Source organism: Ranitomeya imitator, chromosome 1, assembly GCF_032444005.1.
Source record: "Ranitomeya imitator isolate aRanImi1 chromosome 1, aRanImi1.pri, whole genome shotgun sequence".
NCBI lineage: Eukaryota > Metazoa > Chordata > Amphibia > Anura > Dendrobatidae > Ranitomeya > Ranitomeya imitator.
In genome coordinates this window covers 359,230,356-359,374,534 of record NC_091282.1, presented here as the reverse complement: position 1 = coordinate 359,374,534, position 144,179 = coordinate 359,230,356, and the positions used below count along the sequence as shown (strand labels likewise).

Below are 144,179 nucleotides of genomic sequence, written 5' to 3'. Positions count from 1 at the left end.
TATGTTCTAGCATCCAGATGTAAGTGGCATTCATCAAAACATCACCGACTCCTTTTTTTTTGAATATAACAAACTCTCATCTCATCTCATTATGGATAAATTCATGGGCAAAAATATTAAACCTGGCAGAAGCTCCACGCGTAATCAGGCTGGCGCATCCCCAACTTCACAAGTAGCTGAGACCAATAATGAAAACACACAATCAATAGCAGATGCTATTCTGGTCCGGCTGACGCCTGTAATTGATAACCGCCTGGCGGCTTTCCAGTCTTCTTTAGATTCGATTCTGTCACAAGTCAACGCCCAGGGAGTGCTTTTAGCAGAAACAGAACAGAGAATCTCAGACTTAGAGGATTCTACCAAGGCTCTCAGGGACACACTGACCATTAAGGAAAAAGATATTTCAGATCTTCTTGATAAGGTGGATGACCTTGAGAACAGATCCCGTCGCAACAATCTGAGACTCATAGGTATACCTGAATCGGTCTCCTCATCAGAATTGCTTAAATTAACTTCAGAATGGCTCCCAAAATCTCTTGGCATTTCAACACCATCAGGTGCAATGGCCATAGAGAGAGCCCACAGGTTGGGACCTCTCAGGGATGGAGACGGAGGAAGACCAAGACCAATCATATTCAAAGTTCTGGACTTTCAAGATAAAATACGCATCCTATCAGCTTACAGGAAACAACGATCTCTGTTATATGACAATCATAAGTTACTTTTGTTCCAGGATTACTCGGCTGCTGTGGCAGCCAAACGCAAAGCTTTCAACCCAGCCTGCAAAATTCTCGTGGAAAACAACATCCGTTTCAGTTTGCAGTACCCCTCAATTCTGCGATTCAACTCGGCGGGGAAAAATTGGGCCTTCAATGACCCTGAAAGGGCTCTGGAGTTTCTTCGTAAAGAGAACCATCCATCTGCAATCTCCAGCCCTACTTGAACGATGAGACCTACCACGATTCTTTCATTATCGGTGATGTTGGGTTTATGATGCTGCTTCTATGCCCATTGAGTGGCATGACTTTGTCCTATATGTTGCTTACTCTACAGTTGAGCTTACTGATAATAGTTAAAAAAGTTATTTGGGTGGGGGGGGAGGGGGAGGGACTTCTGTGTGCGCATCCAACCAGATTCAGCAAATCGAGGTCCCAGGCTTACTCGCTGGGATGGGTGGGGACCTCATTTAGAGCATTTACATGTTGGTCAATTGTTTAATCGTATGGGTGTGGGCTAATGGTTGGTCATGACATTGTTGTAGATTCTACTATCCGTTCGCTGAATTGGTGTTCATGGAATGTAAATGGGCTGAACACTCCAATTAAGAGGAAAAAGGTTTTGAATTTTCTACACAAACAAAACTTTCACATTATCTTTCTACAAGAAACACATTGGATAAAAAATAACCATCCATCTTTGCTTAGCAGGAAGTACACACTTTGCACAGAGGCTTCATACTCCAAGAAACAACGTGGAGTGGCTATATTAATCTCCAATGACCTTAAATACGAGGTCATAGACACCTTCGAAGACCCACAAGGCAGATTTCTTCTAGTCAGGATCGTAATTGAAGGGATAAATTATAGTCTAATTAACATTTATGCTCCGAACACACCAGATGCACAGTTCCAAGTTAAAATACTGGAGGGTATGGCGGGGTGGGATACATCCAGGGTAGTCATGGGTGGAGACTTCAATGAGGTGGCCGATGCCTCTATGGACAGATCTAGTTCGACAGCCACCCATAGATCAACACAAGGAAACAACATTCAATCACTATCAAAACATCTAGATCTGGTGGATGTTTGGAGATTGCACCACCCTCTAGATAGGGACTATTCCCATTATTCTCATGTGCACGACTCCCATGCAAGGATAGATTGTTGGCTACTACACTCCTCATTACTCCCCACACTAATTCAAACTGACATACTCAACATCCACATCTCAGATCATGCTCCAGTGACATTTAAATCTAGACTGACATCCCCAATACATCAGGAGAGGAGGTGGCGCTTTCCTTCCCACCTCTATCAATCAGATGACTTCAAGAAACACTTGCAGATGTCTTGGGAAGCTTATAAACAGGATAACCATGCTCATATAAATGACTCACATCTATTTTGGATGGCGTCGAAAGCAGTAATAAGAGGTCAGATTATATCCTATGTCAGTCATAAAAAGAAAGAACTAGCGAAAAGAACCATAGAAGCTCAAATCTCGCTGACCCAGGCCTACAAGGCATTTAAGTCCAACAGTAACCCATTAACAAAAACACAGTTCTTAGAGGCCAGAGAGGGGGCGGATGCATTAGCACATGAGAGGGCCATGTTAAATCTGGATTACCAGAAACACAAATTTTACAAGTGGGGCAACAAACCAGGTAGGGTACTGGCTTCACTTACAAAGCCGTACAGGAATAGAGCAAAAATACACAAAATACAACACCGCAACGGACATCAAATAACTAATGATGCAGAAATAGTGGGAGAATTTAGATCTTTTTTCAGTGAATTATATAAAGCAGATTCTGGGGGGAGGGAGGGAGAGGAAAACTTCCTCGAAAGTCATTTAGCACCAACATTAACTGAGGACGAGAGGGAGGCGATCAACGCCCCCATATCCACTACGGAAATCTTGCAGGTTATCAACAACCTCAAGGTCTCCAAGGCGCCGGGCCCAGATGGGTTTAGCAACGAGCATTACAAGATGCTGGGACCTAGCTTGGCACCCCACCTTTGTAAACTATACAATGAAGCGGTTGGGGGAGGTTGTCTCCCAGACAGATTCAACGAGGCGGTAGTTATAGTACTGCCAAAGCCGGGCAAAGATCATATGCAGGTGGAAGGATACAGGCCAATATCCCTACTAAACTCCGACTTTAAGATATTTACCAAAATTCTGGCTGACAGACTTCAAAGGATCATCCCTAACTTAATCTCACCACAACAAACGGGATTTGTTCACGGGAAATCTATCACATACAACATCAGAACGGCCATAGGAGCTATTTCTTATTGTAGAGCACAAAAACATACCAAATCAATAGTGGTAAGCCTGGATGCCGATAAAGCTTTTGATAGAGTGGCATGGGACTACTTACACGACCTACTAGCATTCCGTAATTTTGGCCCCTGGTTTTGCGAAGCAGTCAAAACAATTTATAAAAATCCAATGTCTAGGTTGTCAGTGAATAACATTTTATCTAAACCATTTGAAATTCAACGGGGAACTCGCCAGGGTTGCCCTTTGTCCCCTCTGCTATTTAATTTGGCATTGGATCCGCTCCTGAAAACATTGCAGAATGAAAAGTCCTTTGAGGGGGTTAGGGTGGGAACAAACTCTATTAAACTTTCAGCATTTGCGGATGATATTCTTTTATTTATCGCCAATCCTGCCCGTGCAATCCCAGCTATTATGAGAATACTAAAAAATTTTGGTTCGTGCTCGGGCTTTAAAGTTAATTATAATAAATCAGAGGCCCTGGCAATTTTTAGAACCGGGAGGTTGCATGATCCAGAGTTCCCGTTTCATTGGAGTCGTGGGTCTATAAAGTATCTGGGGATTTGGTTGACGGCAGAAATATCTAATTTATACACAGCCAATTATAAACCACTAATATCTTCAATTATCAATCTCCTCCATTCATGGAAACACTTCACACTATCATTCTCAGGCAGATGCCATTTAATTAAAATGATAGTGTTCCCTAAACTGCTATATGCTTTTCAGACCCTGCCCCTTCTGTTGTCCAAGACAGACCTTAACTTACTTAACTCCAGGTTTAGGAAATTCATTTGGGGGGTGGGTGGTAGGACGCGTATTGGCCTTGCTAGACTGCAGGCGAAAAAAGAAGATGGAGGAGTAAATTTTCCAGACATAGGCAGGTATAACCTTGCGGCTAACTTCAGATTCGCCACAGATTGGATAAGGGGTATCTCTCATTATGCCAACGTGAGTTTAGAACAACAGATGTGCCCAAATATCTCGCTGACAGCATTACTACATTTGAGGGGGGAGGAGATTCCGGAGGAAATACAGGAGTACCCAATGCTGTGGCAGACGGTGTTGACTTGGAGACGATGCAGGAGACTATGTGGATTGAGTGATGGAACCTCTCCTTTTCAACCATTCCTTAAGAACCCAAGATTTTTGGGGGGCAAGGCTCCTTTAATTTACACTCAATTGGCAACTCAAGGATGCAGACAGGCAATAGATCTGCTAGACCTTAATTTTTTTGTGTTTTCTTTTGATTCTGCATTGCTCCGATTCTCATCGTTTGGTAACAATCCCTTCTTGTTTCTTCAGGCACGCAGTCTAGTTCAAAAATGCCTTCCTATAGGGGGGACAGAGGGAGGGAGGACTAGTTTAGATGGCTTTATTAGAAACACAAAGTCTCAACCGACGTCAATAAGTTCAATTTATTCAGTATTAAGAAGGAAGTGGTCTTGGGAAGGTTTGACCACAGGGGTCGCAAGATGGTCTGGGGATCTTACAGGTTACCAAGCAGGAGACTTTCTTGAAGCAACCATGACACACAGGAAATTTATCACGTACAGTAGCTACACTGACATGGCCCTTCTAATCCTACATAGAGCCTATATCACTCCCTACTTGCAATCAAGAATGTCTCCCTCAGGTGTGTACTCATGTTCGAAATGTAAAGCGCGCAACACTGACATTTTTCATCATCTATGGGGCTGCTCTAAGATCCGGGATATATGGGTCAATGTACACTCTGAGCTACAAAGAATATGTGGGATCAGCTTCACACTCACGCCGCAATGGGCCATCTTTAACATCATAGACGAGGCAAATCAGAATTGGCCTAAACACATTAAGGCAACTTTGGTGTTCTGGGCCTCGGCCACCAGGAAAAGCATACTACAACATTGGCAGAACCCAATGGCCCCTTCGCTCTCTCTTATACACACAAAGGTCAACTTTTTGTTTACAATGGAGTGGTTGGAGGCTCAGTCTAATAAGGAGAGGTTATCGAGCAAATTTTTGAACACATGGTCTCTTTTTATTCCCTCGCTTCCTCTAGAAATCAGGGAGAGGTTAAGAGCCCAATTTGAAAACACGCAATGGTACTTACTGCAACGGATAAGTGGTCATTCACCAATTCCATAATCTTATGGCTACTGATGCGCACACAGAGGTTAGGTGGGAGGGTTATGGGTGGGCTTAAGGGAAGGGAGTTACTGTTGAATTAACTACTATTATATGATTGTTTGTTTTATGCTGAGAAAATCAATAAACAGATTTAAAAAAAAAAAAAACAAAAACTTCAGTCTCATCTTGATAAGAGGATTGTATACATATTTTTCCCGGCTCTTCCAACTCTCAGTAAAGACTTTCTTACACTGGACACTACAATAAGAGACGCAAGGATTGATACAATCAAATTCTGTCACATCTTCAACCACAACAAAATGAGTACTCTTAAAACACCTCTATCTATCCCAATAATGGAGTTCAGAAACACCAGGTTTGAATGGAAAGGTGGTCTGATATGCACACCTCACTCCATTCATTCTCAATGCCACTGCAGGAGAAAGTCAAGTATAGTATTTGACTTTTTCCAAAAGTCCCATAGAGAATGAGCAGAGCAGTGGTGTTCATGCATGGTCACTGCTCCATTCACCTGGGACTTTTCAGAGCCCCATCCTCTGGATTGATATGGATCCAACAATCAGACTCTCACCAATCAGCGAGTTCTCACATATCCAGCGAGTTGAATAACTTCTAAAGATGAGAATAACCATTTAAGTACTATACTAAAAGCAACAACTTGGTCTTCTCATATAGCAAATCATTCCTTCAGAGCTGGAATGTGTACCACCAGGTGTGCGCTACTCTACCCACATGCTGGAACTGGGTGGCTGTCATCAACAAAAATGAGTTTCCCGGAATCTATGATCTGCAGGCTGTATTTGTTCTAGAGAACAGGACAACCACTTAGAACCAGCTAGACCCTATCACGCCCTAATATTTAAGCCTTCAAAATTGTCTATGATTTAACGCTAAAATGTCACATTTTACATTTAAAGGATTATGCAAAACTCAGAAACCACAATTTCAACAGAACACAGCTGAACGTAAATAGAAGCTGTTAGGCTAGCGTAACGCACCAAATAATATAAAGGAGTATATGAGGTGCGTTCACAGCCCAGGGTCCACTGTGCAGAGATGGAACCTGCTGCTGAGTAATGGTGGATGAACACTTGCTGACACGTGGGTTAGACCTCTCCCAGTGTGAATGGAAGCGAACTCTGTTGCTTCGCAGAGTCGTTTCATGATCGTCGCGCTCCCACAGCGGCGTAGCCCACTCCAACGCCCTGTCCAACAGGAGGGAAATACCGTATATACTCGAGTATAAGCCGACCCGAGTATAAGCCGACCCCCCTAATTTTGCCACAAAAAACTGGGAAAACTTATTGACTCGAGTATAAGCCTAGGGTGGAAATGCAGCAATTACTGGTGAATTTCAAAAATAAAAATAGATCATTATTTCCCCGTTTCATGATCGTCGCGCTCCCACAGCGGCGTAGCCCACTCCAACGCCCTGTCCAACAGGAGGGAAATACCGTATATACTCGAGTATAAGCCGACCCGAGTATAAGCCGACCCCCCTAATTTTGCCACAAAAAACTGGGAAAACTTATTGACTCGAGTATAAGCCTAGGGTGGAAATGCAGCAATTACTGGTGAATTTCAAAAATAAAAATAGATCATTATTTCCCCATAGCTGTGCCATAGCTCTGCACCGTTAATATTGCCCCATATCTGTGCCCCATATATGCTCTGCACCGTTCATATTGCCCCATAGATGCTGCACAGATGCCCCATAGTGCTCTGCACCGTTCATATTGCCCCATAGATGCTGCACAGATGCCCCATAGTGCTCTGCACCGTTCATATTGCCCCATAGATGCTGCACAGATGCCCCATAGTGCTCTGCACCGTTCATATTGCCCCATAGATGCTGCACAGATGCCCCATAGTGCTCTGCACCGTTCATATTGCCCCATAGATGCTGCACAGATGCCCCATATAGTGCTCTGCAGCGTTCATTGTGCCCCATAGATGCTGCACAGATGCCCCATATAGTGCTCTGCAGCGTTCATTGTGCCCCATAGATGCTACACAGATGCCCCATATATTGCTCTGCAGCGTTCATTGTGCCCCATAGATGCTGCACAGATGCCCCATATATTGCTCTGCAGCGTTCATTCGTTCATTATGCCCCATAGATGCTGCACAGATGCCCCATATAGTGCTCTGCAGCGTTCATTGTGCCCCATAGATGCTGCACAGATGCCCCATATAGTGCTCTGCAGCGTTCATTGTGCCCCATAGATGCTGCACAGATGCCCCATATATTGCTCTGCAGCGTTCATTGTGCCCCATAGATGCTGCACAGATGCCCCATATAGTGCTCTGCAGCGTTCATTGTGCCCCATAGATGCTGCACATAAATCTGTGCCATGGCCGCTGCTGCTGCAATAAAAAAAAAAAAAAAAACATACTCACCTCTCTTGATTGCAGCTCCCAGCGTCTCGTTCCGGCGTCTCCCCGCTCTGACTGATCAGGCAGAGGGCGCCGCGCACACTATATGCGTCATCGCGCCCTCTGACCTGAACAGTCAGAGCGCAGACGCCGGGAAGATGGAGCGACGCCCGGCGGCTGGAACGTGGACAGGTAAATATAACATACTCACCTAGTCCCAGCGATCCTCGCACTGTCCCTGCCTTCCTCCCCGTCTTCTGTGCTGCAGCCTCTTCCTATCAGCGGTCACCGGCACCGCTGATTAGAGAAATGAATAGGCGGCTCCACCCCTATGGGAGGTGGAGCCGCCTATTCATTTCTGTAATGAGCGGTCCCACGTGACCGCTGAAGAGGGGAAGAAGCTGCAGCACAGAAGACGGGGAGGAAGGCAGGGACAGCGCGAGGATCGCTGGGACTAGGTAAGTATGCCTCAGCGCCCTCACCCGCCGACCGCATCGCTACCGTGACTCGAGTATAAGCCGAGAGGGGCACTTTCAGCCCAAAAATTTGGGCTGAAAATCTCGGCTTATACTCGAGTATATACGGTAATAAATCCCACCTTAGCCCGCTCGGTGGGAAAACGTGCAGCCAGGAGCTCAAGATGTATAGCATACTGGCTCACAAATCCCTGACACCGCGTACTGTCACCAGCAAACTTGTTTGGCAACGGAAGATGGGATAATGTCGGAGCAGGGGTGGCAGTGGACAAACTAGCTGCAGCCACGCTAGCAGCCTGAACAGCAACTGCGAGTAACATCCACGGCCGAGGTTGTGCGCTCGAGAGCCGCCAACCTGCCCTCCAGCTGCTGGATGTACCGCTGTAGTCGCAGTTCATCCGCCATTACTAGCCAGACCCTGGTGCTAGTATATGGCTAGCACAACGCACCAAATAATATAAAGGAAGATATGAGGTGCGTTCGCAGCCCGGGGTCCACCGCGCAGAGATGGAACCTGCTGCTGAGTAATGGCAGATGAACACTTGCTCACACGTGGGTTAGACCTCTCCCAGTGTGAATGGAAGCGAACTCTGTTGCTTCGCAGAGTCGTTTAAATGAACGCTGTGCCCTGTTAATAGTCACATGGTGCAGCTGGTGGATGATGGTGGGATCCCTATGATTCACCCCCTCTATGCTGGTGATTGGACTCGCTCTGACCCTCAGTGGCTTTTGAGCCCGTGCCTGAGGATGCCCTGAGTCAGATGGTGAGTCCAAGCGGGAGTTCCCACCCTACACTGAGCGGTTGTCAAGACTTGTTAAAGATTTACCGCACATCGTGTGTACAGCGCCGTTCTGGCGGACTCCACTAACCACCCTAACTAGGGCTAGGAAAGAGCACTGGTTGCGTACGACGCCGCACTGGTGGTGGCTGCTAATTGACGCCGTAATTCGTGTCTAGTGCTGTATGGCACAATCTGGCGCTAGATAGCTCAATCGCCCAATTACTTTCAACAACACTAGGGATGGGAATGATTAAGGATCTTTCACCAGTTTCAGTCATACATCCACACACACAATTTCAGTTCTGTAGTAGCGCATGGCCGAGCGGCCATGTGAGCCTTTTATAGATGTAGCCTTCCGGGACCTTCCTAGTGGTCTAATCAGAGCCGCTACAGGATATGAGTATGTGACCTCTGACCTCCAATGAGAGGTCGTCCCATGGGCATGCTCAGTAGATGAAAAGCAGGACTTAGTCCCTGGAATGTCTGCTCGCCGCTGACTAATGCTGATTACACAGGCTGACCCTGGGGCAGCAGCCGTAACCAGAAGAATAGGAGACCGCAGAGGACATGGTTCGAGATTCCCCCTGTACATCAGCAGGAACTCGATACCTAACATTACCCCCCCCCTTGGACCTCGCTACGCTCAAAGGCAGCAATGAGCTGAGGAGCCCGAATGTGCTCAATAGCTCCCAGGTCCTGTCCTCTGGGCCATGACCCTTCCAATCCACCAGATAATAATTTTTGCCACGTACCACCTTACACCCAACAATAGCATTCACCTCGTAATCGTCCGTGGACGAGCCCGATGTCCCGTCAGATGACTCAGAAAACCGGGACACATGAAAGGTGTCAGTGATACCTAGGCGTGGAGGAAGGGCCAACCGATAGACCACAGGGTTGACTTGCTCCAGGACCTTAAAGGGACCAATGTATTGAGGCGCAAACTTAGTGGACTCAACTCGCAGCCTGATGTTACGGGCGGTAAGCCACACTAAGTCGCCATGAGCAAAGGTCAGAGCGGGGCACCGATGTGCATCGGCGGAGACCCTCATTCTCTCCTTGGAGGCCCGGATGGCATCCTGTGTGCGGTCCCAAATGTCACTTGCCTTCACCGCCCAGTCTGCCACCCTAGAATCGGTGGACGACATGGGCATGGCCACAGGGACACGAGGATGCTGGCCGTAGTTAAGGAGGAAACTCTGCCTATGGTAGCAAGGTTGCCCAGTCATCCTGCCTGACAGAAACAAAATGTCGCAGGTATGTGACCAGAGTTGGGTTGGCCCTCTCTACCAACCCATTCTCGGGATGATACGCTGAAGAGAGGTTCAACTCAATGCCGATTAGACGTCAGAGCTTTCTCCAGAACCGAGACGCAAACTGGGGACCCCAGTCACTGACAATTTTGTCTGGCATACCGTGTAGGCGGAAAACATGCTTAATAAACAACGCCGCCAAGGCCCGTGCAGAAGATAGCCGTGGAAGAGGCACCAAGTGCACCATTTTGGAAAAATGGTCGGTGACTACCCAGATAATGGTGTAGCTACGAGACTTGGGTAAGCCCACCACAAAATCCATCCTGACCATTTACCAGGGCCTCTCTGCCACCAGCAGGGGGTAAAGTAGCCCAGCAGGCCGGTGCCAGGGAGACCGATTCTTGGCACAGGAGACATGCCCGAATATAGTCTCCGACGTCACGGGCCATATATGTCCCAGAATGTCCTTGCCAGGAGCTCAGATGTCCTCTTCATCCCAAAATGTCCACCCACCCTGGAGGAGTGGGCCCAAGAGAGAACATCCCGTCGCAAATTAAGTGGAACAAAAGTCTTGCCTGGAAGCACAGACTCTAGTGAAACTGGGGGCCACAGTTCTCAGGCTCTCTGAAGGGACAATAAGCCGAGGCTCCTCCTCCTCTGATGACACTAAGGAGCGGGAGAGCGTCGGCATGAGCGTCGGCATGAGTGTTCTCCCCGGAGAGAAAATGGAGGGTGAAGTGGGACCGGAAGAAGAACAGGGACCATCTGGCCTGGCGAGAGTTTAGCCGCTAGGCGGTTTGTAAATCTACCAAATTTTTGTGGTCGATGAATACTTGGAAGGGATAGCGAGCCCCCTCCAGGAGGTGTCTCCACTCCGAAAAGGCCAACTTCGTGGCTATCAACTCCCTGTCCCCGATTGAAATAATTCCTCTCCGCCGGTGAGAAGATCTTGGAGAAGAAGCAAGGATGCTTCCAACCTTGAGCATCCTTTTTGGAAGAGGACTGCTCCAGCACCGACAGAAGAGGCATCCACCTCCATCATACATGGTTTATCAACACCGGGGCGATGTAAAAAGGGAGCGCTAGCAAAGTGTGACTTAATAGAGAGGAAAGCCTTGGAGACCTCCTCCGACCACAATTTGGAATTAGCTCCCTTCTTGGTGAGGGCAACCAGGGGAGCTACTAAGGTTGAGAAGTTTGGAATGAACTGGCGATAATAGTTGATGAATCCCATAAAGCGCTGCACCGCTTTGAGAGAATGGGGTTCCTGCCAGTGCATCCAGCCTGTAGCTTGGCAGGATCCATGGCCAACCCCCAGGCGAAGATGATATACTCCAGGAAAGGCAAGGACTCCTGCTCAAACACACGCTTCTCCAACTTGGCATAGAGGGAGTTTGCCCATAAGAGGTCGAAGACTTTGCAAACATCTCTCCGGTGGGAGTCTATATTTGGAGAGTAGATGGGAATATCTGTTGTGAATTCTGTGGCAGAGCTCCCTCCTGTGGTCACAAGTGGTACTTCGGCTGATTCTCTCTATGAGCTTCCGTTGGTGGAGGAAAGTGGTACTGCGGCTTCTGAGTTTCCTTCCTCAGGTGATGTGGTGAAGTCGTTAGGTGCTGCTCTATTTAACTCCACCTAGTGCTTTGATCCTGGCTTCCAGTCAATGTTCTAGTATTGGACTTGCTTCCTCCTGGATCGTTCCTGTGGCCTGCTGCTCTGCATAGCTAAGTTCCGCTTTTGTTATTTTTGTTTGCTGTTTTTTCTTTCCAGCTTGCTTATTTGGTTTTTTCTTGCTTGCTGAAAGCTCTGGGACACAGAGGGTGTACCTCCGTACCGTTAGTCGGTACGGAGGGTCTTTTTGCCCCCTTTGCGTGGTTGTTTGTAGGGTTTTGTGTTGACCGCAAAGTTACCTTTCCTATCCTCGCTCTGTTCAGAAAGTCGGGCCTCACTTTACTAAATCTATTTCATCTCTGCGTTTGTCTTTTCATCTTACTCACAGTCATTATATGTGGGGGGCTGCCTTTTCCTTTGGGGTATTTCTCTGAGGCAAGGTAGGCTTATTTTCTATCTTCAGGCTATCTAGTTTCTCAGGCTGTGCCGAGTTGCATAGGGAGCGTTAGGCGCAATCCACGGCTGCCTTTAGTGTGGTTGGAGAGGATTAGGGATTGCGGTCAGCAGAGTTCCCACGTCTCAGAGCTCGTTCTATGTTTTTGGGTTATTGTCAGGTCACTGTATGTGCTCTGACTTCTATGTCCATTGTGGTACTGAATTACCTAATCATAACAGTACTGGAAGCCATAAGTACTAATGATTCTCAATATAGGGAAAAAAGAAGTTCTGAGACCATTTTTTTTTCTCTGCACTGTGTTTTGCCTTTTTTTTTTCCCTAGACATTTGGGTGGTTCAGGACACAGGTGTAGCGATGGACATTAAAGGTCTGTCTTCATGTGTGGATCAGCTCACGGCAAGAGTACAAAATATTCAAGACTTTGTGGTTCAGAATTCGATGTTGGAACCAAGAATTCCTATTCCTGATTTGTTTTTTGGAGATAGAACTAAATTTCTGAGTTTCAAAAGTAATTGTAAACTATTTCTGGCTTTGAAACCTCGCTCCTCTGGTGACCCAGTTCAACAAGTTAGGATCATAATTTCTTTTTTACGTGGCGACCCTCAGGACTGGGCATTTTCTCTTGCGCCAGGAGATCCTGCATTGTGTAATATTGATGCGTTTTTCCTGGCGCTCGGATTGCTGTACGATGAACCTAATTCAGTGGATCAGGCAGAGAAAAATTTGCTGGCTCTGTGTCAGGGTCAGGATGAGATAGAGGTATATTGTCAGAAATTTAGAAAGTGGTCCGTACTCACTCAATGGAATGAAGGTGCGCTCGCAGCTATTTTCAGAAAGGGTCTCTCTGAAGCCCTTAAGGATGTCATGGTGGGATTTCCTATGCCTGCTGGTCTGAATGAGTCTATGTCTTTGGCCATTCAGATCGGTCGACGCTTGCGTGAGCGTAAATCTGTGCACCATTTGGCGGTATTATCTGAGCATAAACCTGAGCCTATGCAGTGCGATAGGACTTTGACCAGAGTTGAACGGCAAGAACACAGACGTCAGAATGGGCTGTGTTTCTACTGTGGTGATTCCACTCATGCTATCTCTGATTGTCCTAAGCACACTAAGCGGTTCGCTAGGTCTGCCACCATTGGTACGGTACAGTCAAAATTTCTTTTGTCCGTTACCTTGATCTGCTCTTTGTCATCTTTTTCTGTCATGGCATTTGTGGATTCAGGCGCTGCCCTGAATTTGATGGACTCGGAGTATGCTAGGCGATGTGGGTTTTTCTTGGAGCCCTTGCAGTGTCCTATTCCATTGAGAGGAATTGATGCTACGCCTTTGGCCAAGAATAAGCCTCAGTACTGGACCCAGCTGACCATGTGCATGGCTCCTGCACATCAGGAGGTTATTCGCTTTCTGGTGTTGCATAATCTGCATGATGTGGTCGTGTTGGGGTTGCCATGGCTACGAGTCCATAGTCCAGTATTAGATTGGAAATCCATGTCTGTGTCCAGCTGGGGTTGTCAGGGGGTACATGCTGATGTCCCATTTCTGTCTATTTCGTCATCCACCCCTTCTGAGGTCCCAGAGTTCTTGTCTGATTACCGGGATGTATTTGATGAGCCCAAGTCCGATACCCTACCTCCGCATAGGGATTGTGATTGTGCTATCGATTTGATTCCTGGTAGTAAGTTTCCTAAGGGTCGACTGTTTAATTTATCTGTGCCTGAGCACGCCGCTATGCGGAGTTACGTGAAGGAGTCCTTGGAGAAGGGGCACATTCGCCCGTCATCGTCGCCATTAGGAGCGGGGTTCTTTTTTGTGGCCAAGAAGGATGGTTCGCTGAGACCTTGTATAGATTACCGCCTTCTAAATAAGATCACGGTTAAATTTCAGTACCCCTTGCCGCTGTTATCTGATTTGTTTGCTCGGATTAAGGGGGCTAGTTGGTTCACCAAGATAGATCTTCGTGGTGCGTATAATCTTGTGCGTATTAAGCGAAGCGATGAATGGGAAACTGCATTTAATACGCCCGAGGGCCATTTTGAGTACCTAGTAATGCCATTCGGACTTGCCAATGCCCCATCAGTGTTTCAGTCCTTCATGCATGACATATTCCGAGAGTACCTGGATAAATTCCTGATTGTATACTTGGATGATATTTTGGTCTTCTCGGATGATTGGGAATCTCATGTGAAGCAGGTCAGAACGGTGTTTCAGGTCCTGCGTGCTAATTCTTTGTTTGTGAAGGGATCAAAGTGTCTCTTTGGTGTTCAGAAGATTTCATTTTTGGGGTTCATTTTTTCCCCTTCTACTATCGAGATGGACCCTGTTAAGGTCCAAGCCATCCATGATTGGACTCAGCCGACATCTCTGAAAAGTCTGCAAAAGTTCCTGGGCTTTGCTAATTTTTATCGTCGCTTCATCTGCAATTTTTCTAGTATTGCTAAACCATTGACCGATTTGACCAAGAAGGGTGCTGATGTGGTCAATTGGTCTTCTGCTCCTGTGGAAGCTTTTCAAGAGTTGAAGCATCGTTTTTCTTCTGCCCCTGTGTTGTGTCAACCAGATGTTTCGCTTCCATTCCAGGTCGAGGTTGATGCTTCTGAGATTGGAGCCGGGGCTGTTTTGTCGCAGAGAAGTTCTGATTGCTCGGTGATGAAACCATGCGCCTTCTTTTCCAGGAAGTTTTCGCCTGCTGAGCGAAATTATGATGTTGGCAATCGAGAGTTGCTGGCCATGAAGTGGGCATTCGAGGAGTGGCGTCATTGGCTTGAAGGAGCTAAGCATCGCGTGCTGGTCTTGACTGATCATAAGAACTTGACTTATCTCGTGTCTGCCAAGCGGTTGAATCCTAGACAGGCTCGTTGGTCGCTGTTTTTTGCCCGTTTTGACTTTGTGGTTTTGTACCTTCCGGGCTCTAAAAATGTGAAGGCGGATGCCCTGTCTAGGAGTTTTGTGCCCGACTCTCCGGGTTTACCTGAGCCGGCGGGTATTCTCAAAGAGGGAGTAATTGTGTCTGCCATCTCCCCTGATTTGCGGCGGGTGCTGCAAAAATTTCAGGCTAATAAACCTGATCGTTGCCCAGCGGAGAAACTGTTTGTCCCTGATAGGTGGACGAATAAAGTTATCTCTGAGGTTCATTGTTCGGTGTTGGCTGGTCATCCTGGAATCTTTGGTACCAGAGAGTTAGTGGCTAGATCCTTTTGGTGGCCATCTCTGTCGCGGGATGTGCGTTCTTTTGTGCAGTCCTGTGGGATTTGTGCTCGGGCTAAGCCCTGCTGTTCTCGTGCCAGTGGGTTGCTTTTGCCCTTGCTGGTCCCGAAGAGGCCTTGGACACATATCTCTATGGATTTTATTTCAGATCTTCCCGTCTCTCAAAAAATGTCAGTCATTTGGGTGGTTTGTGATCGCTTCTCTAAGATGGTCCATTTGGTACCCTTGTCTAAATTACCTTCCTCCTCTGATTTGGTGCCATTGTTCTTCCAGCATGTGGTTCGTTTACATGGCATTCCAGAGAATATCGTTTCTGACAGAGGTTCCCAGTTTGTTTCGAGGTTTTGGCGAGCTCTTTGTGCTAGGATGGGCATTGACTTGTCTTTTTCCTCGGCTTTCCATCCTCAGACCAATGGCCAGACCGAACGAACCAATCAGACCTTGGAAACATATCTGAGATGCTTTGTTTCTGCTGATCAGGATGACTGGGTGTCCTTTTTGCCTTTGGCTGAGTTCGCCCTTAATAATCGGGCCAGCTCGGCTACCTTGGTTTCGCCGTTTTTCTGCAACTCTGGGTTCCATCCTCGCTTCTCTTCAGGGCAGGTTGAGTCTTCGGACTGTCCTGGTGTGGATACTGTGGTGGACAGGTTGCAGCAGATATGGACTCATGTAGTGGACAATTTGACCTTGTCCCAGGAGAAGGCTCAACGTTTCGCTAATCGCAGACGCTGTGTGGGTCCCCGACTTCGTGTTGGAGATTTGGTTTGGTTGTCTTCTCGTCATATTCCTATGAAGGTTTCCTCTCCTAAGTTTAAACCTCGTTTCATTGGTCCGTATAGGATTTCTGAGGTTCTTAATCCTGTGTCTTTTCGTTTGACCCTTCCAGATTCTTTTTCCATCCATAACGTATTCCATAGGTCATTGTTGCGGAGATACGTGGCACCTTTGGTTCCATCTGTTGATCCTCCTGCTCCGATTTTGGTGGAGGGGGAGTTGGAGTATATTGTGGAGAAGATTTTGGATTCTCGTGTTTCAAGACGGAAACTCCAGTATCTGGTTAAGTGGAAGGGTTATGCTCAGGAAGATAATTCCTGGGTCTTTGCCTCTGATGTCCATGCTCTCGATCTTGTTCGTGCCTTTCATATGGCTCATCCTGGTCGTCCTGAGGGCTCTGGTGAGGTTTCGGTGACCCCTCCTCAAGGGGGGGTACTGTTGTGAATTCTGTGGCAGAGCTCCCTCCTGTGGTCACAAGTGGTACTTCGGCTGATTCTCTCTATGAGCTTCCGTTGGTGGAGGAAAGTGGTACTGCGGCTTCTGAGTTTCCTTCCTCAGGTGATGTGGTGAAATCGTTAGGTGCTGCTCTATTTAACTCCACCTAGTGCTTTGATCCTGGCTTCCAGTCAATGTTCTAGTATTGGACTTGCTTCCTCCTGGATCGTTCCTGTGGCCTGCTGCTCTGCATAGCTAAGTTCCGCTTTTGTTATTTTTGTTTGCTGTTTTTTCTTTCCAGCTTGCTTATTTGGTTTTTTCTTGCTTGCTGGAAGCTCTGGGACGCAGAGGGTGTACCTCCGTACCGTTAATCGGTACGGAGGGTCTTTTTGCCCCCTTTGCGTGGTTGTTTGTAGGGTTTTGTGTTGACCGCAAAGTTACCTTTCCTATCCTCGCTCTGTTCAGAAAGTCGGGCCTCACTTTGCTAAATCTATTTCATCTCTGCGTTTGTCTTTTCATCTTACTCACAGTCATTATATGTGGGGGGCTGCCTTTTCCTTTGGGGTATTTCTCTGAGGCAAGGTAGGCTTATTTTCTATCTTCAGGCTAGCTAGTTTCTCAGGCTGTGCCGAGTTGCATAGGGAGCGTTAGGCGCAATCCACGGCTGCCTTTAGTGTGGTTGGAGAGGATTAGGGATTGCGGTCAGCAGAGTTCCCACGTCTCAGAGCTCGTTCTATGTTTTTGGGTTATTGTCAGGTCACTGTATGTGCTCTGACTTCTATGTCCATTGTGGTACTGAATTACCTAATCATAACAAATATCATCCAGATAGACTACGACCGAGGTGGTGAGCATTTCCTGGAAGATATCATTCACAAAGTCTTGGAAAACAGCAGGAGCATTACAGAGCCCGAAGGGCATCATCAGGTATTCATAGTGCCCATCCCTGGTGTTAAATGCCATCTTCCATTCGTCTCCATTACGGATGCGAATCAGGTTGTAAGCACCCCGCAGATCAAGCATAGTAAATACCCTCGCCCCCTGCAACCTATCGAAGAGCTAATATATAAGTGGCAGAGGGTACTTATTCCTAACGGTTATGGCGTTAAGACCCCTGTAGTCTATGCAGGGACGTAATTCTCCATTCTTCTGCACAATGAAGAACCCAACCCTGGCAGGTGACACTGACTTCCTAATAAATCCTCTTGCCAAATTCTCCTGGATGTACTGAGACATTGCTTCCGTCTCCGGGAGAAATAATGGGTAGACTCGACCCCGGGGAGGCTCAGCACCAGCCAAGAGGTCAATAGGACAGTCATAGGGGCGGTGAAGCGGAAGGGTCTCCACAGCCCTCTTGGAGAACACATCTGCATAGGGCCAATAGTGCTTGGGGAGAGAGGAAAGATCTGCGGGAACCTCAGTAGTAGCAACCTGAATGCACTCCCTCTGACATCTACCCTCACAAAATTCACTCCATCCCAAAAATTCTCCCTGTGGATGACTCAATATGAAGGGAGTGGTACCGTAGCCAAGGTATCCGTAACAGGACCTCATGAATTCCCTTAGGAATGACAAGTAAAGAGATAATCTGATGGGATGGCGACATAGAGTAAATGGGATGGTCTGGTGTGTTATTTGTGAGGGCAGTGTCGACCCATTCACCACTCGTACGGTCACTGGTTTGGCGAGCATCACCAGGGCTATTGCGTGCCGTTGGACGAAGGCAGAAGACATGAAGTTGCCCTCTGTCCCAGAATCCATGCAAAGTTCTACCATATCAGTGGATGGGCCTATGGTAATTGTCCCCTTGAAGGACAATTTTGAGGAAAACTTCGCCTTGTCTAGTGTACCTCCTCCTACAACCACTAGACGCTGAGGTTTTCCTGACCGCTGGGGACATTTTCTAGCATAATGTCCCAACTGCTGGCAGACAGGACAGACCTTGAGTGCACAAGCAGATCGGGACTTAGACCCCGCTCGTGTCACCTCCATGGTCTCATGCGGCTCAGACGCCTGGACCGGAGATTCCAGAGGTTTGGTGAAGGTGGGAGCGAGCCAAAACCTCTGCCTACACTGGGCTCGCTCCAACCTTCGCTCGTTAAAACAAAGGTCGATGCGGGTAGATATTGCTATTAGCTCCTCCAGTGTGGCAGGAATCTCACTAGTGGCCAAGGCATCCTTCACATGGTCAGCTAGTCCCCTCCAGATAACAGGGATGAGGACTTTATCCGGCCACTCCAGCTCAGATGCCAAAGTCCGGAAGTGGATAGCAAAATGGCTGACCATGGATGAAACCTTTGTCAATGCCAGCAGTTGGAGCGCTGTATCATGGGTGACACGAGGTCCCAAAAAGACCTGTTTCGCAGTGCTCAAGAACCGCAGAGCACTCTGCACCACATGATCATCGCGCTCCCACAGCGGCGTAGCCCACTCCAACGCCCTGTCCAACAGGAGGGAAATAATAAATCCCACCTTAGCCCGCTCGGTGGGAAAACGTGCAGCCAGGAGCTCAAGATGTATAGCATACTGGCTCACAAATCCCTGACACCGCGTACTGTCACCAGCAAACTTGTTTGGCAACGGAAGATGGGATAATGTCGGAGCAGGGGTGGCAGTGGACAAACTAGCTGCAGCCACGCTAGCAGCCTGAACAGCAACTGCAAGTAACATCCACGGCCGAGGTTGTGCGCTCGAGAGCCGCCAACCTGCCCTCCAGCTGCTGGATGTACCGCTGTAGTCGCAGTTCATCCGCCATTACTAGCCAGACCCTGGTGCTAGTATATGGCTAGCGCAATGCACCAAATAATATAAAGGAAGATATGAGGTGCGTTCGCAGCCCGGGGTCCACCGCGCAGAGATGGAACCTGCTGCTGAGTAATGGCAGATGAACACTTGCTCACACGTGGGTTAGACCTCTCCCAGTGTGAATGGAAGCGAACTCTGTTGCTTCGCAGAGTCGTTTAAATGAACGCTGTGCCCTGTTAATAGTCACAGGGTGCAGCTGGTGGGATTCCTCTGATTAATCCCCTCTATGCTGGTGATCGGACTCGCTCTGACCCTCGGTGGCTTTTGAGCCCGTGCCTGAGGATGCCCTGAGTCAGATGGTGAGTCCAAGCAGGAGTTCCCACCCTACACTGACCGGTTGTCAGGACTTATTAAAGATTTACCGCACAGAGTGCGTACAGCACCATTCTGGCGGACGCCACCAACCACCCTAACTAGGGCTAGGAAAGCGCACTGGTTGCGCACAGTGCCGCACTGGCGGTGGCTGCTAATTGATGCAGTAATTCGTGTCTAGTGCTGTATGGCACAATCTGGCGCTAGATAGCTCAATCACCCAATTACTTTCAACAACACTAGGGATGGGAATGATTAAGGCGCTTTCACCAGTTTCAGTCATACATCCACACACATAAGATTTCAGTTCTGTACTAGCGCATGGCCAAGTGGCCATGCAAGCCTTTTTTTAGATGTGGCCTTCCGGGACCTTTCTAGTGGTCCAATCAGAGCCGCTACAGGACCTGAGCATGTGACCTCCAACCTCCGATGAGAGGTCGTCCCACGGGCATGCTCAGTAGATGAAAAGCAGGACTTAGTCCCTGGAACGTCGCCGCTGATCAATGCTGGTTACAAAGGCTGAACCTGGGGGAGTAGCCATAACTAGCTGCACAGTATCAGCTTGAGCCAGGTGCTGGGACAGACGTCAATGCAGAACAGACTCCACTGCGGCTGGACAGAGGACATGGTTCGATTCCCCTGTGCAGCCCTACATATTATATAGTTATACAGAAACTTGCAGAAAATAAAGCCAGTGGTGGTGCCTGAGCTGCAGCCTGATTACATATGTAATATATAATTCATTTGTTTGAAGTTATCATGAAACAATAAAAAATAGTCCGTTTGAAAATGGCGCCGGCCGCACATGCACAGAAGCAGCTATCTGTGATCCGATACCTGCAACTGTGGCGCCATCTTGGAGGAAGAAATTTTTTTTTACAAAGATGGTGTGGACGGCAGCATTTTCAGAAGGATTTTTTTTTTTTTTAAATGAATTTCAGGATAACCTCAAACAAATGACTTTAATACACATTACACATGCGATCAGGCTCCAGCGCAGGTTTTTTTTCGAAGCTTAATTATGTAAACCAGTGAGCAGGTCAGTGAGGGATCAGTGACCTCTCACAAGCCATCAGTATGAATACCTAAGCAGAGCACCACATGAAGACCCCCCCCACAGGCCGCCCCAGAGCACGTTCATATCATTATGATATAAAGATTACAGAACAACCATAAGACGGATTTCATCAACCGCAGTATCACTGTAATCAGTATAACGGTACCGACCTGACACTGTAGGTTACTGAGCACAACTCTGCTGACAGGTTCACTTTAACGTAGTTGTATGAAAACAGATCGCACACGGACATCTCACGAACGTAAAAAGAGGACACGCAGACTGCACATGGATGAAAATCTGATGAAAATTTGAAAAAAAAAAAAATCATCCAAGGTTTCTGGATGAAACTTATAAGATTTTTCATACGCTTGTCTGCAAGTGCCCTAACAGTTACATTTGTATGAGAGAAGTCTGGAAATCACAAGGGTTTCTGACAGTGGATCTCGGGAGCCTCTTGCCTGTACACACAAGCTGGTGCTATGAGACCGTCCTATTCCCTGTTGTCACAGGTTGTTGAGCAGGTTGTCAGACCGGAGATCACAAGACCCATCTTCCGAGTAACGAAGGGCGGAATGTAGAGATGCAACTGAGATGAGGTTAAATAAAGAGCAAGAATAGTGATAGTAAATAAGAATTTTGTGCAAAAAAGGTCCTTCTTTACTTTTATCAGAATTATGTTCGATCCAAAGGAAGGTAAAACCCTTTCACCAATCCTGGCCGTATTTGCTTTTGCAATGTAAAGAAAACTCACCCCCCGTATGATGAGGTTATACAAGGGGCTGTTTGGCTTAGCTGAAAATGGTGTTCTTATAGAAGAAGGAGTGGTGATCACAGCTCCCAAAAACTGCAAAGAGAAATAATGGATTCAAAGGGCCAAGTGGAAAAGAAAACTGTGTGTAGTTGTCATGTGCAGCTTGTTAGTCTATGCATAACTAATATGGCAGTCGGTAGACTTCTGATGACACTGAAGTCCGGGAGTGACCGTACATTAATACATGTATATTGTCATCAGAGTCACCTAGTAATGCAGCTGTGGTCTCTGGGCTGTAACTTCAGCTACTCTCATCTGAACATTAAAATATATCCTCACCACTACAGGAGCTACCACCTCACCAACATCGGAGCTCCTGCAACCCTCAACCTATTGTCTCCTTCCCCACCATCCTGTAGAATGTAAGCCCGCAAGGGCAGGGTCATCACCCCTCTCTATCAGGCCGAGGTCACACTAGAGAGTTTTACGGACGTATGAGAGGTGCAAAAAAAACGCATTGCACACGGGACAATGATTCTCTATGGGGCAGCTCCTATCTGCCGTATATTTCTCGGCCGTATTTTACCGGCATAGAAAATTGCAGCATGCTGCGTTTGTCAGAGTATTGCACAAAAAATCCGCCAATGAAAGTCAATGAGGGCGAGAAAAATATGGATTACACACGGACCAATATTGTGACTTGCGAGAAATACGCACCGGTGTTCTATAGAAAGGCCGGCAATTCAGTGCGGTGTACAGTAAAATCACACTGACAGGTTTTATTAGAATAGGTAAAATAAATGTCTACACATAGAATAGGTATATATACACATATATGTATATATACATTTATATTTCATACAGCGCTAGATAGCAGAAAAGCCGGTAATTCATTTGCCGACTTCTGCTATCTCCTTTCCAAACCCGACAGGATATGAGACATGGTTTACATACAGTAAACCATTTCATATCCCTTATTTTTTTTACATATTCCTCACTAATAATGTTCCAAGTGTCTGTGTGCAAAATTTTGGGGCTCTGTTAAAATAAAAAGTTAAATCACGGAAAAAATTGGCGTGGGCTACCGCGCGATTTTCTCCGCCAGAGTGGGAAAGTCGATGACTGAGGGCAGATATTAATAACCTAGAAAGGGACCATGGCTATCGGCCCCCTTGGCTAAAAAGCATCTGCCTCCAGCCACCCCAGAAAAGGCACATCTGTAAGATACGCCTATTCTGGCACTTGGCCTCTCTCTTCCCACTCCCGAGTAGCGTGGGATATGGGGTAATAAAGGGTTAATGCCACCTTGCTATTGTAAGGTGACATTAAGCCTGGTTAATAATGGAGAGATGTCAATAAGACACCTATCCATTATTAACCCCTTAATGACAGCCAATACGCCTTTTAACTGACCTGAGATATAAGAGAATAGCCTCCCCATACAGGTGACAATCCAGCAGCTGTCGGCTGTACACTATAGCTGACAACTTTCTGCATCAACCACGATAAGTGTTTGCACCGTTCAAATCTGTTTAACCCCTTAGATGCTGCTGTAAATAGTGACTACATCATTATATATGGTTAACAGAGTGTGGGGGCCTCCTATTTATCCCAATTGGTGCCCTCATGTCATGATTGTGTGGTCCTGATGTTTGCCATGGCAATTCATGACCAAATAGCGGCCTTAGAGTCTGACGGCTGTAGTAATCTGTTCAGAAGTTAGCGGCATTTAGGTGGTAAAAATACACATTTTCATTTGTCATACCACTTTGCATTAATTCCTGTAAAGCACCTGAAGGGTTAATAAACTACCTGACAACAGTTTTCGATATGTCAGGGGGTGCTGTTTTTAAAATGGTATCACGTTTGGGGGTTTCCCAATATATGAGACCCCTAAAGTCACTTCAAACATGGATAAGTCCCTAAAAAAATAAATTTAGTAAATTTCCTTGAAAAAATGAAAAATTGCTGCTACATTTTTAAACCTCCTAAAATGCTAAAAAAATAAAATTACATTTTACAAATGGTGCTGATGTAAAGCCGACATGTGGGAAATGTTATTTATTAATGGATTGCTGTGGTATGGCCATCTGGATTAAAGGAATAATCATTCAAATTTTGAAAATTGCAAATTTTTTATCATTTTTCTCAAATTTTTGATATTTTTTTATAAATAAACACAAAACATATTGAACTAAATTTACCATTATCATAAAGTATAATGTGTCACTAAAAAACATTCTCAAAATCACTGGGATTTGTTGAAGCGTTGCAGAGTTATTACCACATAAAGTGACACTGGTCAGATTTCAAAATTTTGGCTCCGTCACTAAGGGGTTAATCCAATAGTAGTAAATGGTTAATAAAACACACACACATTAGGAAAAAAGTATTTTATTGAAATAAAGACACAGGGTGTTGTGCGAGGGAGGTGGGGAGGAAGCCGGGACCGGGAGAGGGCAAAGAGTGGAGGGCAGAGGGGGCTGCAAGGACGCCGGCCTCTGACGACCTATTGTGCGTGGAGAGCCGGGGAGCGGGAGCCGGGGCTCCGGGGAGAGGGAGCCGGGGACCCGACTACCCCGCCGCATTGAACTATACCGGCGTCTGCTGGTACAGTTCAAATCAATGATGGAGGAGAGAGCCTCTCCCATCATTCCCCGCTCTGCCTCTGACAATGCGAGTGCGCGATGATGTCATTGCGCACTCAATGTGTCCTAGGCAGTGCAGCGGCAGCCGCCAAGACAGGAGTAGGGAGCAGCGCAGGCACGAGGAGTGGTGAGGAATGTGTTGTTGTTTTTTCTGGACTGTGGGGCCATTCTCGGAGGGGGAGGGAGGGGGAGAGATGTGGGCTGTGCTGTATACTACTGTGTGGGCTGTGCTGTATACTACTGTGTGGGCTGTGTTATCTACTACGCGGCCAGATAGAGTTATATTCCGTATATGTCCGTGTAGCTGCACAGCCTATATGTGTATGTATATATCTATATAACAATAGTAGAAAAAACGCGGCAACACTCACCGGACCTGTGATCAAGTCTTGTCTTTATTGGAATGCATAAAAAGCCATCTTCACGGCACGGGGGAGTGAGAAGGCAAAGGAGCTGAGCGGGGAAAGGACGACGGCCGTTTCACGCCAAACTGGCGCTTCTACGGGTCCACGCTGAGAGGAAGTGACGCCCGAGAAGATATGGGTAAAATCACCACCTCCCCCGAGCGTCAGCCCCAATCAGCATGAGGAAACGACAGGTGCAAGTTAAAATACAATTAAAAACATAGGTAACAGTATTAACAACATCTAAATTAAACTAACAGAATATGAGCAATCGTTATCAGCAAAAATGCACATTATATGAGCGCGGGGACATCTCGGAACATTACTCATTCACTTATTTATTTTCCTTTCTTGTCCTTTATTGGTCTATACTAGTTACTCCATTTCCCCTTCCAGAGATCTGCGAGGAGGAATGGAATAATCCCGGCAGTCACTTCCAGAGTCGAAGAGACCGGGGATAACAAAAAAAGCCACCAAAAGAACCGCTAATAATTATCAAATACTGAAACCGCAACCATGCATGTCATAGGAATACGGACATATCAATTTTCTCATTCAGACCTGCTGGTCCTGTTGCTCGAGTTTTCATTATCCACCTAGCTTCATGTTGTAACAATAATTTATGCAGATCTCCGCCTTGTTTCGGTAGCGTCACTCTCTCAATGCCGGCAAAAGATAGTACATCGGGACTGTTCTCATGACATTCTCTAATATGTTGAATAAGTCTGGGAACTCCTTTTCCTGAAAGGATAGATCTATAATGTTCCCTGAAACGTAGATATAATTTCCTAATGGTTTTCCCGATGTAGTATCTTCTACAAGGACAAAAGACTACGTGTAAAAGTGACCACGTAGTCTACGTAATCAGTTGTTTAACTTTGTATGAACAGGGACCAATATTTAACACCGGATCTTGGATATGGAACCGACAGTATTGACATTGCCCATATCGAAAATTACCCTTCAGGCTGATCTGTTCCAGCCAAGTGGTCTTTTCTTTAACCAAACGATTATGGACCAACACATCTCTCACTCTTCTCCCTCGACTGTTAGAGATCAGTGGACTCCCCGTAGTCCTACCTGCCAAATCTCTGTCCCTTTCCAAAACATGCCAATGCTTTCTTATTATGGCTCTAATTTCTCTGTCCATAGAGCTATATTGAAAGCAAAACGAAAAATGTTGTGACGGGGTATCTATAGAGCGTGTGGACTGAGTCTGAGTATTAACCTGTTGTATAGCATTTGATAAAACATCCTCAGGATACCCTCTACTACGAAAGTGCTGGCACAATTCTTTGGATTGGACCTCAAAACCTCTGTGTGTGTTGTTAACTCTTTTGGTTCTAAGGAGTTGACTATAGGGAAGCGATCTCTTAACATGGGAGGGATGAAAGCTGTCGAAGTGCAACAGCGAATTAACGGCAGTAGGCTTCCGGAAACTTGACGTTCACAATTTACCCTCTTGGATATCGATGGCCACATCCAGGAATTCCAATTTTTCACCCCCAAAACTGGAGGTGAAAGACATACCCATGTTGTTTCTTGTATTCAGGAAATTGACAAACTGGAGAAATTCCTCTTCCGTACCATCCCATATCAAAAACACATCATCGACGTATCTTAAGTACATCTTAATATGTTTCGAAAGCGTGTTAACACTGGTGTACACATAGTCTTCCTCAAATACTGCCATAAACGGGTTAGCAAAGGTACATGCAGCCGGGGTCCCCATGGCAGTCCCAGTGGTCTGCCTGTACCAGGTGTCCAGAAAAGTGAAAATATTGTGAGTGAGGATGAAGTGTAAACCCTCACACACAAAATCCACATAACCTGGACTATTGTCAGTGGTCTCTAAAATACGTCTAATTGTTCCAATACCCAACACCTACGGGATATTGGTGTTCAGGCTGACCACATCGATGGATGCCAGGGAGAACCCCGGCTGCCAATCAACACCCTGTACCCGCTTAAGAAAATAATTAGTGTCCTTGATGTACGAAGGAATGTCCTTAAGAAGAGGGCATAGAAGCCAGTCAATGTATTGGGAAAGTGGCTCTGTGAGCGAACCTATCCCCGACACAATCGGTCTGCCGGGGGGCGAAGTTATGGACTTGTGCACTTTGGGGAGATAGTACCAGTGGGGTCTCGTAGGAAATTGGGGGAATAATCTCTCCGCTTTTCTTTGTGCAATAATTTTATTTTCTACTGCTCTCCTCAAAAAAGTGCTCAGTTCCCCTTTTTAATTTTTGTGTACAATCCCCCTTCAATTTAAGATAAGTGGTAGTATCCGATAGCTGGCGATTAGCCTCCATCACTTACGCCTCTCTAGGTATTAACACGGTCTTGCCTCCTTTATCGGCTGGACGTATGAAAACGTCCGTCCAGCCGGCCATGTCTCTGAGGGCTACTCTTTCAGCTGAAGTTAAATTAGGTGGAGTATTTCTATACAGTAGAAATAGGTTAATACTCAGACTCAGTCCACACGCTCTATAGATACCCCGGCCGTCACAACGTTTTTCGTTTTGCTTTAAATATAGCTCTATGGACAGAGAAATTAGAGCCATAATAAGAAAGCATTGGCATGTTTTGGAAAGGGACAGAGATTTGGCAGGTAGGACTACGGGGGGTCCACTGATCTCTAACAGGCGAGGGAGAAGAGTGAGAGACGTGTTGGTCCATAATCGTTTGGTTAAAGAAAAGACCACTTGGCTGGAACAGATCAGCCTGAAGGGTAATTTTCGATATGGGCAATGTCAATACTGTCGGTTCCATATCCAAGATCCAGTGTTAAATATTGGTCCCTGTTCATACAAAGTTAAACAACTGATTACGTAGACTACGTGGTCACTTTTACACGTAGTCTTTTGTCCTTGTAGAAGATACTACATTGGGAAAACCATTAGGAAATTATATATACGTTTCAGGGAACATTATAAATCTATCCTTTCAGGAAAAGGAGTTCCCAGACTTATTCAACATATTAGAGAATGTCATGAGAACAGTCCCGATGTACTATCTTTTGCCGGCATTGAGAGAGTGACGCTACCAAAACAAGGCGGAGATCTGCATAAATTATTGTTACAACATGAAGCTAGGTGGATAATGAAAACTCGAGCAACAGGACCAGCAGGTCTGAATGAGAAAATTGATATGTCCGTATTCCTATGACATGCATGGTTGCGGTTTCGGTATTTGATAATTATTAGCGGTAACTAGTATAGACCAATAAAGGACAAGAAAGGAAAAGAAATAAGTGAATGAATAATGTTCCGAGATGTCCCCGCGCTCATATAATGTGCATTTTTGCTGATAACGATTGCTCATATTCTGTTAGTTTAATTTAGATGTTGTTAATACTGTTACCTATGTTTTTAATTGTATTTTAACTTGCCCCTGTCTTTCCTCATGCTGATTGGGGCTGACGCTTGGGGGAGGTGGTAATTTTTCCCATATCTTCTCGGGCGTCACTTCCTCTCAGCGTGGACCCGTAGAAGCGTCAGTTTGGCGTGAAACGGCCGTCGTCCTTTCCCCGCTCACCTCCTTTGCCTTCTCACTCCCCCGTGCCGTGAAGATGGTTTTTTATGCATTCCAATAAAGACAAGACTTGATCACAGGTCCGGTGAGTGTTGCTGCGTTCTTTCTACTATTGTTGCATGGTTTGTTCCTGATTTTTTTCTACGCGAGCACCTCCCGAGAGTGTCGGGTTTCCATGATCAAGGACTGAGTGTGCACCTGATCTCGCTGTGGGCTGTGCTGCCGTCTTTTTTTCTGTGGTATATATCTATATATTTAATCGTCTAAGGGTCTACGCGTCTGTTTGTCTGTAAAGGAAATCCCGCATCGCTGATTGGTTGCGCCCGGCCGGCCGTGACCAATTAGCGACAGGCACAGTCCGGCCGCGAATTGGCCCCTCCCCTCCAGTCAGCGCGCCCCGGTAAGGCAATGTGTCGCCCCATCCCGGACCCCTGCGCCCCCGGTTACCCCCAGTTTGGGTTCACGTCGGCGTACACACGGGCTCTGCTCCCAGCCTGCAGGCCCGGCATGGCGGCTGGGGTCTGGAGCTCAGGCCCTGCGGCCCCGGGATAGGGAGGCGGCGGGAGGCCGCTCGCAGGAGGAGAGGGGCGGCCGCACACAGCACAGCCAGGCCGGGCCAGGATCACAGGCTTCCGGGACTGACGACACGGAAAGGATGGGCGGCGCCTCCAGAGCACAGCAACCCCTGCAGGCTGGAGGAAGGTGACACCGCAAACTGCACTACAGGCTGCCCGAACCCCCCTCATACTGCATCCCATACCCCCAACATCCTGCGCCCCGAACACCCAACATCCTGCGACCAATCATCGACAGGCGCAGTCCGCCCGTGAATTGGCGCGAGATTTAAACCACGCTTTGATGATTGGGCACGACCAATCAGCGATATTGGCATGGAATATAACCCCCACTCACAGCGCGACTTACATACATACATATTCTAGAATACCCAATGGGTTAGAATCGGGCCACCATCTAGTACTGTATAACTATATAATATCTAGGGCAGCAGCAAGGTGGCTCAGTGGTTAGCACCAGGGGTGAACCTAGCCACACTGCTGCCAGAGACTAACTTCAAAACGGTGTCCCCCCAAACACATATACAGTGCAGCCCCCCATAGGGCTCCCATCTCATATACAGTCCCCCCATACAGTACATGAGTGATAACTATTGTACATTCTACAATAGGTCATAAATCAGACAGTATAGTCCTCCATACAGTATTCTGGACACCACAGTACTCCATACAGAATTATGAGCCCCATATATTGCTCCATACAGTATAATGAGCCCCATATATTGCTCCATACAGTATTGTGGGCACAGCACAGCGCCCCATACAGAATAACATGCCCCATATATTTCTCCATACAGTATAATGAGCCCCATATATTGCTCCATACAGTATTGTGGGCACAGCACAGCGCCCCATACAGAATAACATGCCCCATATATTGCTCCATACAGTATAATGAGCCCCATATATTGCTCCATACAGTATAATGAGCCACACAGTGCTCCATACTGTTTAATGGCTACACATGATGCTCCATACTGTATAATGGCCACACATGATGCTCCATACTGTATAATGGCCACACAGTGCTCCATACTGTATAATGGCCACACAGTGCTCCATACTGTTTAATGGCCACACATGATGCTCCATACTGTATAATGGCCACACATGCTCCATACTGTATAATGGCCACACATGATGCTCCATACTGTATAATGGCCACACATGATGCTCCATACTGTATAATGGCCACACATGATGCTCCATACTGTATAATGGCCACACTGCTCCATACTGTATAATGGGCACACATGATACTCCATACTGTATAATGGCCTCACATGATGCTCCATACTGTATAATGGGCCCACATGATGCTCCATACTGTATAATGGCCACACAGTTACTCCTACACACGCGGCTGCGCTCCGTACACCTTGCACACACGGCTCCACTCCATTCACCTTGCATACACCCGGCTCCACTCCGTACACCTCATACACATTCAACTCCGCTCTGTACACCTCGTACACATGTGGCTCCGCTCCGTACACACGTGGCTCCGATCCATACACCTCATACACATGCGGCTCCACTCCGTACACCTCGTACACGCGGCTCCGCTCCGTACACACGCGGCTTTGCTCCGTACACTACTCGTACACACACGGCTCCCCTCCTCACACCTCGTGCACACACGGCTCTGCTCCGTACAACTTGTACACACACGGCTCTGCTCCATACACCTCATACACACACGGCTCTGCTCCATACACCTCATACACACACGGCTCCGCTCCATACACCTCATACACACACGGCTCCGCTCCATACACCTCATACACACACGGCTCCGCTCCATACACCTCATACATACACGGCTCCGCTCCATACACCTCGTACACGGCTCCGCTCCATACACCTCGTACACACACACGGCTCCGCTCTTTACGCCTCGTACACACACGACTCCGCTCCATACACCTCATACACACATGGCTCCGCTCCATACACTTCATACACATTCAGCTCCGCTCCATACAACTCATACACACGGCTCCGCTCCATACACCTCATACACACGGCTCCGCTCCATACACCTACATACATGGCTCCGTTCCATACACCTCATACACACACTTACCATGGCAACCAGCACAGCAGAGTCCTGCAATCCATGGAGGTCCCGATCATGTGACCCGTGACTCCTCCCCTCCTGTGACCTCATCACAGGTCCTGTTTGCACAGAGCAGCCAATATGTGGTGTGCTGCTCTGCGGGTGCAGGGATGACCGGCTGATATTGCACACCGTGGGTTGTGAGCAGGGGCACGCGCACCGCTCTAGTGACAGCAAATGTCAGGGATTATGGAGAGTCGGCACCAGATGTTCTGGCTGCCGCCTGAAGCAAAGGGCTCATCTTGCCCCATGATAGCGGCGCTCCTGGTTAGCACTGTTGCTTTGCAGCTATCGGTACAAATCCCACCAAGGACAACATCTGCAAGGAGTTTGTATGTTCTCCCCGTGTTTGCGTGGGTTTCCTCTGGGGTCACCCGTTTCCTCTCACACCCCAAAGACATACTAATCGGGAATTTAGATTGAGATCTCCAATGGGGACAATGATGGTGATGTCTGTAAAGTGCTGTGGAATTAATGCTGCTGTATAAGCATGTATAATAAATACTGATGAAATCTGTTATTACTGTGTCACACGTTGCGTTTCAGAGTAAACCGTCGCACACCCAGGATCTGCTCACGCCGTCCGTGGTTTAGGCAGCATTTATCTAGTGACACATCCATAATGAAAATGTCCGCACATAAAGCAATAATGAAACAAATATCTGTATCATTACTTGTATATGTGTTTCCAGTCATTGTCAAGGTAAAAAAGCCCCATATCTGAACCTGAGAAAAGCTGTGTAGTGTGGATAAGTCTGTGATATTCAGCAGACCCGATCATATTCCTAATAATAGGGGATTTTGCGTGCTTTCTCGTGTTTCTAGTTACCAGGCTACATTCCTGCTGGTTAAGGTGGCAGCAACACTAACAGAACACTCCTCATTCATTGGTGACAACATCCTCACAAGGACAGCCGCCACCATTGGCCACTGAGGGACTTGCCTCCAGTGAAGTCATCTCTGACATTAATAAGGTAGATGCAAATGTGGTGACACCCTGTAAAACCCACTGGAGGCGACTGGGAAGCAGGATCATCCTTGGAGAGATCAGCCATGGCTCACTGTGGAGAAGACAGCTGCAGGTAGTGTATGGCTGGGAAGAGGCCAATGATGGGCAGGGAGAAAGGAGGGGATGTGATGGCTGTTAACACTTTCAATGCCCTGAGTGGACCTCTGGTTTTATATCACATGATTCACTGAACCCAGTACGCTCAGCTATAAAATAGTGGCAGAACATCAATTTATCCCTGCAGATCCTATGTAACATTGTATATAATAAGCATCACAGGGTGATAAGAACACCAGAAGCCGAATACAAATGCACTCTGTGTGAAAAAGAGGATTAGGACAGGACGAGCGGTGAGGAAAGTCACTCATCTGGCTCAGTGAGTACTAATACCGTCCTGACGCTGATGACCGAATACACAGTATAGGTGTGGTGGTTGTGTATATATATATATATATATATATATGTGTGTATATATATATACATATATACACACGCACACATATATATGTGTATATATACTGTTTGTATCTTTCTGTGACAGGATCTATTATTGGGAGCTGTTAGAAAAGCAGCAACCATATATAATATATACATATACACAGTATATCGGCGTTACGCAGCAGAAGATGCTTGGGCAAGAACAATATGTTGACTTTCCCCCCACAGCTCTGTAATAAATCTATAGCCATCATGGTGCCTTATATCCAATCTATTTTTGTTGCTTCTAAGGCCCATATACACATGAGATACCTGAGGCCTAAACTATCTCCCCCCTTCCCTTATACACAGGAGTGATCCGCTGCTCCGTGCTTTTCGGTTTTCTTCCAGAGAATAAAAGGATCAGCCAACGGGCGAGAATCCGTCGTATCTGTAAATGCCTGTGATCTGCACGAGATTTCTGGTCATAATTGTGTCAAAACAATAAGGTGGTGATTCATCATCGAATTCTGGTATTAAACATCTTAATAAGTCACAATATTTGGGGGCAATTCAGAAATTGCACAAAAATGTACATTTGGGATTTACACACCAGTCCTGGCCAGCTGACATCTTATCCATTTACCTTTCAACCTGACAGTGACCAGAAGAGTGGGCTGGAGCTCTCCCCCATACAAAACAATGGAAAACACCTGCAGGCAATGTCGCACTTGAGAAGGACAATGAGGTGAGCAGACATGGCAACCATTTATTTTTTGCAAGTCCAGTTTCTTTAACCCCTGGCAATCCTGCTTCTTTGGCAAGAGAAGCCACTGCAATAGCTGCTGCAGAGAAAATGTACAATTCATTGCTGAAAGAATTGGCTGTACATGTTGTTATGTATGCATGGACTCACCGATGGGATAACGTGGGACATAAGCAGAGTATGTATGGCTACTACCGCCATTCATATTCATGATAAACGTGTGTTGCAGATGGAAGTAGACAAATCATTCATCAGTCAAGACTACAAGCCCATATACTATATATTAGAGATTGTCTAGAAAACTTATTTAGACCAACTTCTGCAAATGAAGAGCCATTTAGCGCCTATGGATTTCATAGGGGGTCCACTGCTCGGTACAGTTGCCTCCACTTCTGGCAGACTTACAGGGGTTGTCCAGTCTAAAACAACAACTCTGCAGTGTAGCCACTCTATGTGACTGCAGACTTGTGAATCCTCACATTGCATGCATTGCGATTATTCTTTGGTGTCAGAGCTGGAAAACGGTGGTCATGTGACCTCAAGTATGCGATATACCTACTCCCGGCCACATTCCGACTAGATGGGTCTGACATCACTCAATGAAAGTATATTGAGTGAGGTCGAAAACGGGTCTAGTTAGAAGGTGGCCAGGAAGAAATCGCATATTTGCGGTCACATGACCGTCGTTCCCGGCACCGACACTGGAGAATCATTACAGCGTGCAATGTCTGCGATGTGAGGATTCACAAGTCTGCAGTCATATAGACTAAAAAAAGGGAAGAAGCCAGCACTGCTTATGGTCAGAACGCAATAACTGAAGTGCAATTGCACATAAATTCTAACTGTATTTCAAATATGAGACATTTAGCAAACAATTGATCAATTCTTTGAGCTACCCCGCCCCTTCACGGCATTCTCATAATGGGGTAGTCCTAATCTACGTATTTTATTTACGTTGTGCCATTATGGCCTCCTGAATGTATAAAAGAAAAAAAAACCCACACATTGCACGCTGTAATGATTCTCCAGTGTCGGTGCCGGGAACGACGGTCATGTGACCGCAAATATGCGATTTCTTCCTGGCCACCTTCTAACTAGACCCGTTTTCGACCTCACTCAATATACTTTCATTGACTGACCATAAGCAGTGCTGGCTTCTTCCCTTTTTTTTTGCAGTCATATAGACTGACTGCAGACTTGTAGCTTTAGACCAGACAACCCCTTTATGTACGTTTATGCTGCAAGCTTACCAAACTAATGATTATAGAAATGCTCTTTTCATGATAATCTTGTAATGTAAACAGGTTGATGATCACCTGATAAATTAGCAAAAAGCGCTTTCTTTTTTTTGCACTGCATGATCATCTTGGCAGCCTACGTACACTGAGCAATCTGTAAAACTTAAGGAGGTTGTACACTACTCGGGCAACTCTTCCTCAACCATATTCTGTCATGTAAAATAATAGCTAATAGCCCGTACTCACCTTTGGTCTCGGACCAGCAATGTTGGCGATGGGTCTCTTGGGGCTTGTTTGACATTGTTATGTCACGTAAGCCCTGCACCCAATTAGCAGTCTCTTCACTTTCATTTCTCACAGACATAATTGATATTTGGGAAAATCGGAGAACAACAGCAGCTCTCACTCCTTCCAGATGTCAATTTTGTATGAAAAAAAGGGAGAGTGAAGAGGCCACTGATTGGCTGCAGGGCTCATGTGACATTATGTCATGTGATCTCAGTGAGACCTGGCACCAGAGGTGAGTACAGGCTGCTATTATTTTACACAAGATGGTGGCCCGATTCTAACGCATCAGGTATTCTGGAATATGTATGTAGTTTATTTATGAAGATTTAAGAATGGTGCAATGAATACACAGGATTTTCCGGGTAAAATATATACATTATCAGCGCAGCGGGGTTTAAATCTCGAGCCAATATCGTTGATTGGTCGTGGCCGGCCAGGCGCGACCAATCAGCGAAGCATGGTTCAAATCCCTCTATGTTATTCTCTCCCTCACAGACTGTCCTCCATGCTATTCTCTCCCTCACAGACTGTCCTCCATGCTATTCTCTACCTCACAGACTGTCCCTAATGTTATTCTCTCCCTCACAGACTGACCTCCATGTTATTCTTGCCCTCACAGACTGACCTCCATGCTATTCTCTCCCTCACAGACTGTCCATGTTATTCTCTCCCTCACAGACTGTCCTTCATGTTATTCTCGCCCTCACAGACTGTCCTCCATGTTATTCTCTCCCTCACAGACTGTCCTCCGTGTTATTCTATCCCTCACAGACTGTCCTCCATGTTATTCTCTCCCTCACAGACTGCCCTCCATGTTATTCTTGCCCTCACAGACTGACCTCCATGCTATTCTCTCCCTCACAGACTGTCCATGTTATTCTCTCCCTCACAGACTGTCCTTCATGTTATTCTCGCCCTCACAGACTGTCCTCCATGTTATTCTCTCCCTCACAGACTGTCCTCCGTGTTATTCTATCCCTCACAGACTGTCCTCCATGTTATTCTCTCCCTCACAGACTGACCTCCATGTTATTCTTGCCCTCACAGACTGACCTCCATGCTATTCTCTCCCTCACAGACTGTCCATGTTATTCTCTCCCTCACAGACTGTCCTTCATGTTGTTCTCGCCCTCACAGACTGTCCTCCATGTTATTCTCTCCCTCACAGACTGCCCTCCATGTTATTCTCTCCCTCACAGACTGTCCTCCATGTTATTCTCTCCCTCACAGACTGTCCACCATGTTATTCTCTCCCTCACAGACTGTTGACCATGTTATTCTCTCCCACAGACTGTCCTCCATGTTATTCTCTCCCTCGCAGACAGTCCTCCATGTTATTCTCTCACTCGCAGACTGTCCTCCATGTTATTCTCTCCCTCACAGACTGTCCTCCATGTTATTCTCTCCCTCACAGACTGTCCTCCATGTTATTTTCTCCCTCACACTGTCCTCAATGTTATTCTCTCCCTTTCACACTGTCCTCCATGTTATTCTCTCCATCACAGACTGTCCTCCATGTTATTCTGTCAAACACACACTGTCCTCCATGTTATTTTCTCCCTCACAGACTGTCCTCCATGTTGTTCTCTCCCTCCCAGACTGTCCTCCATGCTATTCTCTCCCTCACACACTGTCCTCCATGTTATTCTCTTCCTCACAGACTGTCCTCCATGTTATTCTCTCCCTCACAGACTGTTCTTCATGTTATTCTCATTCTAGTATATGTATGCAGTTTATTTATGAGCGCTGATTGGTCGAGACCGGCCGGACGTGACCAATCAGCGACGCGGGATTTCGGTTACAGACAAACGGACCCTTAGACAAGTATATATATATATAGATGGGGAAGTATAGTAATTTAGAAAGGGTTGTCTGAGTAGTGGACAACCCCTTTTATCGTTAGACGCTGTCTACGTGTGTGTGGTCATGCTATTAAACAACCGCCAATCAGTATTTACCAATCGGCACACTGGCAGACAAAGAGAGAAAAGGGCCCCTGTGCTGTGCAAAAACAGTATATGGGCCCTTTGCAGTATAATAGTTTGTCATAGAACACAATTCCACCTACTTTGGAAGTGCTAGTTGGCCCCCTTACCTCGTGGGCCCCTGTGTAGTTGCACCCAGATTTGTTTACCCCTTAGTTGCCAGCTGTTTAATGCTGCAAATCAGATGGTGTAAATCCACCATCAGAGAGTCTATAACATGGATAGCCATTATTTCAGGGGCCAGCAATGAATTGTACATTCTCTCCCAGCAGTCACTGCAGAGGCTTCTGTTGCCAAAAACAGCTGATTGCCAGGAGTTAAAGAAACCGGACTTGCAGCAAACAGATGATTGCCACTTCTACTCACCTCCTCCACATTCATTTTCCTTCAGGTTATTTTCCCACAGCAGCTGTTATGACTAATTTAACAGTTCACATTAGACCTTCTCAAGTGTGACATTTTCTCTGCAGCAGCTATTGCAGTAGCTTCTCTTGTCAAAGAAGCAGGATTGCCAGGGGTTAAAGAAACTGGACTTGCAATAAATAAATGGTTGCCATGTCTGCTCACCTCATTGTCCTTCTCAAGTGCGACATTGCCTGCAGGTATATTCCATTGTTTTGTATGTGTGAGAGCTCCAGCCCACTCTTCTGGCCACTGTCAAGTTGAAATGTAAATGAATAAGATGTTGTAGGTGGATCAGGTTAACCACGTTTATTTTTTTTTAAGTCAAATTTAAAAAAAAAAAAATTACCATATATAGGGAAGCAATGGTAACTTTACAATAGTGTAACATTTCCTTTCTCTCTTAACTTTGTATTCATGTCTCAGATGCTTTCTGAGGTAGGCCATTTCTACATAGCCTCTGACAGAACTGGTATATTGTCACGGTCGTAATATTATGCAATTCGGCTGACGATGTGATCTGGAGACATCATGCATGTGTTCTTATCCCAAACGTTATATAGACTGAGAACAGCGTGAATTAAGTCCTCTTTTTCTCAGAAGAGGCAATTTGCATATAGACACATTATGAAATCTGTTGTGTGATGAGCGTCATATTATAATATTTGGGTGCATACTGTAGACTGTGCCACGGTTGTTCATAGAATCATAGAATGGTAGAGTTGGAAGGGACCTCCTGGGTCATCTGGTCATCAATGCAGGATTCACGAAATCATCCCAGACAGATGTCTGTCCAGCCTCTATTTGAAGACTTCCATGGAAGGAGAACTCGCCACCTCTCGTTAGAAGATTGTTAGATGCCTTTGCTTTACGTTTCTCATTGATTATTGAGTTGGCCAACTATTTAGAACACAGACAGACGTTCTATGTTCCCTTGACCGATTTGGATGGATCTGTTTTTAATGGATCCAGTTGAATCTAAAAAGAGAAATGGAAAATCTAGGTACTGAACTGAAACCAAAGTTTCAATTTTTAAGCTAATCCATTTAAATTGGAAGCTTTGGTATCTGTTTGCATCGGAACACATCCATTTTAAGTAGACGTGTCTTTAACTACAGATCCGTTAAACGGAAAGTGTGACCGTCCTTTATGATCTATTTTCCCATTAAAGAAACAAGGAATTATCTGCTCCCTCTGTTATCCCTATATGGACAGAAAAAAAAGTCAGGCACATTTTTTTTTGTCTGTCCAAAAAGTAGTTACGGTAGCAGATGGAATGATTGCAAACTGAAAAGATTTTAGGAAAAAGTAAATAAATTCAGTGATTTTTGTTATTTTATTTCAGTTTTTCACAAAAAAAAGCAAAACAGAAATGCAAACATACTTTTGTTATTTGATTTATCCTGTCTGAACCATGGTTAGCATGAATCAGACACTGCTGCCATGTATCTTTTACTCTGAAACGCTGCGGCATTTCAACGGCTGAGGGCTATGTTTTTTGGCTGACACGTGTGAGGCCAATTTCCTGTTGCTTGTCCCTCCCCATCCACTAGATTGACAGGTCTCTCCCTATGTTTGTGCTTCGGAAGAGACCTGGCAGTTAAAAGGAGCAGGGTGGGATGGTGCCGCCAAAGACTGGCCTTGGACTAGTCAGCCAAGACACATATTTCCCGTGCGGCTTCTTAAAATAAGTAAACCCTGCAGGGTTTTAGAGCCAAGCAATAGCTCAGCCAGTGTCTGATTCATGCTGCCAGGGTTCGGGCAGCATGAATCAGATGACAGGTTCCTTTTAAGGCTCTGGAGATTTCTTTTCAGCCTAGCTCTAAGGTATCAGGAATATCTACCAATATGTACTTCAGCGGGAAGGCCCCTTTTTACAAAGCCAGCTTATTTTTTTATATCGTATGTCTCTCTGCATAGGAAAGCACTGCAGACTATTCTTTCTTATGAAGCAAAAAACAATTATGCCAACGCATGTCAACACAGAATATGCCAAAAGCTAACTCTTTTCTCCTACACTAAGGCCTCTTTCACATCTACATCTTTTTCCTCACGTCGAAATCCGTCGATTTTTGAAAAAACAGAATCCTGCAAATTTTTCTGCAGGATCCTGTTTTTTCCCATAGACTTGTATTAGCGACGGATTGTGACGGATGGCCATCCGTTTCATCCGTCGTGCACTGGATCCGTGGGAAAATGACTGTCCGTTGGGCGGAGAAGACATTCAGAGGAACGTTTTTTCTGCATGTTGGAAAATCGCTAAGCGACGGGTCCTGCGCTGTCCGTCGTTGGCTATAATGGAAGCCTATGTGGGCAGGATCCGTCGCTGACCGTCAAGCACAGGAATCCAGCGATGTATCGCGTTTTCTCATTCTTAGCATGCCCGGAAGGATTTTCTAGTCCGGGAAAAAAATCTCTCTCTCTCATGATGCACCTCGACCGACAGAAGTATGAAAGAAGCCTAAGAGAATGGGGTTATGTGGTTTTGTGGACACTTCCATGTGAAAAAAACAAGGTTTTGACACAGCCTAACCCTAGATTGATACCTTTTATATCTCAGCTTCTATAAATAGTGACTAGTCAGCATTCAATGAAAGATATAAGCAGACATGCAGATTTAATTTGAGGCCACAAATATTCCTTCCTATTTACCCCCTCTTAGCTGAGCGTGCATGTGTTCTCATTAAGGAGAGGAAAATACGCAGCTGACAGACATCTTCCGAAGAACAAAAGAATCTGGTGTGATGAAATTCAACATGCCAATCCTTCTTTCCAAACATCTGCCATCTGGGATGATTCAGGACACCCCCTTATATATAAGATGGTCAGCTGTTTTGGGCAAAGGTGCAAAAAGTGTTGTCCCTTTCAAGTACCTACAGTTATGTGAAAATGTGTTTGCCCCCTTCCTGATCTCCTATTCTTTTCCATGTTTGTCACACTTAAATGTTTCAGATCACCAAACAAATTTAAATATTAGACAAAGATAACACAATTAACCACACACTGCAGTTTTTAAATGAAGGTCTTTAGTATTAACCCTGCTGTTGTCTTCGGTCAAAAACGACCGACCTTGAACTTCAATATTCTTTAAAATATTCAAGATGCGGCTCTGAAACCCGTGGCCAACCGACCCATCCTCATTTAAGTCAATCAACCACAAGTTTCAGAACCGCATCTTGAACACCCCAAAAAATACCAAAGTTCAAAATCGGTCTCCCCAGACCGAAGACAACAGCAGGGTTAAGAGAAAAATAAATCCAAATCTAAAGAGCCCTGTGTGAAAAAGTAGTTGCTTCCCTACTTTTCAAACATAAAATAAATTCCATAGCCACATCCAGGCCTGAATACTGCCATACCTGTTCTCAATCAAGAAATCACTTAAATAGGACCTGCCTGACAAAATGAAGTAGACCAAAATCCTCAAAAGCTAGACATCATGCTGCGTCCCAAAGACATTCTGGAACAAATGAGAAACAAAGTAATTTAGATCTATCAGTCTGGAAAACATTATAAAGCCACTTCTAAAGCTTTGGGACTCCAGTAAACCACAGTGAGAGCCATTATTCACTAATGGCAAAACATGGAACAGTGGTGAACCTTCCTAGGAGTGGCCTGCCGAACTAAATTACCCCAAGAGCACAGCTACAACTCATGCAAGAGGTCACAAAATAACTTTTTTTCAGGAATTTATGGATAACATGAAAAAAAGGATTACATACACATATAAGCGATCATGCTGCAGCGCAGACACCACCGCTGGTGCCTGTCTGCAGACTGGGATTTTTTTCAAGCTATATATATATATATATATATATATATATATATATACATATATATATATATATATATTAGTCATTATGTAGACTAGGGGTAGGTCATTGAGGGATTAATGAACTGTCAGAAGCCATACTTGTGAATACCTAATCAGAGCACCACATGAAGACCCCACACAGGCCGCCTCGGAGCACTAGCATATCACTAACTCAAAACTGAAAATAAAGATTAAACAACAACCACAAGACAGATTTCATCAACCAAGGTATCATTTTAATCAGTATGACGGCGCCAACCTGACACTTTCTGTAGGTTACTGTGCACAATTCTGCAGAGACTGGGCAAAAATGGCCTGCATGGCAGAGTTCCAAGACAAAAACCACTGCTGAACAATAAGAACATAAAGACTCTTCACAGTTTTGACAGAAAACATCAAGATGGTCCCCAAGACTTTTGGTAGAATACTCTGTGGACTGATGAGACAAAAAGTTGAACATTTTGAAAGGTGTATATCCCATTACATCTGGCATAGAAGTAACACAGCATTTCTGAAAAGGAACATCATGCCAACAGTAAAATATGGTGGTGGTAGTGTGATGATCTGGGGCTGTTTTGCTGCTTCAGGAACTGGAAGAGTTGTTGTGATAAATGGAACCATGAATTCTGCTGTCTACCAAAAAATCCTGAAGAAGAATGTCCGGCTATCTCTTTGTGACCTCAAGCTGAAGCGCACTTGGGTTATGAAGCAGGACAATGATTCAAAACACACCAGAAAGTACCTCTGAATGGCTTAAGAAAAACAAAATTAAGACTTAGGAATGGCCAAGTCAGAGTCCAGACCTTAATGCTATTGAGATGCAGTGGCATAACCTTAAAAAGGCAGTTCATGTTCGGAAACCCTCCAATGTGGCTGAATTACAACAATTCTACAAAGATGAGTGGGCCAAAATTCCTTCAGAGCGTTGTAAAATACTCATTGCCAGTCATTGCAAATGCTTAATTACAGTTGTTGGTGCTAAGGGTGGCCCAACCAGTGATTAGGTTTAGGGGGCAATCACTTTTCACACAGGGCCCTGTAGGTTTGGATTTCCTTTTCTTTAATAATAAAGACCTTCATTTAAAAACTGCATTTTGTGGTCACTTGTGTTATCTTTGTCTAATATTTACACTTGTTTGGTGATCTGAAACATTTAAGTGTGACAAACATGCAAAAGACTAGGAAATCAGGAAGGGGGCAAACGCTTTTTCATACAACTATATCACCTGTCTGATACATTCTCTGCTAATCTCTCTAGGTATTCTATCTTTACGCTGTTCTTTGTTGTATTGTGCAATTCTTATGCCTGAGTTAATAGGAGGTATTGCCACCAGATTGGTCACACTATGAGATGCTATTAGTACATTTCAAGCTTACTGACATTTGTGTTTGACACATTTTATATATGAAAAGTGCCACTCAGAATTTATTGATGGTTGTATCGGCCAACATGGCACTCGAATTTGTTGCCCCTCTAGAAAATACTTGAAGTCCACGGAGAACAGGCGAACAGTAGTGATTTGATTACTGACATGATAGTATGTATACACTGTGTCTATTTACTGTTATTTTCCCATGGTACACTGGTGTAATTTGAAAACAGTATTGTCCTTCTGATCCCCGATTGGTGCTTCAGTAGGGGGTGTGAAAAATACTCCAGTGTGATTGGTTCTCAGCATTCCTCCTTCTCCGAGCCCAAATACTGAAACTCTCACAATCTCACATGTAGACCTGGGCGTGTGCGGAGAACGCGACTCACATCCTGGATTCTACGACGTCACAGTCTCTTCCATGCCTTAGTCATCAACTTGCTGAAAACTTTCCGCGATTGCGACTACAAGAAAAACTTTACTAACTATGAAACTCGACAGGATGAGGAACAACACAGATGACTAATGAGTACTTAGTGGGTATTGTGCACCCTGAGTGAATCTACGGCGGATTTTTCCACTGCAAATCTGTGGATTTTGTTGCAGTTTCCTGTGAAAATTTACACTATCGTTTACAAAGATTGAACTCTGTAGTGAAAATCTGAAACATAAATTGACATGCTGTGCATGTAACATCCGTCCTGCGTGTCAGCCAGTTTCCTGCTGATTATTTTCTCTGTGTGGATGAGATTTGTCCAAGTGTTGTCCTCTTATTCTGATACACTGTGGAAGACAAGCAAAGAAAGTGTTAAAAATGCCCAGAGTTTCTTGCCAACTTTACTGTTGAAACTAGTGGTATGGCTGCGTAGGTCCTGGTACAACAACCTTTTGTTGTAGTAATGCGATGTGCCAGGGCTGTGGAAACCAAGATCACCCGGGTAGGGATCTGAACATGTTGAGGCACCCTAAGCTTTGAGTTGGGTGTGTCCGTGCATTCTGAGTGTATCATCAGGCCCCCAATGCACCTAAAGGCTCATTTTCACGTGACTTTAAAGGGAATCTGTCAGTAGGTTTTTACTATGTAATATGACAGCAGCATGATGTAGGGACAAAGACCCTGATTCTAGCGATGTATCACTTAGTTTACTGGGTGCAGATCTAGCAGTGCTGGAATATTGAGCCCCGTATAACCCCGCCCACGCCACTGATTGGCAGCTTTCTGTGTACACGGTATACTGACAGCTGCCAATCAGTGTTGGGGGCGGCGTTACACAGAGCAGATGACTAGGAGGCACAAGACATCTAGTCCTGTAGTGATAATCCCCTGATGATAAAATACTGATTTTATTGAAACAACACACAGTCCAGTATGTGACACATCACTGTAATCAGGGTCTCTGCCCCTACATTATGGTTCTCTAACATTACATAACAAAAACCTATTGACAGATTCCCTTTACAGATTGAGTTCTCGGCACTGGCACATCAAATTACCTGACAAGTTTCCTATACAGAGGAGTATAACTTAACAATTACATGTTTTCACTATTTTTGGATCCACAATAAACTTTTGAATTATGGACAAAAAGTCACCAAAAAAACTGAACCTGGCTTAAAGGGAATCTGTCACCAGGTTGTCGTTATCTAATCTGAGAGCATCACAATGTAGAGACAGAGACCCTGACCCCAGCGATGTATCACTTACTAGGCTGCTTGTTGTATTGATAAAATCACTGTCAGCAGGAGATTTTCATTGGTGGACTAGTAAACTTGCTACCAGGTAGGCCTCAATATTCATGAGATCTGTATAACCCCCGCCCCCACCTCTGACTATCAGCTTTCTGCCTATGCACAGTGTACACAGACGGCTACCAATCAATGGTGGGTTATTCAGTCAGTGCTCATTATTCAGAGAACTGATAGACTGGCAGCAGATCAAATTGATTTTATAAAAACTGCAGCAAGCAGCCCAGTAAGCCTGACATTAATGGAATCAGGGTCTCTGACCCTACATCAAGCTTCTCTTGGAGAAGAAAAAAAACTGGTGACAGAATCCCTTTAAAGAAAAAGTAAAATAGTCTATATTTGAAGGAGCCCCTAATAAAGCTAACCAAATAACTTTTGCTAGAGGCTCCTACATATCACCATATTTATGTTAACAAGCAACTGAGGGGACAATTAACGTGAGGGTCTTAATATGGAAAAAGGCTCATTGGGGCATATGAAATGGGGTAAATGGGTCATGTTACAGCATATTGCGGTAAAGTGACAGAAAGGGGAAGGTTGTTTTCCTAGTTAGTGATAACACTATGTACTATGGACATTACCTATGAACTACATGTAGCCTTCACATCTGTGTATATTGTGTTTGTAACTGGCACTGACATGGTTAGACCCATCATAACTGTATATCCTATTACAGCTAGATTGACTTCCTTGTATTTACATATTCTGGAAAGATATTGTGTGTTAAAGGGGTTTTCCATGAAATCAACAACTGTCATCTATCCACAGGACTGGTGATAATGATCGCTGGGACCACCAGCAATCACGTGGGGTCCTCCTATCCTATACACCACTGCTCTGCACACTACATTTGGCTGTACCCGAGAATGCCCACCACACAGGGTACAGAGCTTCTGAGGGCTGCGGGTCTGTGGTGGTGCTGAGTGTCACACAAACACTGATGACCCTAGGATAGGTCATCAGTAGTGTTGAGCATTCCGATACCGCAAGTATCGGGTATCGGCCGATATTTGCGGTATCGGAATTCCGATACTGAATTCCGATACTTCCCGCGTATCGGATACCGGAATCGGAAGTTCCCAGAATTCAAATTGAACGCAGCAGCCAATGAGGAATGAATGAAAGTGTGGGCACATCCTGTTTAGCATGGTGGGCATGTAAGTACTGGCAAGGCTTGGATTGGCTGCTGAAATGATGTCACTCTGCACTATAAAAAAGCGCTGCCGCCATTTTGCGCTCACTCTGCTGTGATTTCAGTTAGGGACAGGACGCTGTGTTCTAACTGAGGGCCAGTTGAGCTAGCTAATTGCTTTATTTTCCTTTCCAAAGGCTAATTTAGCAAAACGCTGTGTGTTCTTCACTGTTCACCTTGCTCTTGCCTTGCAGCGCTGTTTTAACAGCGTTCTGCAAGGTCTCTGTGTGTGTGTGTGTGTGTGTGCAGCTCACTCTGTAGTCTGTGTGCAGCCATATACCCGGTTGTATTCAGCTCAGGGGGGGTTCACACTGCCTCACACAGTTGTTCTTTTTTGCTCTTAGTGCAGCCTGCTGCACATTTTTTCTCAAATTTCCTATTAGTGTTTTTCCACCAGTCTCCAGCTCTATTGTGGAAAAACACTACATAGGATAACCTAGAGGGGGGTTTTTGGGCCTTGCAGCGCCGTTTACGGCTGTCTGCACGGTCTCCGTGTGAGCCCAGCTCGCCCTGTAGTCTGTGTGCAGCCATAGCCGGTTGGATTCAGCTCAGGGTTCGTTACTGGCTCATACCTTGAGAAAAATTTTCCTTTTTTTCAAATAGTGCAGCCTGTTTAAAATTTGAAAAAAAAAATTCCTATTAGTGTCTTTCCACTCGTATCCAGCTAAATAGTGGAAAAACACTATATAGGATAACCTAGAGGAGGGTTTTTTGGCCTTGCAGCGCCGTTTACGGCTGTCTGCACGGTCTCCGTGTGAGCCCAGCTCGCCCTGTAGTCTGTGTGCAGCCATAGCCGGTTGGATTCAGCTCAGGGTTCGTTACTGGCTCATACCTTGAGAAAAATTTTCCTTTTTTTCAAATAGTGCAGCCTGTTTAAAATTTGAAAAAAAAAATTCCTATTAGTGTCTTTCCACTCGTATCCAGCTAAATAGTGGAAAAACACTATATAGGATAACCTAGAGGAGGGTTTTTTGGCCTTGCAGCGCCGTTTACGGCTGTCTGCACGGTCTCCGTGTGAGCCCAGCTCGCCCTGTAGTCTGTGTGCAGCCATAGCCGGTTGGATTCAGCTCAGGGTTCGTTACTGGCTCATACCTTGAGAAAAATTTTCCTTTTTTTCAAATAGTGCAGCCTGTTTAAAATTTGAAAAAAAAAATTCCTATTAGTGTCTTTCCACTCGTATCCAGCTAAATAGTGGAAAAACACTATATAGGATAACCTAGAGGAGGGTTTTTTGGCCTTGCAGCGCCGTTTACGGCTGTCTGCACGGTCTCCGTGTGAGCCCAGCTCGCCCTGTAGTCTGTGTGCAGCCATAGCCGGTTGGATTCAGCTCAGGGTTCGTTACTGGCTCATACCTTGAGAAAAATTTTCCTTTTTTTCAAATAGTGCAGCCTGTTTAAAATTTGAAAAAAAAAATTCCTATTAGTGTCTTTCCACTCGTATCCAGCTAAATAGTGGAAAAACACTATATAGGATAACCTAGAGGAGGGTTTTTTGGCCTTGCAGCGCCGTTTACGGCTGTCTGCACGGTCTCCGTGTGAGCCCAGCTCGCCCTGTAGTCTGTGTGCAGCCATAGCCGGTTGGATTCAGCTCAGGGTTCGTTACTGGCTCATACCTTGAGAAAAATTTTCCTTTTTTTCAAATAGTGCAGCCTGTTTAAAATTTGAAAAAAAAAATTCCTATTAGTGTCTTTCCACTCGTATCCAGCTAAATAGTGGAAAAACACTATATAGGATAACCTAGAGGAGGGTTTTTTGGCCTTGCAGCGCCGTTTACGGCTGTCTGCACGGTCTCCGTGTGAGCCCAGCTCGCCCTGTAGTCTGTGTGCAGCCATAGCCGGTTGGATTCAGCTCAGGGTTCGTTACTGGCTCATACCTTGAGAAAAATTTTCCTTTTTTTCAAATAGTGCAGCCTGTTTAAAATTTGAAAAAAAAAATTCCTATTAGTGTCTTTCCACTCGTATCCAGCTAAATAGTGGAAAAACACTATATAGGATAACCTAGAGGAGGGTTTTTTGGCCTTGCAGCGCCGTTTACGGCTGTCTGCACGGTCTCCGTGTGATTTAAACTAGCTCTGTAGCCCGATCTGCACCAAAAAAAAGGTTAAGTTCACCAAACACAACTTACACTTGTGTAGGCCACATTTGAAAAATAATAAAGTTTAGTCCACAATTTACAACATTAGTGTTTCTTACACCTGTTAGGAGGAGCATTACAGGAATAAGCACACTAAGGCCTTAGTACTTTTCTGCTTATCTTTATCTGTCAACCAAGATGAAGAGGGCAGGGAGTAAGGCACGTGGGCGTGGGCGCGGAGCAGGGAGAGGAGCAGGGAGAGGACGTGGTGATTCTGTGCCTGCTGCGGGCGCCGGTGACTCGTCGTCACTCAGTTTCAGCAGGGAACAGTCCTTCATGCGCAGCTTTGTCGGAGAGCGCCGTGCACCGCTGCTGCGTGAAGACCAAATTGAAGCCGTTGTCGGGTGGATGGCAGCTAACGCCTCGGCATCGACTTCAGTTAGTGCCACATCCTCTCAGGCACAGAGCACTGGAGAGCAGCCATCTGTCTCTTCACCACCTGCCAAATTGGCCAGGCAGTCAGAGAGCCCAGGACAGGAGCCGTCTCTACTTCTGTTCTCTGAATCTCTTGGCTTGGAAACAGGGGGCCAGCCAAGCAGCATTGGAGAAATGGAAGAAGAGGCAGTGTGCAGTGATGCCCAACACCTTTTTCTCTCTGACTCTGAAGAGGCAGGTGGGCCAGTGCCTCCGGTGACCACAGCGCAGTACGCATCTGATGATGAAACTCAGGTGCCGCTTTCTCGTGCGTACTGTGCTGCTGAGACTACCCAGGAGGAGCAGTTGGTGGCAGAGGGTAGTGGAGATGATGAGGTCCTTGACCCATCGTGGCGTGAGGAACAGGAAGGTGGTGGGAGCAGCTCAGAGGAAGAGCTTCCTCTTACGGGCCAAAGAGGGAGAGGGAGGGGGAAGACTGCGGAGCCTGTAGCCTCCACTTTGGCACCCGTTAGGAGCCTGTCTCTTTCCAAAGCCAAAAAGGGCGCTCCCAAGACTTGCAGTGCCTGGTCCTTTTTTGACACAGTTGCAGATGACATTTGTTTTGTCAAATGCAAGCTGTGTCATCATAAAGTAAAAAGAGGGAAAAATGTCAGCAACCTCAATACCACAAATATGTGGAAACATGTGCGGACCAGGCACGCGGTGGAGTTACAGAAACACACTGAAGATGTAGGCCAACCAACAGCGGCAGCTACCACCTCTTCAGCTCGTGTTGCCTCTTCCTCCAGCTCACGCACAGCTGGTTTGGCTTCCTCCCAGAGACCTTGTGTAATTCCACCCACAGCACCACCTTCCCAGTCATCCTCACACTCCCAGTCTACTCTACAGCCATCGGTAGTACAGGCATGGGAGAAAAGGCGGGCATTCTCGGCCAACCACCCCCGAGCACAGGCTCTGAATGCAGGCATTGCCAAACTGTTGTCCCTGGAAATGCTCTCGTTCAGGCTGGTGGAGACTGACAGCTTCCGTGACTTGATGGCATTGGCAGTCCCACAGTACAAGGTGCCCAGCCGCTTTTACTTCAGCAGGCAGGCTGTCCCTGCCCTGCACAGGCATGTTGAGGCAAACATAAAACATGCGCTACTGAACGCCGTCAGTAGCAAGGTCCACCTCACCACCGATGCGTGGACCAGTCAGCATGGACAGGGGCGATATGTTTCCCTCACTGCCCATTGGGTTAATGTTGTTGAGCCAGGTACAGATCGTGCGAGTGGCGCAGGACGTGTCCTGCCCACTCCAAGGATTGCAGGAATCCAGTCTGTACGCATCGACTCCTCCTCTTACACCAGTTCCTCTGATTCCTCTCTGCAGGATCCGTCACAGTCCACCCCCACATGGACCCGTGAACGTTTACCTATGACCGACATGAGCACAGCCGTGGCCAAACGTCAGCAGGCCGTCTTGAAACTAGTTTCATTGGGGCATCGAAGCCACACAGCGCAGGAGCTCTGGAATGCCATAAAGCAGGAGAGCGATGTGTGGTTACTGCCAGCGAATCTCCAGCCAGGCATGGTAGTGTGTGACAATGGCCGAAATCTGGTGGCAGCTTTGGCCCTTGGCAACCTCACTCACATCCCATGTCTGGCACATGTGCTCAATTTGGTTGTGCAGAGTTTTCTGAGGGACTATCCGGATCTTGATGCCCTGTTGCACAAGGTCCGCCTAGAGTGTGCTCACTTGCGGCGTTCCAGCTTGGCCAGATCCCGCATTGCTGCTCTGCAGCGCCGATTCCGCCTTCCGGAACACCGCATCATATGTGACCTACCTACCCGGTGGAATTCCACGTTACATATGTTGGAGCGGTTGTGTGAGCAGCAGCAAGCAGTTATGGAGTACCAGCTGCATCAGGCGCAAAGAAGTCGCAGTCAGCGCCGATCAGACTTCACAACCACAGAGTGGGCCACTATGAAGGACGTCTGCCAGGTTTTGCGTCCTTTTGATTATTCCACGCGGATGGCAAGTGCAGATGATGCACTAGTCAGCATGACTGTCCCCCTTATCTGCCTGCTTCAGCAAACTTTGCAAGGGTTAAGGGATGATGTGGTGGAAGAGGTGGAGGATGAGGAGTCACCTTTTCCATCAGCTTCTGGAGAGTCAGCGCCACGTGGTTCCTCACAAAGGGGTACGCAGGGGCCAATTTGTGAGGAGGATGAGGAGGAGTCAATGGAGGAGGAAGAGCTCCGTCCAGAGGAGGGAGCGACACAATTGTCCAGTGGTCAGTGTGTACAGCGAGGGTGGGGTGATGACGAGCGGGCAGAGATCATGTCTCAAGCAGGGGACAGCGTTTCTGGGCCGGTTGGCACTCTGCAGCACATGGTGGATTTCATGCTGCAGTGCCTGAGAAACGACCGCCGCATCGACCACATTCTCAACATGCCTGATTATTGGGTGTTCACCCTCCTCGATCCTCGCTACCGGGACAACGTCCAAAACCTCATCCCTGCGTTGACCCGGGAGCGTAAATTGCGGGAGTACCACGACACACTGGTGAATTCCATCATCTTCTCCTGTCCAACTGAGAGGAGTGCTGCTAGTGCTTTACAAAGCAGCTCAGTGCGTCGAGGCAGTGGGGGAGGCTCTGCCCAAAGAGGGAGCAGAAGCAGTGCCTCTGCCCAAGGCAAGCCCAGTATGGCACAACTCTGGCACACTTTTGTGTGCCCGCCCCAAATGTCTACACCATCACCGGCGGCTCCAGTCAGCAGGAGGCAACGGTTCCGTCAGATGGTGACAGACTACATGGCTTGCCCTCTTACTGTACTCCCAGACGGCTCTTCCCCGTTCAAGTTTTGGGTCTCTAAGCTGGATACATGGCCAGAGCTAAGCCAGTATGCAATGGAGGTGCTGGCTTGCCCTGCGGCTAGTGTCTTATCGGAACGTGTCTTTAGTGCCGCAGGTGGTGTACTAACAGACCGTCGCATGCGACTATCCTCCGATAACGTTGACCGGCTTACTTTCCTGAAAATGAACCAGGCCTGGATCTCGCAGGAATTTGCCACTCCTCTGCCTGATTAAGTAATTGGGTGTCATCCAGGTCTCCTGCTGTGTTCATCTTTCTACCACCTGAACTGCTATTCCTGGGCTCCAACACCGCCAGTTGCGGCTCAGAAGTGCAGGCTGCACAGTAAAAACATACGACCCAGTGTTATTGGGTTTCAGTAACGTCAGCTGATCCCCAGCTGTGTAGCCGGCAATGTGTCCTGCGACCGCCACGCTGGCACAACAACCTAAATGTAAGGGAACCTGTCCCTCCCCCCCCCCCGTCGTTTGTTACTGAAAGAGCCATCTTGTGCAGCAGTAATGCTGCACAAGGAAAAGGTAGCTCTTTTTTTTTAGCTCTTTGCACACGCAGAACTTAACACTTATAAAATGTGTTCACTGATACCGTTATACCGTCCCGGAGCTGGGACTTTCCTTCGTAATGTGACGCAGCACAGCCGTCATTCCTACCCCCTTGGTGCCATGCGCTGCCTCCTCAGCGTTGTTTTAAGCTGTCACGGAGCCTGCGCTGTTCTGTTATCCCTTGGGCATGCCCTATTTGCGCTGCCTGTCTTCTGACATAATTTGGTGTCAGGCTGGCTGCGCCTGTGCGGCCGCGGTGCCCGAGATCCCGCCTCGCAGTGTCTTCTGATTGAGTCACACTGCGGGCCTGGGATCCATGGGCATGCGCAGTGCATATCTTCCCCTCGGGCTCTCGCTCATTTCCCTCCGCCTTCTTTAGACTGTGCGCCGTCAGCTGATCCCTAGCATGCCACGGCCGTGACACCGCACAGTCTGAAGAAGAGGGAAGGAGGGGAGTGAGAGTCGAGGTTATGCACTGTGCATGCCCATGGTTCCAAGGCCCGCAGTGGGATTACGTTAGATGAGACTGCGAGGTGGGATCTGGAGCAGCGTGGACGCACAGGCACTGACAGCCTGACACCAAATTATGTCAGAAGACAGGCAGCGCTAATTGGGCATGGCCAAGGGCTAACAGAACAGCGCAGGCTCCATGGCAGCTTAAAACAACGCTGAGGAGGCAGCGCACGGCATCAAGGGGATAGGAATGACAGCTGTGCTGTGTCCCATTACGAAGGAAATTCGCACCTCCGGAACGGTTTAACGGTATAAAGGGACACATTTTTAGTGTTTACTTCGGTGTTTGCAAGGAGCATAATTAAAAGAGCAACCTTTTCCTTTTGCATCCTTAGTGCTGCACAACATGGCTCTTTCAGCTACAAACGTCTTGGGGGGGGGGGTTAAAGGTTTCCTTTCAACTTGCTCCAATCAGGCTTCGGCCTACACTCTGTTCCTCTGCTCCTCCTGCTGTCCCTGGGCTCTAACACCGCCAGTTGGTGCCTGGAAGTGCTGTGTGCACAGTCAACAGTCGCTCCTCTGTTATTGGGGTTCAGTAACGTCAGCTGATCCCCAGCTGTGTGTGCGGCAATACCTCCAATCTGCTCCTCCTGCTGTCCCTGGGCTCTAACACCGCCAGTTGGTGCCTGGAAGTGCTGTGTGCACAGTCAACAGTCGCTCCTCTGTTATTGGGGTTCAGTAACGTCAGCTGATCCCCAGCTGTGTGTGCGGCAATACCTCCAATCTGCTCCTCCTGCTGTCCCTGGGCTCTAACACCGCCAGTTGGTGCCTGGAAGTGCTGTGTGCACAGTCAACAGTCGCTCCTCTGTTATTGGGGTTCAGTAACGTCAGCTGATCCCCAGCTGTGTATCCGGCAACGTGTCATGCGACCGCCACGCTGGCACAACTAAAATGTAAGGGGACCTGTCCCCCCCCCCCCCTAGGCGTTTGTTACTGAAAGAGCCACCATGTGCAGCACTAATACTGCACAAGGGAAAGGTCGCTCTTGAAATTATGCTCCTTGCAAACGCTGAACTACACACTCATGTAATGTGTCCCCTCACACCGTCCAACCGTCCCGGAGGTGGGACTTTCCTTTGTAATGTGACGCAGCACAGCCGTCATTGCTACCCCCTTGGCACCGTGCGCTGCCTCCTTAGCGTTGTTTGATTCCGTCATGGACCCTGCGCTGTTATGTTATCCCTTGGCCATGCACAGTTTGCGCTGCCCGTCCTCTGACATCATTTGTTGTCGTCCTGGCTGCGCCTGTGCGTCCACGCTGCCCGAAATCACACCTCGCAGTGTCGTCTAATGTGATCCCACAGTGGGCCTGGTATCCATGGCCATGCGCAGTGCATATACTAGCCTCTCACTCCCCTTCTTCACGCTTCTTCAGACTAGGCGGCGTCAGCTGATCCCTAATAGCATGCCACGGCCGTGACGCCGCACAGTCTGAAGAAGCAGGAAGGAGGTGAGTGAGAGGCGATGATATGCACTGCGCATGCCCATGGATCCCTGGCCCGCAGTGGGACTACATTAGATGACACTGCAAGGTTGGATCTCGGGCAGCTTGGACGCACAGGCACTGCCAGCCTGACACCTACATGATGTCAGAAGACGGGCACCGCTAACTGTGCATGGCCAAGGGATAACATTACAGTGCGGGCTCCGTGACAGAACCAAACAACGTTGAGGAGGTGGTGCCCGGCACCAAGGGGGTTGGAATGACGGCTGTGCTGTGTCACATTACAAAGGAAAGTCCCACTTCCGGGATGGTTTGACGGTGTGAGGGGACACATTATATGAGTGTGTACTTCAGCGTTTGCAAGGAGCATAATTTTCGGAGCCACCATTTTCCATGTGCAGTATTACTGCTGTACAAGATGGCTCTTTCAGCAACAAATGCCTGGGGGGGGGGGTTAAAGGTTCCCTTTCAACTTGCTCCACTGCAGGCTTCGGCCTACACTCTGCTCCTCTTTGATTCCCTGGGTTTCAACACTGTCAGTTGCCACCTGGAAGTGTTGTCTACACAGAAAAAAACACTAGGTGATGTGTCAGTGGGGTTCAGCACCGCCAGCTGTTCCCCTGCTGTGTAGTCGGCAACGTGTCCAGCACAAGCCACGCTGGCACAACAGAACAAAAGCTGCCACCAGTGCAGGCTTCGGCCTACACTTTGCTCCTCTCCTCCTCCTGCTGACCCTGGGCTCAAACAACGCCAGTTTCTGCCCGGACATGCTAGCTGCACAGAGAAAAACACCAGCCAATGTGTTAGTGGGGTTCAGCACCGCCTGCTGTTCCCCCGCTGTGTAGCCGGCATCGTGTCCAGCACAAGCCACGCTGGCACAACCGACCAAAAGCTGCCACCAGTGCACGCTTCGGCCTACACTTTGCTCCTCTCCTCCTCCTCCTGCTGACCCTGGGCTCTAACACCGCTAGTTTTTGCCCGGACATGCAATCTGCACAGAGAAAAACACCAGTCAATGTGTCAGTGGGGTTCAGCAACGCCAGCTGTTCCCCTGCTGTGTAGCTTGCAACGTGACCTGCAAACGCCACGCAGGCACATGAACTGAAATTGAAGGGAGCCTGCCCCCCACCCACAGGTGTTTCTATGTATATCAGCCACCTTGTACAGCAGTACTGCTGCATTTGTACAAGGTGGCTGACTTTTTCTCCTTGCCCACGTGGAACTCAACACGTACAAAATGTGTCTCATTACAGACCATTACAATGTCCCTGAGGTGTGACTTTCCTTTTTAATGACACGCAGCACCCCCATTGTTAGCGCTGCCCGTCTCCTGACATCATTGGTTGGCTGGCTGTGCCTGTGCGTCCCCCCTGCCCGACACAACGCCCCCCGTTGTCTCATATATTTTGACTGCGAGGGTGTGATTGATGGGCACGAGCAGTGCATATGTTCCCCTGTTTTCACTCCCCTCCTTCCGCCTTCTTCTGACTGTGCGGCCTCATGGCCGCGGCATGCGATAAGGGATCAGCTGAGGCCGCCCAGTCTGAAGCAGGTGTAAGGACATGTGTGAGCGGCGAACATATTTACTGCACAAGGCCACGAATCCCAGCACCGCAGTGTGACTTTAGGAAAAGCCACTGTGGGTCTGGGATTTATGGCCATCGTTAACCGCACCGGCCAACATGAAATGAGGTCATGAGACGGCCTGCACTAACAGGGTATTGCCAAGGGATAACACAAGAGCGCAGTTTCCTGTACTGCAAATAACAACGGTAAGGAATCTGCGCACAGCACCTAGGTGTAAATTTGTACACCTGTGCTGCGTCTCCTTAAAAAGACTAGTAGTCACGCCTCCACTACTGTTTGACAGTATAATGGGCTAAATAGTGTACGTGTTTAATTCAGCGTGTGCAAGGAGCAAAATTAAATAGAGCAACCTTTGACTTGTGCATCATTAATGCTGTTCAAGGTGTGGCTCTTGTACCTTGCAACACCTGAGGGGGGGGGGTTAAAGGTAACCTTTGAAATTGGTTCAACTAGGCTTCGGCCTACACTCTGCTCCTCTACTCCTCCTGCTGACCCTGGGCTCAAACACCGCTAGTTTTTGCCCGGAACGGCTAGCTGCACAGAGAAAAACACCAGCCAATGTGTTAGTGGGGTTCAGCAACGCCAGCTGTTCCCCTGCTGTGTAGTCGGCAACGTGTCCAGCACAAGCCACGCTGGCACAACAGAACCAAAGCTGCCACCAGTGCAGGCTTCGGCCTACACTTTGCTCCTCTCCTCCTCCTGCTGACCCTGGGCTCAAACAACGCCAGTTTCTGCCCGGACATGCTAGCTGCACAGAGAAAAACACCAGCCAATGTGTTAGTGGGGTTCAGCACCGCCAGCTGTTCCTCTGCTGTGTAGCTTGCAACGTGACCTGCAAACGCCACGCAGGCACATGAACTGAAATTGAAGGGAGCCTGCCCCCCACCCACAGGTGTTTCTATGTATAACAGCCACCTTGTACAGCAGTACTGCTGCATTTGTACAAGGTGGCTGACTTTTTCTCCTTGCCCACGTGGAACTCAACACGTAGAAAATGTTTCTCATTAGAGACCATTACAATGTCCCTGAGGTGTGACTTTCCTTTGTAATGACACGCAGCACCACCCTTGTTAGCGCTGCCATCATTGGTTAGCTGGCTGCGCCTGTGCATCTCCCCTGCTCGAAACAACGCCCCTCGGTGTCTTATTTTTTTGGACAGCGAGGGTGTGATTGATGGGCATGTGCAGTGCATATGTTTGCCTGTGTTCACTCATCTCCTTCCGCCTTCTTCAGACTGGGTGTCCTCATGGCCGCGGCAGGCGATAAGGGATCAGATGAGGCCGTCCAGTCTGAAGCAGGTGTAAGGACATGTGTGAGCGGCAAACATATTTACTGCACCAGGGCACGAATCCCAGCACCGCAGTGTGATTTTTTAAAAACACACTGTGGGTCTGGGATTCATGTCCATCGCTAACCGCAACGGCCAACATGAAATGAGGTCATAAGACAGGAAGCGCTCACAGCGCATGGCCAAAGGATCACAAGAGCGCAGACTCCTGTACAGCAACTAACAACGCTCAGGAAGCTGCGCCCATGCAAAAAGGTGTTGTTTTCGACACCTGTGCTGCTTTTCTTTAAAAAGACAAGTCACGCCTCCACAACTGTTAAACAGTATAATGGGCTAAATAGTCTACGTGTTGCATTCAGCTTGTGCAAGTAGACAAATTAATAGAGCAACCTTTAACTTGTGCAGCATTAATGCTGCAGAAGGAGTGGCTCTTGTTCTTTGTAACACCTGAGGGGGGGTTAAAGGTAACCTTTAAAATTGGTTCAACTAGGCTTCGGCCTACACTCTGCTCCTCTCCTCCTCCTGCTGACCCTGGGCTCTAACAACGCTAGTTTTTGCCCGGAAATGCTAGCTGCACAGAGAAAAACACCAGCCAATGTGTTAGTGGGGTTCAGCAACGCCAGCTGTTCCCCCGCTGTGTAGCCGGCATCGTGTCCAGCACAAGCCACGCTGGCACAACCGACCAAAAGCTGCCACCAGTGCAGGCTTCGGCCTACACTTTGCTCCTCTCCTCCTCCTCCTGCTGACCCTGGGCTCAAACACCGCTAGTTTTTGCCCGGAAATGCTAGCTGCACAGAGAAAAACACCAGCCAATGTGTTAGTGGGGTTCAGCACCGCCAGCTGTTCCCCTGCTGTGCAGCTTGCAACGTGACCTGCAAACGCCACGCAGGCACATGAACTGAAATTGAAGGGAGCCTGGCCCCCACCCCCAGGTGTTTCTATGTATAACAGCCACCTTGTACAGCAGTACTGCTGCATTTGTACAAGGTGGCTGATGTTTTCTCCTTGCCCACGTGGAACTCAACACGTACAAAATGTGTCTCTTTGAGACCATTCCACTGTCCCTGAGGTGTGACTTTCCTTTCTAATGATACGCAGCACCCCCCTTGGTAGCGCTTCCCGTCTTCTGACATCATTGGTTGGCTACTTGCGCCTGTTCGTCCGCCCTGCCTGAATAAAATGCTCCTCGTTGTCTTAATTATTTTGACTGCGAGGGTGTGATTGATGGGCACGAGCAGTGCATATCTTCGCCTGTCTTAACTCATCTCCTTCAGCCTTCTTCAGACTGTGCAGCCTCATGGCCGCGGCATGCGAGAAGGGATCAGCAGAGGCCGCCCAGTCTGAAGCAGGTGTAAGGACGTGTGTGAGCGGCCAAAATATTTACTGCTCAAGGCCACGAATCCCAGCACCGCAGTGTGGCTTTATGAAAAGACACTGTGGGTCTGGGATTTATGGCCATCGTTAACCGCACCGGCCAACATGAAATGATGTCATAAGATGGGCAGCGCTAACAGGGCATTGCCAAGGGATAACACAAGAGCGCAGACTCCTGTACAGCAAATAACAACGCTCAGGAAGCTGCTCCAAGCACCAAGGCGTTATTTTGGACACCTGTGCTGCGTCTCATCAAAAAACCAAGTCACGCATCCACTACAGTTTGACTGTAGAATGGGGTAAATTGTGTATGTCTTTCATTCAGCGTGTGCAAGTAGACAAATTAATAGAGCAACCTTTCACTTGTGCAGCATTAATACTGCACAAGGTGTGTCTCTTGTACTTTGTAACACCTGAGGGGGGGGGTTAAAGGTTTCCTTTGAAATTGGTTCAACTAAGCTTCGGCCTACACTCTGCTCCTCTCCTCCTCCTCCTGCTTCAACACGGGCTCTAACATCGCTAGTTTTTGCCCGCAAGTGCTAGCTGCACAGAGAAAAACACACGCCATTGTGTTAGTGGGGTTCAGCAACGCCAGCTGTTCCCCCAGTGTGTAGCCGGCAAAGTGTCCTGCAAACGCAACGCAGACACAAAGCTGCCTCCAGTGCAGGCTTCGGCCTACACTCATCTCCCCCTGCTTACCCTTTGCTCCAACACCGCTAGTTGGGGCTCTAGGAAGACAATCTTTAATAGGCAAGGCAACGCATCTGGGTTCCAGCACCGCCAGCTGGTTCTCGGCAGTGTTCTTGTCACAGGTACTCCCTCGTGCCAAGCCTGGTTTCAGCACCGTCAGCTGTTTCCGGGTTGTGTCAACTTCACTGAGACGCCTATGCTTGCCCCGTCGTGGTGCGGTCGAGTTAGCCAACTCCAGGGTGCCTCCAGTTTAGGAGCTTCCTATGTGGGCTGCGTGAACTGGTAGTCAAGGCTGGTTCTGTAGTGCCAGTAGGCCCAGCTCCCCCTGTAGGACTGTTGGGGTTCGGTAACTGCGGCTGCCTCGCGGCCTAGCTGTTCTCTCCTCTCCTGTGGGCCTTGGGGTCCACCACCTGGTTCCAGCACCGTCAGCTGGTTCCGGGCCGAGCCTTTGGCTTAGGTGCCTCCTCCTGGGTATCCGAGTTCCGCCAACGCCAGGCGGTCCTTGGTAGTGCTTTTAAGCGCGGGCACCTACAGCTTAGTAACCGGGTTCCAGCACCGTCAGCTGGTCCTCGGTCGTGCCATTGGCTCTTGCACACTGGGGCAACGCATCCGTGTTCCAGCACCGCCAGCTGGTTCTCGGCAGTGTTTTTGTCACAGGTACTCCCTCGTGCCAAGCCTGGTTTCAGCACCGTCAGCTGTTTCCGGGTTGTGTCAAGCTCACTGAGACACCTATGCTTGCCTCGTCGTGGTGCGGTCGGGTTAGCCAACTCCAGGGTGCCTCCAGTTTAGGAGCTTCCTATGTGGGCTGCGTGAACTGGTAGTCAAGGCTGGTTCTGTAGTGCCAGTAGGCCCAGCTCCCCCTGTAGGACTGTTGGGGTTCGGTAACTGCGGCTGCCTCGCGGCCTAGCTGTTCTCTCCTCTCCTGTGGACCTTCGGGTCCACCACCTGGTTCCAGCACCGTCAGCTGGTTCCGGGCCGAGCCTTTGGCTTAGGTGCCTCCTCCTGGGTATCCGAGTTCCGCCAACGCCAGGCGGTCCTTGGTAGTGCTTTTAAGCGCGGGCACCTACAGCTTAGTAACCGGGTTCCAGCACCGTCAGCTGGTCCTCGGTCGTGCCATTGGCTCTTGCACACTGGGGCAACGCATCCGGGTTCCAGCACCGCCAGCTGGTTCTCGGCAGTGTTTTTGTCACAGGTACTCCCTCGTGCCAAGCCTGGTTTCAGCACCGTCAGCTGTTTCCGGGTTGTGTCAAGCTCACTGAGACACCTATGCTTGCCTCGTCGTGGTGCGGTCGGGTTAGCCAACTCCAGGGTGCCTCCAGTTTAGGAGCTTCCTATGTGGGCTGCGTGAACTGGTAGTCAAGGCTGGTTCTGTAGTGCCAGTAGGCCCAGCTCCCCCTGTAGGACTGTTGGGGTTCGGTAACTGCGGCTGCCTCGCGGCCTAGCTGTTCTCTCCTCTCCTGTGGACCTTCGGGTCCACCACCTGGTTCCAGCACCGTCAGCTGGTTCCGGGCCGAGCCTTTGGCTTAGGTGCCTCCTCCTGGGTATCCGAGTTCCGCCAACGCCAGGCGGTCCTTGGTAGTGCTTTTAAGCGCGGGCACCTACAGCTTAGTAACCGGGTTCCAGCACCGTCAGCTGGTCCTCGGTCGTGCCATTGGCTCTTGCACACTGGGGCAACGCATCCGGGTTCCAGCACCGCCAGCTGGTTCTCGGCAGTGTTCTTGTCACAGGTACTCCCTCGTGCCAAGCCTGGTTTCAGCACCGTCAGCTGTTTCCGGGTTGTGTCAACTTCACTGAGACGCCTATGCTTGCCCCGTCGTGGTGCGGTCGAGTTAGCCAACTCCAGGGTGCCTCCAGTTTAGGAGCTTCCTATGTGGGCTGCGTGAACTGGTAGTCAAGGCTGGTTCTGTAGTGCCAGTAGGCCCAGCCGCCCCTGTAGGACTGTTGGGGTTCGGTAACTGCGGCTGCCTCGCGGCCTAGCTGTTCTCTCCTCTCCTGTGGGCCTTGGGGTCCACCACCTGGTTCCAGCACCGTCAGCTGGTTCCGGGCCGAGCCTTTGGCTTAGGTGCCTCCTCCTGGGTATCCGAGTTCCGCCAACGCCAGGCGGTCCTTGGTAGTGCTTTTAAGCGCGGGCACCTACAGCTTAGTAACCGGGTTCCAGCACCGTCAGCTGGTCCTCGGTCGTGCCATTGGCTCTTGCACACTGGGGCAACGCATCCGTGTTCCAGCACCGCCAGCTGGTTCTCGGCAGTGTTTTTGTCACAGGTACTCCCTCGTGCCAAGCCTGGTTTCAGCACCGTCAGCTGTTTCCGGGTTGTGTCAAGCTCACTGAGACACCTATGCTTGCCTCGTCGTGGTGCGGTCGGGTTAGCCAACTCCAGGGTGCCTCCAGTTTAGGAGCTTCCTATGTGGGCTGCGTGAACTGGTAGTCAAGGCTGGTTCTGTAGTGCCAGTAGGCCCAGCTCCCCCTGTAGGACTGTTGGGGTTCGGTAACTGCGGCTGCCTCGCGGCCTAGCTGTTCTCTCCTCTCCTGTGGACCTTCGGGTCCACCACCTGGTTCCAGCACCGTCAGCTGGTTCCGGGCCGAGCCTTTGGCTTAGGTGCCTCCTCCTGGGTATCCGAGTTCCGCCAACGCCAGGCGGTCCTTGGTAGTGCTTTTAAGCGCGGGCACCTACAGCTTAGTAACCGGGTTCCAGCACCGTCAGCTGGTCCTCGGTCGTGCCATTGGCTCTTGCACACTGGGGCAACGCATCCGGGTTCCAGCACCGCCAGCTGGTTCTCGGCAGTGTTTTTGTCACAGGTACTCCCTCGTGCCAAGCCTGGTTTCAGCACCGTCAGCTGTTTCCGGGTTGTGTCAAGCTCACTGAGACACCTATGCTTGCCTCGTCGTGGTGCGGTCGGGTTAGCCAACTCCAGGGTGCCTCCAGTTTAGGAGCTTCCTATGTGGGCTGCGTGAACTGGTAGTCAAGGCTGGTTCTGTAGTGCCAGTAGGCCCAGCTCCCCCTGTAGGACTGTTGGGGTTCGGTAACTGCGGCTGCCTCGCGGCCTAGCTGTTCTCTCCTCTCCTGTGGACCTTCGGGTCCACCACCTGGTTCCAGCACCGTCAGCTGGTTCCGGGCCGAGCCTTTGGCTTAGGTGCCTCCTCCTGGGTATCCGAGTTCCGCCAACGCCAGGCGGTCCTTGGTAGTGCTTTTAAGCGCGGGCACCTACAGCTTAGTAACCGGGTTCCAGCACCGTCAGCTGGTCCTCGGTCGTGCCATTGGCTCTTGCACACTGGGGCAACGCATCCGGGTTCCAGCACCGCCAGCTGGTTCTCGGCAGTGTTTTTGTCACAGGTACTCCCTCGTGCCAAGCCTGGTTTCAGCACCGTCAGCTGTTTCCGGGTTGTGTCAAGCTCACTGAGACACCTATGCTTGCCTCGTCGTGGTGCGGTCGGGTTAGCCAACTCCAGGGTGCCTCCAGTTTAGGAGCTTCCTATGTGGGCTGCGTGAACTGGTAGTCAAGGCTGGTTCTGTAGTGCCAGTAGGCCCAGCTCCCCCTGTAGGACTGTTGGGGTTCGGTAACTGCGGCTGCCTCGCGGCCTAGCTGTTCTCTCCTCTCCTGTGGACCTTCGGGTCCACCACCTGGTTCCAGCACCGTCAGCTGGTTCCGGGCCGAGCCTTTGGCTTAGGTGCCTCCTCCTGGGTATCCGAGTTCCGCCAACGCCAGGCGGTCCTTGGTAGTGCTTTTAAGCGCGGGCACCTACAGCTTAGTAACCGGGTTCCAGCACCGTCAGCTGGTCCTCGGTCGTGCCATTGGCTCTTGCACACTGGGGCAACGCATCCGGGTTCCAGCACCGCCAGCTGGTTCTCGGCAGTGTTCTTGTCACAGGTACTCCCTCGTGCCAAGCCTGGTTTCAGCACCGTCAGCTGTTTCCGGGTTGTGTCAACTTCACTGAGACGCCTATGCTTGCCCCGTCGTGGTGCGGTCGAGTTAGCCAACTCCAGGGTGCCTCCAGTTTAGGAGCTTCCTATGTGGGCTGCGTGAACTGGTAGTCAAGGCTGGTTCTGTAGTGCCAGTAGGCCCAGCTCCCCCTGTAGGACTGTTGGGGTTCGGTAACTGCGGCTGCCTCGCGGCCTAGCTGTTCTCTCCTCTCCTGTGGACCTTCGGGTCCACCACCTGGTTCCAGCACCGTCAGCTGGTTCCGGGCCGAGCCTTTGGCTTAGGTGCCTCCTCCTGGGTATCCGAGTTCCGCCAACGCCAGGCGGTCCTTGGTAGTGCTTTTAAGCGCGGGCACCTACAGCTTAGTAACCGGGTTCCAGCACCGTCAGCTGGTCCTCGGTCGTGCCATTGGCTCTTGCACACTGGGGCAACGCATCCGGGTTCCAGCACCGCCAGCTGGTTCTCGGCAGTGTTTTTGTCACAGGTACTCCCTCGTGCCAAGCCTGGTTTCAGCACCGTCAGCTGTTTCCGGGTTGTGTCAAGCTCACTGAGACGCCTATGCTTGCCTCGTCGTGGTGCGGTCGGGTTAGCCAACTCCAGGGTGCCTCCAGTTTAGGAGCTTCCTATGTGGGCTGCGTGAACTGGTAGTCAAGGCTGGTTCTGTAGTGCCAGTAGGCCCAGCTCCCCCTGTAGGACTGTTGGGGTTCGGTAACTGCGGCTGCCTCGCGGCCTAGCTGTTCTCTCCTCTCCTGTGGACCTTCGGGTCCACCACCTGGTTCCAGCACCGTCAGCTGGTTCCGGGCCGAGCCTTTGGCTTAGGTGCCTCCTCCTGGGTATCCGAGTTCCGCCAACGCCAGGCGGTCCTTGGTAGTGCTTTTAAGCGCGGGCACCTACAGCTTAGTAACCGGGTTCCAGCACCGTCAGCTGGTCCTCGGTCGTGCCATTGGCTCTTGCACACTGGGGCAACGCATCCGTGTTCCAGCACCGCCAGCTGGTTCTCGGCAGTGTTTTTGTCACAGGTACTCCCTCGTGCCAAGCCTGGTTTCAGCACCGTCAGCTGTTTCCGGGTTGTGTCAAGCTCACTGAGACACCTATGCTTGCCTCGTCGTGGTGCGGTCGGGTTAGCCAACTCCAGGGTGCCTCCAGTTTAGGAGCTTCCTATGTGGGCTGCGTGAACTGGTAGTCAAGGCTGGTTCTGTAGTGCCAGTAGGCCCAGCTCCCCCTGTAGGACTGTTGGGGTTCGGTAACTGCGGCTGCCTCGCGGCCTAGCTGTTCTCTCCTCTCCTGTGGACCTTCGGGTCCACCACCTGGTTCCAGCACCGTCAGCTGGTTCCGGGCCGAGCCTTTGGCTTAGGTGCCTCCTCCTGGGTATCCGAGTTCCGCCAACGCCAGGCGGTCCTTGGTAGTGCTTTTAAGCGCGGGCACCTACAGCTTAGTAACCGGGTTCCAGCACCGTCAGCTGGTCCTCGGTCGTGCCATTGGCTCTTGCACACTGGGGCAACGCATCCGGGTTCCAGCACCGCCAGCTGGTTCTCGGCAGTGTTCTTGTCACAGGTACTCCCTCGTGCCAAGCCTGGTTTCAGCACCGTCAGCTGTTTCCGGGTTGTGTCAACTTCACTGAGACGCCTATGCTTGCCCCGTCGTGGTGCGGTCGAGTTAGCCAACTCCAGGGTGCCTCCAGTTTAGGAGCTTCCTATGTGGGCTGCGTGAACTGGTAGTCAAGGCTGGTTATGTAGTGCCAGTAGGCCCAGCTCCCCCTGTAGGACTGTTGGGGTTCGGTAACTGCGGCTGCCTCGCGGCCTAGCTGTTCTCTCCTCTCCTGTGGGCCTTCGGGTCCACCACCTGGTTCCAGCACCGTCAGCTGGTTCTCGGCAGTGTCTTTTGCTCTTGTACCTTCTGCTCCCCATCCTGGTTCCAGTACCGTCAGCTGGTTCCGGGCAGAGCCTTTGGCTTAGGTGCCTCCTTCTGGGTATCCAAGTTCCACCAACGTCAGGTGGTCCTTGGTAGTGCTTTCAGGCACGGGTACCTCCTGCTTAGTAACCGGGTTCCAGTAACGTCAGCTGGTCCTCGGTAGTTCCATTGGCTCTTGGACCTTCGGCTACCCATCCGGGTTCCAGTACCGTCAGCTGGTTCTCGGCAGTGTCTTTTGCTCTTGTACCTTCTGCTCCCCATCCTGGTTCCAGTAACGTCAGCTGGTTCCGGGCAGAGCCTTTGGCTTAGGTGCCTCCTTCTGGGTATCCGAGTTCCGTCAACGTCAGGCGGTCCTTGGTAGTGCTTTTTAGCACGGGTACCTCCTGCTTAGTAACCGGGTTCCAGTAACGTCAGCTGGTCCTCGGTAGTTCCATAGGCTCTTGAACCTTCGGGTAGCCATCCGAGTTCCAGTTCCATCAGCTGGTTCTTGCCATTTTCTCAGCCTTCTTGTACCTTCTGCTACATTTCCAAGTTGAAGACCCTAACGTCGACGACCCGGAAGACCACCACGATGACGACGACACGGAAGACCACCCCGATGACGACGACGACGACGGCGGAGACGACGACGGCGGAGATGACGACACTGGAGACGACGACCCTGGAGACGACAACATGGAAGACCGAGAAGCAGAAGAACAAGAGGCTGCAGAACAAAGAGCAGAAGAACATTAAGCATAAGACTTAATATCAGAGCAAAAGATATTATCTAAATTATATGCAGAAGAAGACTAAGCAGTGTATGGGGGTGAGTCCGTTCCTCCTCGTGGTGCCCCTGGATAAAGCCTGATGCTGCAGGCCAAACTGAACGCGGACAAATGTAACTTTTGTGACTGGCAGAACGGAAGGTGTAATCTTCAAACTTTTATAGATAACAACTACGGGAATGCCTGTCACAAATGAGAATATGATGAAGAAGTAGAATAGGAAGAATAATAACAGTGGAATAAAAAGAATATGTAGAATAAGAAGAATAATAATAGTTGAAGAAAATGAATATGAAGAATGTAATAAAAAAAAAAAAATAGGTAGAAGATGAAGAAGAAGATGAATAAGGTGAAGAAGTTGATGTCAAAGATGCTGATGATGATGAAGATGAAAGTGTGGGAAAAGGAAAAAAAGAAGGGGAAGGTCGTGGAATAGTGAAACATCAATATCTGACAAAATAAAAAAAAATTTACATAGTCAATATCTTTTTCAATCCGAACGTCTTTAAAAAAAAAAAAAATCATGCTATTCTATTTGATTGGACTAATCCTCATTGCCTTTAATGTCTCCGCCACCTCCCCCATACATCCTACATTATTCTTAGTTGTTTTCCTTCATGTAGAATGAACCTACAAGGAAAGAAAGGGTTTATTTTAATTCCGATATTTTGGTCCCATTGACTTGCATTGGGATCGGGTATCGGTATCGGCGATATCCGATATTTTTTGAATATCGGCCGATCCAAACCGATACCGATACTTTCCGATATCGGAAGGTATCGCTCAACACTAGTCATCAGTATCTTAGCCATGGGCAGTCTGCTTACAGAGCTTCATGTATAAATGCAGTGATCCCAGAGTGTGATCAGATTGGGATCCACATTTTTGTGGAGGACAGAAAAAGAAAAAAAAAAGTTTCTTCATCTTTCCATTTTGTCATCTGAGTGCCCTTTTCACGGACCCATAGCCATGAATGGGCGAGTGCCATCGGCTTCTCGCAGGCAAATCGTGTATGTTCCGAGTTTTATCCTCAAACACGTGCATGGCCCCCAAAAAATAATGTAGGTACTGGCGCAATCCGTCAAAACAATAGATAGCACTTATCCAATTAAAATGGTCGTGGACATGAGCCCTAAGAAAAAGAAAGTTGAAGGAGCCGATTCATCAGTTTTCGACAGAATCTATAATATAACGCTGGGAGCGTCACTCTGTCCGAAGCCTTTATAGACTGCGCAAGCGCCGGCGCAGTCTGGGCCTCACAGAGTGACGCTCCCAGGAGATCGCGGTATGCGTAAACACTGAACGCACACCGCGATCTCCACCGGAGAGTCAGGGACCGCCAGGAGGGTAAGTATATTCACCTGTCCCCCGTTCCAGCGCTGCGTGTGGCTCCGTCTCCCGGGTCCTCTGCTGAGACGTTCCCAGTTCAGAGGGCGCGATGACGCGCTTAATGCGCGCCGGCGCCGCCCTCTGACTGAACAGTCACAGCCAGAAGAGCTGGAAGATGGCGGCGCGCAGCGCTGGAACGGGACAGACAGGTGAGTATAGCAAGTGCTGGGGGCCTGAGCTAGCGGTGACTCCGGCACCTGACCCCCACAGCGCACCGGTGTCCCCGCCTGCTCAGGCCCCCAGCACTCGGCGCCCAGCGACGATAGGTGAGTATGGTATTTTTTTTTTTTATATATGGCAGCAGCATACGGGGCATATATAATGGAGCATCTTATGGGGGGCATATAATACAATGGTGGCGCAGGATGGGAGCAGCACATGACAGAACGGGGGCGCAGGATGGCAGCAGCACATGACAGAACGGGCGCAGGATGGCAGCAGCACATGACAGAACGGGCGCAGGATGGCAGCAGCACATGACAGAACGGGCGCAGGATGGCAGCAGCACATGACAGAACGGGCGCAGGATGGCAGCAGCACATGACAGAACGGGCGCAGGATGGCAGCAACACATGACAGAACGGGCGCAGGATGGGAGCAGCACATGACAGAACGGGCGCAGGATGGCAGCAGCACATGACAGAATGGGCGCAGGATGGGAGCAGCACATGACAGGACGGGCGCAGGATGGGAACAGCACATGACAGAACAGGGGCACAGGATGGGAGCAGCACATGACAGAACAGGGGCACAGGATGGCAGCAGCACATGACAGAACGGGGGCGCAGGATGGGAGCAGCACATGACAGAACGGGGACGCAGGATGGCAGTAGGACATGACAGAACGGGTGCAGGATGGGAGCAGCACATGACAGAACGAGGCGCAGGATGGGAGCAGCACATGACAGAACAGGGGCGCAGGATGGGAGCAGCACATGACAGAACGGGAGCGCAAGATGGGAGCATCACATGACAGAACGGGCACAGGATGGCAGCAGCACATGACAGAACGGGGGCACAGGATGGCAACAGCATATGACAGAACGGGCGCAGGATGGGAGCAGCACATGACAACAGGGGCGCAGGATGGGGGCAGCACATGAAAGAACGGAGGCACAGGATGGAAGCAGCACATGACAGAACGGGCGCACGATGGCAGCAGCACATGACAAAATGGGCGCAGGATGGGAGCAGCACATGACAGAACGGGGGCGCAGGATGGCAGCAGCACATGACAGAACGGGCGCAGGATGGGAGCAGCACATGACAGAACGGGGGCGCAGGATGGGAGCAGCACATGACAGAACAGGGGCGCAGGATGGGAGCAGCACATGACAGAACGGGCGCAGGATGGGAGCACCACATGACAGAACAGGGGCGCAGGATGGGAGCAGCACATGAAAGAACGGGGGCACAGGATGAGAGCAGCACATGACAGAACGGGGGCACAGGATGGGAGCAGCACATGACAGGATGGGAGCAGCAAATGACAGAATGGAGGCGCAGGATGGGTGCAGAACATGTTAGAATGGAGGCGCAGGATGGGTGCAGAACATGTCAGAATGGGGGCGCAGGATGGGAGCAGCACACGTCACAATGGGGGCGCAGGATGGAAGCAGCACATGGCAGAATGGGGGCGCAGGATGGGTGCAACACATGACAGAATGGGGGCGCAAGATGGGTACAACACATGGCAGGATGGGTGCAGCACATGACAGGATGGGGATGCAGGATGGAGCAGCACATGTCAGAATGGGGGTGCAGGATGGGAGCAGCACATGTCAGAATGGGGGTGCAGGATGGGTGCAGCACATGTCAGGATGGGGACGCAGGATGGAGCAGCACATACCAGGATGGAGACCATATACCAATATAGATGCTAGCCACCCGGGCGTAGAACGGGTTCAATAGCTAGTATTAGTATAAGGGCAGGTGCAGACAACTGTATTCTATCATCTGAATTGAGTCAGTTATGTAAATCACACTGATAATACATTGATCAGAACAATGAAGACACAAAAGAGCACAGTGAGGCCAAAAATACTCTGTTGTAAAAAAAAATCACAGTAATAAGCAAGTGCTAGTCAAAAGATGGTAAAAACAGGGTATTTAGTTGATACGTTTTTCTGCAAAAAAAAAAGTATACTAAGCTGCTCCACCAATCATCAAGGTATACCCATATAGAGCAGTCCTAACTAATGTATATAATCCCTATCTGATGTATTTAAAAACCTGATCATCTGTATAGTACCTGTATAAGTAGGGATCAGAGAGGGAATATCCATGTGGACCTGCTAGATGGAACAGCTTAAATGCAAATGACCCATAAGGAGTGATGGACTTCCCAGTGGTGTCCCCCGTCTTGTAGAAACAAGAGAAGGTAGGACTGCTCTATATGGGCATACCCTGTTTTTTCCATCTTTTGACTAGCACTTGCTTATTACTGTGATTTTTTTTTTTAACAACAGAGTATTTTTGACCTCACTGTGCTCTTTTGTGTCTTCAAGTTTCTTGGTGGTGTGTGAACAGATTCCTACAGACTTGTTCATTGTGCAAGTAGCCCATGTGTTTCTGGTTCTATAATTGATCAGAACAAGTGTGCTCCGATTGTTTTGGATGAGAAGATGGAGAAAAAAAATTCTCCATCTTCTCCATTCTGTCAGTCCACGGAAATCAGACTGCAGTCAGATGACATCCAAGTGCAGTCTGATGTTTCCCAAGCACTCACTGACTTCCATGGCCAATTGCGATCCAAATATTGGATCAAACTCCGGCATGCTGCTCCGACATGTGCATGGCCCCATCTGATTGGTCCGAGTGCGATCAGATGTTTTACCAGATTGAACTCCGGACCGGCACTGTCAAGCAATGTCAGCACTGTATCTTACGAGGATTACGTGACATTGTACACTAGCAGTATTTGGTCAGTATTTTACATCAGTATTTGTAAGCCAAAACCAGCAGTGGGTGATAAATACAGAAGTGGTGACATGTTTCTATTACACTTTTCCTCTATTTGTTCCACTCCTGGTTTTGGCTTACAGATACTGATGTAAAATACTGACCAAATACTGCTAGTGTGACGGCTGCCTTATTTCACATGATTGCTAAAACCCATCAGTCACCACTGATGAACTTCAGGCTTCGCAGTTCCATCAATTGTAAATGCTGCAGCCAATCAGTGGCTGCTGATTGGCTGCAGGGGTCACGTAATATAACAATGTCAAGAGAGCACTGGGACACATGGCACTGACTGTGCAGGGATGGTCTGGGACCCTTTATCCTTCAAGAAGGGCTGCCCAGTAGTGAACATACAATTTGGCACATTATTTACCACCATAGTCAGGTTTTGGCTGTATTGGTCACAAATGGTATTGGCTAGGGAGAGGATTGGTCAGCACTGGAAGAGGAGTGTCAGGGAGTTGGTGAGGCGAGTACACATCATTGTATGTTGTTACAGCTACTGGATGGTTTAAAAAACTATTTCAAAGATGGACAATGCAACTCCTTTAAGACGTCTGAGGCTTTCAAGAATAGTTGGCCGAGTGAGAAGCCAAAAGATGTAAGGGCAACACAGTTTAATTGGGTCCGTATATCCTGGGCACAGATACAGGTGAAAGTGGCGCTTCGCCCTTCACCCATAGAGGTGAAATTTATTGGTAAAATCAGGTCTGGATTCACACAACTGTTTTCTTTCCATATCGGCCCGATTATTCTGATCAGACTCCGAGCCTCAGAGACGGCGATCGGGCAGTCACCTGTGAGCACAGTATCACCATTAGGCCGGAGTCACACTAAACGTAGGAAAAATCGGTCCGAGTCTCCCTGCCGAGAGTCGCACAAGTGTAAGGCGAGTACAATCCAATTTTTCACACCTAGCATCTGATTTATATCCGAATGCAGTGTGATTTAACATGAGCTTTTACATAGAGCAATTCTCTGTCATTTACACATCGTTTTCAAAGGAAATATTTGTCAAAACACAAATACACAGCTCTGGCACAAATTAACCCCTTTACCCCCAAGGGTGGTTTGCACGTCAATGACCAGGCCAATTTTTACAATTCTGACCACTGTCCCTTTATGAGGTTATAACTCCGAAACGCTTCAACGGATCTTAGCGATTCTGAGATTGTTTTCTTGTAACATATTGTACTTCATGATAGTGCTAAAATTTCTTCGATATAACTTGCGTTTATTTGTGAAAAAAACGGAAATTTGGCGAAAATTTTGAAAATTTCACAATTTTCCAACTTTGAATTTTTATTCTGTTAAACCAGAGAGTTATGTGACACAATATAGTTAATAAATAACATTTCCCACATGTCTACTTTACATCAGCACAATTTTTGAAACAAACTTTTTTTTTTCAAGGAAGTTATAAGGGTTAAAATTTGACCAGCAATTTCTCATTTTTACAACCAAATTTACAAAACCATTTTTTTTAGGGACCACCTCACATTTGAAGTCATTTTGAGGGGTCTATATGGCAGAAAATACCCAAAAGCGACACCATTCTAAAAACTGCACCCCTCAAGGTGCTCAAAACCACATTCAAGAAGTTTATTAACCCTTCAGGTGAGTCACAGCAGCAGAAGCAACATGGAAGGAAAAAATTAACATTTTACTTTTTAGTCACAAAAATGATCTTTCAGCAATAATCTTTTTAATTTCCCAAGGGTAAAAAGAGAAAATGGACCTCAAAAGTTGTTGTCCAATTTATCCTGAGTACGCTGATACCCCACATGTGAGGGGGAACCACTTTTTAGGCGCATGGCAGGGCTCAGAAGGAAAGGAGCGCCGTTTGACTTTTTCAAGCTAAATTTGGCTGGAATTGAGATCGGACGCCATGTCGCGTTTGGCGACCCCCTGATGTGCCTAAACAGTGGAAACCCCCCACAAATGACCCCATTTTGGAAACTAGACCCCCTAAGGAACTTATCTAGATGTGTCATGAGCACTTTTATCCCCCAAGTGCTTCACGAAAGTTTATAACGCCCGGGCGTGAAAAAAAAAATTCCTATTTTTTCCACAAACATGATCGTTTAGTCCCCAATTTTTTATTTTCTCAAGGGTAAAAGGAGAAATTGGACCCCAAAAGTTGTTGTCCAATTTGTCCTGAGTACGCTGATACCCCATATTTGGGGGGGACCACTGTTTGGGTGCATGGCAGGGCTCAGAAGGAAAGGAGCGCCGTTTGACTTTTTCAAGCTAAATTTGGCTGGAATTGAGATCGGACGCCATGTCGCGTTTGGCGACCCCCTGATGTGCCTAAACAATGGAAACCCCCCACAAGTGACCCCATTTTGGAAACTAGACCCCCTAAGGAACTTATCTAGATGTGTCATGAGCACTTTTATCCCCCAAGTGCTTCACGAAAGTTTATAACGCCCGGGCGTGAAAAAAAAAATTCCTATTTTTTCCACAAACATGATCGTTTAGTCCCCAATTTTTTATTTTCTCAAGGGTAAAAGGAGAAATTGGACCCCAAAAGTTGTTGTCCAATTTGTCCTGAGTACGCTGATACCCCATATGTGGGGGGGACCACTGTTTGGGCGCATGGCAGGGCTCAGAAGGAAAGGAGCGCCGTTTGACTTTTTCAAGCTAAATTTGGCTGGAATTGAGATCGGACGCCATGTCGCGTTTGGCGACCCCCTGATGTGCCTAAACAGTGGAAACCCCCCACAAATGACCCCATTTTGGAAACTAGACCCCCTAAGGAACTTATCTAGATGTGTCATGAGCACTTTTATCCCCCAAGTGCTTCACGAAAGTTTATAACGCCCGGGCGTGAAAAAAAAAAATCCTATTTTTTCCACAAATGTGATCGTTTAGTCCCCAATTTTTTATTTTCTCAAGGGTAAAAGGAGAAATTGGACGCCAAAAGTTGTTGTCCAATTTGTCCTGAGTATGCTGATACCCCATATGTGGGGGGGGGACCACTGTTTGGGCGCATGGCAGGGCTCAGAAGGAAAGGAGCGCCGTTTGACTTTTTCAAGCTAACTTTGGCTGGAATTGAGATCGGACGCCATGTCGCGTTTGGCGACCCCCTGATGTGCCTAAACAGTGGAAACCCCCCACAAGTGACCCCATTTTGGAAACTAGACCCCCTAAGGAACTTATCTAGATGTGTCATGAGCACTTTTATCCCCCAAGTGCTTCACGAAAGTTTATAACGCCCGGGCGTGAAAAAAAAAATTCCTATTTTTTTCCACAAACATGATCGTTTAGTCCCCAATTTTTTATTTTCTCAAGGGTAAAAGGAGAAATTGGACCCCAAAAGTTGTTGTCCAATTTGTCCTGAGTACGCTGATACCCCATATTTGGGGGGAACCACTGTTTGGGCGCATGGCAGGGCTCAGAAGGAAAGGAGCGCCGTTTGACTTTTTCAAGCTAAATTTGGCTGGAATTGAGATCAGACGCCATGTCGCGTTTGGAGAGCCCATGATGTGCCTAAACAGTGGAAACCCCCCACAAGTGACCCCATTTTGGAAACTAGACCCTCTAAGGAACTTATCTAATTGTGTGGTGAGAATTTTGAACCCCCACGTGCTTCACTAAAGTTTATAATGCCCAGGCGTGAAAATAAAAAATCCTATTTTTTCCTACAAAAATGATATTTTAGTCCCCAATTTTTAATTTTCCCAAGGGTACCAGGAGAAATTGGACCCCAAAAGTTGTTGTCCAATTTGTCCTGAGTACGCTGATACCCCATATGTGGGGAGGAACTACTGTTTGGGCACACGTTGGGGCTCGAAAGGGAAGTAGTGACGTTTTGGAATGCAGACTTTGATGGAATGTTCTGCTGGCATCATGTTCCATTTGCAGAGCCCCTGATGTGACTAAACAGTAGAAACCCCCCACAAGTGACCCCATTTTGGAAACTGTACCGCCTAAGGAACTTATCTAGGTGTTTGGTGAGAAATTTGAACCCCCACGTGCTTCACTAAAGTTTATAATGCCCAGGCGTGAAAATAAAAAATCCTATTTTTTCCCACAAAAATGATATTTTAGTCCCCAATTTTTAATTTTCCCAAGGGTACCAGGAGAAATTGGACCCCAAAAGTTGTTGTCCAATTTGTCCTGAGTACGCTGATACCCCATATGTGGGGAGGAACTACTGTTTGGGCACACGTTGGGGCTCGAAAGGGAAGTAGTGACGTTTTGGAATGCAGACTTTGATGGAATGTTCTGCTGGCATCATGTTCCATTTGCAGAGCCCCTGATGTGACTAAACAGTAGAAACCCCCCACAAGTGACCCCATTTTGGAAACTGTACCCCCTAAGGAACTTATCTAGGTGTTTGGTGAGAAATTTGAACCCCCACGTGCTTCACTAAAGTTTATAATGCCCAGGCGTGAAAATAAAAAATCCTATTTTTTCCCACAAAAATGATATTTTAGTCCCCAATTTTTAATTTTCCCAAAGGTAACAGGAGAAATTGGACATCAAAAGTTGTTGTCCAAATTGTCCTGATTACGCTGGTACGTCATATGTGGGAAAAAACTGTTTAGGCACACGTTGGGGCTCGAAAGGGAAGTTGTGACGTTTTGGAATGCAGAAATGGTCTGCGGTCGTCATGTTCCGTTTGCAGAGCCCCTGATGTGCCTAAACAGTAAAAAAAACCCACAAGTGACATCATTTTGGAACCTAGACCCCCCCCAAGGAACTTATCTAGATGTGCCCCCTTTTTGGAACTAATGTACGCTTTCTTGTAAAGTAAATTAGTAGTGCATGGAGGTGTGGTACAATCTGAAGCAATCCTTCATACACAGGCCAGGTTTTTCGGGGCAGGTGTCGCATTGATAAATGGTGTCCTTGCGTATTCCCCTTTTGTAACACACTCGGCACCTTTTTTGCGGCTTACCTTTTCTGCCGGTTGGCGGGACCACCCCCGGAAAATGCTGGCCTGGTACGATACGAGCACCTTCAGTTCCGGAAGTACTGGGGCCCTCTCCTTCCGGAGTACCAAATATCAGGGCCTTAACCACTACCTCCTGGAACTGAAGGTACGACGTATCGGTGTGGCGTGCACATCGTAACAGCAGGAAAGCGTTGAGCATTGCCATTTGTACGATGTGGACGGCCAACTTTTTGTACCACACCTTGGCCTTTCTCAAAGCACTGTATGGTTGGAGGAGTTGATCAGAGAGATCAACCCCCCCCCATGCTTTTGTTGTAGCCCAGTACACAGTCCGGTTTGCAGACCTGTGTAGAGGTACCCCGTACAGTGCTGAGGGCTCTGCCATCACCATGTATGGTGGTCAAGAGAAGGACATCCCTCTTGTCCTTGTACTTGACCACCAGCAGGTGGTCGCTACATTGGGCCTTGCTCTCACCTTTTCTGAGCATCTGCCGAAGTAGCGTCTTTGGGAGGCCTCTCTGATTTTTGCGCACAGTACCGCAGGCTGCGGTACCTCGCGCAGAGAGGGATTTGTAGAGTGGGATGCTGGTATAAAAGTTATCAGTACAGAGGTGATAACCTTTATCCAGCAGTGGGTGCACCAAATCCCACACGATCTTCCCACTCACTCCCAGAACAGGAGGACACTCAGGGGGTTCAATCCTGCTGTCCTTCCCTTCATACACTCTAAACCTGTGGATGTACCCTGAGGCACTCTCACACAGCTTGTAGAGTTTGATTCCGTACCTGGCCCTTTTGTTGGGCAGGTATTGACGGAATCCGAGCCGCCCCTTAAAATGGACCAAGGACTCATCCACGCAGATGTCCCTTTTGGGCATGTACACTTCAGAAAACTTTTTGTTGAAGTGTTCGATGACCGGCCGAACTTTGAACAGACGGTCAAAGTTGGGGTCATCTCGTGCGGGACACTGTGCATTATCGGAATAATGCAGGAATTTATGGATGGCCTCAAAACGTCTCCGAACCATGGCCATTCGGAATACTGGAGTGTTATATAAAACATCTACACTCCAATATTGCCGCATTTCTGGCTTCTTCACGATCCCCATGTGGAGGACCAGGCCCCAAAACTGCATCATTTCAACTGCGTCTACAGGAGACCAGTTGGAAAATGATGTACCGGGGTTTTGCTCCAAAAATTGACGAGCATACAAATTAGTTTGCTCCACCATGAGGTTAATAAAATCCTCAGAGAAAAAGACTTTGAAAAAGTCTGTTTCTGTGAGGCCCGTGGTGTCAAACTTGATTCCTGATTCTGCCACAAAATCAGGAATCAGTGGCTCGTAATTTTCGGGGGGCGAGGTCCATGTGGGTTCCGCAGTGGGGAGCGCTGGTTCAGGAGTGGTGGGGGCTGCCTCATCTTCTGTCCTGGGGCGTCTGCGTGGTGGTTCCGCAGGACCCGAGGAGGAAGATGAGGAGGAAGAGGAGGAGGAGGAGGAGGAAGAGGATGAAGAATCAGAAAAGTAAAGAAAAGTGGGATCCTCTCCCTCGCTATCAGTGTCGGAGGCAAGGAAAGCATATGCCTCCTCCAATGAATAGCGCTGTTGGGACGAACGGGACGAGCGGGACATTTTTGTGTGAATATGGTGATTGGGTGCACTTTATTGATAACTGTATGTGTATGTGTGGGGGGATAGTGATTTGTGCAAACTTATCTGAAAAGAAAATGCTAAAAGGAGAAGAAAAACCTGTAAAAAAAAAAAAGGCAGGCACAAACTCTGATAAGAGAACTGCGTCACTTATCAAAGTTTGGCGGCTGCGGGATGTGTGTACGGAGGTTGCGCAAAAAGGCTGAGGGGAAAAAAGCGAGCGCGAGAGTTGATCGGTGAACTGCGTCACCAATCAACGCTCGGCGGCTGTTAAATGGGCGCACGGAAGGAGGTGCAAAGGGGGGTAAAAAGAGGGGGAAGGGAGATGGGGGTGGAAGTGGGGATTGGGCAGGGATCAGTGATCAAAACGTACGGTTGTAGTCAGGTGGCGCAAAAGGGGGGTGAAAAAAAAAAAAGGAAAACGGCAGGCACAAACTCTGATAAGTGAACTGCGTCACTTATCAAACTTTGGCGGCTGCGGGATGTGTGTACGGAGTTGGCGCAACGGGGGTGAGGGAAAAAAAGCGAGCGCGAGCGTTGATCGGTGAACTGCGTCACCAATCAACGTTCGGCGGCTGTTAAATGGGCGCACGGAAGGAGGTGCAAAGGGGGGTAAAAAGAGGGGGAAGGGAGATGGGGGTGGAAGTGGGGATTGGGCAGGGATCAGTGATCAAAACGTACGGTTGTAGTCAGGTGGCGCAAAAGGGGGGTGAAAAAAAAAAAAAGGAAAACGGCAGGCACAAACTCTGATAAGTGAACTGCGTCACTTAACAAACTTTGGCGGCTGCGGAATGTGTGTACGGAGTTGGCGCAACGGGGGCGAGGGAAAAAAAGCGAGCGCGAGCGTTGATCGGTGAACTGCGTCACCAATCAACGTTCGGCGGCTGTTAAATGGGCGCACGGAAGGAGGTGCAAAGGGGGGTAAAAAGAGGGGGAAGGGAGATGGGGGTGGAAGTGGGGATTGGGCAGGGATCAGTGATCAAAACGTACGGTTGTAGTCAGGTGGCGCAAAAGGGGGGTGAAAAAAAAAAAAAAGGAAAACGGCAGGCACAAACTCTGATAAGTGAACTGCGTCACTTATCAAACTTTGGCGGCTGCGGGATGTGTGTACGGAGTTGGCGCAACGGGGGTGAGGGAAAAAAAGCGAGCGCGAGCGTTGATCGGTGAACTGCGTCACCAATCAACGTTCGGCGGCTGTTAAATGGGCGCACGGAAGGAGGTGCAAAGGGGGGTAAAAAGAGGGGGAAGGGAGATGGGGGTGGAAGTGGGGATTGGGCAGGGATCAGTGATCAAAACGTACGGTTGTAGTCAGGTGGCGCAAAAGGGGGGTGAAAAAAAAAAAAAGGAAAACGGCAGGCACAAACTCTGATAAGTGAACTGCGTCACTTAGCAAACTTTGGCGGCTGCGGAATGTGTGTACGGAGTTGGCGCAACGGGGGCGAGGGAAAAAAAGCGAGCGCGAGCGTTGATCGGTGAACTGCGTCACCAATCAACGCTCGGCGGCTACTAAATGTGCGCACGGAGGCGGCACAAATGGGGGTGGAGGGGGTAAAAAGAGGGGGAAGGGGGGATTGGGGTGGATGAACGGGGATTGGGGTGGATGAACGGGGATTGGGCACGGATGAACGGGGATTGGGCACGGATGAACGGGGATTGGGCAGGGATAAAACTTACGTTTAGTTGTCTTCTTTATTTAGCAGGGATTGTGGTGCTACAGGCTGCTGTGGCACCACAATACCCAGCACAGAAGGTAGATCCAGCAGAGAGATCAAGCCAGGAGATCCACAGTATGACCGCTCTGTAGGAATCCTCAGCTAGAATGAGGACCCTGCAGAGCGGTCATACACAGGTCAGGCAGGTGACACAGACAGGTCACAGAGCGGTCATGCTGCTGCTGTGACCTGTCATTGGTGGGATCGACCATAACATCGATCCCACCAATCAGAGCTTTCCTGGTGACCTGGCTGTGACCTGCCTAGGATCGGATCTGTTCGCACCATCCTAGGCAGGTCACAGCCAGGTCACCTGCAGGGCACAGAGCGGTCACAGCGTGATCGCCGCTGCGCCCTGTGATTGGCGCGATCGACGATGACATCGATCGCGCCAATCGGCTCCTGCAGGCCCTGCTGGGCCTGCACTGTGTCCGATCCTATCCTATCCTAGGATCGGTGCTATTAGAGCACCGATCCACGCAGGTTCCGGCAGGGCACTGCGCGGTAATACCGCGCGGTGCCCTGCGATTGGCGCGATCGGCGATCGCGCCAATCCGGGGTGTTCTTGCCGGTGCCTGGCGTTGCCAGGCACCGGACCTAGGATCGAGTACATCGGTACTCGATCCTAGCCTGTGACCTCATTGTTTCAGCCGCTCCGATTGGCTGAAACAATGAGAATGGCTGTGATTGGCTGTTCAGAATTGAACAGCCAATCACAGCGATCGAGAGGGCGGGTGGGCGGCGACAATGCCCTGGATGCCGAGGCCATCTCCCCCCAGGTGAGATGGCGTCGGAATTTTAATGCGATCACCGCGACTTAAGTCGCGGTATCGCATTAAAGGGCAGGACGTACTATCCCGTCAAGGGTCAGATAGGCCCAGGGCACCTCGACGGGATAGTACGTCCAAGGTCACAGAGGGGTTAAGAGACCACCACATCAAAACGCTGTCATGGGCAGCCCAATCTCCAGACCTGAGCCCCATTGAAAACCTCTGGAATGTAATCAAGAGGATGATGGATAGTCACAAGCCATCAAACAAAGAAGAACTGATTACTTTTTTTGTACCAGAAGCAGTGTGAAAGACTGGTGGAAAGCATGCCAAGACGCATGAAAACTGTGATTACAAATCATGGTTATTCCACAAAATATTGATTTCTGAACTCTTCCTGAGTTAAAACATTAGTATTGTTGTTTCTAAATGATTCTGAACTTGTTTTCTTTGCATTATTTGAGGTCTGAAAGCATTGGTTTTTTTTTTTTTTTTTTACTTGGACCATTTCTCCTTTTCAGAAAAAAAAACCAAAATTTATTGCTTGGAATTCGGAGACGTTGTCAGAAGTTTATAGAATAAATGAACAATTTACATTTTACTCAAAAATATACCTATAAAGAGAAAAATCAGACAAACTGAACATTTTGCAGTGGTCTCTTTATTTTTGCCAGAGCTGTATAGATAGATAGATAGAATAGAAGCCGACAATTAATGTGCACGTACAGTTAACCCTGTCCCGACATGCACCATACTAGTACTGCTCTGCATAAACTGAGTTCCCGCAAACTGCAGTACTAGTACAGTGGCACAATCGCACAGTCTGACAGTGAGCACCGCGGCGATCGCGTGCGGGTGTCAGCTGTATGTGACAGCTGACACCCCGCAGCAATGCCCACGAGCAACACTAGTGCCGATCGTGGGCATTTAACCCCTCTGATGCCGCTGTCAGTAGTGACAGCGACATAGAGGGACATTGCGCAGGGACGGGGGCTCCTTGCGCTCTCCCACCGGAACAAGGCGATGTGATCGCGTTCCGGTGTTCTGGAAGGAGTCCCCGGATCCAAAATGGCCACGGGGCTCCTTCTGGGTCCTTCACTGAGGTGGCTTGCTGGCGCCTGCTCAGAGCAGGCGCCGGAAAGCCTCCGGCACTGCCTGTCAGATCGCTGATCTGACACAGTGCTATGCAAAGTGTCAGATCAGCGATCTGAGAAATATAGTGATGCCCCCCCCCCCTTCCCCGGACAATGTTATAAAGTTAAAAAAAAAAATAGAATGTATAAAAAATTTTTTTTTAAAAATCCCCAAATAAAGAAAAAAATAAATAAATATTTTCCCGTCTCCCATGACAGCACACCTGAGAGAGGGATCCGCCCAGTCGGGACAGGAAACCTACCGAAACAAAAGGGCGGTACCTCTCCCTCGCTTCAGTTGGGTTTCCTGTCTTGAGTTTCAACAGATAGTGCAGGCTTGGGGCCTACCTGTGATAGATTTGTTTGCCACCCTAAACAACAGGAAGGTAGAGAACTTCTGTTCACTAGACCCAAGAGAAAAACCCTTTGCAGTAGATGCCCTCCACATACAATGGAATTTCAGTCTCGCATATGTGTTTCCACCAATAGCGATGATTCCGACGGTAGTGAGAAAAATCAGAATGGAGCAGGCGAGAGTAATTTTGATTGCTCCATTCTGGCCAAAAAGACCTTGGTTCTCCCTCCTGAGACAAATGTCAGTGACCGATCCATGGATCCTGCCAGAAATTCCGGACCTGCTTACTCAGGGTCCAATATGCCACTCTCAAGTGAAGGGCTTCCATCTTGCAGCCTGGAATTTGAGAGGGCATTACTGAGTAGGCAGGGGTTTTCACCAGGGCTTGTCTCCACCTTGTTGAAAAGTAGAAAACCAGTTACATCAAGGATATATGGCAGGACATGGAAAAAGTTTCTAGATTTTTTCAGGGCAACCTTTGGGGGACAAAGCTCCTGTGGGTACTATTTTAGAATTTTTACAGGCGGGGTTGCAGTTGGGATTAGCAGCTAATACGCTCAAGGTACAAGTGTCGGCATTAGGAGCCTTGTATAACTGTAATCTGGCCTCCAATAGATGGGTGTCCCGCTTTATTAAATCGTGTAGTAGGTCTAGACCAGTGGTAATTCAGAGGGTTCCTCCATGGGATTTAAATCTGGTGTTAGAAGCTCTGACTAGTGTTCCGTTTGAACCCTTGCAGGAGTCATCAATAAAAATACTTACACTTAAGACAGTACTTCTGGTAGCGTTGACATCAGCCCGTAGGGTGAGTGACTTGCAAGCCCTGTCCATCTCCCCTCCTTACACACAGATATTTGATGACAGAGTAGTGCTCAGACCGGATCCGGCATATCTGCCGAAAGTAGTTCTTAAATTCCATAAGAGTCAAGAAATTGTGTTGCCCTCTTTCTGTAATAATCCTAAGAACCCAGGGGAAGAGAAATTTCATACGCTTGACGTAAGAAGAGCTATTTTACAGTATATATCTCTGACTAGTCAGTGGAGGAAGGATCAATCACTATTTATAGCTTTCCAGGGTAGCAGGAAGGGATATGGGGTATCCAAGGGTACTATTGCTAGGTGGATTAGGGAGGCCATTTCCATATCCTATGCTTCTCGTGGTGCCCCGATCCCTGAAGGCATCAAGGCTCACTCCACCAGAGCCGTGGCTACTTCCTGGGCAGAAAAAGCAGAGGTATCGATTGATCAAATCTGTAAGGCCGCTACCTGGTCCTCACCGTCTACCTTCTTTAGACACTACCGGCTAGATCTATCCTCCTCAACTGACCTTACCTTTGGTAGAAGGGTGCTGCAAGCGGTGGTCCCTCCCTAAGGTGTTCCTTTCTCCAAAAATCTCTCAGGTGTGCTGTCATGGGAGACGGGAAAACACCAAGGTTACTTACTGGTAGCCGGTTTTTCCAGAGCCCATGACAGCACCTGTATATTCCCTCCCTTCTTTTGTCACCCTTTGGTGCGCACTTTTAGTTGGGTGTTTTTTGTTATTATTATAATGTGGTGATGGATTACTATGTGTACTAACCAAGGAGGCCTCTCATGCTCTGAAAACCAACTGAAGCGAGGGAGAGGTACCGCCCTTTTGTTTCGGTAGGTTTCCTGTCCCGACTGGGCGGATCCCTCTCTCTCAGGTGTGCTGTCATGGGCTCCGGAAAAACCGGCTACCAGTAAGTAACCTTGGTGTTTTCCAATTAATACATTTATTTATGTAAATAAAAAAAAAAAAACAATAAAAGTACACATATTTGGTATCGCCGCGTCCGTAACGACCCGCTCTATAAAACTATCCCACCAGTTAACCCCTTCAGTGAACACCGCAAAAAAAAAAAAAATCGAGGCAAAAAACAATGCTTTATCATCATACTGCCGAACAAAAAGTGCAATAAAATGTGATCAAAAAGACGGATATAAATAACCATGGTACCGCTAAAAACGTCATCTTATCCCGTAAAAGAAAAAGCCACCACACAGCATCATCAGCAAAAAAATAAAAAAAGTTATAGCACTCAGAATAAAGCAATGCAAAAACAATTATTTTTTTTATATAAAATAGTTTTTATTGTGTAAAAGCGCCAAAACATAAAAAAAATGATATGAGGTATCGCTGTAATCATACTGACCCGAAGAATAAAGCTGCTTTATCAATTTTACCACACGCAGAACGGTATAAACGCCCCCACTGAAAGAAATTGCTGGTTTTTGTTCACTTTGCCTCCCAAAAATTGGAATAAAAAGCGATCAAAAAATGTCATGTGCCCTAAAATGGTACCAATAAAAACGTCAACTCGTCCCGCAAAAAACAAGACCTCACATGACTCTGTGGGCCAAAATATGGAAAAATTATAGCTCTCTAAATGTGGTGATGCAAAAACTATTTTTTGCAATAAAAAGCGTCTTTAAGGGTATGTGCACAGGTATTCTTGAGGTCTGCAGATTTTCCCGCAGCAGATTTATGAAAAAAACGCAGGTAAAAGGCACTGCGTTTCCTGTAACTGTCAATGATACTTCTGCACCTCTCGACAGGTATTTTGGCCCACTCCTCAAGAGCAAACTGCTTCAGTTGTCTCATGTTTGAAGGTTGCCTTTTCGAGACGCCATGTTTCAGCTCTTTCCAAAGATGCTCAATAGTATTAGGGCAGGGCTCATAGAAGGCCACTTCAGAATAGTCCAGTGTTTTCTTGGGTGTTTTAGCTGTGTGTTTTGGGTCATTATCCTGTTGCAAGACTCATGACCTGCGAATGAGACAAAGCTTTCTGACACTGGGCAGCACATTTCTCTCTAGAATACCTTGATATTCTTGAGATTTCATTGTACCCTGCACAGATTCTAGGCACCCTGTGCCAGATGCAGCCCCAGAACATAACAGAGCCTCCTCCATGTTTCACAGTAGGGACAGTGTTCTTTTCTTGATAAGCTTCATTTTTCTGTGAACATAGAGCTGAGGTGCCTTGCCAAAAAGTTCTGTTTTTGTCTCATCTGTCCATAGGACATTCTCCCAGAAGTTTTGTGGCTTGTAAACATGTACCGTATATACTCGAGTATAAGCTGAGATTTTCAGCCCAAATTTTTGGGCTGAAAGTGCCCCTCTCGGCTTATACTCGAGTCAAGGTGGGTGGCAGGGTCGGCGGGTGAAGGGGAGAGGGCGCTGAGGCATACTTACCTGCTTCCAGCGATCCTGACGCTCCCCCTGCCGTCCCACGTTCTTCGGTGCTGCAGCTCTTCCACTGTTCAGCGGTCATGTGGGACTGCTCATTAGAGAAATGAATAAGCGGCTCCACCTCCCATAGGGGTGGAGCCACATATTCATTTCTCTAATCAGCGGTAACGGTGACCACTGATAGAGGAAGAAGCTGCGGCACCGAAGACCAGCTGTCCGGGAGAAGGAGCCGGACGCCGGGACCAGGTAAGTATGTCATATTCACCTGTCCCCGTTCCAGCCGCCGGGCGCCGCTCCATCTTCGCGGCGCCGCTCCATCTTCCCGGCGTCTATCTGCGCTCTGACTGTGCAGGTCAGAGGGCGCGATGACGCATATAGTGTGCGCGCCGCCCTCTGCCTGATGAGTCAGAGCAGAGAGACGCCGGGAGCTGCAAGCAAGAAAGGTGAGTATGGCATTTTTTTTTTTATTGCAGCAGCAGCAGCAATGGCAGAGATTTATGTGGAGCATCTATGGGGAAATATGAACGGTGCAGAGCACTATATGGCAGAGCTATGGGGAAATATGAACGGTGCACGGCACTATATGGCAGAGCTATGGGGAAATATGAACGGTGCAGAGCACTATATGGCAGAGCTATGGGGCAATATGAACGGTGCAGGGCACTATATGGCAGAGCTATGGGGAAATATGAACGGTGCAGAGCACTATATGGCAGAGCTATGGGGCAATATGAACGGTGCAGAGCACTATATGGCAGAGCTATGGGGCAATATGAACGGTGCAGAGCACTATATGGCATAGCTATGGGTAAATATGAACGGTGCAGAGCACTATATGGCAGAGCTATGGGGAATATGAACGGTGCAGAGCACTATATGGCAGAGCTATGGGGCAATATGAACGGTGCAGAGCACTATATGGCAGAACTATGGGGAAATATGAACGGTGCAGAGCATTATATGGCACAGCTATGGGGCAATAATGAACATGCAGAGCACTATATGGCACAGCTATGGGGCAAGAATGATCTATTTTTATTTTTAAATTCACCGGTAAATGCTGCATTTCCACCCTAGGTTTATAATCGAGTCAATAAGTTTTCCCAGTTTTTTGTGGCAAAATTAGGGGGGTCGGCTTATACTCGGGTCGGCTTATACTCGAGTATATACGGTAGTTTGGCAAATTCCAGTCTGGCTTTTTTATGATTTTTTTTCAGCAATGGTGTCCTCTCTTAGTCGTCTCCCATGAAGTCCACTTTGGCTCATAGAACGACGGATGGTGCGTTCTGACACTAATGTTCCTAAGGCTTGATGTTCACCTTTAATCTGTTTAGAAGTTTTTCTGGGCTCTTTTGTTTCCATTCGTATTATCCGTCTCTTTGATTTGTCATCAATTTTCCTCCTGCGGCCACGTCCAGGGAGGCTGATTTCTGAATAATATGCGCAACTGTAGTCACAGAAACATCACGCACCTTAAGGATGGTCTTATAACTTTTACCTTTACCATGTTTGTGTATAATTTTCTTTCTAATCTGCTGAGACAACTCTTTCCTTCGCTTCCTCTGGTCCATGTTGAGTGTGATACACACCATGTCACCAACCAGCACAGTATCTGTAGCCCTATATACAGGCCCACTCACTGATTCCAAGTTTGTAGACACCTGTGATGCTAGTTAGTGGACACACCTTGATTTAACATGTCCCTTTTGTCACATTATTTTCAGGGGCACCATTATTTCTGTCCAGGCCTATTTCATGAGTTTTATTTTTTTTTAAATTCTGAGGAAGCATGGCTGAAAAGCAATGTCTGACTTTCATTTGTTCATTTTCATAGATCTTTTATTTATTATTACTGTTGTCAGATTCAATTTATTTCTGTGACCATTGTGGGTTTTTCTGTCATTAAACGAGAGGTACCAACAATTTTGACCACGTGTGTATGTATTCTATGTGTATATATCAATTCTATTGTAACCTGACACTCTGTGATTTAACCCCTTCACCCCATTTTTTTTTTACTTCTGACCACTGTCACTTTATGAGGTCATAACTCTGGAACGCTTCAACGGATCCTGGTGATTCTGAGACTGTTTTCTCGAGACATATTGTACTTTATGATAGTGGTAAAAGTTCTTCGATTTGACTTGCGTTTATTTGTGAAAAAAATGGAAATTTGGCGAAAATTTTGAAAATGTTTGCAATTTTAAAACTTTTAATTTTTATGCCCTTAAATTAGAGAGTCATATCATACAAAATAGTTAATAAATAACCTTACCACATATCTGCTTTACATTAGCACAATTTTGGAAACATAATTTTTTTGGTTAGGAAGTTATAAGGGTTAAAAGTTGACCAGCGATTTCTCATTTTTACAACAAAATTTGCAAAACCATTTTTTTTAGGGACTACATCACACTTGAAGGGGTCTATTTCACAAAAATAATCTTTTCGCCCAAAATTTTTTATTTTCCCAAGGGTAACAGGACAAATTGGACCCCAAAAGTTGTTATCCAATTTGTCCTGAGTACGCTGATACTCCATATATGGGGGTAAACCACTGTTTGGGCGCACGGCAGAGCTCGGAAGGGAAGGAGCGCTGTCTTACTTTTTCAACGCAGAATTGGCTGGAATTGAGATCGGACACCATGTCGCGTTTGGAGAGCCCCTGATGTGCCTAAACAGTGGAAACCCCCAATTCTAACTGTAACCCTAATCCAAACACACCCCTAACCCTAATCCCAACCGTAAATGTAATCCAAACCCTAACTTTAGCCCCAACCCTAACCCTAATGGGAAAATGGAAATAAATAAATTTTTTAAAATTTTATTATTTTCCCCTAAGGCTACTTTCACACTAGCGTCGTACTTGGCCCGTCGCAGTGCGTCGGGCCGACGTACTGACGCATACTGTGGAAGCGCCGCACAACGGGCGCAATGGATGCATTTTTCCAACGCATCCGCTGCCCCATTCTGAGCTGCGGGGAGGAGGGAGCGGAGTTCTGGCCACGCATGCGTGGTCGGAAATGGCGGACACAACGCACCAAAAAACGTTACATGCAACGTTACATGCGTTTTTTCACCAAAACGACGCATTGCGACTTGCGTCGTACGACGCTAGTGTCAAAGTAGCCTAAGGGAGTGATGAAGTGGGGTTTGATTTACTTTTATAGCGGTTTCTTGGGGGCGGATTTTCATGATTGGCAGCCGTCAGACACTAAGGCTATGTTCACACACTGAGGATTTTGCTGCGGGTCCGCAGCTGCGGGTACGCAGCAGTTTCCCATGCGTTTACAGTACAATGTAAACCTATGGGAAACGCAATCCACAGTGCACATGCTGTGGAAAAAACTGCGCGGAAACGCAGCGGTTTACATTCCACAGCATGTCAATTCTTTGTGCGGAATCCGCAGCGGTTTTACACCTGCCCCATAATAGAAAACCGCAGGTGTAAAACCGAAGTGGAATCCGCACAAAAACCGCGGTAAATCTACCGCGATCTGACAGGCAGTGCAGGAGGCTTTCCGGCGCCTGCTCTGAGCAGGCGCCAGCAAGCCACCTCAGTGAAGGACCCAGAAGGAGCCCCGCGGCCATTTTGGATCCGGGGACTCCTTCCAGGACACCGGAACAACGCGATCGCATCGCCTTGTTCCAGTGGGAGAGCGCAGGGAGCCCCCGTCCCTGCGCAATTTCCTCTATGTCGCTGTCACTACTGACAGCGGAATCAGAGGGGTTAAATGCCCACGATCGGCACTAGTGTTGATCGTTGGCATTGCTGCGGGGTGTCAGCTGTCACATACAGCTGACACCCGCACGCGATCGCCGCGGTGCTCACTGTGAGACTGTGCGATCGTGCCACTGTACTAGTACTGCGGTTTGCGGGAACTCAGTTCCTGCAGAACAGTACTAGTACGGCGCATGTCGGTACGGGGTTAACTGTACGTGCACATGAATTGTCGGCTTCTATTCTATCTATCTATCTATACAGCTCTGGCAAAAATTAAGAGACCACTGCAGAAATGGCATGGGCTCCCGTGCAATTTTCGTAACCAGCAGAGAGAAAGATGATGGCTGGGGGCAGATGTTTATAGCCTGGGAAGGGGGTAATACTCATGCAGCTTCCCAGGCTATTAATATCAGCTCACAGCTGTACAATTAGCTTTTACTAGCTATTAAAATGGAGGACCCTAAAAAAAGGACTTAGTTTCCCCCTATAATAAATAACCAGCAAAGGCTATGCAGACAGCTGCAGGCTGATATTAATAGCCTAGGAAGGGGTCATGGATACTGATCCCCCCCCCCCCCCAGCTCTCAACCGTCCCAGAAAAGGCGCATCTATAACATGCACCAATTCTGGCACTTAGCCTGTAGCGGTGGCAAGTGGGGTGATAGTTGGGGGGTTGATGCTACCTTTGTACTGGCAAGTGACATCAAGCCCAGAGGTTAGCAATGGAGAGGTGTCAATAAGACGCCTCCATTACTAACCCCATAGTCACATTTTAAAAAATCCTTTAAAGAAAGAATGACACAGACTCCTTTAAGATTCTAAACTAAACCATACTTACGACCTTGCCCATCCCCCCAATGTCCTCACCTTCTGCAAAAGGGTAGAGATGCTTTTAATCCATTTGTCCCACGAGGGGTCCAGCTCTGCTACATCTAGATGACTGGCTGCATGGATGAATGATGCGTCCATACAGCCTGTCATCCATTCGACACTCAGCACCGTGTCTTTAGTGTCTCCCTGTGAGCTGCTATTCCGTCTGAGGGCACCGCGAGCGTGAGAAAGTTCTCCTGCTCACTGTGCCGTCTGACAGGTCCCTTGCATTGGCGAGTCTCAACAATATGTGCGTACAATCGTAGCATGCTGTGATCTTACACGCACATAGAATATGCTGTGATGTGAGCTGCCCCATAGATTAACACTAGTGATGAGCGAATATACTCGTTACTCGGGATTTCTCGAGGACGCTCGGGGTGCTCCGAGTATTTTTTAGTGCTCAGAGATTTTGTTTTCTTCGCCGCAGCTGAATGATTTACATCTGTTGGCCAGCTTGATTACATGTGGGGATTCCCTAGAAACCAGGCAACCCCCACATGTACTTATGCTGGCTAACAGATGGTAAATCATTCAGCTGCGGCAAGAAAAAATGAAATCTCCCAGCACTAAAAAATACTCGGAGGACCCCCGAGCGTGCTCGAGAAATCTCGAGTAACGAGTATATTCGCTCATCACTAATTAACACTGGTCCGAGTGCTACGTGATGCTTTCTTGCGTAGCACTCGTCTGTATTCTGTAGTGGTGTGACTCCGGCCTCAGTCAGATACTAGCCTTACTACTAGCGGCACTACTATGGTGTTACTAACACCACTATTATTACCAATAGGACTACTAGCACTTCTGTACACTGATCCAGAAGACGCCCACAAAATACCGCAGCATGTGACCAGAGCGTTCTGTGAGGCGAGCCCTACTGACTGGCAATTTCGCACCATGGCAGGAGGCTGCTGGCTCAAGCCCAGGAAGGGACGTGTGTCCAGTCACGCCGGTTTCCAGGCGACCGCTGGCCCCGCCCCCTCCGACATCCGGGGCTCGGCTACACGCTGTGTCATGTGCAGACTGGAATTTACAGTGTGTCGGTGAGAGAACAGCTCGTCCAGTCACAGTACGGAAAATGAGCGCTGTAGGGGAGTGTGATGGGCACGTTCCCGGGAGCCAATCAGAGCGCTGTCCTTATGTGCGTGCATGGGCCGCGGGGCGGGGCAGAGGCAGGCCGCGGGGCGGGGCAGAGGCGGGCCGCGGGGTGGCGCTGGGAGCTGTCAGGGAGCCGTATATATACCAGGCGGCTGCGCACCGCATACACTGATAGTGTAGGATACAGCATCGGGCAGCGCCATGTCCCCCCCAGCGGCCGAGACGCAGAACAAGCAGGAGCTCATCAGGAAGGAGGAGACTCGGGCAGGGTGAGTGTGATGCTTCCCGTCCATATGCTGCTGCCCAGCTCAGGGGACGATGTATTGTCTCATCTCATGGGGAAGGTTCAGTGAAGTTGTAGTGCAGCGTCCAGACCCCACTGAGCAGGCAGCCGAGATGTGCTAATCTATATGCCATCATCAAAGTCTATATTGGGGAAACCTTTTTAAAGAGTTCTATTGTTTTTTGCCATCACTACTAACAAGTCACCTGGAGAGGGGTGCAGGTACTAATGCTGCCTGATGAACATTGTGACCCTCGTCCAGATGTCTGAGGATGCTGTTAAAGAATCACGCCGTAGTAGCCTGCCCCATCCCCATGGCGGTAGGCGTTATGCGCTGCCGTAGCCTGCCCCGTGCCGGTAGGTGTCGTGGCTGTCCCGTGCCGGTAGGTGTCGTGGCTGCCCCGTGCCGGTAGGTGTCGTGGCTGCCCCGTGCCGGTAGGTGTCGTGGCTGCCCCGTGTCGGTAGGCATTGTGGCTGCCCCATGCCGGTAGCTGTTATGGCTGCCGTAGCCTGCCTCATGCCGGTAGGTGTTATGGCTGCCGTAGCCTGTGCCATGCTTTTAGGCGTTATGCGCTGCCGTAGCCTGCCCCATGCCGGTAGGAGTTATGGCTGCCCCATGCCGGTAGGCATTTTGGCTGCCCCATGCCGGTAGGTGTTATGGCTGCCCCATGCCGGTAGGCATTTTGGCTGCCCCATGGTGGTAGGTGTTATGGCTGCCACAGCCTGCCCCATGCCGGTAGGCGTTTTGGCTGCCCCATGCCGGTAAGTGTTATGGCTGCCGTAGCCTGTGCCATGCTTTTAGGCGTTATGCGCTGCCGTAGCCTGCCCCATGCCGGTAGGAGTTATGGCTGCCCCATGCCGGTAGGCGTTATGGCTGCCTCAGCCTGCCCTGTGCCGGCAGGAGTTACACACTGTTAATTTCGTTCCATTATACTGCACCAGGAACCTGGCCATGGCTAATAGTGGCACAAATTGCGATTAGCCATAACTAGTTTGAAGATAACCAGACGTTTGGCGTGTTCCACTCATACTTTTTAGTGCTAAACATCAATGAACCTGTTTAAAAACTTCTCTCCCATATTTTAGTGCTGAGAACCATAGCAATCTCCTGCCTGGTGCTGACTCTGGTGACTCTTTGTGCTCTGGCATCGCCAGAGGAACCCACTGTTATGCCATAGTGTAGAAATCTGAGGCAAACCCTGCAGAGCTAACACAATAGATGTCTGTGCGGGGTACAGGCCTGAACAGGCGTCTGTGTAGCCTTATAAAAGAGGCTCTTTCCAATGGGCAGTTACCGTATTGCTCTTATGTTCCCGCAGCTCCTCTAATCTATATTTTTGTATATAAATCCGCCATACGGTTCCAGAAAAATGGGCCTTTTTTCTGGTCTTTACAGGTGGGCATGGCTCACAGGATTCCCTGGGGACGTGTCTCTAGGGTGCTCTCCATGGTTATGCTGAGTCACACCCCCTTCGCAAAAACCAACATAAATTATAGCACCAAATGAAAAGGCAAACGTCTCTGGGACCATATGGCAGATTTATCAGTAGCCAATGGAATACTCAGGGGAGCAGCGTGAATAAAAGAGCAAACACTGGTTACTTCTGACCGGGCGACACGTCCCCCTACGTTACATCATAAGACTCCACATGACACAAGGGGGCAGCTGACCCTAGTCTTAGATTACCCATACTCCCTGCTCACATTCTCTTTAGCACTGCTACCACTAGACCTGTATGCAGTATATGTGTATATACATGTATATGGGTCATGTAAAATAAAGCCGGAGATTGGAATGGTGAATATTCTCACATTACTCTGCTGCAATCATGTTTTATTTGTCTCATTCCCTATTAACCAGTTCAGCTGGTTTTCAGCTTCTGGGAATCTTGATTTACTTAACACTTCCAAGTATAGTAGCGTGCCAGATTACCTGCCATAGGTGCTGGCTGTAATTACTCCATGCCCGTGCACGCTCTCTACATTGCTTGTATGACCTCTGTATGTGATGTGGGCCACACTTTGGTGATCTGCTCACTGAATCGCACTGATATTAATAGTTCAGCTTTCCCTTACGAGGAGCGAGGCTGCTCCCAGTGGATGGGCCGGGGGTATTATGTGTAACGCATATATCCTCCAGTCCCGGCTCAGAAATCGGCGAATCCCCGCAGTGCACACAGAGTAACTGCAAACATTGATTTCGACACGACTGCTGCTTTAAAGGGAATCTGCCACCAGATTTTTGTCACCTAACCTGAGAGTAGTATAATGTAGGAAAATAGACCCTGAATCCTTTGATGTGTCACTTACTGGGCTGCTTGCTGTAGTTTTGATGAAATCCGTGTTTTATCTGCAGTAGATTATCACTAGAGGACAAGTAACGCTGCTGTCAGTTATTCAAGCATATTTATAAGCTCTTTCTACTCCGCCCCCACCACTGATTGGCAGCTTCCTGTGTATAAGCACAAAGCTGCCAATCAGTGATGGGGGCGTGGTTATACAGAGCAAATTTGGCATTCAGTTTAGGCCCCTTTCACACATCAGTTTTTTGCCATCAGTCACAATCCGTTGGCTCGACGGATCCGTTGCAGATAGTGAAAAACTAATGCGAATTTTTTCAAAATTCGACGGATTGCAACGGATGGCAAAAAACTGATGTGTGAAAGGGGCCTTACTGGTAGATCTGCAGCAGATCAAATAATGTTATCGAACTGACAGCAAGCAACCCAATAAGTGACACATCACTGGAATTGGGGTATCTGCCCATACATCATGCTGCACTTAGATGTTGTAGCAAAAACTTGGTGAATGACTCGCTTTAAAGTAAGGCATCATTCAGACATCAGTGAAACATTTTTTTTTTTCTTTCTTCTCGTACACAAGTTGTTTTTTTTTTTTTATCAATAATTTTCTCATATGGAAAAAAAATTGCAAACCTTCTTCTGTCCCTTACAATGTTCAAATCGAACAGATATAGATTCAGAGCACCATTGATTCCATGATGCCGTACTTGTGAAAAGAATTAGATAGAAAATCCGAAGATAAATTACATTACTGGTACAGAGGGAAGCAGGCTTCCAGTCTACCGTATGGCATTGGATGATAGTGATATTGTTTTCCCATTGAGGATATCCTATCCGCAAAAGAATATAAATGGCTCCATAGATTATAAGTGATGCATATTCTATTTGTAAAGAGCACGTATAGCAAAGAAATCATGCGTGTGAATGAAGCTTATTAATGCCCTTTCCCATCCATAAGTACACTCCTTCATCCATCACTTGTCCATGACCGGATCGGTGTCAGCTTGTATTGTATGTTCTCTGCTCCCAACAGGGCTGCAGAAATTGCAGATGCAGCATAAACCATATCTTGAGGGAAACACATGCATGTGATTATAATGTAGCTATTCATATTTATGCCTGTCCGGATAATGTGATTGTTCAGATTATTTGGTTTTGTGCAAATTTGAAAGTCAAGAAAATGAAAAATGATATGATGTTACTGGAAAAGGCGGCATATTAAAATATCACCTGTACAGCTAAAGATGCGCCAAGTTTATGGAAAGACCTACACCTCTGAACAGAGACTCCTTACTGAAGCGCATCACTGTTTAAGGCCTCATTAAGGCTATGTGCACACACTGCGGATTTTGCTGCTGATCCGCAGCGTTTCCGCTACTGCGGGTCCGCAGCGGTTTCCCATGTGTTTCCAGTACAATGTAAACCTATGGGAAACGCAATCCGCAGTGCACATGCTGCGGAAAATCGTGCGGAAACGCAGCGGTTTACATTCCGCAGCATGTCAATTCTTTGTGCGGAATCCGCAGCGGTTTTACACCATAATAGAAAACCGCAGGTGTAAAACCGCAGTGGAATCCGCACAAAACCCGTGGTAAATCCGCAGGAAAAACGCGCAATTTTTGCCCTGTGGATTTATCAAATCTTCTGCGGATGCACATACCCTTAGGCTTTTTTTTTTTTAATGCATAAAAAAGTGTCATCAGAGTTTCAGCAATGTTTGGTAATAGATAGATAGATAGATATATGTGTATAAATAGATAGATATATCTGCTCAAAAACATAAAGGGAACACTAAAATCCCACATCCTAGATATCACTGAATGAAATATTCCAGTTGTAAATCTGTATTCATTTTAGTGGAATGTGTTGAGAACAATAAATCCTAAACATGATCAACATAAATCACAACAAATATACCACGGAGGTCTGGAGTTGGAATGATGCCCCATGCCGGTAGGCGTTATGGCTGCCCCATGCCGGTAGGCGTTATGGCTGCCCCATGCCGGTAGGCGTTATGGCTGCCCCATGCCGGTAGGCGTTATGGCTGCCCCATGCCGGTAGGCGTTATGGCTGCCCCATGCCGGTAGGCGTTATGGCTGCCCCATGCCGGTAGGCGTTATGGCTGCCCCATGCCGGTAGGCGTTATGGCTGCCCCATGCCGGTAGGCGTTATGGCTGCCCCATGCCGGTAGGCGTTATGGCTGCCCCATGCCGGTAGGCGTTATGGCTGCCCCATGCCGGTAGGCGTTATGGCTGCCCTGTGTGTGTGGCCTCCACTTGCCTGTATGATCTCCCTACAATGCCTGGGCATGCTCCTGATGAGGCGGCGGATGGTCTCCTGAGGGATCTTCTCCCAGACCAGGACTAAAGCATCCGGCAACTCCTGGACAGTCTGTGGTGCAGCGTGACGTTGGTGGATGGTGCGAGACATGATGTCCCAGATGTGTTCAATTGGATTCAGGTCTGGGGAACGGACGGGCCAGTCCATAGCTTCAATGCCTTCATCTTGCAGGAACTGCTGACACACTCCAGCCACATGAGCTCTGCATTATCCTGCATTAGGAGGAGCCCAGGGCCAACCACACCAGCATATGGTCTCACAAGGGGTCTGAGGATTTCATCTCGGTACCTAATGGCAGTCAGGCTACCTCTGGCAAGCACATGGAGGGCTGTGCAGCCCTCCAAAGAAATGCCACCCCACACCATTATAGACCAACTGCCAAACCGGTCATGCTGAATGATGTTGCAGGCAGAAGATCGCTCTCCATGGCGTCTCCATACTCTGTCACATGTGCTCAGTGTGAATCTGCTTTCATCTGTGAAGAGCACAAGGTGCCTTTGGAGAATTTGCCAATCCTGGTGTTCTGTGGCAAATTCCAAGCATCCTGCACAGTGTTGGGCTGTGAGCATAACCCCCATCTGTGGACATTAGGCACTCAGACCATCCTCATGGAGTTGGTTTCTAACCGTTTGTGCAGACACATGCATATTTGTGGCCTGTTTGAGGTCATTTTGCAGGGCTCTGGCAGTGCTCCTTCTTGCACAAAGGCTAAGGTAGCGGTCCTGCTGCTGGGTTGTTGCCCTCCTACGGCCCCCTCCACGTCTCCTGGCGTACTTGCCTTTCTCCTGGTAGCACCTCCAGCTTCTGGACACTATGCTGACAGACACGGCAAACCTTCTTGCCACAGCTCGCATTGATGTGCCATCCTGGTTGAGCTGCACTACCTGAGCCACGAGTGGGTTCTAGAGTCCGTCTCATGCTACCACGAGTGTGAAAGCACAACCAACATTCAAAAGTGACCAAAACATCAGCCAGAAAGCATTGGTACTGAGATGTGGTCTGTAGTCCCCACCTGCAGAACCACTCCTTTGTTGAGTGTGTCTTGATAATTGCCAATAATTTCCATCTGTTGTCCATTCCACTTGCACAACAGCATGTGAAATTGATTGTCAAAGTGTTGCCTTCTAAGTGGACAGTTTAATTTCACAGAAGTTTGATTAACTTGGAGTTATATTCTGTTGTTTAAACGTGTATGTATGTATATGTGTGTGTGTATATATATATATATATATATATATATATATATATATATATATATATATATATATATATATATATATAATTATTATTTTTTTTTTTCCCCTCATATTGATAAATTACAAAACTTCTCGTATCCGTAATCATGGGCTGCACACTGATGCTTTCTGTGATTTATTTATTTATTTATTTTTTTTATCAATGACACTGGAAAAAACAAAAGATGGACATGTGAACAGGCCCATAGGCTAAAATGAGTGCGTGTTCTAGCCATGGAAACCACAGCTGGAACAAGTATTTGAAAAATGGACGTCTGAATGAAAGAAAGAGAGCAGTAAATTCCCCACTTGCTTCACTAGTTCCTAAAAATCATGTATTGGACAAGGAAGCTGTATTTCATTGTGCGCTACCGGTAACCCATAAGAAAATGAGCGGGTAGTGTGCATGATGCAATTTCCCTTGGTAATGTGAAAGTCTTCTGTTCCAGGATGTGGCAGCACTTATTCTGCCCACAGAATTGGCACTCACGCAGCATTACATGGTGAGGTTGTGTATATTCTGGCTGGCTAAGGGAGATGTATTTATCCACACGGCAGGGTCTTACACCGTACATCTCCATGTGACTGCTTGAAATAAGGCTGTCATCTGCAGACCAGTTGTCACATTCGCAGTCTTCCGGTAGTGTGACGGGCACATGGTTATATTTGGCATTCTTTCAGTTGTTAATGACTGATTTCTTCTGACATGTGAACTAGTTTTATTACACAAGTGTAAATTCTGGGAAGTCACAAGGAGCAGAACACAGAGCAGTTATATTATTTATCATCACTTATTGTGACAAACTCACACCTCGCAGCCCTGTCTGATGTCACTATTACTTCGGAGGGATCACTAGTAACATAGTAACATAGTAACATAGTTAGTAAGGCCGAAAAAAGACATTTGTCCATCCAGTTCAGCCTATATTCCATCATAATAAATACCCAGATCTACGTCCTTCTACAGAACCTAATAATTGTATGATACAATATTGTTCTGCTCCAGGAAGACATCCAGGCCTCTCTTGAACCCCTCGACTGAGTTCGCCATCACCACCTCCTCAGGCAAGCAATTCCAGATTCTCACTGCCCTAACAGTAAAGAATCCTCTTCTATGTTGGTGGAAAAACCTTCTCTCCTCCAGACGCAAAGAATGCCCCCTTGTGCCCGTCACCTTCCTTGGTATAAACAGATCCTCAGCGAGATATTTGTATTGTCCCCTTATATACTTATACATGGTTATTAGATCGCCCCTCAGTCGTCTTTTTTCTAGACTAAATAATCCTAATTTCGCTAATCTATCTGGGTATTGTAGTTCTCCCATCCCCTTTATTAATTTTGTTGCCCTCCTTTGTACTCTCTCTAGTTCCATTATATCCTTCCTGAGCACCGGTGCCCAAAACTGGACACAGTACTCCATGTGCGGTCTAACTAGGGATTTGTACAGAGGCAGTATAATGCTCTCATCATGTGTATCCAGACCTCTTTTAATGCACCCCATGATCCTGTTTGCCTTGGCAGCTGCTGCCTGGCACTGGCTGCTCCAGGTAAGTTTATCATTAACTAGGATCCCCAAGTCCTTCTCCCTGTCAGATTTACCCAGTGGTTTCCCGTTCAGTGTGTAATGGTGATATTGATTCCCTCTTCCCATGTGTATAACCTTACATTTATCATTGTTAAACCTCATCTGCCACCTTTCAGCCCAAGTTTCCAACTTATCCAGATCCATCTGTAGCAGAATACTATCTTCTCTTGTATTCTCTTCACTAGATATAGTCTCTACACTTTCACCAACATGATGCTCCACACCCCCTTGGGAATATGCAAGGTCAGCTTGACAGTTTTAGGCCGGGATCACACACAGCGAGATACGGCCGAGTCTCGCAGGTTAAAACCAAGCTCTGGCACAGGCAATCCAGAGCGGAGCGTGCGGCCGCATAGCAATACATGGAGCTGCACGCTCCGCTCCGGAGTGCCAGTGCCAGAGCTTGTTTTTAACCTGTGAGACTCGGCCGTATCTCACTGTAGTGTGATTCCGGCCTGACAGACACCCCTTCTACACAGGTTCAGGGTGGCATGGAAAGTGAAGAAATGTAGCCCATGCAGCTGCTGACATGGCACAACACTCGCTAACAACTCTGATAGTCTGAGAGGCCCCTTTCATTAAGACAAGTGAAACAGAGCCCTGCCATTCCAGTAGGACTGCCACCAGTTCCTCACTAGATATACGCCTGGTCCGTTAACGGGATTATATCGGGCCAGAAACCAGCCTGTTAGCATGTGACGTTCAACCGAGATCACAGACCTGTAGATTCATGGATCGAGCTGAAAGAGCAGCCCAAGGGTAAATTATACATTTAATTGCCTTGGGGTCACACTAGACAAAACACTATATACACAATGGTTATACACTTACAATGGTCAGATATCTAATACAGGTGGTAGTGGTACAAAAGGTTTGACTATATATGCTGGACCGCATTTGGGGCTTGGGGTGCCAGCTGTTTCCAGTTCCTTTCAGCACGTTACACAACCTGCCCCCCTCCCCTTTAGAACTGAACAGCAAGCATGCCAAAAAAAATAAGGACACGCATGGCCTTAACTAAGCATTTAACACCTTGGTCGGTCACACCCTTTTTCTCCTCATCCATTCGACCCATTCCAGAGATCTCAAAAATGTAACTGCTGTACAGCTAGGACATATAACTCCATACTCTCCTTATGAAATCCTATCTGACTGGATAAAGAAGTTGCACAGCATGGGCACCACAGGGGTTCATGCTGTCATGAGTGGAAAATGGCTAAGCTGGTGAGTTTTCACTTTGAAGCTGAGGATAGACCACCTGCTGAGCCAGGTGTCCTGTTACAGCTACATATTATGAAGGAGGATTGTAAGCTGCCATTAGATATCTCCTCCCCATATTCTTCATATTAAACTGTAGTGGCTAATACAGCCCTCACTGGAGGGATTGGCAAATTTATTTAGTCATTGCTTATTCCAGCATTTGCCAGCTCTATTCTTCCACGTCATAAGGAAAGTCATCCTAAGGATTACTTAAAATTTTTGATTTAAAAAAAGAAAATGAATCTCCTTATGAACAAACAACCAATACTGAAGGACCATGATGTGCAGTGCTGCTGATCGTGTGGACAGAATAGTAAAGTATAATTATCCTACAGATATATATATATAATTACAGACCAAAAGTGTGGACACACCTTCTCATTTAAAGATTTTTCTGTATTTTCATGACTATCAAAATTGTGCATTCACACTGAAGGCATCAATACTATGACCGGACATAACTGCAAGAGAAGTATGCTGCCTTCCAGGTGCGATGATCAAGGATGTGACCGATAGGATACCAAAGCTCTTCAACTCCAAGGACGTCCACCCATTTCTTCTGATACATGTTGGCACCAATGACACGGCAAGGAAGGACCTACCGACAATCTGCAAAGACTTTGAAGAGTTGGGGAAGAAAGTAAAGGAACTGGATGCACAGGTAGTTTTTTCTTCTATCCTTCCAGTAGACGGGCATGGCACCAGGAGATGGAACAGGATCCTTGATGCAAACAACTGGCTAAGACGATGGTGCAGACAACAAGGATTTGGATTCCTGGACCACGGTGTGAATTACTTGTACGATGGACTCCTCGCCAGAGACGGACTACACCTCAACAAACCTGGGAAACACACATTCGCCAGAAGACTCGCTACACTCATCAGGAGGGCGTTAAACTAGAAGAAGAGGGGACGGGAAGAAAAACATTAGACTTGAACAAAGAAGATCCAGGAAAACATACTCAGAAGGGAGGTAAGAACATTTCTAAAACAATCCACAGCGAGGAGATTGGAACAAAACAAAATCCTCTAAACTGCATGCTCGCAAACGCCAGAAGCCTGACAAACAAGATGGAAGAACTAGAAGCAGAAATATCTACAGGTAACTTTGACATAGTGGGAATAACCGAGACATGGTTAGATGAAAGCTATGACTGGGCAGTTAACTTACAGGGTTACAGTCTGTTTAGAAAGGATCGTAAAAATCGGAGAGGAGGAGGGGTATGTCTCTATGTAAAGTCTTGTCTAAAGTCCACTTTAAGGGAGGATATTAGCGAAGGAAATGAGGATGTCGAGTCCATATGGGTCGAAATTCATGGAGGGAAAAATGGTAACAAAATTCTCATTGGGGTCTGTTACAAACCCCCAAATATAACAGAAACCATGGAAAGTCTACTTCTAAAGCAGATAGATGAAGCTGCAACCCATAATGAGGTCCTGGTTATGGGGGACTTTAACTACCCGGATATTAACTGGGAAACAGAAACCTGTGAAACCCATAAAGGCAACAGGTTTCTGCTAATAACCAAGAAAAATGATCTTTCACAATTGGTGCAGAATCCAACCAGAGGAGCAGCACTTTTAGACCTAATACTATCTAATAGACCTGACAGAATAACAAATCTGCAGGTGGTCGGGCATCTAGGAAATAGCGACCACAATATTGTGCAGTTTCACCTGTCTTTCACTAGGGGGACTTGTCAGGGAGTCACAAAAACACTGAACTTTAGGAAGGCAAAGTTTGACCAGCTTAGAGATGCCCTTAATCTGGTAGACTGGGACAATATCCTCAGAAATAAGAATACAGATAATAAATGGGAAATGTTTAAGAACATCCTAAATAGGCAGTGTAAGTGGTTTATACCTTGTGGGAATAAAAGGACTAGAAATAGGAAAAACCCAATGTGGCTAAACAAAGAAGTAAGACAGGCAATTAACAGTAAAAAGAAAGCATTTGCACTACTAAAGCAGGATGGCACCATTGAAGCTCTAAAAAACTATAGGGAGAAAAATACTTTATCTAAAAAACTAATTAAAGCTGCCAAAAAGGAAACAGAGAAGCACATTGCTAAGGAGAGTAAAACTAATCCCAAACTGTTCTTCAACTATATCAATAGTAAAAGAATAAAAACTGAAAATGTAGGCCCCTTAAAAAATAGTGAGGAAAGAATGGTTGTAGATGACGAGGAAAAAGCTAACATATTAAACACCTTCTTCTCCACGGTATTCACGGTGGAAAATGAAATGCTAGGTGAAATCCCAAGAAACAATGAAAACCCTATATTAAGGGTCACCAATCTAACCCAAGAAGAGGTGCGAAACCGGCTAAATAAGATTAAAATGGATAAATCTCCGGGTCCGGATGGCATACACCCACGAGTACTAAGAGAACTAAGTAATGTAATAGATAAACCATTATTTCTTATTTTTAGGGACTCTATAGCGACAGGGTCTGTTCCGCAGAATTGGCGCATAGAAAATGTGGTGCCAATATTCAAAAAGGGCTCTAAAAGTGAACCTGGAAATTATAGGCCAGTAAGTCTAACCTCTATTGTTGGTAAAATATTTGAAGGGTTTCTGAGGGATGTTATTCTGGATTATCTCAATGAGAATAACTGTTTAACTCCATATCAGCATGGGTTTATGAGAAATCGCTCCTGTCAAACCAATCTAATCAGTTTTTATGAAGAGGTAAGCTATAGGCTGGACCACGGTGAGTCATTGGACGTGGTATATCTCGATTTTTCCAAAGCGTTTGATACCGTGCCGCACAAGAGGTTGGTACACAAAATGAGAATGCTTGGTCTGGGGGAAATTGTGTGTAAATGGGTTAGTAACTGGCTTAGTGATAGAAAGCAGAGGGTGGTTATAAATGGTATAGTCTCTAACTGGGTCGCTGTGACCAGTGGGGTACCGCAGGGGTCAGTATTGGGACCTGTTCTCTTCAACATATTCATTAATGATCTGGTAGAAGGTTTACACAGTAAAATATCGATATTTGCAGATGATACAAAACTATGTAAAGCAGTTAATACAAGAGAAGATAGTATTCTGCTACAGATGGATCTGGATAAGTTGGAAACTTGGGCTGAAAGGTGGCAGATGAGGTTTAACAATGATAAATGTAAGGTTATACACATGGGAAGAGGGAATCAATGTCACCATTACACACTGAATGGGAAACCACTGGGTAAATCTGACAGGGAGAAGGACTTGGGGATCCTAGTTAATGATAAACTTACCTGGAGCAGCCAGTGCCAGGCAGCAGCTGCCAAGGCAAACAGGATCATGGGGTGCATTAAGAGGTCTGGATACACATGATGAGAGCATTATACTGCCTCTGTACAAATCCCTAGTTAGACCGCACATGGAGTACTGTGTCCAGTTTTGGGCACCGGTGCTCAGGAAGGATATAATGGAACTAGAGAGAGTACAAAGGAGGGCAACAAAATTAATAAAGGGGATGGGAGAACTACAATACCCAGATAGATTAGCGAAATTAGGATTATTTAGTCTAGAAAAAAGACGACTGAGGGGCGATCTAATAACCATGTATAAGTATATAAGGGGACAATACAAATATCTCGCTGAGGATCTGTTTATACCAAGGAAGGTGACGGTCACAAGGGGGCATTCTTTGCGTCTGGAGGAGAGAAGGTTTTTCCACCAACATAGAAGAGGATTCTTTACTGTTAGGGCAGTGAGAATCTGGAATTGCTTGCCTGAGGAGGTGGTGATGGCGAACTCAGTCGAGGGGTTCAAGAGAGGCCTGGATGTCTTCCTGGAGCAGAACAATATTGTATCATACAATTAGGTTCTGTAGAAGGACGTAGATCTGGGGATTTATTATGATGGAATATAGGCTGAACTGGATGGACAAATGTCTTTTTTCGGCCTTACTAACTATGTTACTATGTTACTATGAATTAACACATGTGGAATTATATACTTAATTTCAATTGTTTCACACTTTTTTGTTATGTCTTATATTCTAGGTTCTTCAAAGTAACCACCTTTTGTTTTGATGACTGCTTTGCACACTCTTGGCATTCTTTTGATGAGTTTCAAGAGGTAGTCACCGGAAATGGTTTTTCACTTCACAGGTGTGCCCTGTCAGGTTTAGTAAGTGGGATTTCTTGCCTTATAAATGGGGTTGGGACCATCAGTTGTGTGGAGCAGAAGTCTGGTGGATACACAGCTTATAGTCCTACTGAATAGACTGATAGCTGCTTTTTTCTTGCCATAATACAAATTCTAAGTAAAGAAAAATGTGTGTCCATCATTACTTTAAGAAATGAAGGTCAGTCAGTCCAAAAAATTGGGAACACTTTTATAGTGTACCCAAGTTCAGTGGCAAAACCCATCAGCGTTACAAAGAAACTGGCTCACATGGGGACCGCCCCAGGAAAGGAAGACCAAGAGTCACCTCTGCTTCTGAGGATAAGTTTATCCGAGTCACCAGCCTCAGAAATCGCAGGTTAACAACAGTTCAGATTAGAGACAAGGTCAATGACACAGAGTTCTAGCAGCAGACACATCTCTACAACAACTGTTAAGAGGAAACTTTGTGCAAAAGGCCTTCATGGTAAAAAGGCTGCTAGGAAACCACTGCTAAGGACAGGCAACAAGCAGAAGAGACTTGTTTGTGCTAAAGAACACAAGGAATGGACATTAGACCAGTGGAAATCTGTGCTTTGGTCTGATGAGTCCAAATTTGAGATCTTTGGTTCCAACCACCAGGTCTTTGTGCAACGCAAAAAAGGTGAACGCATGGACTCTACATGCCTGGTTCCCACCGTGAAGCATGGAGGAGGTGTGATGGTGTGGGGGTGCTTTGCTGGTGACACTGTTGGGGATTTATTCAAAATTGAAGGCATACTCAACCAGCATGGCTACCACAGCATCTTGCAGTGTCATGCTATTCCATCCGATTTGCGTTTAGTTTGACCATCATTTATTTTTCAACAGGACAGTGACCCCAAACACACCTCCAGGCTGTGTAAGGGTTATTTGACCAAGAAGGAGAGTGATGGGGTGTTGCGCCAGATGACCTGGCCTCCACAGTAACCAGACCTGAACCAAATCGAGATGGTTTGGGGTGAGCTGGACTGCAGAGTGAAGGCAAAAGAGCCAACAAGTGCTAAGCATCTCTGGGAACTCCTTCAAGATTGTTGGAAGTTCATTCCCGGTGACTACCTCTTGAAGCTCATCAAGAGAATGCCAAGAGTGTGCAAAGCAGTCATCAAAGCAAAAGGTGGCTACTTTGAAGAACCTAGAATATCTAATATATAATTGCCTAGAATACTACTTCCTGCAATTTGTGCCAACTTCCTGTCCGGAGCTAATGTCCGGAGCTAATGTCCGGAGCTAATGTCCGGAGATAAGTGACGTCAACAGTGTCCAGTGTCTGATTGGTTGCCGCCTGCTGCGAGCGACCAATCAGAAACGTGCCGTACTGTGACACACTCCGCCCGCCATTTTGGTGTGATTTTTGAATTTTTACCTCACAGCAAGTTTCTACTGCGTGGAGGCGGGCCCAGTGACGTTGCTCTTCAAGCTCCTGCCGAATTTCGTCAAAAAAATGATAATACCATTTACCAAAACTATATATATTTAGTTGTGAAGTGGTTCAGTGACATTTTCACACCAATTTTGAACTTTTGTTTGGTGTTTTCTCCATATACTGCCTATTATTTTTGTTCTTTCTTACTATTATTTATTAATTGTATTATTCTTACATTTGAATAAATAAAGTATATATGGATTCTAGACTCCCGATTCTTTAGAATCGGGCTGCCATCTAGTAAGACATAATTTCAGTTGTTTCACACTTTTTTGTTAAGTATTTAATTCCACATGTGTTAATTCATAGTTTTGATGCCTTCAATGTGAATGTACAATTTTCATAGTCATGACAATACAGAAAAATCTTTAAATGAGGTGTGTCCAAACTTTTGGTCTGTACTGTGTGTGTATATATATATATATATATATATATATATATATATATATATATATATATATATATATATATTTATACTGTATATATAAAAAATACTCTATTCTGTCCACTGTAACTGGGGCATCCATTAGTTCCCCAGTGAGTACTTGGACCCACAAATGTTGGCACTGCTGTTGCTTCTGTGCCTTACATATTGCTCATTCAGCACACTGTACCCAGCAAAATAGGAGACAGAAGTTGTAGTAAACCACTCCTGTTTTCTCCCAGGGTCCCTGGCTTTAACTCCATGCAATAAATTTACAAAAACCTAGGACATGACACTGTGAATTTGAGTTGACATGTGGTCTTTATGAGGTTAAAGGGAACCTGTCACTAGATCATTGAAGCACAGTCCGCATAAATCAGAGCTTGGCTGCCCAACTGCAGCCAGGTAACATCTGATATTGAAACTGCTGTGTTTCAGAAGAAAAGTTTGAAAAGCCATCCGGGAACCATAGGGAGAAAGGGGAGTCCAGCACCCAATCTGGCTTGTCTCTCCCCACTCTACTCCAATTGCCTGATGGGTCACTCTCATGTGAACTTGTCAGCACGGTTTTACATATGGAATGTAGCGTAGAGGCCATATCTATGAATCAGGGTAGGAATGAACAGGGGCAATGTCAGTGTACTTGGACATTGACATATATCTTAGGTGTACTGAGATGGCGCAGTCTCCCATCTAAAATATTTTTTGGAAGATACTGCCAACATGTACATCTAATTTAAAACATGTTAATGAGCCTTAATTAATAAAAAAAAAAATGTTGCCATTCATGTTCTCCTTTTGCAGCTTTTATGAGGTCAAACATTGATACCATGAAACTTTGCATGGGATCATTGCTGTCTTAGATTGGAATTTTAAATTTAATTGAAAAGCACCATTAAAAAAAACCAACATTCGTTAAACCACTAAATCTTGAATATTTGTGAAAATTAGCCTGGATAGTTTTCCTCAAGGCTCTCTATTGAAATTCATGACAAAGGTAGATTGAACAAGTGACTGTCAGCTGTTAGGCAGGCAGCTATAGCTATCAGTCACATCATGAATAGGGTTTTTTTTTATTTTATAAATATAAACAGTGCTTCAACACCATCCATCATATCTGACGATAGGTTGTAACAAACCATGGGTGAATAGTTCTGACAAAATTTTGTGTTGCTCTTGATCGTATACTTTGGATGACCAGTCCTATAGGTTAATGACCTGTCTGTTTGGTTAGAACACCTTAACGCTTGTACAGTCTGGCTATAAGCAAATTTAGAGGTCATCTATATATAGCAGCTGTGCATTTTTATTTTTTATTCTCTCTAGATTTACATGAACTTCGGTTTGACTACGTCGTGCTGCTCTCTTCTACAAAATGCCATTCCATTCAGGGGTTTTGCTTTTACACCATGTCTAATGCACCTGCCATCTTAGTTTTTACAGCTGGATGGAGAGGAAACCTATGAACGGACAATGTACTTGTCACCAGATGTTGTATGTTTTTTATATTCTTCACGTTATCATGTTTGTTCGAAATTGAGCAGATAACTTCTTATGGAGCAATTAAGTTTCCTTATCTGTACAAGATAGTACTATAGTTATGTTATTTTTATGGCACAATGACTGTTGTATACTTTTTTTTTTTTTTTCAAAGATTATGTATGGCTGTTTTACTAGAACCATTCAGTTTATAGGAATTGGAATAAGACCATTTGACAAAGGAGAACAAACTTTTTTTTCTTTAAAGGAGTGAAAACCAACCAAAATCTAAATATGAAAAAATAAAAACCTATTCTGCCGGCAAAATAAGTTATAAAATGAAGGGTGGTATAAGGCAGCAGTCTTGTGAAAAAAAAAAAACGCATTGCGAAAAACGCAGCATGTTCATTAATTTTATGGATTTTTTTTTGCTGCTATTTAATGCAAAAACGCATGAAAACCGGGGAAAAAAACGCATGCGGATTTCTTGCAGAAAATGTCGAGTTTTGTTCAGGAAATGTCTGCAAGAAATCCTGACGTGTGCACATAGCCATACAGTTACTGCCTGCAGCAACCACTTCTGGGAGCTTTGGAAAAAAGTTGTGCTTGTTTGCCCTTAAGGGGGTGGTCCTATTAAGACAAGTTGTCACCTAATAGGACAACCTCTTTATCACATAACCACAGAATAGGTGAAAATTTGTTGATTGTTGTTGGCTCCATTACTGGGACCCACTCCAATAGGCAGAACTGGGAGCTTTTATCCCTGTAAGAACGGAGCAACAGTGCCCTCGTTTGACCTGCACTCCATTATTTTCACTATGGCGCATGCCGAGTGATGCACTTAGCTTTTTCCGGCGGCCCCATAGAAAATGAATGGATATGTGGTCAGGCATCTGATTTGCCCTGCCATGTTGTAATGGAGATCAATCTTCCTAGATCTGCAGATTGGTGCAGTTACCATTTGGGGGAGAAGAACTGATCAACAAGTTATCACCTGTCCTATGTATAGGTGATAATGTGTTTTACTGAGATAAACCCTTTACATGTACTATCTGTAATAGGAAAAATTGAAAGGATTTGCATCCCTTATTATAGGTCCTCTGCAGCAAAGATGGACTTTTACGTTGAGATTGCAGCCTGCCTATATAGACCTAAGCTGTCCAAGAAAAATACTATTTTATTTGTAGGCTGTGAAGAACACCATGTATCTAATTGTAGGAAGTATAATAAACTAGTTAGTAGTGATGAGCAAGTATACTAATTACTCGGGTTTCCACGAGCATGCTCGGGTGTTCTCCAAGTATTTTGGCGTGCTCGGAGATTTAGTTTTTGTCGCCGCAGCTGCATGATTTGCAGGCTGAATATATGTGGGAATTCCCTAACAAACAGGCAATCCCCACATGTATTCAGGCTGTCTATCAGTAGCAAATCATGCAGCTGCTGCGACGAAAACTATACTAGCTCAGCACTACAAGGTTAGTGGAAGAACAATGATTTTGTAGTTTCATGTACCGTATATCACATTATATCAAAGGCATTGTATAAAATCGCAGGTTGTGCTACAGTCAGTGAATATATAAACTATATATCATATAAATAAATACTATATAATATATATATATATATATATATATATATATATATATATATATATATTTTATTATTATTTATTATTCTTTTATTTATTTTTACTTCCAGTTTTGTCATCAGTATGTTTTCATTTAAGTTGTGGATTTTTCTATTTTGGAGTTATTATGGTTTTCAAGCAGAACATGAAGTCCTGCATGGCTCAGCCCTAGTTAATGATTATCTGTATTTAGTGTGTCCCTCACAAGTCTTGACTCTGAAGTTGAGTACATGTATATCATTTGCATAGCACTACGAAAAATACATTATAATGGACTTGTACCTATTTCAAAAAGGAAGTAGAAACTGTTTGAAGAGTAACATCACCAAATTTGAGCAATGACTAATGTAGAAAGACCTGAACCAGTGGGCAGCCCTGTACTGTATGTTCATGTAAGAATGCTGCGTACAACTATTCAATACAGTGGCATGTAAAAGTTTCGGCACCCCTGGTCAAAATTACTGTTATTGTGAATAGCTAAGCAAGTTGAAAATGAAATGATCTCTAAAAGGCCTAAAGATAATGATTATACATTTCCTTTGTATTGTAGGAAAACAAGTCATTTTTTACTTTTTAAAAATGACAAAAGAATATGGGCCGATGCAAAGATTTGTGCTCAGATAATTTTGAAAAAGGTTTCAGTCCTTAATTAGCCTGTTAGGGTTATGTCTTGTTCACTATCATTGTTAGGAAAGGCCAGGTGATGCAAATTTCCCAGCTTTATAAAAACCCAGCCTCCTGTAACCTTGTACCAAAAAAGAGCAGCCATAGGTTCTTTTAAGCAGCTGTCTAGCACTCTGAAAATGGTCGAGGCCCACAAAGCAGGAGAAATCTATAAGATGGCAAAGCATTTTCAAGTTACCCTTTCCTCAGTTCAAAACGTGATTAAGGCAGTTAATAGGAACAGTGGAGGTCAAGATAAGGCATAGAAAACCAGCAAAATTTTCATGAGAGCTAATCATAGGATTGCTAGAGGGGTAAATCAACCCCCTTTCCCCTGCTTGACTGCAAAAGACCTTCAGAAAGATCTAGCAGACTATGTAGTTATGGTACATTGTTCTACTGTTCAAAGACACCGGCACAGATATGGCCTTCATGGAAGAGTCATCAGAAGAAAACCTCTTTTGCATCCTCACTATAAAATTCAGCTGCAGAAGTATGCAAAACCTCTAAGCAAGCCTAATGCATTTTGGAAACAAGTCCTGTGGGCCAATGAGGTTAAAATGGAACTCTTTGGCCACAATGATCAAAGGTTTGTGTGGAGAGAAAAAAGGCACAGAACTTCAGGAAAAGAACCTCTTGCCACTCATTAAGCATAAAGGTGTATCAATTATTCTTTGGGGTTGTTGCAGCCAATGGCATGGGGAACATTTCACGGGTAGAGGGAAGAATGGATTCAATTAAATTTCAACAAATTTGTGATGCAAACATAACACCATCTGTTAAAAAAAACAAAGAGGATGGCTTCTACATAGTGATAATGATCCTACACTAGTTAAAATCAACAATAGACTACATCAAAAGGCACAAGCTGAAGGTTTTACAATGGCCCTCACAGTCCCCTGATCTGAACATCATTGAAAATCTGTGGTTTGACCTCTAAATAGCAGTGCAAGCACGATGACCCAGGAATCTCACAGAACTGGAAGCATTTTCCAAGGAAGAATGGATGAAAATCATTCAAACAAGAATTGAATGACTCTTCTCTGGCTACAGCGTTTACAAGCTGTGCTACTAGGTACTAACCTGTTGTGAGTTCTGCTCTTGGGCTCCCTCTTGTGTTTTCTAGTGGTATGGCTGCTCCTTGGAGTTAGCTGTCTTCAGCTGCCTCCACTTATCTTCTCTTCTGCTCGGCTATTTAGGCCTGGCTCTTTCTTCAGCCAGTGCCACTTGTAAATGGTTCCTGGTTGGATTCACATCTCTTTGGAGTCCCCTGTTATCCTGACCAGTTCAGCAAAGCTAAGTTTTTGCTTGCTCTTTTCTGTCCATAGATTGTGGACTTATCCATTCTGTGCTTTCTATGTTTGTCCAGCTTATCAGTGTGAATTTATTCTGTCTTGCTGGAAGCTCTGGGAGGCAGATTTGCCCTCCACACCTTTAGTCAGGTGTGGAGATTTTTTGTAAACTCTGCGTGGATTTTTGTAGTATTTTATACTGACCGCACAGTATTCCATCCTGTCCTATCTATCAAACTAGACTGGCCTCCTGTGCTCATCCTGGTTTCATCCTGTGTATGTCTTTTCCCTCTCCACTCACAGTGATTATTTGTGGGGGGCTAATCTATCCTTTGGGGATTTTCTCTGAGGCAAGATAGCTTTCCTGCTTCTTTCTTTAGGGGTAGTTAGCTCTTAGGCTGTGAGGAGATGCTCACACAGCACAGGCTGCAGCCGCTGAGAGGAGACATCGCTGGAGCTGGGTGAGTATTTCCTGGCAAGCGGGCGGGAAGGGGGGGGCGCACAGGGGATTGGAGGCGGGAGGGGACGCAAAAACTTTATTTTTAAGGGGAAAGAAAAAAAAAAAAAAAAATTATTCATTCCTTCTTTCCAGCGAACATTGCTGGGAAGAAGGGATGAATACCGGCTTCAGCACCACACACGGGGAAACAGCGCTTACAGTAGCGCTGTCTCCTGCACGGCACACGGACAACATCCGTGTGCGGTACGTGTTATACACGGGCCCATTGACTTTAATGGGTCCATGTGATCCGTGCGCTCCCACGAACACTGACATGTCTCCGGGTTTTGCACACGGACGCACGGTCCGTGAAAACACGCTGACATGCGCAGAGACACATTGATTTCAATGTGTCTACGTGAGTCAGTGTCTCCAGTACGTGAGGAAACTGTCACCTCACTTACCGGAGCCACTGACATGTGAAACCGGCCTAACACGAACTGAGATGAAAAAATGAGAACAGGTGAGAACCTAGATAAATAATTGAATCAAGGCCGAGCATGTCAGAGCCTGCTCGTTCAGCTTGCAACATGTTGATGCTGGTTTCATTAGCTCACTCTGAAAGTTCTTTTCTTTGAAAGTTATATTTTTTTTGGCATTGTATATCTTCAATGCATTGATGTGAATTAATTAATAGTAGTTTTGACTTTCAAAACCTTAAGATAAAAATACCAAAAATTGGGAAAAATATACTACATTTGAAGAGAATTTTGCATTTTGTGGCAAATCCTGACGTCCAGGATTTTTATTCAATATTTTTTCATTTTCAGCACACCAAAATACATGGAAACTACGGTAGATGAAAATAATCAAACAGCTTTTTAGTCGCAGACATGTGTAATATTAGAATCCTTATGTTCTTGTATAGTCCGGTATTATGTAGCCAGAGATCAGTCAGTATTGTGCAATCCCATTAGGGCTCATCTCCACTTGTGAGAAAAACGGACGAGTGCAATCTGATAAAAAATCGGATTGCACTCGGACCAATGTTTTGCAATAGGTGACAATCCATTAGCGATTTTTTTTTTTTTTTTTTTTTTTTTTTTTTTTTTTTTTTTTTTTTTCCCAGCCGAAATTGGACTGAGAAAAATCTGTCGGCTGAGAAAAAAATCGCAGCATGCTGCGTATTGCTGAGATTCTCGGACGAGACTCGCCAATGCAAGTCAATGGGTGCGAGAGAAAAAACACACAGCACATATATATATATATATATATATATATATATATATATATATATATATATATATATATATATATTTAATGCAGCGCTAGATAGCTTTAAAGCTGGTAATTCAATTACCGGCTTTTGCTTTCTCCTTCCTAAACCCGACATGATATGAGACCTGGTTTACATACAGTAAACCATCTCATATCACCATTTTTTTTGCATATTCCACACTACTAATGTTAGTACTGTGTATATGCAAAATTTGGGCGATCTAGCTATTATATTTAAGGGTTAAATGGCGGAAAAAATTGGCGTGAGCTCCCGCGCAATTTTCTCCACCAGAGTAGTAAAGCCAGTGACTGGGGGCAGATATTAATAGCCTGGAGAGGGTCCATGGTTATTGGCCCCCCCTGGCTAAAAATACTTGCCCCCAGCCACCCCAGAAAAGGCACATCTGGAAGATGCGCCTATTCTGGCACTTGGCCACTCTCTTCCCATTCCCGTGTAGCGGTGGGATATGGGGTAATGAAGGGTTAATGCCACCTTGCTATTGTAAGGTGACATTAAGCCTAATTAATAATGGAGAGGCGTCAATTATGACACCTATCCATTATTAATCCAATTGAATGAAAGGGTTAAAAAAACCACACACATTATTAAAAATTATTTTAATGAAATAAAATCAAAGGTTGTTGTAATATTTTATTTAACGCCCAATCCAATCACTGAAGACCCTCGTTCTGTAAAAGAAAAAACATAATAAACCAACAATATACTTACCTTCCGAGGATCTGTAAAGTCCAACGATGTAAATCCTTCTGAAGGGGTTAAAACATTTTGCAGCCAGGAGTTCTGCTAATGCAACGCTACTCCTCGCTGCAAAACCCCAGGGAATGAAGGTAAAGTAGGTCAATGACCTATATTTACCTGCATTTGCGATGAGGCGCCCTCTGCTGGCTGTTCATAGATCTTGTGAACTTTCCTAGAAAGCCTGGGAGCTTTCTAGGAAAGTTCCCACGATCTAGGAACAGCCAGCAGAGGGCGCCTCACCGCAAATGAAGCTAAATATAGCTCATTGATCTATATTTAGCTTCATTCTCCGGGGTTTTGCAGCGAGGAGCAGCGTTGCATTAGCAAAGCTCCTGGCTGCAAAATGTTTTAACCCCTTCAGAAGGATTTACATCGTTGGACTTTACAGATCTGCGGAAGGTAAGTATATTGTTGGTTTATTATGTTTTTTCTTTTACAGAACGAGGCTCTTCAGTGATTGGATTGGGCGTTAAATAAAATATTACAACAACCTTTGATTTTATTTCATTAAAATAATTTTTAATAATGTGTGTGTTTTTTTTTAACCCTTTCATTCAATTGGATTAATAATGGATAGGTGTCATAATTGACGCCTCTCCATTATTAATTAGGCTTAATGTCACCTTACAATAGCAAGGTGGCATTAACCCTTCATTACCCCATATCCCACCGCTACACGGGAATGGGAAGAGAGTCGCCAAGTGCCAGAATAGGCGCATCTTCCAGATGTGCCTTTTCTGGGGTGGCTGGGGGCAGGAGTTTTTAGCCAGGGGGGGGGCCAATAACCATGGACCCTCTCCAGGCTATTAATATCTGCCCCCAGTCACTGGCTTTACTACTCTGGTGGAGAAAATTGTGCGGGAGCCCACGCCAATTTTTTCCGCCATTTAACCCTTAAATATAATAGCTAGAACGCCCAAATTTTGCATATACACACTACTGACATTAGTAGTGTGGAATATGCAAAAAAAATGGTGATATGAGATGGTTTACTGTATGTAAACCAGGTCTCATATCATGTCGGGTTTAGGAAGGAGAAAGCAAAAGCCGGTAATTGAATTACCAGCTTTTAAGTTGTCTCGCGCTGCAATATATATATATATATATATATATATATATATATATATATATATATATATATATATATATATATATATATATATATATATATATATATATATATATATATATATTCTCTATTCTATGTGTATATATCTACTCTCATCTAACCTGTCACTGTGATTTTACTGTACTCTGCGCTGAATTACCGGCTTTTCAAAGGAGACCCGTGCGTAAAAATCGGACAGCAATACGGATGTCATACGGATGTTGCGATAAAAAAAAATCGCATGGCACTCGCAGATGTTACATCAGTTTTTTCGGTCCGTAAATCGGACCATTTTTTTCTCACACAAGTGGAGATGAGCCCTTAGAGTAATAAGCCAATAAACTATTGACCTGTGTACGCATACGCACAGCGGGCCCTATTACATGGTGGCCAATTGCTGCAGCATGTCTTACATGTCATGGGTACCTAAAATGCTTCTAATGCATTTGTTGTTCTGGTACATGATTCCAAATGGCTGAACAGAATTCTGCTTTCCTGGAAGTTATTTTATGGGGACTGTAATGTCTGCATTTTATTACACTCAGGGGTCTGATTTTCCAACTTTTTTTTTTTTCCATGTGAACATACAGTACATTCTTTATAAATGACTGTTCAAAGTCAATAGATATGATAGATATGATTAGCTTTTGCCTGCTTTCTGTCATTCTAATTTTCTTATGTATGTAATAAAATGTGGATAACTTTTTCTGAAATTGTTTGCAAGTTATTCGTTCCCATTTTAACAATGCAATAGTACTGCCAGCTAATTTTTTTTTTTTTTTTTTTTTTTTACAAAGGTGCAGAAACCTTAGGCAAATTTATTGTCCACTTACGGTTTCCTAAAGCTTTGTGTGCACAACGAATTTTTGCCGCTATTTAATTTCACTGTTAAAAAAGAAGAAAAAAAAAAAGCCGCTTTTTGTAGACTCACAAGCTGATTTTATTTAAAACATGGCATACTAAAAAGAAACAAGCGTATGTGTAGTTAAAAAATGAATGGAAAGAAATGCAAGCAACCTAATTTACTTAATACATGCATTAAAAAGTGTAACATTAAAAGCTCATCCTTACAGTATTGGTTCTAATGAACCCCCTATCACAAAGCTTTAGCTATAAGGAATTCTCATCTAATTTGTTATAAGTGCACTTTTGGTAACACCGTTGAGTCATGCTTTCAATATTTTAAAAATATTGCATCTTCTAGATTTTGGTTTTTTTGACAAGTGTTTTTACTGTGGCTTTAGGTACACTTATGAAGAATACAAGCAGACTGCTGACTGGCTCCTGTCCAAGACAGAACATCGTCCTGCAGTGGCCATTGTATGCGGCTCTGGGCTTGGAGCTCTGGGTGAACTCTTAAAAGATCAGATGGCCTTCAATTATGGAGACATCCCAAACTTCCCACACAGTACAGGTATGGAAAATTTGTATTAATCGTATAATGTTTATGATCTCCAAATCCCATGTTCATTTTGTCCTGAGATTAAGGTAAAAGGATCATACAATCCTATCTCCTGCCGCGCACACGCCACATAATTTGTAATGACGCCTATATACATTTGTGCTGATTTGTTCTTTTTCCTGAATTTTGCAGTTCCTGGACATGCTGGTCGTCTTATATTTGGAAACTTGAATGGGAAGCCATGTGTTTGCATGCAAGGACGGTTTCATGCTTATGAAGGTTACCCACTGTGGAAGGTGAGAACAATATATACTGTATACAATATAACCAGTATGGGGATAAACAATTGCTTAGATATTATGGTTGTCCACATGTTCTCCGTTATTTAGCAAATTGGGTGTAAACTGTTCCAAGATCCTATCCCAGTATGTAGTAGGTGTAATAATATTATCTAATATGTCCAATTAGAAATGTAATCTAGTTCTTCTGATTGTGCAGGCATTGCAGTAGATTGGGTATCCGTGGTTTCGACCACTCATATAGTGACCGTTAATTGCTAGTGGTCGTAAGTAACCATGGATACCCAAGCTATTGCAATGCCCTGCAAATGGGGTAAGTGACATAACAAATCAGAAGAGCTATAATACATTTCTAATTGGCGGTATTTGCAAATATTATTACACCTACTACATATTGGGATAGGATCTCTGTAGGTGGGACAGTAGATAAGATTTATGGTTCTCACGATCGTGTTTTAGAAAAGTAATGTTATTAAGTTGTAACTATTCTTTCATTTTTGCCAGGTTGCATTTCCAATACGGGTTTTCCACCTGATTGGAGTTGAAACACTAATTGTCACTAATGCTGCTGGAGGACTGAACCAAGATTATAGCGTTGGGGACATAATGGTGATAATGGATCACATAAATATGCCAGGATTTGCAGGACAAAATCCACTCATTGGTCCTAATGAGGATAGGTGAGCATTTGTATTACTCTGACCTCATGTTTAAAAGGGAATGGTCTGTTGTAATTAGATTAATAATGGTGTTGTCTCCATATAATAACCATCTAAAGGACCTGGGGTTCAACTTTTGAAAAAGCCACTCACAGCAGGTACACTGGAAATGTAGTATACATGGCTCCCAATAAGATGAATACAAAACCGTGTAATTTGGGCGAGGTCCTCTCCATGATGTCTATGTAGCCTAACAAAGCACATGTGGACCCGGCAGGGTCAGTCTTGTTAATCCACGTAAGGCTGGGGTCACACTTGTGAGTTCAATGTGAGAAACTTGCATCAAGTCCCAGCACTGTCGTCGGGACCAGAGCATTCAGCTGCATAGAAATACATGCAGCCGCACACTCCAGTCTCGATTGCTGGGACTTGATGCAAGAGACCCGCGCGAGGTTCTTGCAGTGAACCCGCGCGAGGTTCTTGCAGTGAACCCGCGCGAGGTTCTTGCAGTGAACCCGCGCGAGGTTCTTGCAGTGAACCCGCGCGAGGTTCTTGCAGTGAACCCGCGCGAGGTTCTTGCAGTGAACCCGCGCGAGGTTCTTGCAGTGAACCCGCGCGAGGTTCTTGCAGTGAACCCGCGCGAGGTTCTTGCAGTGAACCCGCGCGAGGTTCTTGCAGTGAACCCGCGCGAGGTTCTTGCAGTGAACCCGCGCGAGGTTCTTGCAGTGAACCCGCGCGAGGTTCTTGCAGTGAACCCGCGCGAGGTTCTTGCAGTGAACCCGCGCGAGGTTCTTGCAGTGAACCCGCGCGAGGTTCTTGCAGTGAACCCGCGCGAGGTTCTTGCAGTGAACCCGCGCGAGGTTCTTGCAGTGAACCCGCGCGAGGTTCTTGCAGTGAACCCGCGCGAGGTTCTTGCAGTGAACCCGCGCGAGGTTCTTGCAGTGAACCCGCGCGAGGTTCTTGCAGTGAACCCGCGCGAGGTTCTTGCAGTGAACCCGCGCGAGGTTCTTGCAGTGAACCCGCGCGAGGTTCTTGCAGTGAACCCGCGCGAGGTTCTTGCAGTGAACCCGCGCGAGGTTCTTGCAGTGAACCCGCGCGAGGTTCTTGCAGTGAACCCGCGCGAGGTTCTTGCAGTGAACCCGCGCGAGGTTCTTGCAGTGAACCCGCGCGAGGTTCTTGCAGTGAACCCGCGCGAGGTTCTTGCAGTGAACCCGCGCGAGGTTCTTGCAGTGAACCCGCGCGAGGTTCTTGCAGTGAACCCGCGCGAGGTTCTTGCAGTGAACCCGCGCGAGGTTCTTGCAGTGAACCCGCGCGAGGTTCTTGCAGTGAACCCGCGCGAGGTTCTTGCAGTGAACCCGCGCGAGGTTCTTGCAGTGAACCCGCGCGAGGTTCCCTCGACCTAAGTGTAGTGTGTGACTAATAAAATTATTTAAACTGTTTATATGCCAAAGGGTTTTGTACTTCTAACTTCCAGAACTGGTGTTTTTTAATTTTGGGTCACCGGTATTTTTTTTAGGGAACTGTGATCCAGGATGTTTATACTGTATGTAGTCCAAAATTGTAGCAAAATTCAGCTCAGCATGGAAAAAACAAACAAGCACTCAGCTAACTCCAAGGACAGAATAATAAGTCTCGGAAAATGGTGACACATTCTACTTTGTACATATAACCTCCATACATTTGATATTGCTGAAAATCATTATGACCTGGAGATTTTTTTTTTTTCTCCCATTCTTGTTTTTCAGTACATCATGTGGTAAAATAAATGGTGTAATTCAAAACTAAAAGTTATGGCTCTTTGAAGTAGGGGAGAAAACCAAAAGCTCAAAAACAAAAAATGTCCTGGTCCTTGAAAGGTTAACTGTTAGAATTTTAGCTCTTTGACTTTGTTATAATGGTGGGAAATCAGACTGTTTAACCCCTTATAACGCCGTCCTCCCCACCCATCCAAAAGAATGATGGGGGGGGGAGAACAATTCTGCATGCTATAAATCCAGAATCACATTGCTGCATAAGGTGTAATCATTTTTCTTCCTTACTAACCACCGATGGTCTTTTATAAAGGTTTGGTCCTCGGTTTCCCCCTATGTCTGATGCTTATGACAAGGACCTGAGGAAGTTGGCTTTGGCTGTTGGGCAAGAACTGGGATTCTCAGAGAAGATGAGGGAAGGAGTATACTGTAGTCTTGGAGGACCCAATTTTGAGACTATTGCTGAATGTAAATTCCTGAGTAGCCTTGGAGCTGATGCAGTCGGTATGTAAAATGAATCTTGAAGGATGGTTTTTTTTTTTGTTTGTTTTTTCTCGAGCGAATGAAATATGTATACAATATAATGTGAAGTCCACATTTATTTAGAGCCACACAGAACTTAGAAGGCTATTCCCGTCTGTCAGATACTGTCACTGACGAAATGTAGGCCAATAATCTAATTTAATAAAATGTTTATGCCATTTGTGTCCCTTTAATAAATATAGCCACTATGCTCACTTAATGTAATCTACTATTGTTAGTGCCCCAGAAATAAAATCCCATAAATTCAAAACTCTCCTACACTCCCATGCTGTCTCCTACAACTCTTCTACAGAGCTGACTATAGCTTCCTGCAGCACCACTTCTTTATTCAATTGTACCTGTGGATGCAGTGATCCAATGCAAGAAGTCAATACTGAATCACTGCTCAGATGTGTGAAAAATAATAAAAATCCTGCATAATGTCTTGGGTGGGGAGGTTTAGGGGTGTCAAGATCCTTAATTTCAGCCATGATCATAACTGTCTAGGCTGCGACCACTGTAGGTGGAGCTATAGAAATGGCAAAAGCTGTTGAGCTACCTTATTTTTGCATATCCTAGTGAAATGAATAGAAGCTATAGAAACGGCATGACTTTAAAAGCTCTACTTCAAATGTGCAATTGTAGCAGTGTTTATCACATTACATTGAAATTGCATTTACCTATTTTATTTTGTCTTTTATCAAGGGATGAGTACAGTGCCTGAAGTAATTGTGGCAAGACATTGTGGGTTAAAGGTTTTGGGAATGTCCCTCATTACAAACAAGGCAGTGATGGACTACAACAGTGAAGTCACCGCTAACCATGAAGAAGTCCTCCAAGCTGGAAAAGACAGTGCCAGATTCATGGAGAAGATGGTGACTCTCCTGCTAAAGCGCCTTGAGCTGAACAATAACGTGTTCTAGAAAGGATGTCCAGTATGGTTGGAGGAGGCACTGCTACTCCATCTTGGCGATTTGTATTTAGAATTATTGACCATTGCTAAGTAACGGTAACCTCTTGGCTGTGCATAGTGTTTCTCTAACTATAGGGCACCGTTCTCTCCACATTTCTGTATCTGCCGGCTATGTAGAGAACCAGATTACATTCCTCAGTTATTTTATCACAACTCAATCCTCTTCTGCTCTCTGTTCCCGTGATCACTCTTGTAGATATCTGTGTATACGAGCTGACGGCTCATAGTACCTTTTTTGCAATATCATTGTTGCACTGAAATTAATAACTTGAAGTTAATATTTTATCATTATATATACTATTTATTATTTAGAGCCTTTTGTTGACCTGTTTACTATATATATATATATAATTATTATCATTTTTTTAACAATCCTCACTTAATTATGAACATCCACAATAGTTTGGTTATGAATAATAATGGAGACTTGAATTTCATGTGATAAGACAGTAGAGACAATGTAATTTTTACTACTTGTGAACATCTAAAATACGTGAGGTTTTTTAGACCGACTTTACGGTACTGTATTGCTTCAAGTATAAATTGCCTGTACTCTTCCATATATGGGTAACTGGTGTATATCATTATGGTACACTTGCAGAACATTGGTCTTTCACAGTATCAGGGCTAAGCCATCTATGTCTACTGCAGCCCTAATAGTACTTGTACTTCTGGTGAATCTCCTGTAGAGTTGAATGGGTCCAAACATGGTTTCCACACATGCAGAGTAGTTGCTTGTTTACATAATTTACTTATGAGCTGGCCTTTTTACAAAAGTTCCTTATTAATATAGTCTTAAATACAATAGAAATTGATGTTCTACACACCCAATCATTCTTAATAATAGCCTTTTACTCTATGGCCAGTGTCCCACTTGCAACTGCAATGCAAGAAACTCGTGCGAGTCTCTCGCCTCAATACCCAGCACTGCTGCCGGCACTCGGGACTGGAGTGTGCGGCTCCATGTATTTCTATGCAGCTGAACGCTCCGGTCCAAACTGCCGGCAGCAGTGCCAGGTATTGAGGCGAGGCTCGAGCGAGTTTCTTGCATTGCAGTTGCAAGTGGGACACCAGCCTAAGGGAGGTTTACAGAGTTTCAGAAAAATGCACCAATAACTATACCAAAGTAAAGATATGCGTGAAATCCTTTCAGATTTTTATTTTCTTTACGTCCTTAAAGATACTTTAAAAACTGAAATGTAAACCTGTGCTGAAGGACCTTCTTAAGCTTGTTCTAATGACCTTTAGAAGAAAAGCAATTTGTACACCTATCCTGAGTACTGTAGCTGTGTCATTTAATCACTCCTGCAGTCTGTACTATAGAAAACCGATTTACAGAGGGTTTAGCTCTGTAAGACATTTCTATTTTTTTTGTGTGTGTAATATAAGAAATGTTTGACATTCCTTCTGCATCTGAAATACTATATACCTCTATCCTTTGTATATAACTTAGAAAGCTTAAATAAAATGGCGATGGACCACAGATACCTTCTGTGTGTGTGTGTGGTTTTTTTTTTTGTATAACTGGCCTCAGTATTGTGGCTTTTCCTATAATCCATAACACTCTCTTCAATTGTAGGATTTAGACTAGTAACAGATTGTGTTCACATCAGTGTTCCACCTTACTGAGCCCTTCTTTGTGTAATCTAAAAAGTGAAACTGTGATAACGCAGCACTCTGGAATATAATTTTACTTTTCTTTCCTGGATAGTGCCATTAATTCCACAGCGCTTTACGGACATTATCAGCACTGTGCCCATTGGGGCTCACAATCTACAGTGCTCAAAAAAACAAAGGGAACACTTCAACACAATGTAACTCCAAACAATTTCTCCTGCCATTGCGCAAATGGACCAGACGACAGGTAGAAATGATAGGCAATTAGCAAGACCACCCCTGCAGGGGGAGACCACAGACCAATTCTCTGTTCTCATCCTTTTTGGATGTTGTTTTGGCTGTAGGAGAGTAACAATCCAGCATCAGGAGTGCTACCTCCTCCTTTATGCAAGGAGGAGCAATGCCAGACCTCTGCAAAATGACCTCCAAAAGGCCACTAACATCCATGAGCCTGCTCATACTATCAGAAACACACTCTGAGGGCCCAAAGTCCACAAGTAGGTGTTGTGCTTACAGCCCAACATCGTGCAGGGCGACTGGCATTTGCCAGAGAACATCAAGATTGGCAGGTTTAACATTGGCGCCCTGTGTTCTTCACAGATGACAGCAGGTTCACACTGAGTACTTGACAGAGGCTGGAGATGCTGTGGAGAACGTTCTGCTGCCTGCAACATGCTCCAGCATGACTAGTTTGGCAGTTGGTCAGTAATGGTGTGGTGTGCATTTCTTTGGAGGGCATTTCTTTGGAGGGCCGCACAGCCCTCCATGTGCTACTCAGAGGCACCCTGTCATTAGGTACCGGCATGAGATCCTCAGACCCTTTGTGAGACCAGACGCATTGGGTTCCTTCTGATGCATGATCATGTTAGGCTTCATGTGGCTGAAGTGTGTTGACAGTTCCAGCATTATGAAGGCACTGATGACTGGTCTGTCTGTTCTTTAGACCTGAATCCAATTGAGCACATCTGGGACAACATGTCTCATCCCATCCACCAACAACACCTCCACAAGGTGACTGATGCTTTAATCCAGGTCTGGGAGCAGATTCCCCAGAAGAACATCTGCTGCCTCATCAGGACAATACCCAGGCATGGTAAGGAGGTCAAACACACTACTGATCATTATTTCCACTGATGTTGGATCAGCCTGTAACCTGACTTTTCACTTTGATTTTTGAGTGTCATTCCAGACCTCCATGGGATATTAATTTTGATTTACATTTTTTATGTTTTATAGTTCTCAACACATTCCACTATGTAATAATGATTTGCAACTGGAATATTTCATCCATGCACACACAGGGAGAACATACAAACTCCTTACAGGTGTTGTCCTTGGTGGGATTTGAACCCAGGACCCCAGCACTGCAAAACTAACAAACCTATTTTTCAACAGGACAGTGACCCCCAAACACACCTCCAGGCTGTGTAAGGGCTATTTGACCAAGAAGAAGAGTGATGGGGTGCTACGCCAGATGACCTGGTCTCCACAGTCACCAGACATGATCCCAATCGAGATGGTTTGGGGTGAGCTGGACCGCAGAGTGAAGGCAAAATGGACAACAAGTGCTAAGCATCTCTGGGAACTCCTTCAAGATTGTTGGAAGATCATTTCCGGTGACTACCTCTTGAAGCTCATCAAGAGAATGCCAAGAGTGTGCAAAGCAGTCATCAAAGCAAAAGGTGGCTACTTTGAAGAACCCAGAATATAAGACATAATTTCAGTTGTTTCACACTTTTTTGTTAAGTATATAATTCACATGTGTTAATTCATAGTTTTGATGCCTTCAGTTTGAATTTACAATTTTCATAGTCATGAAAATACAAAAAAATCTTTAAATCAGGGGTGTCCAAACTTTTGGTCTGTACTATATATATATATATATATATATATATATATATATATATATATATATATATATATATATATATATATATATATATATATATATATATATATATATATATATATATATATATACATACATACATCTATTCTATTCTAACCTGCCAGTGTGATTTTACTGTACACCGCGCTGAATTACCGGCTTTTCTATAGAACACCGCTGCGTATTTCTCGCAAGTCACACTGATGGTCCGTGTGTAATCCGTATTTTTCCTCACCCCCATAGACTTTAATTGGTGGATTTTTTGCGCAATACACTGACAAACGCAGCATGCTGCGATTTTCTATGCCCGTAAAATACAGATGCGAAATATATGCCAGATAGGAGCTGCCCCATAGAGAATCATTGGTCCGTGTGCAATGCATTGTTTTTGCGCCTCTCATACGTCAGTAAAACTCTCTAGTGTGACCCCGGCCTAATAGTGCAGCCAGGCACTAATTCATGCTGCTCCTGGTTTGGGCAGCATGAATTAACAGGTTCCCTTTAAAGATTATGTTCGCACAAGTTAAATGTTCACACATTACACATTGGATCTAGAATAACAAAATATTCAAGTTGAAAATCTTTAGTGATATAAATTGTGGAATTCCATGAGCACAAAGCCACATAACAATGGTCAATGAAAATCATCAACTGAGGATTGGATTCCAAATCAACCTGAAAAATCAAAGTAAAAAAAAAATGGAATCTGTAAATTTATTCAGGGCAACTGATGGTCAGTTTTGTATATGGCCCCTATAGTATGTACTCCCCAAGTTGTCTGGGCTTCTTCATAAGATGGTGTCCTGGAGAATCTTCTCCCAACACTGGGTCAAGTGAGAAGTGAGCTCCTACTCAGGCTGTGGCACTAATAGGTGCCGTCAGATGCACTCATACATAATGTCCCAATAATGCTCAACTGGATTCAAGGCTAGAGAATGTAAGGGCCAGTCAATGGCTTTATTACCTTCACCATCCAGGAGGCCAGGCATTTTCCTGCACCAATGTTCAATCACCTGGAGAGGTGGATCTTAAAAGCCTTTGGTGTGGTTGAGCAGTTGTTATGTAGCCTTGACAGAATGCACTAGTGCAGTTGAGTGATCCAGTTGGAATAACAGAGGCTGTTGTAGCAGGATCGCAACTCGAAGAGCAGAACTGGAACCATGAGAACTGATGAAGCAGAATTGGAACAACAGCAATTTGCACATCAGAGTTGTAATCCACAAGAAAGCTGAGCAGTCTATGATCAGAGCCATAGTAGCAGAGCCGATTTGCATAAAAGGTTCAGAGGCAGAGCTGGTCCAATGAAATAAGAGTTAATTTAGCATTGAGGAACTTATGTAGCGGAGCAAACAGACCTGAGTTTGCAGCAGAGTCCAACACTGCAGAGCTGGCACATCAATATAGCACAGTAATGCAGCACAGTTGTATTTTCAAAAGAGTTCACTAAAACAGTCCTCACGCAGGAGTAACGGACCTAATCTAGTGAAGGCAAACCTAAGTAGCAGAGTTAGAAATGAATTCCTAATATTAGTGCTGAAGTAGTAATGTAAATAGAAGTTTTCAGAAGTGGGAGGACATTAACTATCAGAATACTTTAGCAGCAGGGTGCTGCCTGAGCCGGAGAGTGACATCACCGAGGCCTCTTGAGGAACAAAGAGTCCATAATGCAGCAGATGTAAACCTAACATCAGTCAGGATACTGGTGGCTACCACATGTAGATTTGTGTGACCTTGCAGGCATAAAACTCCCCACTAACCCACTGCCAATCAAGGCAGAATAAAGTTTAGCATGTTGTCCCCAGACTCTTACACATTTGTTATAACATGTTCAGTGTGAATCTGATCTCATTTGTTTTCTAGCAAATGCCAATTGAGCCACAAGGTGTAGAGCTGTGAGGACAGGTCTTACTACAGGATGTGGAACGTGTTAATAGTTAGATTCAATGTTATGGGTCCGTTTTTAAAAAAACGCACAGATAATAAAAATTGATGTGCCTAAATGGGCCTTTAGCTACGTAGATCAGAGGTGTTGCTTCAATAGCCCAAGTATGTACATTTCTCCCATTTACTACGTGGCTATAAATCTGGCCTGTACAACATGTGATCCACCGAACGAAATTGTGCAAATACATTTGAACACTGTGGATCTGGGACAGGGGCAGAAAAAGCGCTCATTAGCCCCCACCCTGGCATGCAACAGCGTAAGGCCGGCTTCACACTTGCGAGTTTTACGGACGTAAGAGCGCAGAAACTACGTCCGTAAAACTCGCAAAAAATACGGCACAATTATTCTCTATGCCCCTGCTCCTATCTGCCGTATTTTACTGATCAGTATTATACGGCTTTCTACGGCCGTACAAAATCGCAGCATGCTGCGTTTGTCACCGTACTGCGCAAGAAATACGCCAATGAAAGTCTATGGAAGCGTGAAAAATACGGATTACACACGGACAAGCAGTGTGACTTGCGAGAAATACGCAGCGCTGTTAGAGAGAAAAGCCGGTAATTCAGTGCGGTGTACAGTAAAATCACACTGACAGCTTACAGTAGAATAGGTAGAATAAATGTGTACACATAGAATAGGTATATATATATATATATGTCAGTGAGACACATATATGTATATATATTAATATTTATTCCAGCGCTATACAGCTTGAAAGCCGGTAATTCAATTACCGGCTTTTTCTTTCTCCTTCCTAAAACCCGACATGATTTGAGACATGGTTTACATACAGTAAACCATGTCTTCTCTCCATTTTTTTTGCATATTCCACACTACTAATGTCAGTAGAGTGTATCTGCAAAATTTGGCCGTTCTAGCTCTTAAAATAAAGGGTTAAATGGTGGAAAAAATTGGTGTGGGCTCCCGCGCAATTTTCTCCGCCAGAGTAGTAAAGCCAGTGACTGAGGGCAGATATTAATAGCCTGGAGAGGGTCCATGGTTATTGGCCCCCCCTGGCTAAAAATATCTGCCCCCAGCCACCCCAGAAAAGGCACATCTGGAAGATGCGCCTATTCTGGCACTTGTCCACTCTCTTCCCATTCCCGTGTAGCGGTGGGATATGGGGTAATGAAGGGTTAAAGCCTGGGAGCTTTCTAGGAAAGTTCCCACGATCTATGAACATCCAGCAGAGGGCGCCTCACCGCAAATGAAGCTAAATATAGCTCATTGATCTATATTTAGCCTCATTCCCCGGGGTTTTGCAGCAAGGAGCAGCCTGCATTAGCAAAGCTCCTTGCTGCAAAATGTTTTAACCCCTTCAGAAGGATTTACATCGTTGGACGTTACAGATCTGCGGAGGGTAAGTACCGTATATACTCGAGTATAAGCCGACCCGAGTATAAGCCGACCCCCCTAATTTTGCCACAAAAAACTGGGAAAACTTATTGACTCGAGTATAAGCCTAGGGTGGAAATGCAGCATTTACCGGTGAATTTCAAAAATAAAAATAGATCATTATTTCCCCATAGCTGTGCCATATAGTGCTCTGCACCGTTCATTGTGCCCCATTGCTGTGCCCATATACGGTGCTCTGCACCGTTCATTGTGCCCCATTGCTGTGCCATATACGGTGCTCTGCACCGTTCATTGTGCCCCATTGCTGTGCCATATACGGTGCTCTGCACCGTTCATTGTGCCCCATTGCTGTGCCATATACGGTGCCATATGCTCCCTGCATGTCCCACATATATACACAGCTCTGCCGCCTGCATGTCCCTCATATATACACAGCTCTGCTCCCTGCATGTCCCACATATATACACAGCTCTGCTCCCTGCATGTCCCACATATATACACAGCTCTGCCGCCTGCATGTCCCACATATATACACAGCTCTGCTCCCTGCATGTCCCACATATATACACAGCTCTGCTCCCTGCATGTCCCACATATATACACAGCTCTGCTCCCTGCATGTCCCACATATATACACAGCTCTGCTCCCTGCATGTCCCACATATATACACAGCTCTGCTCCCTGCATGTCCCACATATATACACAGCTCTGCTCCCTGCATGTCCCACATATATACACAGCTCTGCTCCCTGCACCGTTCATTGTGCCCCATAGAAATCTCTGCCGCCGCCGCTGCTGCAATAAAAAAAAAAAAACACATACTCACCTCCCTTGATTGCAGCTCCCGGCGTCTCGTTCCGGCGCCTCCATCTTCCCGGCGTCTCTGCTCTGACTGATCAGGCAGAGGGCGCCGCGCACACTATATGCGTCATCGCGCCCTCTGCCTGAACAGTCAGAGCGCAGACGTCGGGAAGATGGAGGCGCCGGCCGGGAAGATGGAGCGACGCCCGTCGGCTGGAACGAGGACAGGTGAATATGACATACTCACCTAGTCCTGGCGATCCGCGCGCTGTCCCTCTGCCTGGTCTTCGGTCCCGCAGCTCTTCCTGTCAGCGGTCACCGGCACCGCCGATTAGAGGAATGAATAGGCGGCTCCGCCCCTATGGGAGGTGGAGCCGCTTATTCATATCTCTAATGAGCGGTCCCACGTGACCGCTGAAGAGAGGAAGAAGCTGCAGCACAGAAGACGGGGAGGAAGGCAGGGACAGCGCGAGGATCGCTGGGACTAGGTAAGTATACCTCAGCGCCCTCACCCCCTCACCCGCCGACCCTGCCACCCACATTGACTCGAGTATAAGCCGAGAGGGGCACTTTCAGCCCAAAAATTTGGGCTGAAAATCTCGGCTTATACTCGAGTATATACGGTATATTGTTGGTTTATTATGTTTTTTCTTTCACAGAACGAGGGTCTTCAGTGACTGGATTGGGCGTAGAATAAAATACTCCAACAACCATTGTTTTTATTTCATTAAAATAATTTTAAATAATGTGTTTGTGTTTTATTTAACCCTTTACTACAATTGGATTAATAATGGATAGGTGTCATAATTGACGCCTCTCCATTATTAATTAGGCTTAATGTCACCTTACAATAGCAAGGTGGCATTAACCCTTCATTACCCCATATCCCACCGCTACACGGGAATGGGAAGAGAGTGGCCAAGTGCCAGAATAGGCGCATCTTCCAGATGTGCCTTTTCTGGGGTGGCTGGGGGCAGATATTTTTAGCCAGGGGGGGGGCCAATAACCATGGACCCTCTCCAGGCTATTAATATCTGCCCTCAGTCACTGGCTTTACTACTCTGGCGGAGAAAATTGCGCGGGAGCCCACGCCAATTTTTTCCGCCATTTAACCCTTTATTTTAAGAGCTAGAACGGCCAAATTTTGCAGATACACTCTACTGACATTAGTAGTGTGGAATCTGCAAAAAAAATGGAGAGAAGACATGGTTTACTGTATGTAAACCATGTCTCAAATCATGTCGGGTTTTAGGAAGGAGAAAGAAAAAGCCGGTAATTGAATTACCGGCTTTCAAGCTGTATAGCGCTGGAAAAAATATTAATATATATACATATATGTGTCTAATGACATATATATATATATATATATATATATATATATATATATATATAGACAGTATATATATATTTTTTTTTTCTTTTTGGGACACATGGATCATTTCTATAGCGGTATGTTGGTTTTGCAAGCCTGCGAGAAAACCACGCAGTACGGATGCCATATGGATTACATACGGAGGATGCCATGCGCAAAAAACGCTGACACACCCTGCCTACGGAGGAGCTACTGACCACTATTTTCGGGACATTTCAGCGTATTACGGCCGTAAAATACGGACCGTATTTTCATACGCTGAGTGTGAAGCCGGCCTAATAAGGTAAGCAAGCTGCTGATGTCATTACATTGCTGCCGGCGTCGTGGCCGCACAGGCAGAGGAGTAGTCGGGCACTGGTAAGCGCTCCATGAAGGAGACAATGATTTTACCTCATGTTGTTTTTGATGAAGGGCCGGGGGAAGTGTTGCTATGATGGCACATAATGTGGCAATTTATGGGGGACATTATGGAGCAATTTGGGACATTATTTGGCAATTAGGGGGAATTGTGAAAGGGCATAGTATAGCAATGGACAGTGGGACATTATGGAGAGGGGTTGTGTGGGGGAGATACTGTATATAGAGGGGCAGTTTGGGGGGATGTTTTGAAGAGGAGCAGTGTTGGAGGGATATTTTACAGATGGGCAGTGTGGGGGAAAATTTTGGAGAAGGGCAGTGTTTGTGTGGTGAGGTATTTTATAGAGGGGCAGTGTGTGGGGTATTATAGAGAGGGACCGTGCAGGTGGGATATTTTGGAAAGGAGCAGTGTGGGGGGGATATTTCAGAGAAGAGCAGTGTGTGTGTGGGGGGGTATTTTGTGCAGGAAGCACAGAGAGGAAAAAATATTTATTCAGGGGCAGAGCATGGAAGATATTTCTATTTATGGAGCAGTATAATGATGCTTTTATTTTTAAGGGCACCGTGTTACGATGTTCTGCTGAAGATAAAGAGCAGAGACTCTCTAAATCCTTCTAAAATACTCAAAATTTAGTTCTGGTGATTTATTAATATACTGATGGTGGTTCTCGTGATGTACAGTGTGGGAAATAAGTATTTGATCCCTTGCTGATTTTGTAAGTTTGCGCACTGACAAAGACATGAACAGTCTATAGTTTTAAGAGTAGGTTAATTTTGGCATTAACTCAACTCGCCATGTTTGGAAGAAGAGAAATGCTGCTTACGACCCAAAGAACACCATCCCCACTGTTAAGCATGGAGGTGGAAACATTATGTTTTGGGGGTGTTTCTCTGGTAAGGGCACAGGACTACTTCACCGCATCAATGGGAAAATGGATGTACCATGTACCGTAAAATCCTGAGTGACAACCTCTTTCCCTCTGCCAAGACATTAAAAATGGGTCATGGCTGGCAAGAAAAACAATAACCCAAAATATACAGCCAAGGCAGCAAAGGAGTGAATGAAAAGAAGTACATTAAGGTCACGGAGTGGCCTAGGCAGTCTCCAGATCTTAATCCCATAGAAAACTTAAGGAGGGAGTTGAAGCTCCGAGTTGCCAAGCGACAGCCTCAAAATCTTAATAATTTAGAGATGAAGTGCAAAGAGGAGTGGACCAAAATATTTCCCCCCCTGTATTCATGTAAGTACCCTTTTTAAAAAAAAATTGCAGCCCTTGGGATTAGTTCCCAATTGTGGCCAAAAATTGTTGTTCACCCCTGCTATATATTGTATGGATTCACACATGCAGTGGATCAAAACAATGGTGTTAAACAATGTGATGTTCATTTCCACAGGTTGCAAAGCACCAAAAAACTGAACCATAAATACAAAATACATAGCGCTGTCCATGTTCTAAATAAACAACACAGACCCTGGCTACTCATACTTGGCTGAGCTTAGTCCCATTTCAGTCAAACAAAACAGCTATTGCCCATAGCAACAACTGATACTTTTGGTGCCCACGGCCTGTGCAGTCTCTTCTAAGGGAGAAACTCTGGTTTGTCTCTCTCTTCAGCTCCAATACAATCCAGTCTTCTCAGCTTCCCTTAGCATACCGATTAAGGCTACTTTCACACTTCCGTCGTTTGGCCAACGTTGCAATGCGTCGTTTTGGAGAAAAAAAGCATCCTGCAAAGTTGCCCGCAGGATGCGTTTTTTCTCCACAGACTTGCATTAGCAGCGCGCATTGCGACGTATGGCGATATGTTGCACGCGTCGTCCACTGGATGCGTCCGGTTTTGGCGGACCGTCGTCTCGGAAAAACGTTCAAGGGAACGTTTCTCCGTACGTTGCATCCAGTGTTTCACACTGCGCATGCCCAGCAGGAAATATCGCTCTCACGATCTTTCCTGCTCGGCAACGCAGACGAAAATGTGAAAGCAGACACTTCCGTTGGCACGTCGCGCCAACTCTTCGTGACGGCCCCGTACCGACGGAAGTTTGAAAGAAGCCTAAGGTGAACACCTAGCATGGTTACTGTATATGCAGAGTCAGCCAGGTGCACCTAATCAGAACCTGTAGTGCTAGGATATAACCCTAGCCTACCTGGCTTTGCTACAATACATAAATAAAAAAACAGTGTTTGGCTAAGCGAACACAGCAGTTGCCGTCTAAGTTCATGAGGTATATGCTCGACTGTGGCAACGGTCTGGATGAATGCTTTTTCATCTGTTTACTATAGGGACTAGAGTTGGAGGACCTTGTACTTAAAGCGAACCTGTGAGCAGGATTTTGCTAAGTATACTACAGTTTTAGGTTGGCGCTGTAAGGTCGGGGTCACACTGGTGACTAAAACGGACGTGTGCAATGCGATAAAAAAAATCGCATTGCACTCGGACCAATGTTAAACTATGGGCAGTTCCCAGCAGCCGATTTTTTGTCAGCCGTTTTTCTCGGTCCAAGACAATCGCAGCATGCTGCGATTGTCACGGACACTCGGCCGACTCTTGGCTCACTCGCACCCATATAAGCCTATGGGTGTGAGTAAGACAACGCACATCACTCAGATATCATCCGAGTGATGTGCGTTAAAGGCTGACCCCGGCATTGGAGGAGATGGAGAAATTAGTTTCCCCGCCTTCTCCACAGCTATGCTCCGATCCGCTCTGTGCGAGAGGCTCGGAGCACAGGCGCATGACACTCGGCTCCCGCTCCCAACAGAGCAGGAGCCGAGGGTCATTAGCATATCGTATCCGATACACTCGCATCGGCTGCAACATGGTAGTGTGACTCCAGCCTTATACTGTACTGATTAAAATGGTACCTGGGTTGATGAAATCCATTTTGTGGTTGTTGTTTAATCTGCATTTGCAGTTTTAGTTAATGAGATTCTCGAGCTTTGGGGCGGCCTGTGGGTGGGTCTTTATGTGGTGCTCTGCTTACATATGTATCTATATGGGCTTATGACAGGTCACTGATCCTTCAGTGATCTGCCCCCTATTTTACATACTGCATATCATATCATGTGGCTACAAAAGAAAAATTAACAGTCATCAAACTGGCACCTGCGATGTAGCATGATAAAATTACTAATATGCATATATACATTGATGCTGTGTGGAAAAAAAAAGAAAAAAGTTATCTTCATCAAAATGGCAGCGGCGCCTGTGCAGTAGCATCTATCCGCTTGCACATGTGCCATCGCCAATTTGCTGCAGCCACATTTTTTTCCTCCAGAAAAATGGCGGCGGCTCTTACGTAGTGTCCTATATCAACATGCGATAGATGCTAATACTCATGCGCCGTCGACAATTTGCTGGAAGAAATTTTTTTTGCTGCAGCTAAATGGCACCAGCACTTGTGCAATAGAACCTATTGGTAACAGATAAATGCTACTGCGCAGGCACCACTGCCAGCCCCATTTTGCTGGTTGTCATTTCTTTTTCTAAGCCTACAATATTATATGACTTAGGTAAAATATGAGGTAGGTCACTGAAGGATCAGTGACCTGTCATAAGCCCATAAGGATGCATATGTAAGCAGAGCACCACATCTCGTTAACTGAAAACTGCAAACACAGATTAAACAACAACCACAAGATGGATTTAATCAAACAAGGTATCATTTTAATCAGAATAACAGCGCCAACCTGACATTGCCTGTAGTTTAATTAGCAAAATCCTGATTACAGGTTCACTTTAAGTAGTTTTTAGATCACGATTTTGCGGTCTCTGGAACAATCCTGTAGAAAGGCAGGTTTTGAGTACATAGACACAAACAATGTACCGTAACTAAATGCTTTCTCTGCTCAAAAGTATTGAGACTATGAATTCTGGACACTCTCATTAAATCTCATATTTCTGTTTCCAAACAAATACAAAAAGGGAAAGACATTGGCCTAATGCATTAAAAACAATTAACATTGTTATTAGAACAGGACTTTGAATTGGTGAAATTGCAAAGTGCTAGAAAAAAGAAGCAAATTCGCAATTTACATGTTATTAACCCCATCAACCCCGGGGTGATTATCCATTTTTTCCCACCTTCTTCCAAAAGCCATAACTTTTTCCAGTCAAATAGCCGTATGAGGGCTTTTTTTTGCTGGGCAAGTGGTACTTTTGAATTACATTATTGTTTTTACAATACAGTGTACTGGAAAATGGGAAAAAAAATTGCAAGTGCAATGAAACTGAAAAAAAATGTAATCTCACAATTGTTTTTTTATTTACCATGCTCACTGTATGGTAAAACTGACCAGGCAGTGTGATTCACCAGATCAGCATGAGTACACAGATACCAAACATGTATAGGTTCTTTTTTATTTACCGTATATACCGAGTATAAGCCAACCCGAGTATAAGCCAAGGCACCTACTTTTGCCAACTGCGTAAGCTTATTGACTCGAGTATAAGCCGGGTATGCATTGTCCCCTCATCCCTGTCCTGGTATGAATGCCTCTCCATTCCTGTCTGCATGCCTCACCTGTCCCTGCCATTGTATGCATGCCTCCCCCTTCCCTGTCCTGGTATGAATGCCTCCCCGTCCCTGCCCCTGTCTGCATGCCTCCCCCTTCCCTGTCCTGGTATGATTGCCTCCTCCGTTACATCCCTGTATGCATGCCTCCCAGTTCTGTCCCTGTATGCATGCCTCCTTATTCCCTATCCCTGTGTGCATGTTTCCTATTGAAAAAAACAAAACATCATACTCACCTACCTACGCGCCCTGGGTGCTGGTACTGCATCTCGTTCCGGTTGCCGGTGCCTGCCTGCAGCTCTTCCTGTACTCAGCGGTCATGTGGTACCTCTCATTAAGATGACGAATATGTGTTCCACGCCTATGGGAGTGGAGACGCATCCATATTCATCACCTTAATGCGCGGTACCATGTGACCGCTGAGCACAGGAAGAGCTGCAAGCAGGAGCTGGCGACCGGAATGAGATGCAGTGCTAGCACCGTGGGCGCACAGGTAGGTATGATGTGTGTGCCGGCCCCTGGCACCCCCTGCTCCGCCAGCTTTCTATACCGTGACTCGTGTATAAGCCGAGGGGGCGTTTTCAGCACAAAACAAGTGCTGAAAAACTCAGCTCATACACTCGTATATATGGTAAGTGGTGAAAACAAATTCCGAAATTTATATGAAAAAGTTTTTGCGTTTGTAGCCATTTGCCGAGACTAGCTTTTCCATTTTTTGTGATCTGAGGCTAGGTGAGGGCTTATTTTTCTGCCCTGAGCTGACATTTTTATTGATAGAATTTTGGAGTAGATATGATGTTTTGATTGCCTTTTATTGCAATGTTGCCGTGACGAAAAAGAGTAATTCTTGCATTTTGATTTTTTTTATATTAAGCTGTTTACCCTTCACCACCTGGGATCATGTGACAGGACAGGAGCTTCTGTGGGCGGGATCAATGACTCGCTTCCTGCCGGCGTGTTAAATTGAGCTGTCAGTGTTTGACAGCGACATTTAACTGTTTAACCAAAATCCACCCTTGGATGTTAGATGCACTTGATGGATGATTAAATCAGGGCGGGGAAAGATATGGGCTCAATGTGTGAGCCAGCATCAAACATGGCCAATGACGTAAATATACTTTTTCAGCTGTGAAGAGGTTAACCCCTTTCTGCTAGCTGACGGAATAGTATGTCAGCTGGCAGTATCCCCCACTTTGAGGTGGGCTTCGGCAGTGAGCCCACCTCAAAGCCTCGACATGTCAGCTGTTTTCAACAGCTGACATGTGCCCGCAATGTGCGCGAGCGTAATCGCAATCCGCTTGCGCCCATTAACTAGTTAAATGCCACTGTCAAACTCTGACAGCGGCATTTAACAAGAGCTGCCGGGCACGCGGCCGGAAGTACGAGCACCACTGACCCCCGTCACGTGATCGGGGGTCATCGGTGCATTGCCATCACAACCAGAGGTCTCCTCGTTGATGGCAGATTGCTATGAGCACCACTCTGTGGTCGGCGCTAATAGCAAGCCTGTAATTCTGCTGCATAGAGGTGATCTGTGCATCACCTCTATGTAGCAGAGGTGATCGAGTAGTGGATTCTTCTCCCATAAAGGCTATTGAAGCATGCCAAAATTAAAAAAAAAAGTGTTTAAAAATATAAAATATATATATATATATATATATATATAAAAGTTCAAATCACCACCCTTTCGCCCCAATGACAATAAAACAATAAAAGAATTCAAACCTACACATATTTGGTATCGCCGCGTTCAGAATCGCCTGATCTGTCAATAAAAAAAGGATTAACCTGATCCCTAAACAGTGTAGCGAGAAAAAAAATCAAAACGCCAAAATTATGTTTTTTTTGGTAGCCACAATCACGACATTGCATTAAAATGCAATAACAGGCGATCAAAAGAATGTACCTGCACAAAAGTGGTATAATTAACGTTAGCTTGGCAGACAAAAAATAAGCCCTCAGCCAACCCGAGATCACGAAAAATGGAGACGCTACGGGTATCGGAAAATTGCGCAATTTTTATTTAGCAAACTTTAGAATTTTTGCACACTTCACTGCAGGTGACTCACATATGCAAACACATTTGTAAAAAGGAACTGCTTTTTCAGTGATTACTTCGCCCCACACACATAAATGGTGAGTCACATATGCAAACACATTTGTAAACATGCACTGCTTTTTTAGTGATTACTTCACTCCACACACACAAATAATACACCATTTGAAAGGTAAACTTGCCCCCTTCAGCAAGAAAAGACAAACAAACCACACCTTCACAATTTGATCAATAAATACAGTTTAAACATTCATTTTCAGAAACCTGCAGGAAAAAACAATAACCTACAGGTGGCACCACAACCTCATGTTGCTCTGTTTATACTCCACCGACACACACAAATTATACACCATTTCAAAGGTCAAATTACCTGCAGGTGTCATTTGCCTTGGGGTCTTTCCAGCTTGCCGAAGTGCTTGCCCAGCCTATTTCAGGCAAATTCGAGGATTGCACACTTCACTGCAGGTGACTGACATATGCAAACACATCTGTAAACATATAAAACAAACTGTCACCGGCGCTCGGCACCTCAACCCACTACAAGAAATGGGGATAACCTAGTACAATAACCCAGCTGCTGGTAGCCACAGAACATGTGCCACTTTCTGTAAAGACCAAATTAATATATAAACTATCGGCACCGCGCTTAGGTTATTAAAATGACCTACCCTGGCTGTAGGGGAGCAATTACCCCGAGTAGGCTGGTAAGCACGTGTGTCACACTACAAAGAAAGTACTAGAAGTCGCGCTACTAATCAGGCGCTGCACTGCTACATACTTAAAATGTGTACCCCCTAAAGAACAATACTAAGAGCCTAAATAGAGAAAGTCGATTCCTTACCATGGGTAACGTAAATGAGCACCCTCCGCTGCTGATAGATGTAAGTGCGGCTGTGGTACGGGTCGTACAAATGGCGATGACCGGAGGGTGGGCACACAGGAGCGTGTGCCGACGAGAGCGGTATAGAGCGCTGCTACCAAGTGCAGAGCCAGGGATAACCCAAGGTTAACCCTGATGAAGAAGGGCGTTTACCCTTTGAAACGCGTCGGTTAATCTTTTTGGTCCTTGGGTGCCTCCGTAGGCCTGTGACGTCACACGCTGCGTGTCAGCGTCGGCCATCTTTGTTTTCCAGGGTAACCAGGGACGCCTCCGGCCGGGACGTTCCCTGGCTCTGCACTTGGTAGCGGCGCTCTATACCGCTCTCGTCCGCACACACTCGTGTGTGCCCACCCTCCGGTCATCGGCATTTGTACGACCCGTACCACAGCCGCACTTACATCTATCAGCAGCGGAGGGTGCTCATTTACGTTACCCACGGTAAGGAATCGACTTTCTCTATTTAGGCCCTTAGTATTGTTCTTTAGGGGGTACACATTTTAAGTACGTAGCAGTGCAGCGCCTGATTAGTAGCGCGACTTCTAGTACTTTCTTTGTAGTGTGACACACGTGCTTACCAGCCTACTCGGGGTAATTGCGCCCCTGCAGCCAGGGTAGGTCATTTTAATAACCTAAGCGCGGTGCCGATAGTTTATACATCTGTAAATATGCACTGCTTTTTCAGTGATTACTTCGCCCCACACACACAAATGGTGAGTCACACATGCAAACACATTTGTAAACATGCACTGCTTTTTCGGTGATTATTTCGCCACACACACACAAATAATACACCATTTGAAAGGTAAACTTGCCCCCTTCAGCAAGAAAAGACACAAACAAATCACACGTTCACGAATTGATCAATAAATACAGTTTAAACATTAATTTTCAGAAACCTGCAAAAAAAAAAACAATAACCTGCAGGTGGCACCACAACCTCAAGTTATTATTTTAGCCTCTACTTATCAAAGCAATTTATTGTATTACCAATCTACATATATAAATACCTCTCTGTGTTCATCATCTCATTAAATACATTAAAATTTGACCAGCTTGATTTTCCTGAAATTGCCTGCACCCCCGACAACCAATGTGTGAAAATTTTGCATGGGCCAACAAGTATTGTATAAAAACACACACACAGAATATAGTTCTATAATTGAAAGAATGACACAGACTCCTTTACTCAATCTTAATTAAACCATACTTACAGCATTGCCCATTCCAGTGAAGCCTTATCCTCTGTAACAAAATTTAAATAATAAACAACAATATTCCTCACCTGTCCACTGAGTAGATAACAATCCATTTGTCCCACGATGGGTCTAGCTCTGCTACATCTACATGTCAGGCTGCATGGTTGCATGATGCGACTATACAGCCTGCCATCCAGCAGAGACACTGAGCAGCGTCAACTACCACTGCTCAATGTCTTGTGGTGTACTCCTATGACCTGACCTGCACACTGATCTATGGAGTTGCCATCTGTAAAATTCTCAGAGTGCAGTAGACAAAGCATGACTTTTTGCTAAATGTATTTAGAAAAAGTGTAATATTTAAATGTATATTATTTATTTTATTTAATTATTTTATAACAATTCTTGGACAACCCCTTTAAATGTTCTTTTCAATGCATCTTTTTATGTATGGGAAAAAATATAAAAAGGTTGTAAAAGGCACCATTCTACTTTTGGTGGAAAAAAAACAAACAAACAAACAAAATCTCTGTTAGCCATTGTTTAAAGGGAACCTGTCAGTGGGATTGTGCTGAGTAACCTACATACAGTGTCAAGGTTGGGGCTTAACTGAAAACTACAAAAAAGATTAAACAACAACTACAAGATTAATTTAATCAACCAAGGTATCATTTTAATCAGATAAGGGCACCAACATGACACTGTCTGTAGGTTACTGTGCACAATCCTGCTGACGGGTTCCCTTTAACATGAGCATGGGAAGCTCACTGGACACATAATAGTTCATTTTCTATACAATAAAAAAACATTATTTACTTAGCATTTCCTACAGTATTTGTTTACCATTGCTACAGGATCTGATTTGTTACAAATCAGATGTATTTACTTTCTGTTGATCATTGCTTGGCCTTAGTTTTCGTCTTTTTTTTTTTTTTTTTTTTTTTAAGCACTGTGGCAACATACAGGATAGATGTGAACATGCTGATGTTCTAGACAGAACTGACGTCAGTATCACTGGGTAAAGTGAGTCAACCTTGACATGTTCCCATTTTTATTATTTGTTGCGGTGCAGTTTGCAGAACATTGGTAATAATTACATAATGTTTACATTATGTTTGTTTTAACTTCTCAGATGGGATTTTCCAAGGCATCAATAAAAGTATTAACCACTTGAGACCAAACTATTTCAGACCTTCACTTTTGTTAGGGCAACAATGGCGACTTTGACTGTGAGAGATGTAGTGGGGCAACATTTGGCTTTGTGCAGCTCAAACATAGCTGCACAATACAAGTTAGTCGGATCGCATTGAGACGCTGAGGATACTGCAACAGTGCCAAGCAAGCGGCAAAACATCAGATGTGGTTGGACATTTTACAGATTGCTTATCGAGGTCGTAGTAACATCGGATTCTCAATGTGGCCACATTGTGAAGCAATCTATTAGCCACACATAGCAAACTTTGGTGGTGCGACTTGTCTTGTGGCTAAATTCGGTAGTAGCTCCAACCAAAATCTCAGCAATAGTGTTGCAAATCAAAGTAATTATGACATTGATTTTTCATCACTTATTTTGGTTTTATTTGTTGATAAATTTAGTTCGATTTAGATTTCTGTATTAAAAAACTAAAAAATGGTTAGAGAATTATACCCGAATGATGGCATAAATATTCGAATGGCCCTTGGCAGAAAAATGGTTTGCCTCCGCTGGTCTTTTGCAATCAATCTGAGGGGATTATCAAAGGCACTATAAAAGTTGTTGTCAGGGAAAATGGCCTCAATTGTAGAAATTTTACAGCCTAGGAATGGTGGACAGCTCATCATTACAGCTAGAAATAGAAAGGCCTAAAGGTACCTTCACACTGAGCGACTTTAGAACGATAACGATAGCGATCCGTGACATTGCAGCGTCCTGGATAGCGATATCGTTGTGTTTGACACGCAGCAGCGATCAGGATCCTGCTGTGAGATCGCTGGTCGGAGCTAGAAGGGTTGGACTACTTTAGGCTATGGGTTGAACTAGATGGACTTATAGTCTTCCTTCAAACTTAATAACTATGTAACTATGTAACCATGTAGAAGGCCAGAACTTTATTTCGTCGCTGGATCACCCGCTGACATCGCTGAATCGGCGTGTGTGACGCCGATTCAGCGATGTCTTCACTTGTAACCAGGGTAAACATCGGGTTACTAAGCGCAGGGCAGCGCTTAGTAACCTGATATTTACCCTGGTTACCTAAAAAAAAAAAACACTACATACTTACATTCCGGTGTCTGTCGCGTCCCTTGCAGTCAGCTTTCCGCACTGACTGTGAGCGCCGGCCGTAAAGCACAGCGGTGACGTCACCGCTGTGCTCTGCTTTACGGCCGGCCGGCGCTCACAGTCAGTGCGGGAAGCTGACTGCAAGGGACGCGACAGACACCGGAATGTAAGTATGAGTGTTTTTTTTTTTTTAGGTAACCACGGTAAATATCGGGTTACTAAGCGCGGCCCTGCGCTTAGTAACCCGATGTTTACCCTGGTTACCCAGGGACCTCGGCATCGTTGGTCGCTGGAGAGCAGTCTGTGTGACAGCTCTCCAGCGACCACACAGCGACACTGCAGCGATCGGTATCGTTGTCTATATCGCTGCAGCGTCGCTTAATGTGACGGTACCTTAAATCAGAGTGTGGTATACTACTGCAGCACTGAAGAACATTGAAAATGGGAGTAGTAGGCTCAACCTATGAATATTATAATACAGAAATTCAAGTCATAAAAGGTGTTGGATCTACAATTTGTTTGCAATCTTGACACTTTAAATACAAAGAGAGCAATTTAACCCATTAATGACATTCAATGAAGATAAAGGGGCACCAATTTTGTAGCTTTAATGTGTCTATTTTCCGGGGTTTCTTGGCAAACCTCTTATTGGGATCTCTATTGGGTGGTGCTATGCCAAAAGTGCATATAATGTCTAGAAAAGAGAAATGAAAAATCAGCACGCACCCAATCCTTTTTGGCTAAAAGTAATTTAATTAATTCAAATGTACATTTCCATAAAAGTGTGGTTGTGCAGGCACAAGGGAAGTCTGTGTATGTCTTCTGTCTCCCCTTGCTGAAACTTCCCTTGTACCTGCACAACGGCGCTTTTATGGATATGTCCATTTCAATTCATTAAAGAACTTTTAGCCAACAAAGGATTGGGTGGGTGTTTATTTTTCTGGACACAACCCATTAATGACCACCGATACTCCTTTTTATGGTGGCCATCAATAGACTTAAATCGTCAGTGCTGATTTTTCACAGTGCAGAGAATTAAGTAAATAGTGCCAGCCCACTGGGTAAAAATGCAGCATGTGCATATTATGGCTGACACCCTGCTGTATTGACCATAATCCCATTTAGCACTGATTGCAGCAGTTTAATCCCCTAAATTCCAGTCAATAGCAACAGGGGTATCTAGATGGTTAATCAAGGGACAGGCCTACCTTTTAACCCTTTCAAGACCTCACCATAGCAATTGGCCAACTAACAACTTGTTTGAAGTATTGCACTGTATAAAATCAAAATAAAAAGTGATAGAAAAATTTGCATGTAAAAAAGTGGTATCACTGAAAAAGTCAACTCAATGCAAAAAAAATCTCTCAGACCACATGTACATGTTGAGTATTTGGTCAATAATTGTACCTCAGTATTTGTAAGCCAAATCCAGAAGAGGGTAAAAAATGCCAAAGTGGTGACATGATTCTATTTTACTTTTCTTTGGATTGTTACTCTCCTGATCTTGACTTAAAAATATTGAGGTAAAAAAACTCACCAAATACTCAACGTATGCATATGGCCTAAACAGTAGCGTAGCTACCGGGGGACAGAGGATGCGGGCGCTCCAGGCCCGGTGCTGAGGGGGCCCACCCGGAGCTACGCTACTGTAACTGTATCGGCACGCACAGAGAGCTGATGCAGTTACTTTCTGCGCAGAGCAGGGAGAATCGATCTCCCTGCTCTGCCGCTATGGGGCCCCTGAGCAGGCGGGGGGCCCCGGTGCCAGCAGTGGGCCCCCCACCATCATCGGAAGATCAGCTGTACCGGCATTTAGCCGATACAGCTGATCGCAATGATGGGAAGAGCGCTGCGCTCCTTCTCCCATCATCCCCTGTCAGTGCCGGCGTCTGACGTCGCCGACACTGACAGCGGGCGCGATGATGTCACTGCCTGGCACCCGCTGTCAGGAGATCAGCGGGAGCAGGGCAGGAACCAGGATGAAGAGAGGTGAGTATTTATTTATTTTTTACTGGGTGCTACTGCCTTATTACAGGGTCTCACTATAGGGGTGCTGCCTCATTACAGTGTCTAACTATGGGGGTGCTGCTTTATTACAGGGTCTGCCTATAGGGGTGCTGCCTTATTACAGGGTCTGACTATGAGGGTGCTGCCTTATTACAGGGTCTGACTAAGGGGGCTGCCTTATTACAGGGTCTAACTATGGGGGCTGCCTTATTACAGGGTCTGCCTATAGGGGTGCTGCCTTATTACAGGGTCTAACTATGGGGGCTACCTTATTACAGGGTCTACCTATAGGGGTGCTGCCTTATTACAGGGGCTGCCTTTTTACAGGGTCTGACTATGGGGGTGCTGCCTTATTACAGGGTCTGACTATGGAGGTGCTGCCTTATTACAGTGTCTGCCTATGGAGGCTGCCGTATGCTATAGAGTCTGCCTATGGGGAGTGCATTATACTATATTGTGGACTATTTGGTGCATTATGCTACTGTATATGGAGGCTATCTAGGGGGCCATCATACAGTATGGAGATTACAGTGTGGGGGTCAATATACATTGTTGGAGCCATCAAACAGTTTGGGAGCTACTACGGGGTCAGTATACTGTGCATAAGAGAGCATCATACTGTGTATAGGGGAGCTGTACAGGGGGAGACTCGGGACTTTATTAAATGTAAAGTGGGCACTTATTGTTATAGGGGAACTCAGGTTACTGTGACTGTCCAAGGGGCACACAGGGCATTATTACTTTCTAGGGGCAAAATATGGGCACTGTTTTCTAGGGAACTTGCACCCGGCATTACTATATTATAGAGGGTTGCTTTAGAATTTAGAGGGTACAGAGAACCACACAGCAGGTGCAGTAATAGGGACACATACGGCAGCAGCGGCTCAGTATTGCGGTATCAGGTGCAGTAATAGGGACACATATGACAGCAGCGGCTCAGTATTGGGGTATCAGGGGCAGTAATAGGGACACATATGGCAGCAGCGGCTCAGTATTGGGGTATCAGGTGCATTTATAGGGACACATACGGCAGCAGCGTCTCAGTATTGGGGTATCAGGTGCAGTAATAGGGACACACACGGCATCAGCGGCTCAGTATTGGGTTATAAGCAGGATGAGGCGTTTGTGCAGGTTGGGAATAGATGGTGATGGGGCTGGAATATGAGAAGTTAAATATGTCTTTGTTGTATTCTCTGCAGGTGAGTCGTTGCTGGAAGAAGTTGTCATGTCGCTCTGGGCCATATGGAAAAGACGGGAAAAATTAACGATTCCATCAGAAAGGACGTCAGCGGTAAGACATTATCTGTAACTTTGCTGCGATCTCTTATATGTTCTGGAGGACTGGTATCTACCACTGACCATATTGTAATATCCATATTGGTCGTTACATAGAGATTATCTTCAGTAACAGCGCGGTCATCTGCTGAGGTTCTCCTCCACTATTAGGGCGCATCACCGAGATGTAATCAAGGTTACCTGGTTAGGGGCCCACTCAGAAGCTTCGCCCCCCCTGAACCAAAACCCTAGCTACGCCTCTGGGCCTAAAGGTTGTAGAATGATGGCACATGCACAGCAAAATAGATTAGTACTGGTACGATACTACCATCACTGATCAGACTCTTAGGATATTTTCACACAGAGCACTTTTGCTGTTTTTTTCTACTGAAGCCAAAACCTGCTCTCTCGCTCATTATTACTGCTTTTTTGGTGCACTTTTGCATGCAGATTGCATACATGCTTACAGTACAAATGTAATAAAATTAGTTTATTCGCCAGAAATGCAGCAAAAATGCAGAAAAAAATGTTTGCTGCATTTTTTGCAGCGTTTCTGCACTTTCTTTCTGTTTTATATGAGTGAAAAAATGCTACAAAACCACTGAAAGAATTTACTTATTTGGCAGATTTAAAAACCGCTGCAATTCTCAAATTCAATCAGGAGCAAAAAACAAAGATGTAAATGAGATTTTTGAAATATCATAGCTTTTGCTGGCACAGTAAAATGCATAGTCTTTTCTGTAGAAACAAAACGCAGCAAAAAAACAAATGCTGCAAAAACGCTGGGTCCTTACTCAGCTATTGGCAGAAATATAAATAAATTACAGCTCACAGAATATGGTGAAGAAATTTTTTTTTAGTTAAAAAGTAGTTTTTTGTTAGTGTGCAAAACTAGCAAGAAGTGAAAACAATTATATACCGTATATACTCGAGTATAAACCGAGAATTTCAGACCATATTTTTAGGCTGAAATAGCCCCTCTCGGCTTATACTCGAGTCATACCCAGGGATCGGCAGGGGAGGGGGAGCGGCAGCTGTGTAATAATACTCACCTGCTCCTGGCGCGGTGTCCCTGGTTCTCCGGCAGATTCTTCCTGTATTGAGCGGTCACATGGTACCGCTCATTACAGTAATGAATATGGACCCCACTCCACAGGGGTGGAGCCGCATATTCATTACTGTAATAAGCGGTACCATGTGACCGCTCAATACAGGAAGGAGCTGCCGGCGCCGGAGAACCAGGGACACCACGCCAGGAGCAGGTGAGTATAACGCAGTGCGCGATATTCACCTGCTCCCCGTTCCACCGCCGCTGCGTCTTCCCCGTCCTCTGCAGTGACGCTCAGGTCAGGGCGCGGTGCCGCGATTAGTGTGCGTGACACCCTCTGCCTCAACATCAGTGTAGAGGATGGGGAAGACACAGTTGCACCGACGGTGGAACGCGGAGCAGGTGAATATAGCAAATGCCGGGGGCCTGAGAGGTATGTCATTTTTTTTTTTACTCGCAGCAACAGCATATGGGGCAAATGTCTGTATGGAGCATCTCATGGGCCATGTGCAGCATCATATGGGGCAAATATCTGTATGGGGCCATGTGCAGCATTATATGGGGCAAATATCTGTATGGAGCATCTTATGGGGCCATGTGCAGCATTATATGGGGTAAATATCTGTATGAAGCATCTTATGGGGCCATGTGCAGCATTTGTGGAGCATTATACGGGGCAAATGTGTCTATGGATCATCTTATGGGGCCATAATCAGCATTTGTGGAAGATTATATGGGGCAAATGTCTGTATGCAGCATCTTATGGGGCCATAATCAACATTTGTGCAGCTTTATATGGGCATATTTTAATATGGAGCATCTTATGGGGCCATCATAAACTGTATGGAGCATTATATGGGGCGTATTTTGTATGGAGCATCTTATGGGGCCATCATGAACTGTATGGAGCATTATATGGGGCTCCTGATTCAATATGGATATTCAAAAACACTTAACCTACTGATGTCTCAATTAATTTTACTTTTATTGGTATCTATTTTTATTTTTGAAATTTACCAGTAGCTGCTGCATTTTCCACCCTAGGCTTACACTTGAGTCATTAAGTTTTCCCAGTTTTTTGTTGCAAAATTAGGGGTCTCGGCTTATACTTGGGTTGGCTTATACTCGAGTATATACGGTATATTACACAAGTCTACAAAAAATATTTTTTGTAATCATCGCAGGTGACTTTGTACTTTTCTGAATCATCTTTTTGTCCTGATTTCAAAAATGTATATAGTTTTTCTGTAGCACGTATAGTGCCCATGGAGCAGCATCATTATTATTATTATAAGGTATAGAAAATATACTGGTGACATTAAGAAAACAGTAATCTACAGAAAAAAAAACTGCTTCACGTTACAAAACAGTTTTTATTGTTTCACCTGCAAAATAGAAACCAAAATATGAGCAGAAATTAAAAGTGCTTAACATTAGACTGTCGTTGATGCGATTTTTCAGGCTTGTCCCTAGATAACATCCAACAGTAATCTGCCATCATTGAGTCATTCCAAAACCCCTGGTAGCGGTATTCCATTACTTTCATGTCCTGGTGAAAAAGCTTGCGTTGTTCATTCCTTACATCCCAAAGATTTTGAGGGAAGAAATCTAAATGTGAATGCAAAAAGTGCATTTTCAGAGACATGCAACTTCCAAGACACTAGTATGCATTTAGCAGTTCCTCAGAACCTTCAACATATTATGAAGATTTTTGTTTTCCTAAGAAGTTTTCACAGATCCACTTGAAGCTTTTCCAAGATCTCAAATCCTTATCATTTAGAGTTCCTTCAAACACATTATCTCTCATAAGCTCTCTGATTTGAGGACCAATGAATACCCCTTCCTTCAGTTTTGCTGGTGAAATGCTGGAGAATATCTGTAAAATGTACTGGAACTCTTGTGAATTTGTCTTTGCCGTGGCTTTCACAAAGCTTTAATCAATCACAACTTTATACACTGATCAAAAAAATAAAGGGAACACTAAAATCCCACATCCTAGATATCACTGAATGAAATATTCCAGTTGTAAATCTTTCTTCATTACATAGTGAAATGTGTTGAGGACAATAAAACCTAAAAATGATCAACGTAAATCACAACTAATATCCCACGGAGGTCTGGAGTTGGAATGATGCTCAAAATCAAAGTGGAGTTACAGGCTGATCCAACTTCAGTGGAAATGTCTCAAGACAAGGAAATGATGCTCAGTAGTGTGCGTGGCCTCCACATGCCTGTATGACCTCCCTCCAACGC

The 144,179-nt window shown here is 46.0% G+C and overlaps 1 protein-coding gene across 2 annotated transcripts; it reads left to right on the top strand.

The window, feature by feature from the left end:
- The first annotated feature begins 31,653 nt into the window (after window positions 1–31,653).
- PNP (purine nucleoside phosphorylase) lies at window positions 31,654–118,841 on the top strand. 2 transcript variants are annotated; one of them, XM_069760878.1, is made up of 6 exons: window positions 31,654–31,794; window positions 112,993–113,162; window positions 113,343–113,446; window positions 113,954–114,129; window positions 116,173–116,363; window positions 117,087–118,841. In XM_069760878.1, exons 1-6 carry the CDS (start codon window positions 31,766–31,768, stop codon window positions 117,302–117,304), a joined length of 888 nt encoding a protein of 295 aa, XP_069616979.1. In that variant the 5' UTR covers window positions 31,654–31,765; the 3' UTR covers window positions 117,305–118,841. The 2 variants fall into 2 exon arrangements, with proteins under 2 accessions (XP_069616979.1, XP_069616970.1); XM_069760869.1 differs by lacking the exon at window positions 31,654–31,794 and adding an exon at window positions 88,229–88,378.
- The last annotated feature ends 25,338 nt before the right edge of the window (window positions 118,842–144,179 follow it).

Excerpts from the sequence above, each read along its gene's own strand:
- PNP (XM_069760869.1), top strand. The coding sequence starts at position 88,311 with ATGTCCCCCCCAGCGGCCGAGACGCAGAACAAGCAGGAGCTCATCAGG. Across the intron at positions 114,130-116,172 it reads ATTGGTCCTAATGAGGATAG|GTTTGGTCCTCGGTTTCCCC; the intron begins GTGAGCATTTGT and ends TCTTTTATAAAG. Across the intron at positions 116,364-117,086 it reads CCTTGGAGCTGATGCAGTCG|GGATGAGTACAGTGCCTGAA; the intron begins GTATGTAAAATG and ends TCTTTTATCAAG.